The 103,031-nt window shown below is 35.0% G+C and overlaps 9 protein-coding genes across 9 annotated transcripts in view; 5 read left to right on the top strand and 4 right to left on the bottom strand.

The window, feature by feature from the left end:
• The first annotated feature begins 3,929 nt into the window (after positions 1–3,929).
• Positions 3,930–9,620, top strand: LOC137927244 (uncharacterized). Its single transcript, XM_068771023.1, has 5 exons — positions 3,930–4,040; positions 5,597–5,633; positions 5,961–6,272; positions 7,551–7,625; positions 9,286–9,620. The coding sequence occupies exons 1-5, from the start codon at positions 3,930–3,932 to the stop codon at positions 9,618–9,620; spliced, it is 870 nt and encodes a 289-aa protein (XP_068627124.1).
• A 7,602-nt stretch (positions 9,621–17,222) lies between these two features.
• On the top strand, positions 17,223–21,809 carry LOC137927243 (uncharacterized). The gene is made up of 4 exons (XM_068771021.1): positions 17,223–17,257; positions 18,071–18,177; positions 20,339–20,466; positions 21,401–21,809. Exons 1-4 carry the CDS (start codon positions 17,223–17,225, stop codon positions 21,806–21,808), a joined length of 678 nt encoding a protein of 225 aa, XP_068627122.1. The 3' UTR covers position 21,809.
• Positions 21,810–26,297: 4,488 nt separating this feature from the next.
• Positions 26,298–32,487, top strand: LOC137927242 (uncharacterized). Its single transcript, XM_068771020.1, has 5 exons — positions 26,298–26,306; positions 27,103–27,254; positions 28,786–28,941; positions 30,885–31,005; positions 32,351–32,487. The coding sequence occupies exons 1-5, from the start codon at positions 26,298–26,300 to the stop codon at positions 32,456–32,458; spliced, it is 546 nt and encodes a 181-aa protein (XP_068627121.1). The 3' UTR covers positions 32,459–32,487.
• Positions 32,488–33,669: 1,182 nt separating this feature from the next.
• On the bottom strand, positions 33,670–39,147 carry LOC137927452 (ribonuclease H2 subunit C). Its single transcript, XM_068771266.1, has 4 exons — positions 38,943–39,147; positions 37,138–37,265; positions 35,357–35,461; positions 33,670–33,991 (listed from the first exon to the last, which is right to left on the bottom strand). Exons 1-4 carry the CDS (start codon positions 39,094–39,096, stop codon positions 33,977–33,979), a joined length of 402 nt encoding a protein of 133 aa, XP_068627367.1. The 5' UTR covers positions 39,097–39,147; the 3' UTR covers positions 33,670–33,976.
• Positions 39,148–40,855: 1,708 nt separating this feature from the next.
• LOC137927326 (uncharacterized protein MCAP_0864-like) lies at positions 40,856–50,535 on the top strand. The gene is made up of 4 exons (XM_068771118.1): positions 40,856–41,106; positions 44,415–44,791; positions 46,079–46,309; positions 47,288–50,535. The coding sequence occupies exons 2-4, from the start codon at positions 44,419–44,421 to the stop codon at positions 48,661–48,663; spliced, it is 1,980 nt and encodes a 659-aa protein (XP_068627219.1). The 5' UTR covers positions 40,856–41,106; positions 44,415–44,418; the 3' UTR covers positions 48,664–50,535.
• A 2,027-nt stretch (positions 50,536–52,562) lies between these two features.
• LOC137927417 (zinc metalloproteinase nas-4-like) lies at positions 52,563–64,900 on the bottom strand. The gene is made up of 9 exons (XM_068771224.1): positions 64,795–64,900; positions 62,936–63,120; positions 61,725–61,812; positions 61,101–61,147; positions 59,685–59,904; positions 58,750–58,925; positions 56,134–56,284; positions 55,452–55,591; positions 52,563–52,713 (listed from the first exon to the last, which is right to left on the bottom strand). Exons 1-9 carry the CDS (start codon positions 64,889–64,891, stop codon positions 52,588–52,590), a joined length of 1,230 nt encoding a protein of 409 aa, XP_068627325.1. The 5' UTR covers positions 64,892–64,900; the 3' UTR covers positions 52,563–52,587.
• A 5,896-nt stretch (positions 64,901–70,796) lies between these two features.
• Cpsf5 (cleavage and polyadenylation specificity factor subunit 5) lies at positions 70,797–76,609 on the bottom strand. The gene is made up of 4 exons (XM_068771197.1): positions 76,262–76,609; positions 73,580–73,691; positions 72,566–72,656; positions 70,797–71,095 (listed from the first exon to the last, which is right to left on the bottom strand). The coding sequence occupies exons 1-4, from the start codon at positions 76,486–76,488 to the stop codon at positions 70,848–70,850; spliced, it is 678 nt and encodes a 225-aa protein (XP_068627298.1). The 5' UTR covers positions 76,489–76,609; the 3' UTR covers positions 70,797–70,847.
• Positions 76,610–77,434: 825 nt separating this feature from the next.
• Positions 77,435–82,188, top strand: LSm-4 (Like Sm protein 4). The gene is made up of 4 exons (XM_068771237.1): positions 77,435–77,540; positions 79,192–79,360; positions 80,541–80,672; positions 81,513–82,188. The coding sequence occupies exons 1-4, from the start codon at positions 77,435–77,437 to the stop codon at positions 81,727–81,729; spliced, it is 624 nt and encodes a 207-aa protein (XP_068627338.1). The 3' UTR covers positions 81,730–82,188.
• A 17,027-nt stretch (positions 82,189–99,215) lies between these two features.
• LOC137927241 (zinc finger protein 2-like) overlaps positions 99,216–103,031 on the bottom strand; it is a 14,907-nt gene continuing 11,091 nt past the window's right edge. The window contains exons 7-9 of the mRNA XM_068771019.1: positions 102,046–102,159; positions 99,388–99,532; positions 99,216–99,335 (exon numbers count right to left, since the gene is read on the bottom strand). Of these exons, the coding sequence (XP_068627120.1) occupies positions 99,216–99,335; positions 99,388–99,532; positions 102,046–102,159 (379 nt within the window). The remainder of the gene's footprint in view (positions 99,336–99,387; positions 99,533–102,045; positions 102,160–103,031) is intronic.

Here is a 103,031-nt window from a genome sequence, read left to right as displayed (position 1 = left end):
TTGTATTTCGATATTTTCATTAAATATAAAAGAAAGATTATACAAAAACATCACATACGTCGATGTATGTATCGACATATCTTCTAAACAAGGGGTGTCAAACTCAAAAGATAACTTGGGCTGCATAAAGTAAACGTTCATAAAAACAAATATTTTTATTTTTGACTAAGACCTTGAAATAGATATAATACTGTGATCAAAAAGCATGATGAATTTGTTTACAAAATCTAAATTCTTTATTTATTATTCAAAATCTATTTCATCCCCTTTAAAATAATCCTCGTTCGATAAAAAGCACTTGGCAAAACCAACGCTTTTTCCTGTCCTCGAAACATTCGAAGTATTCTATTTCCGGTATTACCTTTAAAACCTTCTTTAATTTGGTTTTTATCAATCATGTCAAAATGACGTTCCTACTTTGGATTTTTGAGTTTGCTGAATAGCTAGAAGTCGCACGGAGCCAAATCAGGGAAATACGGTGGTTGTGGAACAACATGACTTAAGTTTTTGACAAAGAAGTTTTTTTTTTAATACTCCCCGCTATTGGGGACCTCTTATTATTATCATTCTTCTCTTTCATGTATCATATTATCTGTGGTACTGTTTATTTCGTTCTACAATTTTCTCAGTCTTTCTCTTTCATTCCATTAGCCATACATCCATCCCCAAGCACTACATTAAACAAAGGTTGAAAGGTTGAAAACAAAGGTTTCCTTACAATTTTATTTATATCAAATTTTACATTTTTTTTAAATATTACATTTATTGTTCATAAACATATTTTCTTTATAATTATCATATTATATTATACTGTTTATTGCATTTTATTTATTTTCTGTGTTTGCTTTACTTTTTTATTCATATTCAAGTCTATTTGAATCTGTTGAAACACAATGTTTTATTTTTACCTATGGCATTTATCACCACGTTCCTGCAGTAGCTGAGGAAGCATTCTCTCTCCCCTTCTTCTTGAACGATGGCCGAGATATTCCTTTCCTCTATCTTTTTGGAGCGACAATCTCATGGTATTAATGCGCAAAGTGTGAATTGTAAGGATGTATCCCTGGAGAACCCGCTACCTAAGATCGCTAGCCTCTGTCCTCTCCCGCAGGCCTAACATGGCTCATGTTTTTTTACGATGATTTAGTTTCTAATTCATATTTCTTTTTTATTTTTACTTTATGCCATATAATTTTTTTTAAATACTCTTTCACCCGTGTTATTTTCGGGACAGGGATATAAACACTCCTACTTTCACCTTCCCTCTCTCATACTTAACAATTTCTCTCTTTATTCCCTCTTTCGTCGTTCATATTTTCTATCATTAAACATCTATTCTTGCCATACTTTCTGTTACACGGTTTTGTTTTACTTTACGTCACCCATCACCCTGCAACAAAACCGCAAGAGAGTGTGGCGGCTCTTCTCTGACAAAAGGGAAGCCATGTTGCAATCAATGCTCCTACTCATTTCCACTTCTCAAGCCACTCTAAACACTCCATATACGGGATAGCAAGTAATTGCGTGCACCACAGCCTGGTCCACCGCTGGGTCACAGATGCACGAGGAACTCGCTTTGAGATTAAATCTGTACAGGTACTCTGAGAATCCCCCGTGCCCCCGGCAACATTTGAGCCAGACACGTATTCAGCTCCACTATGCGCAGTACACGGTAGGCTGGAACGGCATCCTAGAAAAACTTCCTCGTTGTCGAAGCCGTCTCTCCTTCCACATAACTCCTTTTCCATTCGCCAAGCGTTTCCAGTCTTAGCTGTAGCTTAACGATAGAAATGGGGTACTCCTCGTATTCCGGTCTTCTTTTAATCTTTAAACGCCATATATAATGCGGGCCGCGAGTTTGACACACCTTTTCTAAAACATATTTAAAGTTTCAAGGTTAGAAATGTGTTTACATATGTAGTATGTGTTAGTGTATAGTAATAACGAAATAACAGCCGAAAATTTGACAGCTGTGTCCACAGAGTGAATCAGAATTAAATATAGTTTTAAACTCTGGATTTACTTTATTTTTTTAGTCTGCGGTGATTTATCGTACATTTAATATTGAACGTTCCCAAATGCAAAACTGAACGCGACGTTTCTGGAATTACAGATGTCGCTTTTTCCCGCGCGCTACTCGAAGACACACGGCTCGCTTTGATTTTCTTACGCATCAATGTAATCTATTTTACTTAAATAACTCATTGCAACAAAACAGAAGAGAATATTCCAGAAGACTTTAGCAGCACAACGTAGTAGTAGATATAGGTCGTTTATGAAAAAGAAATTGATTACTGTTTTATATCGCATGACTGATACAAATGAAACACTAATACATTAATGCTTGTATTGACAGAATTTACAGTCCACTGCCACTTGAACCTTCATATTTTATCCACCGCTTGTTAAGGTGCCAGTTCCGACCGATGTTAACATAAACGTTTCATTAACATGGACCTAGAGCAACGGATTAGGTTTGTAGGAGTAGTCGTGGTACGGTAGCTTCTAGTTCTTCGGTAGGTTCTTGTGCTTCGGTAGTTCGTCGGTTGTATCTTGTTCGTCGATTGCTTCTTGTTCGTCGATTGCTTCTTGTTCGTCGATTGCTTCTTGTTCGTCGATTGCTTCTTGTTCGTCGGTTGCTTCTTGATCTTCAGTTGCTTCTTCCTGCGTTGACCGCACCTCCGCTAGCCCTTATAATGAGCGCGGAGACTCTCAACAGCGCGATGCAGATTTTCGTTGCGTCTACTGTGGCGCCATCTGTCATGCATCTGTTTCACTGCCGCCGCCGCCATGCGATTGACGGTCACGTGGGTAAGAGGTTGGTGTTTGAGTGGCGCGCGATATGCACGCCACAGGTTTAACAAAATCATATTATAATCAACTGTGGGAATTTTCAATAATTTTAATGACGCAGTTATATGTTAACATACATTCGCAGTGGCAGCCCAGTTGTTCAGGACTCACTCTTGTGATCATACGTCGGCATACAATGTTGTATAATTCAAAATTGTTGCATTAATTATATATCATTTCTACTGTTCACTAACAAGCTTCCAGAGGATAGGTAACAGCGTTTTCTGCGTGCTATAATATCACACTGCGATCGCCAACTCGCCTGCTAAACTTGGCGATTTGTAAATCCTTCCATAGATATCTTTATAGGCCTTGCAGTGAGCGTCTATTGGCTGAAGCGATGGAGCCATGAAACTTGAACAAATGCCTTTCGGCTTACTTCTTACTTGATAGAGAACTTCTTCGTACTTGTAAGAAAGTCTACTTCTTAAATAATAAAGCTTCCAGTGGTAGTGGAAACTTATGAAGAGGCATATGTCAGAAATGCTGATCACGGTGATGACTTATTATTTATTTAAGCTGCTAGCCTATTCAGAGCTTGTACAGTTTCATCTAAATCAATCAATCATTTTGTATATAATAATAATATTAATAAAGCTTTATTTAATTCCATACAAATGACTTAAAAATTAGTAATTTTAAATAATAGTTCGATGATTTTGTATTTAATTTGCATGGACCCTCTGACGGTAAAAGCCCCCTTCAAAGCTTTCCATTTTTCTCTATCCTTGGCAACTTGGAGCCATCCGTGATCAGCCGTAGTCACGATCTCTTCAGCCCATCTGGTATTAGGTCTGCTACCTCGTGGTCCCGTCCGTTTTATAACCCTTTGTGTCCACCTGTTATCAGCGAACCTCGCCACGTGACCTGCCCAGCTTCACTTTCCATTATACACACACACATATATATATATATATATATATATATGTATACATAATACATATTTATGCCCTCCCTCATATTGATTGTTAATAATAGGTATAAATACAGACAATTATTAATATTTTTATATATATATCCATAAAGTGACATGCGTGTATTACGTAAATTAGTACAAATATTGACACAATAATACAATGGCATTCTCTTACTTCCTCTCACCATATAAAGGCCGATGTGTGATATGTCTCCACAATCAGGAGCTGATCTTCAAGATGGGGCTCAGGATTGCATTGCTATCCATTCTGGTGAGTACATTAAAATAATTAATCCATTTATTTATTAATTTTACACGTGTAATCTAGTGTTCTTCGCCGGTCACACCAAATTGGTCGTACGAACTGTAATTTTAAAAACTGAACGTTGTTATTGCGTCTTTAAAAATCAACAAGACTCCAAATGATTTTAAAAAAGTGTTAATTTTAATTTATTTTTAAATAGTTAATTGTTTAGATTAATAAATAGTTTAAGAGATATTGTAAACAGAGTAATATGCAAAAACGTTACCGAAAAAAAAACGAAAATTAAAAATAATTTTAAAAACAAAGGCACGGATGCTAATGTCTGTGGAATACAGATTCTATTAAAAAAAAACAGTTGTGTAAACGTCATAGAAAATATATTTCGTTATTTAAAATATATTCTTTATAAATATATATGATATACTAGCTAATCCTGCAAACGTTGGTTTGCAAAAAAAAATAAAGTTTTTAACAAATAAAAAATAAGGGTTGATCGTAGAGGGGTGAAAATTTAGGGTTGTGTGTATTTTTGTATGCTGTGTCATAAAAAATAAAAACAAAAAATTTTGTATAAAAAATAAAATAAAAAATTTAGGGGTGGAGCACCCTTATCACTTAGGGGTATGGAAAATAGATAGTAGCCGATTCTCAGACCTACTGAATACGCATATAAAATTTGGTAAAAATCGATCAAGTCGTTTCAGAGGAGTACGGTAACTAACATTGTGACATGGAAATTTTATATATTAGATTATATATAAAATGTAATTACTAATACGGACATATAGATATGTCTTTCGTGTCAACAAAGAGCACCGCCCGCCAGCCTGCTGATAAATGAGCATGCGGCAAACAATGCGAATTACACAATTACCACCGTCAAATCACTCAAAACGTGTTTCACCCCTCCACGGGGCATCTTCAGGAGTTATGTTACACCGATTAGGGTCAAACACAAACTCTCTTCATTATTTCAGTCCACTTGGTCTACCCACGCAGTGTATACCAGGGTAACCACTCGAGAACCTTACAGCCTAAACAGCTGTCAGTTGCACAAGCGATTTACAAAGACCACTGCCTCTTTAGACAATCAATTCTTTGAGATGGGTTTACTATAAGTGATTGATTATTTATCACGCGATCTTAACTTTGCCACCAGTTCACGTAGTGGCAGGCTTACCCACGCCGCGTTTACCAGCTCATGGTCCAAACCAGTCAAGATATTTATGTATCGAGTTAACTAAATAACTTGAGTATTATATATAGAAGCACAGGAGGGACTTAAAATTTAATTTTAAATTAAATAAAATTAATATTGCGTATGATTAAAAATAATTGCTGTATTTTGTTTATAATCACTTTCTTTACACAATCAGATAATAATAAAGAAGAAAATCAGAATGATTGATACGATGTTGGACGATTCATCTTACACGCGGTGCCAAGGGCCCTTCGTTCAAAAGCCGTCTCGATCCAAGATGGCCGCCCCGCTACCATAGACATGACGCTCCGCCGCCGAATGTTCTAGAATGTTAAATTCAAATTAAATCTATTCGTTTCAGGTTGGTTCGACCGTAGCCCTGCCTACATTAGGTTTGGGTGAGTATATAATATTTATTTTATTACTTCATACATTTTTTTGCGTATGAAAAACAACATCAATGTATTTATTTCATTTACTCCTCTTGTGTACGTCGTAAGATGTCAGATGAACCCAATTCAAAAAAAGTAAAATCAGATCGAAACTTCTTTGCTTAAAAATACACAATTAAAAATAAGAATCTGTTACGGATGCAGATAATTATTAAGGTGGTTTCTACAGACTATAGCAGCTGGGAAAGATGTCGATCAGTTTTAATTGACACTAGGAACCTCTTACACTTATTCAATATCTTGTCGTTTTTAATAAATAATTGTCTTCTTTAGGTGATGCATTAGGAAGTGGTGCAGGTATCGGTGCCGGTCTTGGAGCAGGTGTTGGAGCTGGTGTTGGTCTCACCAAGACTCTTGGTTCCGGATATGGCAGTGAAGGCCTCGGTGCCGGACTAGGAGTCGGTGCTGGTTTGGGAGTTGGAATAGAGAAGGAGATCAGCGCTGCACCGGCCGGACTGGAGGGAGCTCCTGAAGGGCTACCTAACACAGGGGGAATTTTGAATGGTGATGGTGTTGTTCCGCCTGGAACTGAAGATGGTTCATTGCCAGCTGGAGATCTACCTTCTAGCGTTGATCCGCTGCCAGGTAATTTCGTTGTTATGTATTAATTGAAGATATGTACTTAGATTTCTTAAGCTTCCCTTTTTTTTACTCGTGAGGAAATCCTGCTTGGGTTAACCCTTCGCTGCAGGGGCAATTAAAGGGTTATGCCGGACTCCTACCATCTAAAACCCCATGGTCTTCTTGAATGCCTTTTGTTGGAACTACTGGAATGCTTTCGCACACAGCCGCAGTTTCAACGGCGGTGGCCTAGTGCGTCGACTCCTTACTTGCAGCGGATCACCCCGAATCCGTCGCCAAGGTCATGCTTAGGGGGTTGAAGAAAGGCGCGGCATAACACTCTTCGACGTCCAAGTCTCCGACTGCGGATGAAGAGTTTAGATGTTCTTTCTCTCTCTCTCTGTCTCTGTCTCCACAGGCTCCTTCTGTGATATCACTTTTGCGCAGAAAGTTTTACCAGTGCTCTACGACTGCCCGTTCTGACCATCGTCTTTACGAAGCCTTGTAACGATAGATCATTCCCTACAGTGATTGTTGCTTTCCTACCAGAGGATGTATACATACGTATAGATTCATTCGTATTACTATTAACCTAGGATCTTTTAAACCATTGCGGCATTCTGTAGTTCTCTTAGGTAATGACAATACGAAGTCCAAAGCGATAGTGTGTATATTGATGTACTGTTTCTGTTGAAGTGTTTGCTGTTAACCTTGCGGCTTTTACAGCTTCATCGATATGAGTTCACGGAACGGAAGGGTCCGTGAGTATATTGATCAAACATATCCCATATTTATACCGATTTTAAACTATGAAAACAATTTTTAACCAATCACAGCGCGAGAATTATTTTATAGCGCTCTCTTTCGCACAAAGTGAATATAGAACGCTCTGGCGTGGGAATCTCATGAACAATGCGGCGCTGACGATAATGTAATGTAGTCCCACAGGTTTTTATATTTCTTTCATCAGGTATAGGATATCCACAGCTGGACAAACGCCTTCTCGTAATATTTACAAAAAGATATAGTAACGTTTACGTTCCGTATTATTTGCAAATACGACGAAACAATTTTATCTGAAATAATTCTTGAGTATTGGAGTACAAATAGAGGAATATGTGCCCGAGAAGTAGCTTAAATCCGAAGTGTATCCATCCAGGACTTTACCCAGTGTCCACCAAATGGACGTCTTCCCTTTTCAACTCGGAGCATCGACTCAACTCCTATGAAGTGTAGAAATTAATTGATTTTTAATATTTTCCTCATTAGGAAGTGAAGTAATTAATCCAGGTGATGTTTCAGATTGCAAACCTGAACCTTCATACCCAGCGCCAGGGCCTGACACATCTCTACCTAACACCGATGGTGCTCTGCCAGGTATATTGTCACATTACTGTGTTTTGTTTTTACGATTAACACGTTCACTGCGGGCCCAATTTTGAAGAACTTTCAGCTGGTGCGGCTGAGGTCGAATCAGCCTCAAGCTGAACTTCCTACTAGTGCGGTTGAGGCCTTTTCTGCCTCATGTTTCAATAATTTTTTTTACAATATTGAGTCAATGCTTCGCAGACATAAAGAAAGCTATATTTGTTTTTGTCATATCTCATACGGTTGAGTGTAAACAGCCGCCGCACTAGAGAGAAAACACGAGTTTTACGCGCCGCACCAGTGCAAAGTCTACCATGAGCCTGAATCGGCCTCAAGCCGCAGTGAACGTGTTAAGTAGTTTTACAATTCGTAACACCTAAATTTTATCGTCAAAGTAAAAATCCAAATTTGCTTTGTCAGTTTTAAATTAAATGTACGTTAGTTCGTAAAGCGCCATCTATTGAGAATAACCGACAACAAATTCAGGCGAGTTTGATATTTTTATTCTTACTCAAAATTCTCTCCAAAAGAAATATGCATTTTGGTAGAGCATGTGTGTTAATATGTTACGAACATAAAGTTTCCTTTACTCGGATCAGAGTGAAGCGGGTTTATAATAGCAATGCCTACCACTCGGATCCGAGTCGTACGTTGCCTTCATTTTGTGGTCGTAAAAAAAGCACCGGCGTTTTTGGCGAGTGAATAACATCATCACCTTACGAAAACTAGTACTGGTTTCATTCTTGCAATGTAGAGATTTGTAACAACCTTTAACACGTTCACTGCGGCTTGAGGTCGATTCAGCCTCATGGTGGACTTTGCACTGGTGCGGCGCGTAAAACTCGTGTTTTCTCTCTAGTGCGGCGGCTGTTTACACTCAACCGTATGAGGTATGACAAAGACAAATATAGCTTTCTTTATTTCTGCGAAGCATTGACTCAATATTGTAAAAAAAATGATTGAAACATGAGGCAGAAAAGGCCTCAACCGCACTACTAGGAAGTTCAGCTTGAGGCTGATTCGACCTCAGCCGCACCAGCTGAAAGTTCTTCAAAATTGGGCCCGCAGTGAACGTGTTAAAGTTATCAGCAAGCGACGTGAAACGGTAAACCTTACATTCAACAAGACTCTTGAAACCTACGTTTAGTGATGACACTAGGGGAATTAAAATACCATGTACACATAATGCACCAGTTCAAACTCCAATGTCACCAGGTTTGATATTGGTTCCTCAACATCGAAGCTAGCGGTATGCTAGAATTTGAAGTAGTTAGTTAGTTTTAAGTTCAAAAACTAACGGAATAAATATCTACGATATTAGTGAATGAACCATTACCATCTATAGCGCTAAGATTCGAAATTTTGACATCCAGGCGAGCTGTATGCCGACCACTCGGATCCGAGTAATGTTTTTCTTTATTAAAATATTAACAATTTATATTCATAAATATTTTCAAACGTTCATATGTTTGGTTCCCGAATATTTTATTTACTTATTTTTACAGTACCGTACGTGTTAATATTGTTTTTAAATTAACAAATCATTCATGGGTCTGTGTGTTCTCATATATCCGGCCTGTTAGAAGATAAAGAAGAAGGTACTACCAGCAGAATTCTAGAACTTGTTTCTTTTAAATATAGTTATGATATATAATATTTTTCTTTTTAGTTACCAACGAAGCTGGAGGCTTTGAGGACATCATTAGCAATGGAGATGGTGGTATTGGAGGCATTGAAGGAGGAAACGGTGGTGGCGGTGGCGGAGGAGGAGGAGGAGGATTAGGAAACTTGGGAGGAGGTGGCGGTGGAGGAGGCGGAGGGGGAGGTTTAGGAAACTTGGGAGGAGGAGGAGGTGGAGGCGGAGGGGGAGGTTTAGGAAACTTGGGAGGAGGAGGAGGCGGAGGCGGGGGAGGAGGCGGACTTGGAAGTAATGGCGGCGGAGGTGGCGGTGGAGGCGGCGGCGGTGGCGGGGGTAGCGACGTCGAACCAACGTTGGCCTTGTAAAGAGAACCACACGACACTCGCAATAGCTTAAAATTAAATTCATAAAAATTGTAAATCTTAAACCGCAACCAATGTTTTAATACAGGAATTAAAAATAAACTTCTTGCAAATATGTTTTAGTTTACATTACATTGATTCATCCTTATTCGAACAAGATTTAAGCATATTTAATAAAATCCCTGAAGCTGTTTTACATACATCATTATATATATGTATATATATATATAATTAGAAGCTAAGTCAAGATTGGTCAAAAAAGTTAATAGCCGTTAAATATATGAATTTAATAAAATATTTCTTTTCATAACTCTTCAATACATTAAAGCTCTTTTTAATTTTAAAAAGAAACTGCCCGAAAGCTCTTTTCGAACTGATTGAGACATCTCCATTCCTTTATCGGACTACTAGGCGCAGGCAAAAGTTTCATCCATACGTTGTTGACATACCCAAAAGTCAAACTAAACGATTTGACAGCTCATTTTTGGTAACAGTCGCCAAGATTTGGAACGACCTGCCTGGGTCTATTTTTCCTGATGAGTTGAACTCTGGAGCCTTTAAGAGTAGAGTGAACAGGTTTCTTTTGGATGGGCGTGTACCACCTTCGTCTTCATCTACACTTTCCATTAGGAGAGATGGAAGACAAACGCCTGTTCCATTACAACTATATAAAAAAGGGATACCAGATTTTTTTTATTTTCCTCATCAATACAGAAATAAAAAGTATGCTGTTAAATCAAGGCCTTCGCCATAGATTTCCAGAATCTGTTTTTCTGTACTTGTACTGTACTATTATTTGTTCTCCGCCTTTCTATATTTACACAGATGTCAATAAAATTCCAAATGAAACGCACGTGCAAAATAAATACGCTTAATATATCCTTGTTTAATCAGCTTTTAAATAATTGTATAAAATAGTGTATGTAAAGAAATTTGATTGTTAAAATCGTTTCGAATTATATTTAAATGGAATATCTAAAATGGAATTCGAAGGTTAGGATGGATGTATGGCAGTGATTCCCAAAGTGGTCTATACCGACCCCTAGGGGTCTATGATAACCTGCAAGGGGTCTACGTCAGCGAAAAAAAATTTTGGGGTCCATGAAATGAAAATGGGGGTCCACGATAGTGGATCTCAAAACATACACTAATAGTACCTATTTACTTACAATAAACTATCTTATAATATCAAAACATTTACAAATGTTGATAATTTATTATTAATGCATCAGGTTTATCCTTCTCTCTAAAAATATTGACTTATTGCTTATGTTATTTTATTTATAGTTTATTTTATGTTTATGTTACGTATATTTTACATAACAGATACAAAATTTTGTTTTGAGTAGTTTTAATTTAAATTCAATTAATAAATGTATAAATTAACATGTGTTTTTACTTTAAGTTTTTAACACTAAACTTCACTACAGTTAGAAATTTACAGGAAATCAATATCAGGTAAGTAGGGGGTCTGCCCAACACGGAAAAACATGGCAAGGGGTCTACGACACAAAAAAGTTTGGGGAACAAGATGTATAGGAACCGAAAGGTTTATAGTTGCGACCAAGAGCAGGTAGTCGCGGCGTTTGTACGCCTCCCATCACGTGGACCGCTGACATAGGTCACGGGAAGTGACGGGAAGTCACTGGAAGCGGACAGCATTGCGGAGTCATATGCCTTACAATGGATCTATACCGACTAAAAAGTAAAAGAAGGCAATAAAAATATATATATACAGTGTAATAATATTGCTATATAAAAAGCCGCCATATGTCAAAGTTCCCGCGGACGTCGTCACAACGCTTAACCTTTTGTTCGTCTCGCCCACTCGTCTCGCTCACTCGCACGGCGTGCACGATACGCGCTCTCGCTTGCTCTTGGCACGTAGCCAAGACGCAGCACGTGCGCCCGCAGCCGTTGGAGTTCCAGAGAGTCGGATTTGAGCCATGGTTCGATGCGCAACCGCGCGTAGGCGAATTATTCATTTTCCGCGCACAAATTGTTTTAATAATTAAATAAACATTTTTCCACATCACAACAGTATAAATGTAATGTTAAGAAAAAGAATAATACGTAAAAAGATAATCATAAGGAAGAAATGAAAAAAAATGCATATGTGTGTGTATAAACCACATATTAACTTGTTTGCCGATAGATTAAATATGTCTGTCACATTAATAAATGTATGTACAGTTTTTTGTGATTATCTGTGATCAGTCTTAAACTATATATATTTGTTCCTTTTATCACGTTTAGGGCGTTCCTCAGCAGGAGATATATCCTTCATCAGCTGTCACCAAGTTTTAAATATCCTGGCATTTAAAACGTTTAATGTAGCTGTGGTTACTAATGCGGTAGTGAAATCAATATATATAATAGGCGGATCGGAAAGTAATGACGCTTTCTTAAGTTAAATTCACACGACTACATATTTAACATGTTTTTATTTTTAATCAACAATATCCAACAATATATTTACCTTCGTTATCAACAATCTTTTGCCGTCTAGTATACATACAATTCCGGAGCGATAACAAATTAATCGGTTTTTCTATAATATGTCGACAGAGACGACATTACATTCCGATTCCTCTAACATTTACTCTCTGTTACTTTTAACATCTCTTTAACAGTTTATATTTAGTGCCTCATGTATCTCTGTTCGTAATAAATAATGGCGCATTTGATATGTTTCTTAAGGTATCATTTTGTAGCCTTTGGATAGTGTTCACAGTCATTCAATATATAAAAATATATTTTTACAAAGTGTAAAGTTTCACTTGTGTTAGTATTAAGAAGACATATTGGTTTATGTCCAAGAATTGATTCTTCTTTTCTTACCCATTTTATTCTCTTTATAACAGTATATATAAGTGCATAAGAGCAATAAATGGTTTATGATTGCGCCTTATCGTGAGATTGAGTAATAAAACGCATGCGCATTTATAATGCGTTGTTATAGATTTCAGTCTTCGATTCAACATGAAAAGATGTTTTATAAAACATTTATTTGTTTTTGGTGAGACACATTGTTTATTTTATTATTTTATTGCAAAGAGGCAACATATTGCGTGGTATCAAATAGCAAGATGAATATCATATCTTAAATATTTAATGGAATCAGGCGTTACCTCGCGGAAGTCCATCCTAAGTAAGAAAAGGAGCAATATTTAGCCACTTCCGCACATGCAGTGGTAGTTGTGCAATAAAGTGCACCGCCCGCCAGCCCGCTAATAAATGCGTATGCGGCAAACAATGCGAATCACACAACCGCCACCGCCAAATCACACAACACGTGTTTCACCCCTCCACGGGGCATCTTCAGGAGTTATGTTACACCGATTAGTGCCAATCACAGAGTCGTAGTTGACTCTGTGTTTGGCACTAACGACTCTGGTCCTTTTCTTAATTATATCTTAAGTTATAAATAACAAAGTAGACAATAAGAGAGCTATGTTCGGAGTTTTATCGCGAGATCAAATCAGAAACGACATCCGCAGAAGAATTAAAATCACCGACGTAGCTCGAAAATTTGGTCCTCTGAAATGGCAGTAGACAAGGGAAATAGTTCGTCCAACCTATGGCTGTTGGAACTGAAAGGTTTAGTAAAGACGTGGATAGATAATACCTTGGCATGTCTTATGCCTTGCAGATGACATCTGTCGGCTGATATATTTAACACGTTCACTGCGGCTTGAGGTCGATTTAGCCTCATGGTAAACTTTGCACTGGTGCGGCGCGTAAAACTCGTGTTTTCTCTCTAGTGCGGCGGCTGTTTACACTCAACCGTATGAGGTATGACAAAGACAAATATAGCTTTCTTTGTCTGCGAAGCATTGACTCAATATTGTAAAAAAATATTGATGAACATGAGGCAGAAAAGGCCTCAATCGCACTAATAGGAAGTTCAGCTTGAGGCTGATTCGACCTCAGCCGCACCAGCTGAAAGTTCTTCAAAATTGGGCCCGCAGTGAACGTGATAAATGGACAAAGGGACAAATAAGTGATGTTTTTTTAGTTGCCCCTGATTTTCCGGACCTCTCGTTCCACTCCTATTTATGTGGTAACAGGGATTTTATTTTTTATTTTAAATTTTCATTTTTATTGTCATCTTCCATTCCTCACAATATCTATCTTTATATCTCGTTCATTCTATTTTTCTCATCCGCTATTTAAATCTACCACCCATTCTCAATCACTACAGTTAGGTCTAATAACTATTTATAATATCACAGATTTTATTTTCATTTTCCTCTTATAAATATATCACAGTTCTTTAATTTATCACAATTACAGTATTGTTGTTTCTTACATTTTCACTTTTCCAATAATTATATGTAGTTGTCATTTTTTCTTGCCTGTTTTATTTATTTATTTTTATTTATCGCAGTTTTTGCTACCAGCCTGCAGAACTTGAGGAAGGATTCTCTTCCTTCTTCTATCATGGTAGAGGTGATTGTTGCCTCCTCAATATTTTTCGATTCGTTGATTTGACGTTCGAAATGAGAAATGTTAACCCAGATGTCTTTTTCTATCAAAATTATAATCACACTTTGGTAAATTCAAAATTATAATTTCAAAAGGGGATTTCCCCATAGATATCCAATAGGAGTGATTAACCAGCGTCTTCCAGGTCGTCTGTCCACTTTATCCAGACGTCATGAAATGCGCTTGCCGCCCAGTATTCATCACTCCACCTCAAGCCCCAACGGGTCACTATATAACTTGCCAATCCGCTAGACTATGATATTATTTTCATACGAGGGTGTTGAATAAGCAATACTCGGTTTAATATGTACCGATATTTTATTATAATTAATTTTATGACAATATACTGATGGAAGATAATCTGTAAAAGAAATTCGATTTAAGAAATAATTGACAGGCTGCATAAACATTTTTAAACGAGCCGAGTGTTGTACATCCCTGATTTAGATAATTATTCTCTTGTAAATATAATTCTGAAAATTCCAGGTATAATTTATAATGTTATCGAAGTACGTGCAAGTGAAGATACGAGAACATTCTCGAAAGAAAGAAGTAATTATGAGGTAATGAAACTAAATCCGAACATGAAAGAGAATAGAGAAGAACTGAAGAGAATAATAAAAGTACTGAACGGACACTTTGAGAACGAAGAGAAAATGGTGGAGAATGATTTGATCAATGAACTGCATTACAGAGGTAAGGAAATAAATAAACAAAAATTCTAAATTTAAATTTGTATTCTATTTATATTTTATTATTACATTAGACCAGCTGACAGTTATATAAATTTATAACCTATATACAGAATGATAAGTGTCACCAAAAATGAAATATATTACATTAGTTTATTTTTCTAATTATATATGACAAGCCAATAAATTATGGCAATAAATAGTCCAGAGGAACAGACAATAAACAATAATTAATTTTAATATTGTAGTATTAAAAAAATTTAAAACGCTTTTTCTTGCAATATTATATGTATGATATATTAATTGACAGCAATACATTCAGATCATTGAATTTGACAGCTGAAAAAACTACGCATTTGACAGTTCGAAATGAACTACGCGCTTTTGAACTTTGACAGTTCGTTTCGAATTTTACGACCAGTATTTATTGATTATAAAATTGATTTATTTATTTCAAATTTAATTAATAAATTGGGTGATCATTCTGAAATAAGTTATTTTTTCATCACACATATTTCCACAGCATATAAATTCACTATATACGCGTTATACTGGTGGCAATTAGAGGCATCCGATGCACGTATTTGTTCTTTCCTGATCATCAGAAAATAAGTATCAGATGTGATAGAAATGGTTTATGTTACGTATATCTAGAAAGTATTTGCTATTTTGAGTCGAGTGTAATGGCAGCGACTGTCTCACTCATGGCTTCCAAATTCAAATAGTAATTCGAATTTAAATCTGAATACGCAACTATAAGTCAACGAAAACGTATTGTGGTCGTGGTGGCCAGTAACGTTTTTTCGTTGAATAAGGCATTGGCATTTCGCACCATTTGTAAAAATTAAGACACGTTCTAATTATGACATTTCTTTTAGACCACCTGTTTATATAGAAATAATTATTCTAGTAATCCGTATAAAAATGATGATGTATTTCTTAAAAAAAAACTTTAAATTTTTCAACAGATCCCAAAATTACAGACGATGCTCAAGTTGAAGACAAAGTGTCACAGATAAGAAAACTTTTAAGCCTCTTGCAGAAAAATTATGATTATCAGGTTCGCTATAACAAAGAAATAAAGAGGCCAAAATCGAGGATCTATTATATAGAGAATCCTGAAGTAATAGAAGCCTTTAAAAGTAATTTGAGAAGCAAGGAGTATGTTAATTTTATTTTATTGATATTTATGCTTCTTCGTATAATCCTTTCGATATTTTTGTCATATTCATTTGAAGACGATGATTTTTGGCTAGTGTCTATTACCAGTTTTTTATGGCCCCCGTTTCAAAAAAAAGAGTGAGTGAGAGGTCCACAACCTCTCACTCACCCTTGATTTTTTTTTGGACAGGGACTTTAATTACAATATTTTTTTTAATTATATATCTTTATTAGCATCCTCTCTCATCCTTCACAATTTCTTTTACACCTTCTTTCATTCTTAGCATCTTCTTTTGTTTTCTTCATTTTATTGACACTCCTCACACTCAAGGAGCTTAGCCTGGAATTCGAAGTTTGAAATATTTCGCGAACCGCAATTAAATATGCATTTAAAACTAAACATAAACATGTACAAAAGTATAAACTATGTACATTGAAATTAAGTATATGCACACGTGTATGACAGCACTCCTAACAATACTTAAGACGCCTGTTAGTCAATTAACCCTTAATTAGGCGCATTAAGAAAATCACTCAATTAGGCGCATGGGGTCTTAAATGACCCCAAAAAAACATTGGGAAAGGAGTATCAAAAAGGAATAAAACTTAATGGATTTCTATAGTAATTAATAAAGTTCTTTAATATACTTAACTTTACGAAACAAATAATTACTATGACATTAAAAATATTAAAAAAAAACAAAAACAGTAAACCTCTCTTTAAACTAATTTTTTCGGCATAGCCGAGATCAACTTAAGAAATAAAGTTTATTCAGCCTCGTCAGCGGAATCTTCTGTTCTGCATCCGACGCAGTAAGTCCTTGAGTGTTGCTGACAAATAAATTCACGACACTTGAAACATTTTGTTGGCACTTTTTAGTCGTCCTTTCTAGGACATGATGAACAGCGGCCGCGCTTAGCTGTCGATTGATAAACCGCCTTGTTCACATTATAAACTTCATGGAGCCGTTTATCTGTTGTCACTGGTACAGCACGTAGTTGTATGCGACGTTTTTGGTGATCTTCCACAAGTGCCGTAGCTATTTTCTTTAAGAAAATCCGTCTTGAATATGTCAAAATTTTCTCAATATTCGCTTTGTGTATGACAAATGCCAGATATGTTTATACTCCAGGTAAATGTAAAATAATATTTTGTGCTCGGGTCCTTACTGCGTTCGATGGTGGTACTTTACACCATTTCACTTTCGGGCCATTTCTCTGAGTATGTCGAGATAAAAAATAATTATCTTCCGTTGATACTGGGATGTCTTGGATATGTTCAGACTCCTCAATTTCGCAGTCTGAATAATGAGCGCTATCAATGAGAGCATCGTTTAAAGTTTCGTCTTGCGAATCCGAAGCAGCAACATCTTGCTCTTCATCAAGCACTTCATCCAGCCATTGCAATACTTGTTTGTCGTAAGGCATTTTAATTCAAAAAAAAAAGAAAAAGCATAGAAAAACACTCAAAAATACATAAAGAAATCATACCGTATCAAAATACACACATACAAAGATAAATAGTACGATATACTAATATAAACACAAAAAAAATCACAAAAGTAAAAACTTACCTTCGCCAAAAAATGTAACGTAACTAGGCGCATGGGGTCAGCTCTCTAAAGGACAGCGATGTGTGCGCAGGAGTTAATGTTCTGGATGTGACTAATTTGCGTACCCCGCGGGGAGTGAGGAAGCTAGAAAGAGCGTTAGTACGCTCTGAAGACTGTAAGCCATAATTTTTTGAATTTCAAGTGGCGCTGACCCCATGCGCCTAATTAAGGGTTAAGATCGGTGTTTGGATTTCGCTAATGTTATAGTGGACTAATAATAATTATTATTCACGCTAGTAATTTGTTTCGATTTCCCAGCAATTGACATGGGTTATATAAATTTAAATATTGAAATAATTCGACAATCGATCGGAGCCAAAAATAATCGTTCAAAGAGCCGCAGTTTGGCCACCCCTGCTATATAACATACAATTAGATTATATATAATAGAATAAAGATACAAATTTCTTACGTTGTTTGTTCGGTCATTTGATTTATTTTTATTTTTTATGTTTATTTACTAGAACTAAATAATACAATATGTGTCAAAATTTTTCAGTCAATCAACTTCTTCTGGGTCCAGTGAAGACTCTCGTTTCGATAGAAGTACGAGAGATAACCTTTTGAACTATAGAAGAGAAGTTCCTTTCGATGAATTCAATCTTGGTAAGCTTCAGCTTGTAGGTCACTTATTGAATCCAAAGCTATATTAGCTGCTAAAAAGCTGGGTATTCTTGTGAAAGGTCGGCAGTATTTTACCAGCTATACCAGCTTACATCAAGGCAGCTACTGAGCCTTCATGTAACAAAAATCCGGTCGTGTGTAAAATATTGTAGCCATCTGTGAGATTAATCGGTGATGTATCAGATGATTTGGACTCCATGCAGAGACAACCCAAAAGGTTCATCACTAATGATGCATTGGTCAGCACTAACCTGTAGAACTTGGAGCATCAAGGAAAGCTACCAGTTTATCGATGTTCTATACAGGGACGGCTCTAGCTCGTGTAGCGCCCGTGTGCAATGAAACACTGACGCCCTCTACGCCTGACCCCCCCTCCCCCACGGATATAACACATAACTTTGCCGTCGTAACAAGAAAGTTTTTTCATATTCCAACAAGCTATTTTATAAGTAGGTATAGCTTACAGTATGGTATTAATTACGGCCTTTCTTCTTATGACGGCAGAATAACACTCATTGTTTTTATGCCTGTAGTACATCTCTGTTGCGAAACTAAGCGACGAACCACGATAGTTCATGTTTCGTCTTGTGTTATAAGTTTTATGGACAGCGAAATAGAAGCTAAATGTATCGAATTTCTATTCCGTCGTGTCAGGGGCCGCCGCGGCGTTCCCATGTGCATCGCACACTGCACTATAGGTTAAACCGCCTCTGGTTCTATAGACTGCATTTTTGGGAGTTTGAGTCAGAATTCTACCAAATACATCTCCCATTTTTCTTCAATCGGTCATAAAGAGTATACGGTTAGAGAATATTTTTTTTATTAAACAATAAATGATTTCAAATACAATTTTTATTAAAGTATAACAGATACAGCAAGAACAACGCAGTTACAATTGAATTCATGCACAGTGTTGCCATCTAGTTAAATTTTCAGAAACAAACAAAAACTATATACTGTATTACTCAACAAAGAGGCAAAAATTTACGTTCTGTAAATACTTTTATAATGCGAACAGCCAAGGTATGGAACAATCTACCGACGTCGTTGTTTCCAGCCAGCTATAACTTAGGAGTCTTAAAGTCAAGAGTGAATAGGTTTCTTCCAGACATGCATGTAGCAATGACCTCGTCATCACCTAACATCAGCAGAGACAGAGGTCACAAACTCTTCATCACCTAACCCTAAACGCCCACTGCAAAACATATGTCTTTAACAAAAATCACCACAATCACCAGTCTTGTGCAACCCGCACCCTAATTTTAAAAATTTGAGAAAGTTAGATAGCTGATCTATATTTCCAATATTAACCTTATGTACATCACTATTTTTAGTGATATAGAAACACTGGTTTTATGGTGACCCCTACGGGATTAGTGGCCTTTAATACATGTCCAGTGTGTGGAGAATACTTCAATAATTGGATCTGTGCAACTTACAAAAAAGAAGAGTCAAAGTCACCGGCGTAGTTCGTAGAATTGCTCGTATAAAGTGACATGGTGGAGTACATTTCTGGTGCAACCGTCAAGCGTTGGGTTTGGAAGGTTCTAGAGTGGCATTTTGTCTCCTCCTCCCACTAAGTGGAGCAACGATATAGTTTAGGTCAATGAAAGTCGCTGGATAAAGCATCACAAGTCTGATCATCGTGGTGATCTTTGATGAAGGAACATGTCTTATGTTCTTATATCGAAGAACCAAAGTCACTGGCGTAGTTCGTAGAATTGCTCGTTTAAAGTGACATGGTGGGGTACATTTCTAGTGCAACCGACAAGCGTTGGATTTAGAAGGTTCTAGAGTGGTTAGCTGCCTCCTCCCCCCACTAGGTGGAGCGATATAGTTTAGGTCACTGGAAGTTGTTAGATAAAGCATCACATGACCGACCACCGTGGTGATCTTTGATGAAGGCCCATGTCTTATATTCTTATATCATGTTAAATATTAGAATATAAACATTTTTTTTCCTCCTTCATCTACCCCCCTATCCACCCCCTTCCACCTTTACTTTATTAGAATGATGCCGCATTCTTTACCATCAGTCCTTCACATTGAAGAATTCATAATAATATATAAATATGCTGCTAAATATCACAGTGTAAACTCATCTTTACTTTTAACCAAAGCATCATGTCATTTTCTACTGTAGCATCATCAGAGAATCTTCAAGTGGAAACAAATATCCAGGAGAACAATTATGATGCAATTCAATTTCCAAATAATCTATTTGACGGCGCATTGAGAAATCAAAACGAGTTGGTCAATCTACAACCAAAGGTAATTTGTGATAAGAAATACACCAATAACTCGCTTTGCGTCGTTTCGTTTTGAATTTTTTTAGAAGTTGCGTCGCTGCTTAATTAGTAGTAATTTTCACTGTGCGTCGTTAGATTTTCGAGGTTGCGTTGTTTTGGGTTCGAGTGATAAATTTTTTTGGAAATTTCCTTTTTTCTAAAAGATGCAACACTTTTGTTTCTAATAGCGCCATGCCATGAAAACTCGGGGATACCCTTTCAAACTAAAAATCAACGGAATTTGAATACAGTTTTATTTTCACTTTGTTTTGCTAATTTTGGAGTTCAGTTTCAATAACGTAGTGTGTTATTTTTTTGTGTTAAAAAGAACATAATAAATTTATATAAATATTAAGTGTTGTTTCTGGTTACAAAAAAGGTATATATTTTTCCAATTTATTTATTGGCAGAGATATATTATTTTTGTTTTTTTAATGTTTACTTTGTTCAATTTCTTTTTAAAAATTAGTATTTTCGTGACCCTGGAACCTATCTTAATCTTTACATGGTTGGCTACAGAAAATCTTAATTCACTTTGCGGCGATTCCATTTGTGTCGTGTTTTTTTGGAACGTAACCACGATGCAAAATGAGGTATTGGTGTACATATATCTACAAACACAAGTTTATATACAGGTGATTGGTTATAGGTGTAATGGCATAGTGTCAATGCTTATTTGCTGCCAATAAATATATTGCATCTTATCACCAAAATAATTGTTTCAGAAATAATAAATAACATAAGAAAAAGCATCTACAAAATTCGTATAAACATATTAAAATCAGTAATTGTTTACTATCTTTCCCTGCAGATTTTGTACTGCCATAAGTAGAACCCGTCAAGTTACTTTATACAGGATGATTGAAAAAGCTTTTACAATAATTTATAATCACGCTGTTTAATAACTTTCGTTCAAGGGCCGGTTCAAAATAGCAAAAGATAAGAGAAAAGAAGAGAAGAATGAGAAAAAGAGAAAGAAGACAGCAGACGGACGCGGCAAGAAGAAGAAACCATTAATGGAACTGATAGAAGAGAGCCATGAGAATCTAAAGAAAATACGATACGATACTAGAGAAAAGAAACAGAAGAAACCACGACCTTCGTCAAGAGAGATAGATATAGTTGGAGATCTTACTAGAGGTACCGATAAGAAGATTTCCAATAGCGGAGAGTGGAAAGACACGAGTCGTTACAATGACTCCGTCAATCAGGCGCGCAGACCAAAAAAACTTTATGGTAAAAAATCAAAGTTTTCTGAAAGAGTTATTGGTAGAACTTTCATACCATTTATTGGCAAAAAAACTGTTTACGAAGATGATAAATAAATAATTATATTAAATGCATATTTTATTATAAGTGCTACCGAAACCTTTGTACTGCGCCTTAGGGAAGCGGCACGGGGATCGAGGAAGATAGAGCAGGAGCGCCGCTTTCCCCCTACCCTTCCCGCTTCGCACATACCTAAGGCGAGGTACAGCGGCTCCGGTAGCATTTATATCATCTATAAATACATATTTTTAATTTCTTATCCAATTGACTTAATTCGATATGATTCTGTTTAATTATTTCTATGCGAATGAAACGAATCATATTCGTTATTCGTTATCTTCATTTCAGCAGGATGTCCACTGCTGGGCATAGGTTCCTTGCAAAGATCGTAACGTTCACTGGTCTTGAGGTGCCCGTATCCAGAGACTTCGCGCTATTTTGACTACGTCGTTGGTCCACCTGGAAAATCTCCCCACATAGCGTCTGCCAGTTGGTAACCATTCAACTTTAGGTTCCTATGATCATCGGTTGTACAAGCGATGTGCCACACCCACTGCCACTTCGGATGTGCGATTCCAGCTATATCGATGACCATGTTTCTTCTGATCTCATTGTTGATTTGATCTTGCAGCTCCAAGCATAGCTCTCTCAGATCCATAGATCACACACCCTGGTCCTGTACCTTTGTCTTCAGACATACATACACATAGTATTTTGGATTGTGAAATTCTTTATCGAAGTTGAACTTATCTATGTAAAACCAAACACCGAGTCATGGCACCAATCGATGTAACATTACTCTTGAAGATGCCCCGTGGAGGGGTGAAACACATGTTGAGTCATTTAACGGTGGCAGTTGTGTAATTCGCATTGTTTGCCGCACGCGCATTTATCTGCGGGCTGACGGGCGGTGTACTTTATTGCACGACTACTGCTGCATTGCGGAAGTAGCTATATATTAGTCCTTTTCTTACTTATGATGGACTTTCGCAAAGCAACGCCTGAATCCATTAGCCATAATCAAAAATCAATGGATTGAAAAATAATAAACGACATATATATTTGTTTATTAACAATTTATACACCATAGATGATAGCTAAAAAAGAAACAATTCATATAAAGGTACAAGATGCGGTTTTATCGCTCGAGGCGATCTCTACCAGACAACCTTTGGAGATGAGAGAAATGAAAGAGAAGGCAGTTTAGGATGAAAATACATACAAATACATACATTACTATACACACATAATTAATAATATGAAAAATCGTTTTAAAAATTCGTATTACTATATATTAAAATTAATTATTGTTTACTCTGTATCTGTATGTAGACTTTGAACTTCCAGAAGATACTGATCTGTCATTTCAATAGTTGCTAGCTGCTGCAAAATCTGTAATTATGTTAATGATGATTTCAGTAGAAATATTTCATCATTCAGTATGATCATATAGCCTTAATATAAGATTTAAAGCTTCTACATATATTTTCAATCTAATATGTTATTTCATGTCCATAAAAAATGTAATTGAATTTCTATAGTGTACACATATAAAGTATATGTGATTGAAGACGTAGTGAAATGTTTCTATTTATATATATCCTGATATGGTTCGGTAAGTATGAACTTGTTTGAGAAAAAACGTAAAAGTTTTAAAAGGAAACAGTTTTAATATAAGACCGCGTTCGAATAATTGTATTTCATAGGTGACCAGCGTATCTCTACCGACCTCACTCTTCAAGCAAAGGGAGAATGACCATTTTGTTAACAGACGACTAACTTCTAGTACCGCCTAAAGTCACAGAACTGTAACTCTGTTAATATAATTCATTCCGTGACAGTGTTCCGTGTGGAACTATCATGCTGTCTAAAGTCACAGAATTATAACTTTGTCAATACAATCATTCCGTGACAGTGTTCCGTATGGAACAATCACGCGTTCTATATCACAAACTCTTTTATTTAATTCAGGATGTAACCTCTCGCTACTACTAAGTTTCTAAAGAATTTAAGATTACGTTCTAAAAAGGTTTACAACTATTACAATAGAGAATTTCTTCTTCCATTGCTTTCCGTACCGATTTCCCAGCGTTCGATCAATCGAACTTGCGATCATAGTTCTCGGGTTCAATTCTCAGGAAACTATATTATGTAATTCACATTTGTGTTAATTATATGGAATTTCCACTGCTCATACAAGTTTTCAGAGGATGGGCAGCTGCGTCAAGCGTATCATAATAGCACACTATCGCCAACCGGTCAGCCAAGCGTGGCGATTATCGTATATCCCTCAATATACATATCGAAAAAGCATATGCATTTCAACATGCGTCTATGGGCTGATACGACGGTATTTCATCATCATTATTTCAGACGTCTCCATCACGACTTTCTCTATTTATTTTTAATAGGAATGTTTGGAAGCTTCCAGCATTTGGCGTTCACCTATCCACTCTAGAACCTTAAGGCTAATGTTTATATATGATTTAATCCAACATTGATTAAATAAAAGTGTTCGATGCGCTTGAGACTAAGATTTACTAGAATTGTTTTAAATATGTTTTTACATTACTTCAGCCGTAACACCTCCACTGTTGTACATAGGTCACACTCAAAGGTTTCCAAGAGGAATTGTTGTAAACGGCTTGCATCTAGGATCTTCCAACAGCCTTTACTAGGCCTGTCAGTGTTCACATTTGTTGCTGTGTGCTATGTAACCTGGTAATTCAACTTAAGATTGAAGTTAAATATGCTTTTAACGCATAGAAAAATGTCACAATCAGGTGGTTGCCTAAATCCATCGTGTAGCAGACGATACGACGTGGAAATGGAAGCGATTAAATTGTATGGTGAGTCTTTGCCGGCAGTGATAGCTCGTGTGAGGCGCACACCGGAATATTTGGAAATACTTTCTGATCGGGTAAGTTCGACCTATATTCATTCTCTTTATTTATCTTTATTATTTTATTACTAATGATTATTTTTTTTAATTCTTACAAATACACCAATACCTCGCTTTGCGCCGTTTTATTTTGCGTTTTTTTCGAAGTTGCGTCGCTGCTTAATTAGTACTAATTTTCACTGTGCGTCGTTAGATTTTCGAGGTTGCGTTGTTTTGGGTTCGAGTCTTTAATTTTTTTTTATTTTCTTTTTTTTGCAAGAGATGGCAACACTTTTGCTTTTAATTGCGCCATGCCATCAAAACTCGAGGATTTCCTTTCTAGCTAAAAATCAACGCGATTTTAATACAGTTTTATTTTCAGTTTGTTTTGCTAATTTTGGAGTTCAGTTTCAATTACGTAGTGTGTTGTAATGTAGTGTGTTGTGCTTTTTTTTAAAAATAATAATACATTTATATAAATTTTAACGTGTTGTTTCTGGTTACAAAAAGGTATATATTTTTCCAATTTATTTATTGGCAGAGTTATATAATTTTTGTTTTTTAAATGTTTACTTTGTTTAATTTTCTTTTTAAATATTTTATTTATTATATAGTATTTTCGTAACCATGGAACCTATCTTCGATCTTTACATGGTTTGCTATAGGAAATCTTAATTCACTTTGCGGCGTTTCAATTTGTGTCTTGTTTTTTTGGAACGTAACCACGACGCAAAGTGAGATATTGGTGTAGTATCCTTAATTCACTAGCTAGAGCATTGTTTACCAACGAGGAACCCACGCCTCACAAAGGAGCGATTTCAAAATGAACTCTACACGAATTTGACCCTTTCGCTTCGGACTAGTGATGGGCAAAATGTATCCCTGACAATAAAATTGTGATTTATATATTTTCGATCTTGGGATATATATCACACTTTTATATCTTTAACTCATTTAGCTCAGTGCGACTCAGAGAGAATGAGACAGCTAACACTAAAAATATATCTTCGGCTCTTTTTGCTCAGACTTAGAACTCGGTAAGGCGGAATAAAACGTGAGAAAAATTCCTATTGAGCATTTTATGTCTTTGTCATAAAGCACAAATAATCAGAACGCCCGCGCGTTATGTTGTCGTTTCGAAAATCCGTAGTTTACATTTTTAATACAAACATGCAAAAGTTATCCGTCTCTCTTTTTTACGTGTAAATTGCTATATAACGAGCCGCAACTCGTTACAAGTATAAAGACATAGAGATACAATAGCAACGCGCGCGCTGGAGAGTGATTATATAAATATATATAAATAAATATATATAATATAAATAATATATATATATATATATATATATATATATATATATATATATATATATATATATATAATATAAAGATATATATCTTTTGCAAAGATATATATTTTTTCATTTGTGCTTCGATCTCGCACTAAACTTCGAGCATAATCCTCTCCATTGCTCTCTGGGTGACCTAGAGCCTTCTTATGAGGCCTGTCGTAAGTGACCACTTCTCGGCTCCGTATTTCATCACCGGAAACGCACGTTAGTCAAAGACCTTCGTCTTCAAACATTGCGGTATTTAACATGAACTATTCAGTTGGTGTTAATATAAAATTAGTGTTTTAATGGGGATGGCAAAAGATTTTTGGAATGGCAAATGTGAGGCCTAGCACAAAAAGTTGTGGCAACACTGAGCTAATGCAATTCATACTCGAGTTTTATTATCACATAAAATCCCTTATATTTTATGAACATTTTAAATTTATCTTATCATAATTAGGAGTTATTGCAAAGGAATTCATTGTAAAAGCATGCACATTTAACTTAGATGGTACGAATTTCATGATGTCTAAAGAGGCATAAGAATCTTCTCTTTATTTCTACGGGTTACCTTGCTAACATCTCTATTTTTCTCCTCTCAAGATTTTCATTTACATGTTAAACAATATACAGTAATACCCCGCTTTACGCGACCCCGTTATACGCAAATTGCAAATTTCGCGCTCAAATGCCTCGAATTACGCGAAAGAGTGCGTATAAATATAATGTAGTCATCAACTTCTCTATGGTGTCTTGACCATCTGTCAAACAATTAAAAACAGTGTTGGGTGTTATGAACGTATTTTACAAGAACGTAAACAAAACGTTACCCAAAAGACAATAGATGTATTTTTCCGTAAAAAACAAAGAGTATGTATTGAATAAAGTGTTCCTAGAATTAAAGTGATTGATTAAAGTGATTTGTATTTTTTGTAATAATTTTTGACTATGTTTAATCATAAACCTCGTTATACGCGAATTTCAGTTAACGCGATTTGTTTTGAAACGTATCCCACGCGTAAAGCGGGGTATTACTGTACATTACCTATTTACCTATAAAATTATTTTTATTTTTTATTTTAAACTTCTTTTCTTTGCCATAATTATTTGTTTAATATCATTACGGACATTCCAGCTAGACGACCTGAAGAAAGAGAGAGATGACTACGCATCTCACCTGCTGGAGTCCTACCGAATCAAGCTGTTAGAAAAGCTGCATAAAATGTATAACATCAACACTACCGCGCACGCTCCGACTAGATTCAGAAGCATGAACTGGAAACGAAGGTGAAGATTAGGAGAAAGGGGTGATTACGAGATGGTAGAAGTGGGTGGGCTCCCCTCCACATTGACTTGATGCATAGGTCGCGATCATCATCGTGATCTCTGAGAGAAGTCCATATATCTTTTAGCTGACAAGATGATAATGGTATATTTACCGTCAAACGTCCTGTAACAGAATGGTGCTATTCAAGGTTTGTCCACAATATCCTGAGGCTGAAGTTTCTTTCAGCATTTTCTCTGTCTCGTTCTAACACTGACACTTTCCAAAGTTATAGTATCGTTACGTACTGTGGGTTCTGACTCGAAATGAAACATCACTGGTTCACAAGGAGTCCTTTATTCACAAACCAGATGGTCATCCTACTTTAACACAAAGTATACTTTCGCTCAGTCCAAACTACGCTTCCAAATCGCTCAAGAACTCACTGTCCAAGTAACTTACCAAATAGTCACTTTGTATCACTAATCGTAGATCTTAATCTTATAACTCGAAAAACAACACTGAATTGTCGTCATGGGGAGTACACTTATTTATACTACGGATAAGGTTCTAGTAAGTACGAGATAGTACTCGGTTAGAATTTCCGAGAACCGTACACAAAAAATCTATGAATAACTTCAAGGTCTAGCGTATTCATAGCACTTCTTGATCCTAGGGTTCAGTGTTTATTATTCAGAGGGTTTAGTAAATTTTGCTTTGTGACAGTATATATTAATACAAAAGTAACCGAACCAGCTGAGGTACCATTTTCTCGGATATCCTCGAACCAGGATACTTTTATTTTTTTATTATTATTATTATTAGGATATATTATAAAAAATATATATATTAATATAATGTGAATACATTTTTATGTTTTTGCTTCATAGTACACTTTAAAGTGTTTTATTATATCCAAACTCGCGGTTTTTAGCTGCGAAAGGACTCAAAAAAAATGTTTTTTACCATAAAATACAAGATGCTAGAAACATATGTAAAACATAGTAATATTGAAAACTGGCTGTGCCCCCAACTACGTCTGCGTGTTACTGTTTGGTTTTGTCTCAGAAGCAGGTTCAGATTTTTTTTCACTTAAAAATATTTCAAAAATGAAAGTTGTCTAACTTACTCCTTATTACATCAGCTGCCTCCCAGTATAAGTCCCTTCAAAATCGGTACAGCGATCAACTGGAATAAACAGAAAGAAAAACAAACAAAAATTAAAAAAAAAAATTTTGCGATATAAATATATATATATATACTTTAAGTATAAATATTCATATGCATGTAGTAAAAAGCGATTGTTTTAATATTACAAACAGACACACCAACTTTATTTATTTTTAAAAGGGAGTTCCCCTTCAGGTGTAGTGATAAATTACGTTTGTGTTAAAAACCAATAGATGGCTTTACTTATATGATTATTTTATGACAGCAATTTTTCAATCGTTCTGTGAATGTTGCCCTAATATATTATTACACATATATAATTAAATTACATTTTCCTTACAAAATCAATGCTACAGCCATTTTGTTAAACAATATCTCTCACAGCAAGCAAAACAGACGACGTCAAGCGGAGGACGAACACAACATCACCAAGTATTTAGAGGATGCTGTATATAGCTTGGACAATCATCCAATACTTCACAGCATACTGTCCGTGGACGAGAGGAACAGGTTCAAGGATATGGGTTTTGAATTGGCTGGGTAAGTTACATTCAGTAAATTCTGATACAGGAGTACGTGGTAATAGGCCGTATATCAACCACTGATAGATATAGACCTTCTCATTCATACACCATTCTATTGTTTAACTTATATAAGTGTCGATTTGGGGACTCTGTGAGTCTGAGCTGGTAAGTAAGAAAAGGACCAATATTTAGCCACTTCCGCACATGCAGTGGTAGTCGTGCAGAGTTGACTCTGTGTTTGGCACTAATCGGTGTAACATAACTCCTGAAGATGCCCCGTGGAGGGGTGAAACACGTGTTGAGTAATTTGGCGGTGGCGGTTGTGTGATTTGCATTGTTTGCCGCATACGCATTTATCAGCGGGCTGGCGGGCGGTGCACTTTATTATACGACAACCACTGCATATGCGGAAGTGGCTAAATATTGGTCCTTTTCTTACTTAGGATGGATTTCCGCGAGATAACGCCTGATTACATTAAATATCTGAGCTGGTACTCTGGTAACCAGGGTATCCTCCGGAGCCTGACCCAGAACTGAGGCTATTACCATCCGATGTCCCTCACGTGAAGTTTCTTGGAAAGGACCTCGGATGCCGACATTGTTTTGCAGATATCTTATTCCGCAAAGTAAAGTCTAGGAAATAAATATAACTTAATCCAGTTTGCATTATATTCTGTAATAAGCCGTTAGCTGTTTTTATTACTAGCGTGTACAATAGAGAGTTTTAAATAAATAAATTAATCATTAGTTAATACTTAGTATAAGGTCTTCTAAAAAATGAGCGTTGGGGCCGAAAGGTTCTGATAGAAGAGGCGTGGGTATGTCCCTCATTAGGTGGACAAAGACCATAGTTAAGATCACGGGAATTCCCTGGACGCGGACAGCGCAAGGCATCGTGACGATCTTTGGTGAAGACATGTATCTGGCTGTGGTCTTCTATCAACTTATATGATGATAAAGACACATGCTTCCAAATAAATATCATCAATCCATATGAATGTACGTATGTATTCGACAAAGGCACTTTTCATATTGTTATTTAATTGTCTGTAGTGTGACACGTGGGATAGATCCAAAAGAAAAACGCAGAAAGATCTAGATAACAAAGACGTTTATAAATACTGATTCATGAAAAAACTAATTAACATTGATTTATATATAAACTAAAACTAATTTAATACAAACTAACTAGACTATGTTTTTTTTTAAATAAATTACTCGTTTGCCTCTATCTAGAGATGGACAGGGTCTTTTTATTCTCCTTTTCTTATATCACTATTTTTATTTCTCTTTCTCTCCTTACATTCTTCACAATTTATCTTACACTCTCTTGCCTTGCTTGTCTCCTTATACACACTTCTCTCTCTTCCGCTCCTAAAATACAAGAGTAAATTACTTTGTTATATCACTCACTCTATATATTTCGTTTTTTCTATCCTATGTGTTCTTTATATATAAACTTTTTTCATTATTATTCTTTAGTTTCTAGTTCTTTAATATAATGTTTACCTTCTAAAATACAATTACAATAGAAATTTTACAGTCTTACCATACCCTTCTTTTTTTATTTTAATTTTATTTATGAATATTTTAATTACTTCACTTCAATTACTTAAGTAACGGGGGGCGAATCGCGAATTCAGATGGCTATATTTCCTACCTCCATCATCTTTCCTACTTCCATTTCCAATTCCGTTCTTTGGCTCGAAAATACGGGACAGCCGGTGACCAGGTGCAGTACGGTCTGGTCCACCCCAGGTTCACAGAAGCATTAGAGACTCTTCCTGAGTTTAAACCTGTCTCTACTTCCATTTACTCAAGGCTGCGCGCTGGTGGGAGAGTTCTTGAGACGGAGGAAGCGGGGGTAGGACTTCGCGTATACCCTCGCTGTGCAATGCCAGCCTTCCTCAACAGGTATACTGTTCAAACCTTAAACTGATGGTTACTCCTTGTTTCCAGAGAATACATCCACAGCCTGATAAATAGCCTTGAACCTAATGAAGCACCTCAACCGTCCACACAACAGCCTTACGGAGATAAAGACTACGATTTCAACTTCACATCGAAACACATTCATCTGGTACGGAATCTTCAATTATTATCAAGATTTCTTCATCACCATTGCAGCTATAGAACGTGTACCCGTAACCCTATCTTTGGGAAGGACAGGGTCGTTTATTTTCTTTATTGATTTTTTTACGCTCTTTTTTATTATATTTCTCTTCGCAAGAAAAGGACCAGTATTTAGCCACTTCCGCACATGAGTTCCACACAGAGTCTGTGTTTGGTACTAATCGGTGTAACGTAACTCCTGAAGATGCCCCGTGGAGGGGTAAAGCACGTGTTGAGTAATTTGGCGGTGGCGGTTGTGTGATTCGCATTGTTTGCCGCATACGCATTTATCAGCGGGCTGGCGGGCGGTGCACTTTGTTGCACGACTACCACTGCATGTGCGGAAGTGGCTTAATAATCGTCCTTTTCTTGCTTAGGATGCACTTCCGCAAGGTAAAGCCTGATTCCTTTAAATATCTTTCTCTTCTTTCTTTCCACAATTTTCTCTGTCTTTCTCTTACGTTCTATTCGCCATACATCCATCCTCAACCACTACATTCTGGATATCTTCATTTACAATTATCTTTAAATCTCAAATTTATGCAGCTTTACATTCTATTATTTACATATATTTATCGCAGTTTTTATCTTTTATTCTACTTATTGCAATATTTTTATTTACAATCTAACTTAATTTCTTTCTTTACTTTAGTGCTTGCTTACTGTTTAATTTCCTATCTGACAATATTTGAGCCTGTTTTAAATGTTATTTCTCTCTGAACGTGCACTGCTAGTCATAGGTCACCCTCATAGATTCCCAGCATCTTCCGAAGACGTTAAGTTCGTCTGAAGGCATTAAGGTCGTCTATTCACTTTCTTAGAAAGCACGAAAGCATATTGTTGTACCGAACACCTTTGTCCACAAGAGTTACCTATATTACTCGTATAAAGACAGAGAAAGATATATAGAGGCTACATGACGTCATCATCGGCGCATCGAAAAGGGGAATTCCCCTGAAATATAATTCTTTACATAGATCGGGCGAAAGATGGCGCTCTGCAATACTTCTCGATGCGTGATTGGCTGGCACACTACCTATGTGACGTTTTGTCAGTCGTGCGACAGAGATAACGGTCTACGGAGCTGAAATTAGCCGATTGTCTCTTTCCAAAGGTCGATGTGCAATATTTATCACCAGGTATAGTTATATACATATATATTTATATATATATATATTTATATATATATATTTATATACATATATATTAATGTATGTATATATATATATAGAATCCAAATTTTGGTGCAATAACCTCTCCATCATTTTCCAAATCATCCAACACAATGCTTTTTAAAATATTTTTTTCAACAGGTAACCCACCCTTCTACAATAACTATATACGTAAACGATCTGAACACTACCAAAAGCGTTATAACTTCACCCCCGAGATATTACAGGCAACGACATACAAAATTTTGAAATGTATAAATAAACTTTTACTAAACTAAGTATTTTTTATCTGTACCTTACATAAAGCAAAATAAATTAGACATTGTAATTTATTTAATGGAATCAGACGTTACCTTGCGGAAGTCCATCTTAAGTAAGAAAAAGACCAATATTTAGCCACTTCCGCACATGCAGTGGTAGTCGTGCAACAAAGTGCAAGACCCGCTAGCCCGCTGATAAATGCGTATGCGGCAAACAATGCGAATTACACAACTGCCACCGTCAAATCACTCAGCACGTGTTTCACTCCTCCACGGGGCATCTTCAGGAGTTATGTTACACCGATTAGTGCCAAACACAGAGTGAAAGGCACATTATATGACCAACAATTTTAAAGTTAAAAGTCGTTTAAGACATACGCTTTACTTTCAATATTGCAAAACAATAACTAGCGGTAAAAAGTTATAAATCATACAAAAATACATACAACCCTAAATTTTCACCCCTCTACGATCAACCCTTATTTTTATTTGTTAAATAAAAACTTTAATTTTTTTTTGCAAAACAACGTTTGCGGGATCAGCTAGTATATCTATATACGAGCCTACAATTCATTTGTTTAAGAATCCTTTGTTCTTCAATGAGAACTGCAAATGGCCTGAAAGTGCAGCGGGGGTCGTATATGACCCGCATGCCATGGAATGTGTAAACTATTTAGATATTTCACTCATTGGGAATAGAATATTCCAGATATTCTATTAGAATATCATCTTGCGTCTAATAACATATATGAAATTAACTTTAAATACGGGATTCAAATAAATAAAAATCGCAATAAATTTATTATTAAATTATTAATTCAATTCAGTTATATACATTGCACATACAATTAAATGTATAATCTTTTTCCTAAAACACTTATCTTAATAAATTTGTAATTTTTTTTATTATGTACTGTTTTCAAGGTTGTATATTTTAGTGTCTGCTAATCTTTTTTGTATCAAACTCCACAGTATGTACAGCCTTTCAAAAATGCTCATCATGCCCCCCTATATAACATACATACTTTATATAATTAATAATTTGAATTGTACACATATGAAACTTAAATAAAAGATTTTAGTAAGAAATCATTAATTAAATTTTAAACGAAACACAGTAAGCAAATTTTCAAAAAGAATTAGAAATCAAAATTCAAAATCTTAATAATTTCAATAAAAGAATTTCTATATTTACTCGATTTTTTTATGTTTGCCCAATTTCTTTTTATATCAGTAAATTATTTACACCAATAATTTCAAATTCAGCTAAAAATTAAAATTTAAAGGATATGCAATAATTAATTCTGGCACCAAAATCTGGCATTGCATTTAAATGGCCAGGAGCGAAAGGGTTATTTATACTCGGGTCAATTCCATTTTCAAATTGTCTCCTATAAAAATTAAATTGCCCACTCGTGCAACCCATGTTGGGAAAAACTAGTCTACATTATATTTAGCTTAATCTTTATTACATAATAGTTTATTGTACCAAATTGAAGAAAATATATTAATCACCATGTATCTGAAAAAAAAAAACTTCCATTAATAACACTATAAGGCTTAAACTTTAAGCTAAGTATTCTTATAGTGGTAAATTTTCATCTCTGGTAGTCACAATTGGTTCTCTAAGTACAATTAAAAAATCAACTTTTAATTTTAGCAGTTGACAGAGGTATAAAAATTGACCTCTTTTTAACACAAGTTTCTATTTTAAATTATAAACATATAAATTGTTATATATTCCAACTTTTTAGAACATATAATATTTTAGTAGAAAACAATATTGTCGTAATTTTTAGTAACTAAATTCAATGAGAGGATAGGTGATACAAAATTAAAAATTTACCAACATTTTTTAAAAGGTAAGCTAAGAACATTCTAGAAGTCAAGTCATATAATATGCATTTAAATATATATTTATACACAGTATTAATGGTATAATTTTTATCTACATATCACAGCATGGTTCGGAATTCTCTAAAAAACGAAAATTTTACTGTGTTACAAATTTTCTGTTCGTCATTTGACAAATGTTAAACTAATCCCAGCCAATTTTATTTTATATATAATCTTTAATACAATAACATGATATCTTGATCAATCTTTCTTCTTTTTCTCTTGTTCCCTTTGATCATGTTTTTCGTAGTTTTACATATTTATAATTAATATTTCTCATTTTTGTTTCTTCTTTTAAATTTTCTTTCATGCCTTACTTTTATACTTTACAAAAACTACTTTTCCTCATTTACATATCTTCTAAGCTTAGCCACCTTCTTTCTTCAACATTCCCAGATCACAGTTTTTATTCATCATCACTGTTTGCATTGGTTATTAAATTTTTTATTGGTTACCACAGTTTTTACGTCACATTTATCATCTCATTTTTTAAAAATTAATATATTATATATCAATCTTTCTTTCTGTCAGTATCAAGAGCCCAGAAAAAGTCACAATAAACCAAGATATCTATGTGATATATATGTGATGGACTGCACTCTCAATCCATACTGTCTTGTCAGATCTCCAGGGCTGGGTTCAACAACCAATTATGCATTGCACTCTTTTCATTTCAAGTTCCATACTATGAATTTGTTATATATACATATTATTGTATACAGATATATTTGTTAACCTAGGAACAGTAATTACTAATAATACACATTGAAATATCTTTGATAATATAAATCCAGTCAGACAGAAGACTAGAAGACTTTATATCAACAGGAAATCAGTATTAATTCTTATATGAACAACATTGCAACTTTCCACAAACAATACTATAGCTATTTCTCCTGACTTTTTGATAGTTTCTAAGACGCATTCACTTTGGAAAAAATATCATGTCTCTATTATATTACTAATGTTAATAATTGCAAATCATACTTACAGCATCCGCTATGTCAATCCAATCGAAAGCCTTCACTATGTTGTCGTTTTTAGAAGGTTTCTTGTCCCAATTCCAATAGACTATCTCTTTGAAGCCTCCAGCAACCTTAAATATCACAATACTCTTTATATACAGAATGATTAGATACAGATCTTAAAGTTTTAATGTATGAATTTATAGCTCATTTGTAAATTTTTATTTGGTACACCCTGAAAATCAATGGTTACAGAAATAATCAAAAATCAGATTACAGCATATTAACTTTAATAATTGTTTACTATATGTCTCTTAACAACCTTATAACACTACGATGGATAAAAGGTCATAGTGGCTCCAGAGGCAACACTGCAGATGAGCTGGCTCAGAGAGACTTCAGCATTGGGTCTTAAAAATAATTATCTATGGTAGGCAAATATTACCCCATACATACATGACTTGCGATCATAGATCTCGGGTTCAATTCTCAAGATATAATCTTCATAATCCTCACTTTGCATATTAATGATATAACATTGTCACTGATCACTAACAAGTTTCCAGAGGATGGACAACAACATCCTCTGTGTACCATAACACCAGACTGATCACCAACACACCTACCAAGTGTGACAATTATGGTATATCTCCCTATAGATATCTTTAGGGTAGACCTATACCTTGCAGGGAGCATCTATTGACTAACATGAGATGAGAAAAATATTTTCAAGTTATTAATGGAGACAGATTGCACTGGTGGATGGATGAGGATTTTTTTTTCAAGACAAAACTCACAAAGTACCTATCACACGCAGACCTGTGCAGGTTCACTATCTATTGTTTCTGAAGATGTTAATGCTGTTAGCTTTTACAGCTTCATCGGTACTGAGTTCACGGAGCGAAAGGGTCCGTGAACTAGATTTAAAACTAGAAACTAATAGCTGGTGGGGCGCCTACCAGTTGCACAGGGACGCTCGCGGTAGAGCTTTGACGGGGTGTGTTGTTGGAGTGTGCTTGCGGGTTAGTACGGCAGCGTGGACATCAGGCGAACCGAAGAGGGATCCGGATCCAAACACGGTCCGCCCATGCTATTCACGGTTAGGGAGCGGGCGGTCGCTCACTAAAAACAGGTGTTGTGGTGGGTGATGTTTTGTTTTGTTATGTAGAACGCGACGACCTGTATAAAGTGTTACAGGTGCAGTGATGGGTTCACTCACCCACAAGTTGTACTATGCAAAATACATAGATATAGCAACAAAATAAAGAAGCCAAAGGAACAAGTCAGAAGAGAATCAAAATCAAATGGCAACAATCTACTAGCGACATTGAATACAGTGTTTCTTATATGTTTGACGAACTTTTACTCAATAACCTATCTCCTGCGAATAATTAATCAGTATAGGTGATTGATACTATATATTAGGGGGACTGGAAAGTAATGTCGCTTTCTTAAATTAAATTTACACAACTTTTTTAACAAGTTTTTATTTCTAATCAACAACACATTCACCTTCATTATCAACAACCTTTTACCATCTAGTATACAAATCAATGCTGGAGCGGTAACAAATCAATCGGTTTTTCTGTAAAATATGTCAACAGAAACAACATTACTTTCCTGTCTATACATCTAGCATCTGATATTACATATGTATTTATATAGTCCCTACTTTAAGAACATAGGAATATTGATACAATATGAGATATTAAGATAAACCACATAATGTAAATACTGCATTAGTGGTCATGTAAAATTACTTACGACATTATTGTACAGAATAGTTTTTTTGTCAGGTATTTCTTACCTGGAACCTTCTGTCTGCATCATCGGCTAATGGTTTCTTTGCTTCCGTGATCCACAAAGCCCTGTACCCTGTAGGTAGACTCATTTTCACGCCATCAAGTGGTCGCCCCCGGAATGTTCCAGTGAGCTCTGAAACATATTGCATGTAAATGTATGGTGTTAAAAGAAATGTTCATTATTTAAGAGTAACCTGGGAAAAAACTCAAAAAGTCATAAATAATAATAATTTTACAATATTTTCTTGTTATTTATTTTTCTTCTATTTTTTGTAACAAATTCTGCACAATACTTCTTCTTTCGGCTGATAGAGGCCCACTGTAAGGTATAGGCCTTCTCTAAAGATTGCCACAATAACAGATCTTGCGCTGCCCAAATCCAGTGACTTCCCACAACTTTAACTATATTGTGAGTCCATTTAGTAGGGACCTACCCACACTACGTCTACCAGCTCATGGTCACCACTCAGCACTCGCTCATGCAACCAATGACCCTAATGGTTATTGATAGGCCTTGCCTGCTGCCAATTCAAACTAGCAAATCTTTAAGCTATATCAGAAACCTTGGCTTTCATGTGGATCTCCTCATTTCTGATTTGATCTCGCAGTGAAACTTCGAGCACAGCCATCTCCATTGCTCTCTGGGTAACCTTGAGCCTTCTTAAGAAGCCCATTATACATAATCTTGTGAATCCGTATGTGGACCTTGTTTTTCAGATATTGTGATAATTTGGACAAGAAGATATTTTTGAAGTTTCCGGAAAACTGCCCATCAGAGTTTGATTCGGCAAGTAATCTCTTTCTGTTTTGTCAGTGTTTGTCCCAGAATGATACTAATTCTAATAAACCACATATTTCTGTAGGGTTATGTAATTAGATAGCTCAGATAGACACCACTGAGAAAGTAGAAAGAAGTCCCATAAGGTAATCATAATAGATATTGCAAGTGCTGAAGTACCATATTGACACTGCCATACAGCAAGTAATGGAACACAATAGAGAAAGATAGTGGACCTAGACAGTAAAGATAGAAAGATGCAGATCACACCAACCAATTACTTTCAATTACAATATTAACCTCATAACAATCTTCAATGATAACTCAAATTAAATTCAATAATGTTAGTGTAAACACACATTTAAAAGAGGTTTAATGAACTGTCAATGAAAGGTTTCATGCCCTTTCCACATGAAAAATAAACATAAAAATATTTTATTTATTCATATTGCACACAATAAAATTATAATTAAATTATTCAGCTAATGAAACTTGAATTAAAAACGACTTATAATAAGTACACACTATTTTTTTTAAATTAGGAATTTACATAGATTCCTTGTTGATCAAACAGAATAGTATCCATGTATGAGTGTGTTTTCGTGTATAAGAGTGCATGTGTGCAAGGGAACCTATTAAAGACTACGGATGAGCTCTAGCGCACTTGTATTCCATAGGCTTGTGGTGATGAATAGGTGCAGTCGTGTTATATTAATTGAATAACTATAGTAATAATAGGCATTGAAAATATTCCTCCAACTGACCAATATGATTTAAATTCATAAGCAATAGGCGTTGCGTTGATTGGCCTAGGTTTTAAACAAAGAAAAAAAATGAAGTTATTGTTTGATAACTACGCATAGGCGGCATTAAAACTTTTACTGGTAAACTGGTATTAGCATAACATCAGTCCGCAGCAATGTCATATTTGATACTTCATTGACTCATTGGACGTCACTCTTTCATTATTTATTAAAATTAACCTGAATAGTCAACAACTCAAATCAAGCATTTAAAAATATACAAATATACCTCCATTCTCGTTTTCCACCACATAAGGTTCAAAGTACTTCTTAACATTGGCCGGACCGTCTGATTCTATGTTACATGGCACGTAGTGTGCCTTTTGCTCGAAAATCTCTTTATTATCACCGTCCTTCAAGTTATTCTCAACTTGTATAGACATGGTAAATTCGAAAATAATTTTTATTTTGCTATAACAAATTTCCCGCCAATGTTTTACTACGTCAAATTGAGAACTGTCAAAAAATGTTGCAATATGAAATATATTTCGGAATTTTAAGAAATAAGATATGTAATAAAATAATAATATAATTTGAAGTAAATAAAAAAGTGCATAAACATTTCATATAAATACTAAATCTTAAAAAAATATATAATTAGTTTTCTTATACACAGTGTTATGTAATGTAATAAACATTAGTATTTAATAAATGAAGAAGCTCATTTCCGCAATTAGTCGATTACTTGACTAACATATGATCAAATGATAAAAACAATGTAAAAAGTATATAATCAGTATATCTTTATAATTTAAAAATCTCGTAGTGAAAATTGATGTAAGCGGGACCTATCAAAAATGTACATTCTTTTTAATCCACATTTCTATTCCACATTATTTAATTCACATTTTGACTTAAAAACCACTTTTAAAATGGTACGCATTTAGTTTTAGAATTTAGTTAATAGTATTTTGTAAAGTATTAATGAACTAATTCATTGATTATTTTGTATAATATCATTATTATTTCGTGAATATTCTCTTTTCCTAATTAAGATATGTTTTATGTCTATAAGAAAATAGCATACCCGCGAATAAAATATACAACAGCTTTTACTTCTCGTGTCTCTTAATCGCGTTAAAACTGAACATACTTCTCTGAAAAGCATTAACTTTAACCTTTAAAATGAAATTATTAAAATAACACTGAATTATGATTTGATGAAGTACTGTATGACATAATTGGATTTTATTAAATGAATTGTATTAAATAGCGTTATAAATTTTACTCTTTATTTTTAAATGTTTCATTTTGAAACCCTAGGTAGCAGCGCCGTTAGTAGTAATGTGACATATTCTATAACTCGAGTAAATGTAAACGGTTGTTGATTACGTATCGATTCAAGTTACGAATCTAATCATCTCAAATCGATATATGGGAATTGGTTCTGATGATAAATATTAGATTATTGAAACAGTTAATCTCTACTCTCTACAGCGATAGATAATATAATAGGCGGTTATACAAAAGTATAGACAAACATTTTCAGATCGCCCGATATCCAAGTGGCCGTGGTCTGTAGATGTTTAATCTATATATCTTTACATTTATTAACCCCTTTTGGGGATCTTAGATCTGTACGGACTTTATTTAAATTATTAAATTAAGAGCCCCTTGACCATGGAAGATCCTTTGAGTGATTAGTCTTAAAAAGGTCTATAAAGATCTTTCTTAATTTCGACTCTTGCTAGACTAAGGTCTTAATATCCCGGCACAAAGATGCCCGTAAGAGCAAAACCACAATTCGGTCATTTATTTTAATAAGATTATTGTGTTGATTCGATCACAGAAACAGTAAAATGTAAATCAAAGTACTCAATTAAGAAACATAATTCGTTTATTGTCACGTGGCGTTATGGCCAGGTTTACCATAAGGAACTCATCTATTTATCCTATTTTTATATCTTTGTAATATCATAATTTTCCGATTATAATATTATATATTAGGGTAGTCATAAAATTAACAATGTAGAAAGATTAAAATAAATATTAGATTCATTTTATTGTTACTGTGGAACAACAATCGATTAATCGATTTAAGTTAGATCTCGAGTTATTCCCTTTGCACAGAGGTCAAAACAACCACATAGCATGTTTAGATAGTATACTATACGATCAATAGTCAGCAGATATGCTAAAAAACTAGTTATATGAATGTATAGGAAATACTTTATTATTAATATTGAGATAATTTACTAAAAGGAAGCTGTGAAGATGAGGCGGAACATTGTTAATGTGACATGGTTTCAACTCCACTTATTGACGTTCTCTTACCCACTACAAAAGAATGAAAGTATATGTTTCGTTAATTGTTATTTATAAACATTATTAAAGACTACCTTTTATCTTTCATACCGAGTTAATGTGCAAAATTTATTAAAGGACGGTTTACGGTGAGTAAATTTCTTTCAAACCTGTTAACAAACATTTATTACGAAGGCTTTAGCGATTCTTTACTACCTATTTTTTTAGTATAGCTTATTTGTTTTTGGTAAGCATTATATATGTATAATATGTGACAGAATTAATATTGCGTGAGTATATATACACAAAAAACATTCGTAGAAATCATTCTTGTTAAAATGCAGACTGTGTTATGAAAATACGTCGTTACGGATATACGGGTTTTCTATCGCGATTTATTTGTCGTAATATATTCATTTATACATAACTTATCGATAATATAATGTTTAATTTAAATAAGCTAGCAAAAATTTTTTTAAAGTCACATTATATACAGGATGATTGGTTATAGATGGAAAAACTTTAAAGGTGTCAATTTACAGCTCATGTATAAGCAAAAAGATTTAATGCTTTTACATCTATTTACATTACCCATGTATAAAGTTATCACTCCGAAATACATGACATTAAATTTAATGTATATATATGATATATATAATAGAGAGTAATTACTCTCTATTAGAATGTAAAAGACCAATTAATTCTGGTAGTACAGAGTGCATGAACAGATAGTTAACAATAACTTATTTTAATATGTTGATTTATAAGAAAAATAGTTAAAAAATAATATTATTGAATTTTGAAACATTTTTTCTTACTATGCTATAGTTATGTTATTTATTATTTCTGAAATCATTGATTTTTGGATGAGACCTATTATGTGTTATGGCATATGCCTTTAAATCTTTTAATCAACCATCCTATATATACAACCATTAAGAACCCTTTATTTGGGTCTATTTGTTAAAATATTCTCATTGAAGTGATATTTTGTAACATTCAATTGCATTATTTAACCTCAACAACAATATTCCTAAAGACAGTCTTGTAGATTGTTTGGCCAATAATCAATATTTATTGAATTGTCTAGGAGTTATTTATGTTTGTAAATTAAACAATATTGATTTTAATCCAATATTTAATCAATATAAAAATCTCTAAAAATAATATATCTTTCTATATATGTGGCGGAACAATCATAGTTATTTGGTCATTTCACAGCTATTTAGCTTTTATATATTCTTGCAATTGGCTTATTAAATTCAGAATATGTATTCCTAATTCAAAACAATTAAAAAATTAAATAAAAATTACTATTTTTTTACATAAATATTAATATCTACTGAGTCATTTTCAGTGCCCTCTTGTGTATGCCTTGAGAAGAATGTAAAAAGAGTGCAATGAAATATAAGGAAGAATCAAATTATACATTCCTATAAAGGCACCCTTTAACTCAAAGCCATGTGGGTTTTAAAATGCACCCTGATTTGAGAAAAGACCTACAACAAACTTAGATGTTTTTTTAGTCCCTTTTATAATATACTTAATACAATAGTAGAGTATTTTATACCCAATTCTTTAAAAATCCTTCACACTATAATAGAATTTATATATGTCTATATAAATATGTATTTTTGATATTATTTGATAATGTAGTGTATTAGATTGTATATAGTTATATCACATGAAGTTTTGAATTTTATGAAGCTTTGCGAAAGATATCATAATCTTATGTCTATTTATTGATATTCTTATGCATATAGACATCCCGATTGCTATGTGTATATATATATATATATATATATATATATACATATATATATATATATACATATATATATATATTTATATATGTATATATATTTATATATATGTATATATATTTATATATATATATATATCACAAAGAGTGTCCACTGCTGAACAGGCCTCTTCCATAGATTAAAGTTGTAACATGATATGTGGATCAAAAATACATTGTATCATTAAATTCACTGAAGAAATTGGATATTTAAAAAAGATCCTGAATTTTCAAATACCAGCTGAACTTTTGAAATTGCGGATTAAGCTTTGAGGTCTCCCACCTCGGGGACATATGTCCACAGGTGGTGTTCATAGTTTATTGACACCAACTGCAAGGTTTAGGCCTCCCCCAAAGATCACAATGATGCCTGGTCTACCTATACCTGATTCCAATGACTACTTTCAACCTTAACTTTGTCAGTGGTGGGGGTGGCCTAGACTTCTCATGCCGCATCTACCGGTTCGTATTACATCCTGAGTAATGACAAAAGATAATAAATGGTATCTTTCTGCTGCGGCACAATGACTGCAGAGTCAAGTAGTTTTCTTTATGCTTTTCTTAAGATGCTAAAATAAAATATAACAATAGTATACATTACTTGATTTAATAAAAGGGTTAAAGTATGTTTTTGTGCTATATATAATGGGTTATTTCTCTGCAAATGATTTTTTAGGAGATAGCATACCATGGCACTGTTATGTTCGCTCCCAGGCCATTCCAATGTTAAAAATATACATACAATCCCACTAATTTTTTTCGTGTTCTTCTCAGAGGTTCTTATTAATCTAACAGGTGGTAGACCTATCTTGGTGTCAATAAGAGAATTCATAATATTTTGAATAAATAATTTTTGAAATGCTGTTATGTCATGACATACAAAAACTTGGTGGCAAATGGTGAAGGATGAGGTGTCTTCTATTTAGGATCACCATAATGGTGAGGAGTAGGAACAAATCTACTTATAGAAGATCCCAAATATACATAAAAAATGTCATTATTTTTTTTAATTCACTTGATCATTCATTCACTTATCTATTCATATATATTCACTAATAAATTATGGAGTTAGCTTTAACATATGGAAGATTTTTTTGTGGTTTTGTTATAGGGGCATCATATAACTTCTATAAGTATTGGCAGGGACTTTATTTTTCTTCTTCACATTTTCTTCCTCACTTTTATTCATTCTTCCTTTACAAATTCTATGATTTTCATCCAATTCCATAAACCTTTCAAATATTGCCTTGACTTTCTCCATAATTCCCATAGTATCAAAGATACAGTACAACTTATTTATTTTAGTTTCCTTTGTTTTCCTTGTATATCACATTTTGATTGTCTATTTATGTAAGGTTAACATTACAAATAAAAATATGTATTTCCGTTAGTTTCTCCATCTTAAATAACTTATTTTTGGACAACTGTTTATTAGCTTAAAATAAAGTCGCATGTAATTCAAAAAGAAATCTTATAACAATGTGAAGAATAAATGCTCTTACTATTATATACAGGATGTTTAGTGATTGACTCAGAGAGGTGACTTCAAGTCTACATTAATATCCATCTCACTTATAAAATAATTTTCTGTAATCAGATCATAATTCAACTTTAAATATCTGCTTTAAAATGTAATTATTATGTTTTAACTTCCAGACTGATGTCTTCAAAGAAATCTTTATCTAGTAAAAAGGATCAAGCCCCGCTGAGGTGTAGCGTCATGTTGACCCGTTTCAAGTTGTCCCAGCAAAAGGGTAAATTGAAGGAGAAAGATGATGCCAGCTCCAGATTGGAACAGGTTGCCAAAACACCATCTAAAGCTACTAAAACAGGAGAAACAAAAACGAGTAAAATAAACAAATCACCCACGAAGAAAAAGGAGAAAATTCAAAAACAAGAAACGGTAGAATTATGTCCGCATAAAATAAAAAGAGTGTACACAAAGAAAAAGATTGTACTTAAACCGAATCACAAATTGAAGGTTATAGGAAGTAGTAATGGAGTTAAGAGGAAATTAAATGCATCATCAGAAGGTATGTATTTATATGAAGTCTTATTGAACCACATTATCCAGATACAGTCACTTCGAGCCACATTGGCAAGTTCTCAGTCGCTTAACGAGTCATGGAGGGGGCTAGGTTCAGAACTTCTACACAAGAACTAGGAAAAAGGAAATCTGTAAGCAGATGACACAATTCAGTGGATTAGCCTAGTTGTAGTGATCGACATAGACCAGCAGATTGGTGAGTTGAAGTGGCAGTAGATTAGCAAATTGAAGTGTGAGTTGATTGGCAAGTTGTAGTGTCAGTAGATTGGGAAGTTGGATTGAGCAGTAGATTGGAAAGTTGGATTGAGCAGTAGATTGGGAAGTTGGATTGAGCAGTAGATTGGGAAGTTGGATTGAGCAGTAGATTGGCAAGTTGAAGTGGCAGTCGATTGACATTTTGAAGTGGCTATAGATAGGCAAATTGAAGTGAGAGCAGATTGGCAAGTTGAAGTGTCAGTTGTTTGGCAAGTTGGTAGTGTCAGTAGATTGGCAAGTTGAAGTGTCAGTTGTTTGGCAAGTTGGTAGTGTCAGTAGATTTGCAAGTTGAAGTGGCAGTAGATTGGCAAGTTAAAGTAACTGACTTAATCTAGCGCAGGTACAAAACTCGATCTGCTGAACATGTTTATGCGGCTCGCATTACTAAAATTCGATATATTTTATCGACTTTATCCCTTAAATATATTGTTATATAATTAATTATTAAAAAATGGAGCCTTTAATTTAAGCTCCGGCGTTATATTTCTAGCAGTTCTCCAATTCTGGGTAAATGATAAAAGAAGACGTAAAGCCTGATGATGGTACTGGGCAAGCCTGTTGTACTTTAGATCCCAATGTGGTTTGGAAACTTATTATATCGAAAAGCACTAGCAGTAATGTCCTATGGCTGCGCTTGGGCAATCAGTTTTAAACAATCTGATGAGTTGAGGGTAGACAGAGCAAGTCTTAATTATATACCTACATTAACCTTTTTTTATTAATGTAAAATAATGTATATGTTGTAATACATTAGTAATATTACTATGTATGTTGTAATATGAAATGTTTATATGTGCTAGGGTTTATACAAAGTTTTGACTTAATACCGTTATATGTTAGTTTGGACCTGTGGGATTCTTCCTAGAGCCTGTGAGTGTTGAAGCAATAGCAACACGAAGTCCGAAGTAGAAGTGTGTATTAGTGTGTATAGAATAACATTTCTGTGGAATTCCCCTTTTCGATACGCCGCTGACAATGACGAGATGTAACTCCTACAGACCTATATTTTTTTTTTCAGAAACAAACTCCACTTCGCCAAAGAGAAAGAAAACTGGACAAAAGAGTTCGAAGAGCTCCAGTCCAGGCAGTGACAGGTCACAAAGCCCCATGTACTCGGAGCTGGGTTTCGATGAAGTAATGAGAATGACTGATGAAAACCAAAACCTCAATGACGAGGACTTGATGGAGATACTCACTTGCCCCAGTCCAGTCTGGTGGGAGGATCCACCTGATGAGGATTATATTGAAGGTGTGATCTCTTATCTATTTATTTCAGCGCGATTTCCAATGTTGGACATGATCTGCCGCTATATATATTTATTTATATTCTTATGGAAAAATCATCTATTATTTTACATGTATATGTATGTATGTATTTTTCTTTAATAGAATCAGGCGTTACCTTGCAGAAGTCCATCCTAAGTAAGAAAAGGACCAATATTTAGCCACTTCCGCACATGCAATGGTAGTCGTGCAACAAAATGCACCGCCCGCCAGCCCGCTGATAAATGCGAAAGCTCACTCTGCACTAATCGGTGTAACATAACTCTTGAAGATGCCCCGTGGAGGGATGAAACACGTGTTGAGTGATTTGACGGTGGCTGGTACTACTGCATGTGCGGAAGTAGCTAAATATTGGTCCTTTTCTCACTTATGTATATTTCGTCTCGACCATCTTATGTTGGACCTTATAAAAAAGCTCAAGATCACCCAGAGATCAATGGAGAGAGCTATGATCGGAGCTTCGTTACTCTGCTCGTCTGAACTGGCAGTGTCTAGAGTGGCAACCACCCTCCACTAGGTGAATCGATGGCATATTTAAGACCGGACTTTGTGGCGATTTTTGGTGGGGACCTTTCCCTGCCTTGATGAATGATGTTATCTTTGAATCAACAACAGTTTTAATTAATCTATTGCGACAGGCTTTGTACAGTCATATTCCTGTACAAAAAATAATTTAATGTAACATATGTCATAGTGGCCACTTTATTTAATGATTAAATATGAAATTAATAAATAAATTAATATGTAACATTGTTCATCAATGCAGCTGATAAATGGCTATAAATATGAGGGAAGAGGAAAAAAAGCGGACTTCGACATGCGCTGAAATTCAACAAATATTTGAAACTCTTGTTGAAATATCAAAAATAATATTTTGTAGAAATCTCTTGTACCTGTAGTGTCGCAAAATTGTAAATGAAATCGAACTCATTTTCCTTTTCAGGTCCCATCATATTGAAATTAAATAAAAGCACAACATCCCAAACCATTATCGCTCAACGGAGAAGCAAATCTTCAAGAAAGAAGACACCGCAAAAGATTCTCATAGAATCTTCCAAGTCCGAAGATCTGACAGACATGGCAACTATGATAGACTCAGAGTCGTTTAACAATCGAAACAAATCTGACCACAAATTTAATAACAAGAGAAGTAAATTAGAGAATTTACTTAGCACAATTAAAAACAAGTTAAATGATCCTAAAACTCAAGAGGAGAATAAAGAAATGTCACAAAAGGAACCTGAAGATAAAGACGAGAAGAGAAACTCATTATCAAGAAGTAAAGAAGAAATTCTTTCTGAAAGCTTGGAAGAAAATAGTTTATTCCCTGACTTTGCAATCCATGATAATGATGGATTGAAGCGACTGGAGAATATTGAAATACCTATTGAGAATAAAAAGAGAATGAATCTAGGAAATGAAAGCACAGATAATACTAGCAATTTTAATGTGTTGCCGGGAAAGAATAATCAAGATCCAACATCACATTTTAAGCTATTCAGGGGCAAACCAGTAAAATATGTTAAGAATAAGAAACTGAAGATTCTCAATATAAGAAAGATGTCACCGGAATTATTGAATTTTAAAGGAAATTTGAAAAATGTTACGCTACCCACATCCATTGAGGGTATACCGAAAATTAGAATAGATGGTAACTGCAAAAATCAAATTCGTGTGAAATCTGTCAAAAATATAAATTTGCTCAAAGATGTAAAGGAATCTAAAGTTGAAAAATCTAATTTAACTGAATTAGATAATTCGTCAACAGAAAGTAAGATTAGTGAAAAGGAACTAGCAAAGGGAGATGAAGGCAGTTCGCTGAACAGCGAAGAATATATGACAATATTTAAAATCATATCAAATGATGAAATACAGAAATCAAATCAATCTGAGAAGAATTCAGATGTGGTCAACACAGATGAAACATTGCTTAAAGATGTATCAGGAACTGATGAACTTGTTATAGATAAGGAAGGTACAGATAAAAGCAAATTGAATTCATACTATAAAATATGTAAACACCCACCGAGAAATTTCAAAAAACTTAATAATGAAACAGAAGATAAAGTACCTAAGATCAAAGATGAAATAGAAGATAATGAAGAATTATGTGACAACTGTGATACCGGAAATAAAACTTCTATCATTGTACCCAGTACAGAAGATATCAAATACTGTTTGAAGTGTTCCTCAATATTCGACATGGACACTTGCAATTACTGCTTGCGGAAGGAAAGTAACGATAGATCCAAAGCAACAACATCGGACAGTCAAGATAGCTTAGAGTTGATCCGTGGCGATTCAAAATTAAACATTTGACAGTGCAGTGTATAAGTGATAGAAAATTGATATATACAATGTTTTGGTACAATCTGTGTGACCATGTTATTCTGGTTTACAATATATGTGAAAAATTTGTTACTCCAGCTAGTGGATGGCAATTATGGTGATTTTTAAATTCGGAACAGCCTGAAAGGTAGACTTTGGGACTCTAAGTTTTCATTGGAAGTGTAATCTTAGAGACTCTTACCTTGGAAACTTTTTGGGCACAGTATAGACTACAAGTGTGATTTATATACCCTCAGACTTTATAGGACTATCACTGAAGTGGTTTTAGGAAGAATATTCTATTTGTGCATTCCGCAATTTGTAGAATTCACATTTTTCACTTGAAATGCAGTGAAAAACAGTTTTGAGACACTAAATTAGAGTGGTGGCTCTTATTCTCCTATTCAATTTTTAATCTAAAGTTAGTTGGTTCTTCCTATGTGATTTATTTTCAACTACCCTATGGCTCCTAGGACGAAAAATAGTCTAAATTAGATACCTCACAAAAGGTACACTCTCCATCATAAAGCATTTGTGAATTTTTGGCCTTGAAATATGATAATAGATTCTAATGTTGTTTTTCTAATAAGATCTATACACTAACCAGTTAGTCCTAGTTGACTATGGTAAAATTATCAAAAAGTCGCTTAAGTACCAGATGCCATCTCGTTAGATTAAATGTGATGCTGCAAATGATTTTGATTTATAATTTCAAAATGCTTGACACTATGTTATTTTCGGCAATTTTTAGACGCTGATTTCTTTTGTAAGTTAATTTTGGGGCGCCAAAATAAATCGTGGGACTAGATGGGTATACATACGTACATTGGTCTTTTTTGATACCATGTATTGGTTTATCCTTGGCAATATAATGTTCTATTTCCTGTATAATGTAAGCGAAAATGCACTGGTGTAGGCAAGCCAAGCCTATCACTTAGGTAAAGATCATCGCTACACGGGACTTTAATGTCCAAATTCGGATAAGCGGGACTTTTCTTTCCTGCGTTATGTGATATTTATTTGAAGTTTTGATCTACCCTCATAATTCGTGATAGGAATAGATGAAGGTATTCTCGTTAATTAAACCATGAAGTCACGTGGACACGCCCTGTGTTTATTTTGATTTTGACTATTATAAGAATTCGATTCTTTTCATGAAGTTAAAAATTAAGAAATACAACACTAATGATGAACATGTATAAGAAACAATATAGAATTTCTGATAATGTGGCAGTGCCATTTTATATATGACTTAATATATTAGGGGGACCGGAAAGTAATGTCGTTTCTGTCGATATATTTTACATAAAAATCGATTGATTTGTTACCGCTCCGGCATTGATTTCTATACTAAATGGCAAAAGGTTGTTGATATCGAAGGTGAATATTTTGTTGTATAGTAAAAAAAACTTGGTAAAAATGTAGTCGTGTGAATTTAACTTAGGATTGCGACATTACTTTCCGGTCCCCCTAATAATTGACGGCGCAACCGAGCGGTACTGTTTTATTACCTACGACAAAAGTTGACAACTGCTAACGCCATCTATCGGCGTTGTCGGGAACTACAGCGTTCTGTCATTTCATATTCGGCAATAAAGATTACACTCGAAATAGCAAGTTGCATTGAAAATACTGTATAGAATAATGTGTTTATCTAAAATATAAGAATGCATTAAATAAGAAAAATTTTAATTAATGACCAGAGAATTCTAAGGCATGTCCATGTTAACACAAACGTGATATGATTTTTTTTTGTTTATCGATTCATCTATTCAGTTCGATGTAATATTCGTAAATAAAGTCGAATAATTTCTACATGTTTATGAAATTTGTTTATAGTATTAAATAAAATGAATGTTTAGACAGTGTGTTTTTAATTTTTCACTCTATTATATTGGAAATTTAAACTTAATTCGTATTATACGGGGTGATTGTTTTTATCTTTACAGAAATTATAAAAGCTTCAAAGGGTTGAATATATAACCCAAACTATTTAGCTAATTCCAATCACCCTGTATAATGTGACCTTCCTGAAATATGTTAAATTAATTTTTATTTTCTATTGGAATGCGACTGGGCAATAACTTCTAGCTGTAAACAATCTACACATTCTTTACAGATAGTAAAAATAATTAATTTTAATATGTGTCGGAAAGGAACTGAAAACCCTTCAACTTGATGCAGAGACAACCCAGGATAGAGTGGCCTGGCGGAAATTGATAACGAGACCCGACCCCAAATAAAGGGAAAAGGGAAGGAAGAAGAAGAAGATGTATAAGTAATCTGAACAGGGTGTTATCTCTTCGAAACTTTCTGGTTAAAGCTCATGAACTGGAGTGGCCTTGGCATTTTTTTATGACCCCTGCTATTGGGGGCCTCTCGTACCCCTATTTATGGTGGGATAGGGACTTTATTAGCATTTAATTTATTCACTTAATTATTTTATTTTCATTCTCTTCTCTTTCATTCTTCACATAATCTTTCATTCTGTTCTTTTATACCACAATTCTGCTTTCTTTCCCTTTTGCTCTGTTTTACCATTCTTTCATCCTCTTTTCATTTTACATTTACTTAATTTCTAGTTTTGTTGTATCACATTTTTATCTTGGCCTTGGCATTATCATAAACTCCTAAAACTTTATCAATTATGTTCCATATTTATTCATATTTTAATAAACCATAAATAAACTTATTAGCGGGTATAAATTTTGAATCTCCGACGACAGTGTGTTGTCGCTTGAACCGCAGTAGCGATAGTACAATACCCGGCGATAAATATTACACATCGACCTTTGGAAAGAGACAATCGGCTAATTTCGGAAAATTACTAAAATAAAAATAATACGTTGAAATGGAAGTAACTAAGAATTAGAATTATTTTCATTTTTACTACAATATCTCAACACTTTGCCGTCCGCACGTTTCGTAAAAATTTATTCGCTTGGCGCCGACAGCGCTAATTCGGATTACTTGGCTTGTCATCGGCCGTTTTTGACATTATCGGGAAATTATGAATTGTAAAGTTTTAATCAACTCATCGCTAGTTCCTCATGCGTTCTCAACCCTGTTCCCTTACTTTCATGAAATTTCGAAGATATACATACGTAAATAAATATAAAATTTGTTTGTTTTATATATTTGTTTATTTCCATTCTTTTTGGTATTCAGTATGCCACCGCCGTTGGCCACCTTTTGCGCACGACACCACTGTGGTGTCGCCGGACAGCATAGAGATAATATTAGGTATTGTAATGTTGTTTACTATGTACAGTTGTAGTTTTCCTAAATAATTAAATACGTAAACATGATGTGAACATGATTTTTTTATTTTATTTTACCCCAACCTAAAGCCACCACTTATGAAAAAATTGGTGTATTTTATACAAAGAATAAAAATAATTATCAAAAGAAAAAATGATACTTCTTGTAACAGCTCTTAATATATACCAGATTGTTTGTATTTCGTGCGACATAGATAACGCTTTACAAAGCCGAAATTAACCGATTGCCTCAACTCGATTATCTCAAGAAATTTACGTATCTTGTCAAATATAATATTCTATGGCAGCTCCGCGCATGCGCCGTTCGCTTACAACTGAGGACCGGTTCCCCACGTGCGTGCTTTTTATAGTGTGTGAGAGAGACGACAGACTGAGAGCCCTCATTAGCATATATAAATAGAAGTTATTTTTGTAAATAAAATACTGCAATTACACAACACTATACTGAAATTCTCTGAAACTGTACCATATTGGATATATATTATCACCTAAATTGCTTTACTTTTAACGACAAATTTCTAATAAAAACATTAAATTTAATATTTCTCCGATGTTATAATGTTTTAATACCAAACATAACAAATGTACAAAAAATAAGAACAATTTCAATTTAACAATTTTATTTCACATCATTTTAAAATTTTTCAGGCATACCTCTGTCCCTACATTGACTTCTGTATATTAATTGTAGAATTTTATTATCAGATTCACTAAGTTGTGTCTTCTGTCCCATTGATAATGTCCTCTGCCAGAGGTGATCCTGAAAAATATAATTTACTGTATAATATTCGATTAAAAGAACGATATTTCTTCATCATCAGGGTTTAACCCTTTCCACTCCAATGTTGAGTGTCACTCGACACTGATTTTGTTCCACAAGCTCCACTGTCGAGTGATACTCGACATGGTGTAATACTTCTTTTAATTACTTCTTTTTTCATATTTTTTTTTTTATAAAGACTGGAGTGTAAGAAATGGAAAAGTAGCAATGAGTCATAAGAAGTACAGATAAACTTTGCTCATGTCACTCATTGGAGACTTTAGGGCACCCAAAACAAGTCGCAGAACTGAGGTCGCGGCAGATACAGAACAACGTCTCGATAGAACACCTCACTTTATTTATTTACAACCTGGGGGGAAGCACAAAGATTGTGCTGTGTGTTCCAAATGAAAAATAAAAGGGGGAAGAAAAGAAACATGCTATTTTTGCAAAACATGTGAGACAAACCCTTCGCCTCATCCTGGGATTTGTTTCGAATGACAGCATCTATCCTTCTCACCAATGGTCGTTGGGGTCGAAAGGTTCTAGCAGTGACCACGAGACGGAAGAAGTGGAATTGGGTAGGCCCCCACTAGTTAGACCAATAACATAGTTAAAATCAGGAGATCCGCAGTAGAAAGAAAGTCGCCGATGCAGCTGGACAATCCTTCTCACCGATGGTCGTTGGGATCGAAAGGATCTAGTAGTGACTACAAGTCGGGAGAAGTGGCATGGGTAGGCCTCCCTCTAGTTAGACCGATAACATTGTTATAATCAGAAGATCCCCAGTAGAAATAAAGTCGTCGATGTAGCTGGATAATCCTTCTCACCGATGGTCGTTGGGGTCGAAAGGATCTAGTAGTGGGTAGGCCCTTACTAATTAGACGGATAACATAGTTCAAATCAGGAGATCCGCAGTAAAAATAAGTCGCCGAAGAATTGCAGCCAACAGCCTTTGGAGCCAAAAGCTTTTCGACTGGCTCCAGCTGGGTGGACTGACAGCGTAATCTTGATCCTTCGCTGGATGCTGGCAGCGCAGAACCAGTCGTAGCAATATTTGGGTGACGCCTATGCCTTCTAGCAGGCGTCCATCGTTTAAAAAGAAGAACAATCCTTCTAAAAGAGTGTGAGAGAGACCTAGGGTTATTGGAAAAGTATATCAACAGAGATCATTTTTAATGTAACAACTGAAGCAATTACAAATTCATGATGATCTTATCTCAAACTTTGTTTTGGAATCATATGTAAATGTCCAGATGTTATTAAATCAGGTAACAAAAGGACCAATATTTAGCATTTATCAGCGGGCTGGCGGACGGTGCACTTTGTTGCACGACTACCACTGCATGTGCGGAAGTGGCTAAATATTGGTCCTTTTCTTACTTACGATGGACTTATGCAAAATAACGCCTGAATCCATTAAATAGTTATTAAATCAGCTCACACCATCATCAGGTCGTTCAATGTATACAGGAAGACTATATCTCGAACTGATTTCCCATTAGTGGGAAGAAGCGTCCTCCATCCGTCTTTTTTCGACTGTCTTAACAAGATCACGGTTATTTATATAATTTAGTTGGATTCTTCCTAATGCTAGTAGATCTTGGAGATAATAACGACACGAAGTCCAAAGTAGAAGTGTGTATATTCAAGCTTCATCCCTATTTATATCTACGTAAATGAACAATTATATTTCTGTGGAATTCCCCATTTCGATGCCCCGTTGACGATGATATAATGTTGCCTCTACAATTTGATTTATAAATAATTCTGTATCGATTTGTATTATTGTTATTATAGCTACTTGAAAGTACATCCAGACGCCCAGTTTCCAACTGACGATACGCTACAAGCAAACAAAGCGAGTGAGAAGAGCAATTCCTGATACTTCCTCCGATTTGCCTTAACGCTTGTCATTAGTCGCCATCTTTTTGTATTTTTAGAATGCTTACCATATATATATATTTGATGTTCCTACATTAAAAAATATTAAATTTAATATAAAAACAACAACTGTTTAGAACTGTATTCCGAGCCGGTGATATCTTACTTCTTATAATGTTAAAATAATTGACGATATAAAAGTGCGTATAATTTGAATAGATGCTCTAAAATTTCGGATATTGCAGGTACTTTCAGGACACGGATGCTTTGGTAAAAACCTGTGTCGCATAGGCAGGAAACCGTCAACGATATTCCACCATTGTGGTAGCGAAGAGGATACAGTTCAGCACACGCTTGAGGAATGTACAGCAGGGGAGGAACTGCGCTGAGAACACACCGACACTGTGGGGAATGACCTCTTGTTACCAGGCTTCGTTAAGGCGATGGAACAGAACGAGCAGTTATGGAGGCCTGGTATAACCTTCTGCGAAAATGTGATGTTGCAGAAGGAGGCTGAGTAAAGAGAGAGAGAGAGAAAGAACATCTGAGTTCCCCAATTGCACTCGAAAACCTGGACGTCTGAGGGTGTTATACCGTGCCTTTCTTCAACCCCCTTAACATGGGCTTGGCGACGGATTCAGAGTGATCTGCCGCAAGTAAGGAGTTGAGGCACTACGTTACCGCCGTTGAAACTGCGGCAGTATGCGAAAGCGTTCCCGTAGTTTTAACAAAAGGCGTTCAAGAAGACCGTGGGGTTTTAGCTGGTAGGAGTCCCTAACCCTTTCGTTGCCCCCGCAGTGGGAAAGTATCCTATACAAGATTTTCGCACGAGTAAAAAAAAAGATACTAGATACCTGTAAAGGTTGAACAGTCTGTGATCCGAGGGCGCAGTCCCCACACATGAAGTGGGCTGGTGCGTGGGTTACACTATCGAAGTCATACGGCAGCTGTATCAAGGCCGAGGGCGGAGCCTTCTCGAAATGGTGCTCCTTACCTGCACAGCCATATTTACGGTATAGTTAACATATAAATACTTTGTATGTTCACTTCTGAGATTCACATAAACCTGTTTTTGTGCAGTCGATAAATATAAAAAAAATAGTTTTAACACATGCATCTCGCAACTGTGGAAAGTTTCTATGATATTTTTCCTACAGGTGTATAAATAATAATATAACTGTCATAAACAAGCATTCTGCTTGGACCACCCGTTCGGTATACTTCAAGCAACAGTATTTTATTTAAATTTAAATAGAGAACTTCTATGGTCATTTACTCTTGACCTGTCAACTGCCTATGGACATATCTGTTCGAACTCCCCGGGTGCATACAGGTCAGATCTGCACGATATAAGTAGGCTGAATTATATAGTATCATCTTATAAATACGGTTCAAAATCGATTGCTCAGGATGTATAAACCACAGGATAATAAACAACAATATTTAAGTTATCATTTTAAAAAAATTGCCCCGACACTGACAAAAATGTTGCGGCAATCGAAGCGTTAAAAGACTAATAACATATATATTACTTACCTTTCTGTATGTTTCTCCAGTTTATCGATACGTAATTGTCCCGGTCGAAACGGTTCGACATCATGGGCACGCCCAATATCCTCATCAGGTTCACCAAAACGTGTGCACTGTGACCAGGTGCTCCACGGACCATGGACTCCAGATTTATGATCTGAAATAAACTATGTATCATATTCTTCGGATATTTATACAGATACATTAACACGTTCACTGCGGCCTGAGGTCGATTCAGCCTCATGGTAGACTTTGCACTGGTGCGGCGCGTAAAACTCGTGTTTTCTCTCTAGTGCGGCGGCTGTTTACACTCAACCGTATGAGGTATGACAAAGACAAATATAGCTTTCTTTATGTCTGCGAAGCATTGACTCAATATTGTAAAAAAATATTGATGAACATTAGGCAGAAAAGGCCTCAACCGCACTACTGGGAAGTTCAGCTTGAGGCTGATTCGACCTCAGCCGCACCAGCTGAAAGTTCTTCAAAATTGGGCCCGCAGTGAACGTGTTAAGAATGTTTATAAATTTTCTTTTGTGTTTTATTTTTTTTAATCTGTAACTTGTCGCAGTCGCCACCAATACGGCTTTATACCGCAAAGTTGTACCGAAGACTTCCTGTATATCCTGGTCCAGCATCTGTGCTGGTATCATTGGACACAGAGGGAGCCTTCGATAACGCCTGGTGGCCTGCTATACGGTGCAGACTGGCAGAGACTCGCTGCACCGCGAATCTGCGGCGCCTTGCTGACAGCTACTTAAGCAATCGCAAAGTGTGTGAAGAATAAAGATAAAAAATTTAAAAAACTTATTTGTAAACAAAGACCCTGAACCCTACAAATTAGGGGTGCGAAAGACCTCCAATAGTAGGGGCCATAAAAAATCTGTAACCTGATATAACATCATGAATCGTTCTTCCATGATAGGCCTTTTACAAAGATATCTAAGTGGTATACCATAATCACCACGTTTGGCTTCCTGGTTGTCGATCGCAACGTGGTATTATGGTACGCTTTCGCTGCTGCCCATGCCTCTGTAAGCTTGTTTGTCAGGGAGTGTAAATCGGGGAGGAGTCAATAGCCTACCTGATAAGCGGAAAAGACACCAAAAAAGACTTCCTCGCATATTGCAAAAAAATCATTATAAAAGTAATAGACAAATATAAAAGTTAAGGAAAATTTAGAAATGTAAATAGATAATATGAAATAAATGTGATAAAATGTAATATACAAAATGTGATAATAATGTAAACAAATAGAAATAAAGATAAAATGTAATATGTAACGAGGGAAGAATGAAAGATCACAGAGCGAAAGAAAATGAAAGGAGAAATATGTAAGAAAACTGAACGAAAGAACTTAAAATAATATGTGAAAAACTAAATAAATTATAACAAAAGTCCCTGTCCCACACTAGATAGGGGTACGAGAGGCCCCCAATAGCGGAGGCCAAAAAAAAAGCTTATTTGTGAGCAGTGGCAATCCTATATAATTAATGCACAAAGTGTGAATTATATAAAATTGTATCTAGAAAATCGAAATCACGATCTACGATCGCAAGTTTCAGTCATTTACCACTGGGCTTCCACTGCACATGCTAGAAGTAAAGACTTGGCTTCTAGTCTTATCGTATAGTGCAGGATGTGCAATGCACACGGGCGCGGCGCTCCCTAAGACATCTAAGAGCATCGTCTTGGACCATCATGGTACAACAATGATATGACAGAAGCGGCCAGCCAGCGCGGTGGCGGCAGTTATCAAACGCGAGTGTCCTATGGGTGGCTTCTTTTTCCAAAATTTTATTTCAACTCAAAATAAACCTTATTTCACATATTTAAAGTTTAGAAGCGGCCAGACAGCGCGTAGCAATGAGTGTTATTCTGCCGTCATAAGAAGAAAGGCCGTAACTAATACCATACTGTAAGCCATGGATGCACAGACCGCGGCCCGCTGGTCGAATACTGGTGGCCCGCCGACAGCAAAAATAATACTCCCGTACATTCGAAAAATATTGAATTCTATTCCAGAATAAAACCAAAGAAAAATAATTACCTATACTTCTGGCGGCCGGCCCACCATCAGTTCATGATTTGCCCGAGTGGCCCCTAGTCTTAATAAGTCTGTGCAACCATGCTGTAAGCTATACTTGCTTATAAAATAGTTTGTTGGATTATGAAAAAACTTTCTTGTTACGACGGCAAAGTTAATAGTTATAGCCGGGGGGGTGGGTCAGGGCTAGGGGGGGGTCAGGGCTAGGGGGCGCCAGGGTTGCAATGCACACGGGCGCTACACGAGCTAGAGCCGCCCTTGCTTATACTTTGCGTGCTCATCACTCGGATCCGAGTGAAGTGGAGCCATAGATATAGTGCCTCTCACTCGTATCCGTGTGTCCTGTTGATTTTAAGGTGGTCAGTATGGCGTCGGCAAGGTCGTGCTTGTAAGATCGTCTGGAATCTCTTAGAAGAAAGACTAGATTGTAGCCGTCATGTATATATATGTATATTCTAAAGGGAAAAGTTATTAATGTAACAAATTTCAAAGTAATCACTTAATACAGAATGATCGGTAATAGTTGTAAAAGTTTTATTGAAAAATGAGCTATGAGTTCATATAAAAAAGCATACTTGCTTCCCAGAAGCAAATCCTAAATGCGGTGTTTCCTCTCCGTCGTTTGTGAACCAGAGGTAGTTCTTGGGAGACAGGATCCCATCAACCTTTCTGATCTCCTGGAATACCACACAGCTGGACAATTCTATGGTTGTCATGGCAAACTTTAGCACCTTGTAATCGGAGGTCGTGCCTGGAAGCAAGTACAAATATAAAGTAAATGCCGGAATATAAGTAACAGTATAAAATACTCTCCCAAGGTCCACAAGGCTTTCGACAAAGGATAAACCTCCCACAAAGACCGTCACAATCACTGGTCTTATTATATATTCCTTTTACTTATATATAAGCTTCATATATTGTTACGTACCGTTGGTTCCAACTCGAAATGGAACACCACTGGTTCAAGGAGTCCTTTATTCACAAATCAGATAGTACCCTACTTTAACATAAAGTATACTTTCGCTCAGTCCAAACTACGCTTCCGAATCGCTCAAGAAATTACTGTCCAAATAACTTGCCAAATAGTGACTTTGTATCGCTGATTGTATATCTTAATCTTATAACTCGAAAAACAACACTGAATTGTCGAATTGTCTTTGGGGATTACACTTATTTATACTACGGTTAAGGTTCTAGTAAGTTCGAGATAGTACCCGGTTAAAATTTCCGAGAACCGAACACAAAAACTTATAAATAGCTTTAAAGTCACGCGTGTTCAAAGGAATACGGCACTTATTTATTTAGCACAAGGATGAATTTCCTATACAGTTCATTTTACTTAAACTATCGAGTTTTATATAGAAAGAACTAGTTTTTTTGGTGCTTACTTGATCCTAGGGTTCAGTGTTTATTGTTTGAGGGGTTCGGAGGTTAATAACAGATGTTACTCGTGCTAACAATATATAAACTTAAAATCTAAAAATAAATTCAGATATAAGTCAAAACATACGCAATTTCTCATCAACACTGAACATAACGATTCCTAAAGGCCACAGTTTTTCTTCGTAGTACTTTAGGTTGTCTTCGGAAAGCTGCAGTGGTGAGCTTTGTGATCCTTGTCTTCTAGAAGCAACGGACCTCTGCGCCAAGGCACCACACTCCTCGTGGTAGTGGGCGTTGATGTAATTCCGGTCTGGTGGGGCTATTAGCGAGTTTGATAGGTCTTCGTCCTTGATGATAGAAAAGCATTTCATATTATTTATTTATTTATATTTTTTTGTACACCATAGACAATAACTAAAAAAAAGAAACTATTTATATAGAGGTACAAGAGGCGGTCTTACTTGAGGCAATCTCTACCAAACAACCTTTGGATGGAGAAGAGAGACATGAAGAAGGCAGTTTAGGATATACATACATACAAATACATACATTACTATATATACATACTTACTACAACATTTATTATACTTATTTTTATTTAATGGAATCAGGTGTTATTTTTCCGAAGTCCATCCTAAGTAAGAAAAGAGCCAATATTTAGCCACTTCCGCACATGCAGTGGCAGTCGTGCAACAAAGTGCACCGCCCGCCAGCCCGCTGATAAATGCGCATGCGGCAAACAATGCGAATTACACAACTGCCACCGTGATTTCCTTCATGAGACGGCAGTTTAGGGTGTACATACATACAGATACATTACTATACACACATACATATACAGAAGAATATTTATATACAGGAATAAATAACAGATGCTATACAATATTTTAAGTTAATATCACATCAGCCAAATGTCTAATCATGAATGTATTCTAATTTTAAAATTTCGAAAATCTTTTGTTCATTCATTTGTTTCTTAATATACAAATAGGATAATTTAAATACATGTACGTTAAGAAATATAAAAACAATTTCTTTTTTCTTTTTTACACAAAATATCCCTGATTTATTGCCGCAGGTGTATAAATCATGTAATCAGGAGAGGTCCGTGTCTCCCCGACGTCCGAGTCCTCGCTTTGGACCCTGCACAACACTATTCACTACACTATACACCTACACGGGTATAATCCCTGAAGAACGTGTGTTCACCAAGTCTCTTGATCTATTAATCTAAAGCAGCAAAACCTGAATGCTCCCAGAGGAGCCTCCGCGCAGGCTGTATTAGTGCCCAGGCTCAAAGGTCCCCAAGGGAATCTCGTTTTAGATTATAACTCTTTGAAAATACCTGCTTAGCATTCCATCATAATGGTGCCTAAAGGTCCCGACCTAGGCTTGGATATTGCCTGGGTAATGTCATTCTTTTGGATAAAAACTGTCGGTGTTCTCCTAGTGTAACTATCTGCTAATCGAACAGACTTGTCTCTCCTTATCTTACTCTACTTAAAGATCAAATTATATATTGAATAATTGCTTTCATACTTACACGTTCGTGAAACTTCTTCACTAAATCGTAGCTATTTATTGCTGATACTGTAATTATTATAGATAATATTTAATTTTTTGACTAAAAAACCGTATGTATTACCAAGTATTTGAATATAAAATTTGATTATTTTGGAAACTGGCGTGGAAGATAACTTCTCGGTGAAAGCAAATCCTATGATATTATTGCCAGCACTATATGTAACGATACTATATATGAAATTGTTTGGAAAGTAAATTCGTTTTTTTTTTGACATAAATGAAAGACGATCTTCGAATAATAAATAAAAATTTAATTAAATCATATATTGGCCATTCTGATCCAACACTTTTTGCCATTTTTCTGGTAGTAGCATCATTCCACGCTAATAAAATTTTTGATCTTTGCTGGCAAACAACTTATCCAGGTGATTTTTGATGTGTTCATTTGTGGTAAATGTTTTACCGTCCAAAAAAAATTGTAGTGACCGGAATGAATAATATTCCGAAGGTGCCAGATATATACATTTCTACTTTGGATTTAGTGTTGTCATTATCTTCAACACCTACCGGCCCTATGAAGAATTTTACAGTAGGATTATCTGGTAGGATTTATATCGTTACGCTAATAGGAAATCGTACCTACCTGTCTGCAGGATACTAGCACGGAGCATATCCACAATTATCCTTACGATGTGCTTTCGATTAACGCATTTATAGCCTATCGGCATTTCCTGCAAGGCAATTTGATTATATATTTTGAGATTTTATAATATGTCTTATAACACTTTAACCATTTCTTGTGCGGTATATGAAAAGTTCTATCAAATTGAAGTATAATTGACATATTAATGTAAAAAATCATAGCTTTGTTCGGCCATTCACTTCTTTTAATTTTGTTCCAAATCGGTCGCAGAGTTGATTTAGAAACTCTATTTCATGGTGACTCTTTTAGCGATGCAGTATCCTCACTGTCTGCTTTGCTACAATCCGCAGTAATAACAGGTTATGCACTTTCACCCACGATACAGTCGCGATGCCAACGAATCAGAAACCTATGTTCGTTTCCTGTCGCGCTACAGTAGCGCTTTGGCGGCGCTACTGTAGCCTTTTGCAAATGCGACTAATACGCATTAGTAGCAGCTTTTAGTAGTAGTCATATGCAAATAATATATGTGCAATTTTTCTTTATAACCTTTTTTTAATTGTATGGACATAAGGTTTCAACGAGACAGTGCCTCGTGTTACACAGCCAACGAAACATTGAAGTTCTACGGTGAAATGATGATGATGTCTAGATCTAACTTCCCCGCTAGATCTCTACTAGAAAAGATTAGAAAAGATCCGAGTGCATTTAATAATTGCGTAATTTTATTTTATTCAATAACATAAAATATTGGATGATTATATAAATTTTTTGTTTTATATAAAAAAAGGAAAAAAAAGGTTTTTAAATACTCCTTATGTAGACTGAAAAAAACAACAGTCACGGCAGATAAATTCCCTGTTGTGGGAAAAGATTCCACCTGTGGCGGTTCTAAAAGTTTAATGTCATTTAAGAAAAAAATCTACTTTTGACAGCTCTGACAGTTTGCTGTCATTTTTCTAAAATGCATTTGTGACAGCCCTTATATTATCCTATCATTATAGTAAAAATTTCTTCTTTTAATTTAAGACATGCCAACAATAATATTTTGTATTTCATTTACTTCAATAATACATCTGTGGCAGCTCTAATAGTTTCATTTTTACGAATAAAACCCACCCTCCATTTTGACACCAGTAATCGATTCTTGTTACTTTAAAAGAACCGATTTTTGTCTAAATTATTTTCACTGCATTTCCAAAAATACTTACCACAACGTTACTAGTAAAATTGTAAATGCTCGGTGGGCACGTTTTCCTCTTATCCGGGTTATTGATAAACAGAATCTTGTCTTCACCGCTTGCTGTGTAGTTCAGAGGCGTGTAGAAGAACTTAAGACATATTTCGTTCTGAAGCTGCGACAGCGTAGATATGATCTCATCTTGCGAGTGTAGATCTGGAAGATTAACCTAGTTTAGGAGACTGTCTCTTGGAACTAAAAATAAAACTCGAGTGCAAAAACACAGGTTTTTTTTTGTATTATGTATATAAGATCAGACATCGAAGTAAAATTCTAGTGTGAAGAACAGACTGAATTTTATTGTACTGTACAGTTTCTAAATGTTTGTGCTGTTAGTCCTATGGCTTATACAGCTTCATCGGTATCGAGTTCACGGAGCGGAAGGGTTCGTGAACTATTCTGAATTTTATTTCTATAGTCTCATGAGAAGTTTTTGCTGTTAGCCTTGCGGCTTTTACAGCTTCATCGGAAACGAGTTCACGGAACGGAGGGGTCCGTGAACTATATAAAATTAAAGGATTCGGGTTTCCGAACCTGCATCAGCAATCGGCGGGAGGACGAGGAAGTCACAGCAAGGAAGTGGCCACGAGATAGTAGCAGCGGGGGTCACCCAGTGTGCTGTATGAGGAGTTAAGTGTGGAGGGCAGCGTGGACCACTCGGCAATCTAAGGATACTGATCCTACGTCGGATCGCCCACGCTGTTCGCGGCGGCCTCCCGACGCCGTTTGCGAACGTACGGTGAGAAGTGTGGTGAATGATTTTTGAGCATCGCACGCGTGTTTCCGTGCGATGAGCGGTCGCCAGTGGAGTGGTTGCTGTTGTTGGTGAGTTATCGCTTGAAGTGTAGTGAGTGTCTAAAGCTTGCGGTGTCTGGTGTGGGTTGTGGGAACCCTGTGATAGGATCAGTAAGGACGTGTTCAGGACGTCTTACGAGGTTTCTGAAGGAGGTGCCGGAGAAGTAGCAAGAGGAGTTCGCTATGAGGGGGTTGGGGTGGGAAGAGGCCTTCGCTAAGTATGCCTTTGAGCATGACTGGAAGAACTCTCGGACGGTTTCGAGTTTGAGGTCACTGTGGGGGTCGATGTTACGTTGGAAACAACGCAGCGGGTCACTAAGGCCCTAAGACTCTTAGAATAATAAAACTTGAACGCTAACAGGGGCATCTATGCTCAGACCACTATGTGCTACTATTTCACTGGATTAAGAGACTCCCGATTTCTTAAATCGCTTCGGAGAACACTTCACGGAGTGATTGGCTCAAGGATCACTGCAATGGAATCTGAGCTTGGGGTATAAGTCTTCGATAATACCAGTTTAACATTCTCATACGAAGACACCCAAGAGGGCCAAACCTCGTCTAGTCAGGTTGCTATTGCTTGACTAACATTAATATTTCAGGAACCGTTAAATTTGGGAGAAGTAGCGGAGGAAACTCCAGTAACGCTTATATCTATAATAATCGAGGTTGGAACCTCGTGATATATATCTCCGGCCGCATTACCTACGAGAGCATTTGGTTATTGAATGGCGAAATAGTCTCGACGAGAATAGCTTTTGTAGAGGAATGAAGTCTACTATCCTAGGTAATCATGGCCAACCACAATAACTTTTTTCTACCAAAGAACTTCTCTACCCCTAAAAGATTATTCCTTAAGATAATCGATTATCTCTTTAACATACATGTATTACATTAAAAAGAAACGTCACAATGGTGACAGTTTATTTTATACTTTTGTCGATTTTAAGTTACGAGTCTTAAACATTTGACTATAATTACGATATTATTATAGATAATAAAGCAATGGTTGCCAAAAATAAAATCGATTTTTACCATAATCCTTTTTATTAATTGCGTAATGCACCACGCCTTTTCGCCACAGCATACCGCTCACGAAACAAACGCACAGCTGCAACACGAACCAGCGCATAATCGTAAACTGAACGGATCGTTAAAATTTAATCGAATATGGAAAAAATTCAATAAACCAAATTTTATATCTCATGTTATTCACCCATGTGTATAAACCAATGGCGTAGCTAGAGGGTGGCGAGCGGGGCGGCCGCACCAGGCACCACAGACAGGGGGGCACCAAAGTTCAAAATAATATTTTTGTTTTTTTGAATGATGAATAATGAAATGTTAAAAGAAAAATAAAAACATAATTTAAAGTAAATAACATAAAAAGAATATCGAATTTTACTATTTTTTTTCTAAAAAAGTTGTTAAATAATATGAACATTAAAAAAAGTAAACGGTTACAAATTATAATATACACTGTGTTTAAGTCTTTCATTCGCAAAACACAAAGTGTTTTTTTAAAAGGGCCCTAAATGACAAAATAATAAATTATTACATTATTGCAAGATTATTTAATGATAAATAGATCAAATAATCTTGCAATAATGTCAATAGAACATGAACTAGTCGACACTATTGATTTTGAAAATGTGATTAATGACTTTGCAGGCCAAAAAGCGAGGAATGTTCGTTTTTAAATTTAATCCCAAATTTTATTAGGATTTAATGTTATTTTATATATATTTATTATTATTTTGAACCAAAAAATATATATTAACTACATTCTGTTCTGAATTTTGAAATTATTTAAACTCTTTAAAGGGGGGGGGGGGGAGGCACCAAGCCCCCAATCTGCCCCAGGCCCCAAATACCATAGCTAGGCCACTGGTATAAACCATTTAATTTTTACGAAACGGATACACACTAAAAGTATTCCGTGTGAAACGACCATGCGGTTTATTTGACATACTGTTATGGTATGTTATGAGGTTCTATATGCTGATTAAAATGAAATACTGTTATTTCATTTTAACCAGCATATAGAACCTCTTTAGTCCAAAGTCAAAAGGTTAAAGTATCAAAGGCACCTATGCCACATATGTCAAACCATAAGCTGAGAATGTGTATATTATCTGTAAACATTTGTCATCTTAAACATATTATCCGGTGTGAAATAATTTAAAAAAAATAATTTCTTCATACATTCAACGCAATTCAGAATCGTTACACAAGTACTCCTGGTATATTACCCGTAATTTGCATACATCTTATACTTACCACAAGATACAAACAGAAATATTAACCATTTCTCAGTATATGTATTGTTTGTTGTAGAGTATTGTCTACCGAGCTACTAAAACCATAGTAATCCCCTGACAATCTTCTACTCAATTATCTCTGTCACAGTAGACTCCTTCACAACAAATTCTCTCTCTCTTTCCTATCCATATTAGGATGTTTGAAATCATTAATCTCTACTACACTTAAGGTGAATTTTTAAAGCAATGCCGTCATTGCTACTGACGCGTGTTAGTCAATAAAACGTAGTAGTGTATTTTGAAGGAAATTTAAAAGGAGAAAATTCAGCCAAAAAAATATTAAAATACTGTTCCTTTTAAGTCAAGTTTCTATTTTTACTAAGAAGGAAAGTAATGTAAAAAAAAACATGTTAGTTGCATTTACAACGCGCTACTACATTCCGACAAGAGAACGGAGTGAGGGTGCCGCGTCAGTGAAGAAACGAACATCGAAGCAAGTATTTTATATTACCACGTCATCTCTTTATGGGATTGCATTCAGTATTGATGCTGCTTTTGTTGTTCACGCTCCGACTGATTACGTAAAAGCAACATCAAAGACAACGTGATATAATTTTACCTCAAAGAATTCATCTTGCAACAGTAGCATTTGTATTTTTGGGCAGCTAGCGACCTTGACATGTATCGATGCGTGTGCGCTAAATGTCCCGTGGGCGAGCTGGCCCACAGTAAGTATTTAAAGTGAAGAATTTTTGCTACTTTATAAGCTGGTGGAATCACCACTTTAATCATCATTTCAGCCATATGGCTTGTCTAGCTGGACAGATCACTCTCCATAGATTTTTAATATAACTGGTCCTCTCCATCTTCAGACCTCCACCGTGTAAGAATCTTAAGGTCCCAGGTGGCTATTCCGCCCATTACTGACTCGATCTTATATAGAAATTCCGAGCAACGGCTCTCCATTCGCTAAGCGACCGTAAACTTGTAAATGCAGCCGAGAGTAAACGTTGAAAAAAAAAAAAAAATTTTTAATGAAAAAATTATGGTCTCGTTGCACCTTTTGCATGTTTTATTATTTACTATACATTTTTTGTTATATTTTTAAAATATATTTACAAAATATATTAAGCGTATAAAGCAACAACGTTGGACGTATTTTTATTTTTGTGAAACACTTTATGAAACAAATATTAATCGAATAGCCTTTGCTAAGAACATTCGAGAAGTCTACACGTTGATATAACGTACATTTAAATATATATTTACACATAGAATGTGGTCTCAAATTTTTCCGTATACTACTTCCAGGTTCGGAACGTTGTTTCTTTGAATAACCTGATAATAAATTGGATATTAAATCTTTTAATGCAAATTTTACAATATTTTTCATTTTAAAAAACTTCTAAACGTCACTTTAATATCAGCACGATATTAATACCAAGCATTTTAATATGCTTTATTGATCTTTTCTTAACCTAACCTATAAAATTTTTCGCGGGTTTTTTTGCTTCAGAGATGATTATAGAAACGTATACCTAATCCCAAAAAGGATGAATTTAATTAAGCGAAACTTGGTGTTGCAAGCTTATTTTCCTTGTTTTACTAAAATATTTGTGTTCGATTTTTTAAAGAAATTATTTATACTGTGAATATAGTGTATAATTATAAACCAATTAAAAGAAACTAACAATAGGTTATAAAAAAATAAATTGATCTTTTTCTTTCAAAACCACATGTGAAATATTATTTTCGTACAGGGATCATAGGTATTCGTAACATAATCCAAAAAGGTTAGACGTAAGAATAATGAAAAAAATAATATTAGTATTTTTGTTTACCATTTCAGCAACAGGACGTTCACATTTCGCCATAGGCCGCCCGAATACTTTCAATAGGATCGGTTAGAAGAGGCTTGCGTCCAACTTCAACTACATAAACAAAATAAAAATCTGTTCACCTCGTGGTTGTACTTTGGTCGTGGTTTCAACTCCAGAACCAAAAAGACATCTGTGGTCATCTGTTGCCTTGTTGATCTGTTGGTCAACTTGCATAATCTGCTAGGCTGTCGGTAATTTTTGTTTGTTCAAACATTTCCACGTTTATTACATTTCGTAGAAAAATCCCAATTTATCTATGTTAGTTCGTATCACTCCATAAACACCCACTGCAAGGCACAGGCTTCCCCCAGAGATATCTATGGTTGGCGATTGCAGTGTGGAGTTATGGTACAGAACGGACACGATCTCTGACGGCTTCCAATCCTCTGGATATTTTTTGTATGTGGCAACCCCAAATAACTAATGCAGTTAGTGTGATTTACATAAAATTAGATATATTAAAAATCTGAACAAAAACAATTTTGACACCACAAAAATTAATTCATAAAAAAATCATCCCCATGATATACCTAATAATTTACTAAAATTTTACGGCGATTAGATGTATGGTTTTTTAATCTATCACACAGATAAACAGACGTAACCGTCAATTATTAAAAAATTCGTGGGATTCATTACCTTCAGCAATATTGAAAAAAAAAACTCTTGACGTTTGGCAAATTTTGGCAGACGACGGTTGTACTAATTAGAACCTTTGCATTGAGCCATTCCCACAAATATATATATATATATTTAGATTATATTATATTCTAGGAATCGAACCTGCTACCTACGATAGCGAATCTGTCTTTTTCCACTGAGCTACCATTGCTTGTTTTTTTTTCTAGAATTTATATTTATATATATACTTTTATATTAACAGAGATCTTATAACATTGTGTAATATTCTTTTGGCTATATAAAAAATTACATTTTCGATAAAATATATAAAAACATAAGTAACAACATACCTGCCTTTCTTAAACCAGGAATCAAAATAGATCTTGCATCTATTATTAGTACCTATATAATAAACTTTAAATACATAAACATTATAAAATATACATTCAAACACGTTTTTATACAGGATCTGTAAATTTTAATCATGTATGATTAAAGTAAAGATCTGGTATATCTACGGAGGACAAGAGTCTGGTGAAACACCAGTCGCCATAAAAATTGATCACCGAATAAATCCTGAAGAACATAGAACCTTAGAGTGCGAGGTAGTATCAAGTGATGGCGAATCAAATCACCACAAAAAAGTTTTATTATTATTCTATAAAGGATAATGATAATACATTTCAGCAATTCCTACTTATTTCACAAATTTCAGTTCTTTTTATGCAATCCCTCTACCTACCTAACGCATATAAACAGGTAAGAGTTTAAACATTCAATCATTTATTAACAGATAGAGATTTATTATTAAAAGCACATTCCATGCTAAACCAACACGATCTTTCCATTTAAAATATTAATTATAAACATTTATCTTCTCGTTTGTCGAATTCCATTTTCAAATATGATATAAGAATATATTTTCTTACCAAATGTTATACAACTAGTTTTAATACCACAATATCACAGATATACAGGATGATTAGTTATAGATGCGGAAGTTTCAAAGTTGTGAATTTATAGCTCTTTCACACTCAATGTATGAACACACATGTATGTACTCGGATTAATATATATAAAAATTAATTATTGTTACTGTCTGTCTCTGCAGACTTTGTACTGTTGAAGTCATTGGCTTGTTGCATTACAATAATAAATATAAATTAATGTTACATGTATCAGAGTGATCACTTTATACAGGGTGATTATAAACTGATGCAAAAGTTTTAATCCTCCTTTCAGACAAATGAGATTTGCATTCACCACCTATAAAACTTTTACACCTATAACAAATCACCCTATATTTATAAAACATTTTAATTTGCATTTAACGACTTCATATTGAACTCTGATGTAAGAATATATTTTCTAACTAAACGTTCTAAAAATCTTATCGTAATATCACAGATATTCACTCATGAGAATGCCAGATCACAATTTGAAAACTGGAACCAAATGGAGATCCTCAATAATAGCTTTCATCAGCAGGCTCCGAAGGTTCCAAATGTACATATAAACTAAATGATATCACTTAAAACTATTAAACAATCTTCTTTCTTGAGGTACAATAAATAAAACTGCATATTATATTATTTACTTTAGTCATATGTACTTAATGTTAATTGACAAATATAAAAACATGTTCACACATATCGAAGACAAGTTGGATAATATGGAAATGGACTTTGGATGCTTCGCTGAATACATTTCAATTGTTCCATCCGCGCAAGTCCACAGAATTAAATACAGGGTGAGCCAGAAATGTGTGCAATTCAACTTTATGTAACCTTTTTACATATTCTTGAAACAGAATATGGTTTCAACAGGACAAAGCAACATCTTATACATACATTAAATCATCACCAGTAGTAAATGATATTTTATTAGTGAAAAATCTATATTGTCCCATACAATAATTTCCCCCTATCCTAGGAGTGAAGCAACTGTATTTATTTTTCTCTAAGCATATCTAAAACGTGGTCGCGAAATTTTTGAAAATTTTTTTGAAAATTTTACATATACTCATTGTGTGTATACATTTAATATAGCGCACACCTCAGTGATGTAATTATAAATATTACTTTGCATTTACTATTTTACATATGTTAATTTAATTTTCAAAACTTTGTAGCTTTTTTCAAAACATTTTCATTTTAAGATGGCCCATCCTGAAGTTTTTGACATCAAAGATTGTCAATGTCTCGGTAATTTACACTTTTATGGTTCGCTTATAATATGAACACATTGTACCAATTGTTACTTGACATCCTGTTATTGACAATGTAATAACTAGGACATGTATAGTCTATTCTGTTACTGGTAACAACTACATATAAACAAAGTTGAACCTGCAGAGGCTTTGAGATAGCGAAGATATAATAGGTCCATATCCCTGTGCGTTGTCATATAATTCAAAGAGAGGTGCGGCAACCAATTTATAGTTTTTAGGAACGGCGAACAGAGCCCTATCCTGAAGTTGGACAAGGAACAGTCTTTTATGCTCCTTGGGTTTGGTTATATGTGGTGGAATATATGGGTACTGTGGTGGTTCAAAGTTCGGACGCCACCAGTTTCCTGAAAAAAATGAAAATGTCTTGACATGTTCATAAACTATTGCACATTATATCTTATTATTAACATTCTACCATGAAGTATATTAATTGACTCATTGAGAAAAAATATCATGTATTAGAATCTTACTATCCAAAATATGTTTTTAAACATTCTTTCTAAATGTAGATTATATGGTGTATTACTTTACCCATCCATTTTATATATACATTTTATTAAGGCTTACATATAACCTTTTACCATTTGTGCATTCTATGTAGACATTATATCATGTACTATTTAGAACTTTTTACTACTCATTGCATGTATTAACTCATCCATTCAATAGAGACATTTTATCATATGTTGTATATAATCTTTTACCATCCAGGCAATATATGTAAAACTCATTGATTATATAGAAACATTTATCATGACTTATTTAAATAAAAACTTTTACCGTCCAAAATATGTATTAACTCGTCCATTCTAAAATTATATTATGTCATACATATATTTTATCATCAATCCAATATATGTATAAATCGTTCATTATATAGACATTTATCATGACTTATTCAAAAACCCTTTTTCATTGAAAATATGTAATATATAATTCATCAATACTATGTAGGTATTGTTTAGATCTTCAACTATCATGTATTATTAAGAAACCTTTTACTATCCAATACTTCTATTAACTAATTGATTTTATACAGATATTTTACATACCATGTCTTATTTATAACTTTTTACCATCCATCCAATATATGTATAACTCATTAATTCTGAGACTTTCATCTTTACTTATTTAAAAATTTATTGTCCAAAGTATCAATATTAGTATAACATTAAATAATAAGGTACGAATTGAAATTTCTATGAGCATAACACCTATTTTGACTATTTTTTTGAGTCTGACACTAAAATTACTATTCTAAAATATTATATCTAGTTTCTAACTGTTCTTGGTACTTCAAACCCTCAATACCTATAAATGTTGTGTTCTTGGTATTTTTTTTATTTGTCCCAAGATTATAACAGAAAATTAAAAGTAAAATCCATAACTTTAGGTTTTTTAAATATTATCAGAGGCATATATTATATTATGCCAGGTTCATTTTGTTAAAATCAAGCTTGAATTTATAAAACGAAGAGAATTGAATCGGTAGTGCATTTGAACTTAAATTTTAAATAAATAATAAATTTTATTTTTATTGACATTTTACAAATAGTTGAAATATTGTTTTGCATTCGCTTTGCTTTAATAGAAAAAAATGTGTGCATTGGAATGAATGCTGTAAATATAACACTAATAAACCTTATTTTGCCTGTAGGAATATAGAATTTTCTGTATTAACACTATTCAAATATTAAACAATTTTTTTTCTAACATCATAGACATGTGTAATAAAATTAAAATGTCATACATTAACTAACCTTACTGATTATCTAGTTAATTCTGTCTATTGAAATAAAGTAATCACATCTCACCTATTGTGTCCTCTATCACCCACTCCTGCTTGACACCATCTTGCCTTCCTAATGTCTCTGTCAGCAACCTTTTCAGACCTTCAATCTCATCCTGTAATTTCAAAATAAACATGAAGTATTCTGATATAGTAATAACTTATATTCTATACTACTTAATATATCTTTAAGCAATACTATTTGTTTATTCCATTATTTTATTGTTTATATTATATATGCATGTCATCTATACCCAAAATAGATGGCATTTGTCACGCTGTTATATCTTAGTCAACTATTTATTATATAATTCCTTTCAATTCCATGATTTATTCAGTACCCATGTATTAGGGATACCAGAAAACAATGTAGTGTCTGTAGACATATTTTACAACGAAACCGATTTATTTGTTACCGCTCCGGCATTGATTTGTATACAAGACGGCAAAAGGCTGTTGATAATGAAGGTGAATATATGGTTGATTAGAAATAAAAACTTGTTAAGAATGTAGTCGTTTGAATTTAACTAAAGAAAGCAACATTACTTTCTGATCCCCTTAATATAATGTTGATGCTTTTCCAACATGAAAACAGACATGATTGTCTATAAAAAACGTGGACTTTAAAAATAGGTTTCATAAATGCTCAACAACAGCTCTTGCGACTTATTAACTTCACAAGTGTAATCCGCACTGGAAATTGTATCTTCTAAAAAACTTTCATCAGCAAAGATATTCTCAAGTTGTCTTAGGGAAATGAGATTAATTTTTATATAGCATCAATTAATTTAAATTAAACCACAAGCAGCGGTAGCCCTGTGGTAGAGGACTAAGACTTGGAGTTCAATTCCCACTCCATAATTTATACTTTGTGTCATTAATTATATAAGATTACAACAAAAACAACATCGCTTTCTGGTCCCCCTAATATATTAATGCACCAAATAAAAACTCGAGCTTAAAATTAATTGTTCCTAGTATATATATAGGACAATATCAATTAGGTCAGCTAGTGTAATATTAAATTGACAATATTTACCTCTCCTGGGTTTAGTTCTCCACCTGGTAGCTTGAAGAACGCCGTGCCTAGCTGCAGCAGCAGCACATGGGGTAAACCATGTTCATGGACTAACAACACACCTTCCACTGACCTGCAATTCATAACATTTTTATGTAGTGATTATAAAGATTATTAGTTTTATACTTTATTCATTTTGGCGTCAACAAATTTGAATGCCCTATTGGACTCTGTGGCACTAATTGGTGTAATATAACTCCTGAAGATGTCCCGTGGAGGAGTGAAACACGTGTTGAGTGAATTAACAGTGGCAGTTGTGTGATTCGCATTGTTTGCTGCATACGCATTTATCAGTGGCTTGGGGGTGGGGGGGTGCACTTTGTTGCACGGCTACCACTGCTTGTGTGGAAGTGGCTAAATATTGGTCCTTTTCTTACTTAGGATGGACTTCCGCAAGGTAATGCCTGATTCCATTAAATACTATTGGAACAGTTTCACTAGATTTGAGAAGGCATAGCACTGAAGGCACTCAGTCCAGCACTCTTTTAGCTTACATATTACACTGGAATTAATGGCCACTAAATTCAAGTCACTAAGGTAAACCGTGTTAGCAAATTTTTTTTATCCTCACAGGATCATTTAATGTGAACACCTGTGTATATCATACAAGAATGACAAATGAGCCCATTTTGATTGAAACTAAAATCATATTGAGATTCTCTACATATGGATCCTTCAAATTAAAGGTATCTTTTAATTGGAACCCTCATATCAAATTACCTCTTGTCTCAATGCTACAACAAACTCAGATCAGTGTTTTGTTACAATTTTTACAATATCCTTAACCCTTTCCACTCCAATGTCGAGTGTCACTAGACACTGATTTTGTTCCACAAGCTCCACTGTCGAGTGATACTCGACATGGTGTAATACTTCTTTTTGTGAAAAATTTTAAAACGGGAAAGATTTTTGTTACTAAAATGTTTGAATCATGAATGAATGAAACATATTCTAGAATCGCAATATACTATAATTCAATTAAATTTTATTGACGCTACATAACAGCCTTGGAGTGGAAAGGGTAAATACAGTAATTAGAGCAATTAATTCCACATAGTAATAGAATTTTTTAACAAGTTTTTGTTTAATAAACTTCTATTTTGTCAGTGGTAACCTAGTGGTTTTTGCATTGAGACTTGTGTTTGTGATTAGGTCACCAGTTCAATTCCGAGGATAAAATCTTTTCAATTATTTTAATTATACAGGATTGTCATGATGCACAAAGCAGCAGAGTCCTCTGATTACCTCACCAAGATCAGCAACCCATCTGTCAAGTGTGACAAATATGGTATATCATCCCATAGATATTTATGGGGGAGGCCCATACCTCGCAGTGGGTGTTTATGTGCTAACAACAATGCTGACTTCCTAATTTAATTCAGACAGTTGCCTACAAAAGATTCACTGAATTTATGATACATACAAAGTATACAAATATATGCATATAGATATATATTTATAGAAACAAGATAATAACTATATGGACTAATTGCTGTTATAAAATTATAGTCTATGTAACTAATATTTAAAATCAAAATATTCAAACACACACACTTTCAAATTTCAATTAACATAAAAGTCAGCATTGTTGTCTTTACAGGAAGCTACCACTACCTCGGAAGGCAGTTCTGCTGAGAAGATCCCGTGCAACTCACTAATTGCTCTTTCATATAGTTTTATAAAGAGCGCTTAACAATAAATAGCTTCCTGAGTGAGAATTAACATTTGATTCCACTCATTAACATCAGTATAGTATTCTTGGATAGAATAATATTCCTTTTTTTCTAAAGTATGTTTTTAATATTGGGTTCAAATCTTTCCAGTTGCAGATCTAAAATTGATTGTGGTATTTTAATGTTCAAATTTGAATAATATTTTGCAATGTTGAAATTGTACAAAATGCAGTGTGGAGCACACAAAATGGACCAAGAACAATTATTATAGATTAGAAAATAAAGAATAATTGACACGAGGTATGAATTACTACTTCATACCTCTTTGCCATAGTGCTGTGCTTCTGTAATAACCGCAGAAGGTAACTAAGATCACCTTCGGTAATCTTAACTCAGGCCAGTCTATTAAATGTTTCTTGAAATAAAGAAGTGTAATTTGCAAGCCATAAATACCTAGGTGGATGCTCCACAACTTGATTACAATCTAAAATTCCTCAGAATCACAGCTTGTACTGTTTGATTTTGGTATACATGACAATCAAATCTTCGCTTGACTGATTAATATTGCCAAGGTAACATTACTAACAAGTCAGAAAGTGTTAGCATTAGGCATTGTGTGAAGAATCGGAAGAACTTCTAGTAATACTTCTCACATTGATCAAAGAAAATATAAGTGTATATGGCGATGTCCCATACATACAGTCCTGGCTGGCAAGGAGAGCGAGGATTAATCTCCCCTGATTGTTTAATCTGTCTACGATATTGCATAGATAAAAATATGAACATGCATCTCAATGTTGAAATGACGCGTTGTATAAATGAAAAGATATTATTTTGTGAGTGGCAGTATCAATTACTAAAGGCTGTCAAAACGTTGATATAAAAACTATAAATACCACATAGAAGCATATATTACCAATTAAACACATATTTATTGTTAGCTGACATAAATGTTTTTAAACCGACTAACCTCCTCATGCCAATTTTGACGAACTCTTCACGCATTCTCTGAAACCGCGCCGGCACCGATGCATCCTTTTCAAACAGCGGCTCCTTAGTTCCAAATGTATAATTTGTTAATGGATAAAGATTTATCGTCCTGTTTAATGTGAGATTGCCTTGGTTTTGATTATTTTGATGCTGCATGTTAGGACGCGTCGGCCATTGTTTTCCAGGAGCTCCTTGTACTGTAGCCATTACTTTTTATATATATATATTTACGTATGTACTTCTTTAGTAGTTATATCAACAAATTAACTATTTTACTTCTTGAATTTCTACACCTTAATACATGTATATTCGAAGCGTCACTTGTCCGTGGGTCGTATAAATTGTAAAAAAAAAATAGGGTTGCCAACAACCGTAACTGTTTGCAATATCGATTTTTGTATTAATATCGATATCATGACTACATAGGCCATTTCTAATTTCATGTTCAATGTATTAAATTAATGAGTTTTAAACATATTTATTTTAAAAATTGTTATAATAAAAAAATTGGATTTCTACGAGTCGAAAGTCATTTGATTAAAACAATCACACATAATATTTTTCTTTTTTTTATAATTAGTGCATGGGTTTTAGTGTAAACATTACGATTCTTCTCAGAGTAACTAATGAATTCATGTATTTCTTTACTTCTATATCGGGAGTGATATCCCTGGGCAAGGAGTATTGGTATAGAGATAACCCGTTTTTCTTACCTTCAGCGGCTAATCAGAGTCGCACTGTGAATGCAGTAATAGTGGGGCATCATCGACCACGGTGAAATTAATTGACGGGGGTATCAAAATATTCTTGACCACTTAGTATCTGGGTGATGGATATTAAGGATTCTCGTTCTATTCGTTTGTAGGTGTTTATTACAAAGAAAAGAAACAAAAAGTATACTATATTTAATCAATTCAGTAATTTAATAGCTGCGAATGTCATAATAAAAATAGATCAAATTAGGTACTTACTACATTTTGCTGGTAATAATATTACTTTCAATAACTGGCGAAACACCTACCATAAAACTATATCAATAACACTTTGTCAAAGACTTTGTTGTCATACATTAAGCAGCTGACAACTGACAGTAAATATATTTTGTAGAAAGTTTAATAGAAACTTTTAATTTCATAAATTCTTTTTATCAAAGATGTCACAGCAATATGAATTACTATCAGAGAGTCCAGGACAGTGGATGCCAGCTTTATACGTAATCCCCGAGGTCCAGAAAAAGGAAATCAAACCATTTGTCATTTGTGAGTTTATATTTTGTAAACAGTTTATTAATATAATATGTGATTGCTACCTTATTCGTTATTCATAGTGATTGAAATAGGTTGAGTGATTATGGGAAATGACGGCTAAAGTAAATTTTAAATCGGTCTTATATTTAGGAATAATTAATTCAATACAAAATCGTATGGTTTACGTTGTCAAGTGACTAATTATTTGTTCTCGTGTATGCATCGATTGCCTTTAAAATATATTTAAAAAAATATATAATAATAATGAAACTCGGTTACTTAACAAGCCATGGACAGGACTGTACTTGGAATTTCTCTAAAATTATTCTTTTTACATCGCCTCCGCTTCCGGGGGTCTCTCGTACTTCCCCGTCTTGGGTACACGGAGACTATTTATTGCAAAATATTTTCTTTTACATATTCTATTTTGAGATCTGTACTTTTTTCGTTTTAAATATCTTTTATTTTTCACAAATTCTTTCATTCCTTTTGGTATTATTTTCTTAACTCATTTTTCCATTCATTTCCTCACTTTCGATCTTTTTCCCACCAGTATCATACGGGTTTACATTTTGTTCTATTTTGCTTTATTTTTATTTGTTTACATATTTTGCCATATGCTTACATATATATTCCTTTCTAAAATATTGTATTAGCAATGTGAAGATTTGAGGACAGATGTCAAAAACCGACATAGTCCAGCAGATTGGAAAGTCGGGCTGGCTACGTAATGCACAGAAAAAATGGCTACAGGGTCATCAAGGTTTTGGAGTGGAGACCACAGACCAGCAAGCGGAGCATAGGACATCCAATCACAAGACAAAGGATGTGTGCCGCTTCTTACAGATCCTTTTCTATGTGGAAGGTTTATGTTTAGCAGTGGGTACCCTATAAGTGAAAAGATGGTGTTGAATAAAATAAATTTGATGTTATAATTTAAGCAATTTATCACAACCATAATTTTAGTAATAAAATTAATTTTAAAATTAGAATTTATTCACTTTGACTTTGTACTGTCAGAATTATTAGCTTGTTTCTTTCCAATAGAGGTTCAGAATGATCATTTTATATATAGGATGATTGGTAATAGGTGCAAAAGCTAGTAAAACTCTTGGCTGACAAATGAAAATGAAAAAATGAAAATGAAAAGATTTATTGACAAAAATTATTTACAGTTTAGATTTGGCGATATAGATTAACAAAGTTTACTTATTTCTAAAATTTCTATTTCCTATAACCCTCACACTAGGCTAAGCCTGTGTCGTGAGGATTATGTATAGATGAGTTATCACTATTTTTTTTTTTTTTTTTTTTTTTAGTTTAGCCGATTTAAGTCCAGGTTATTCTCGAGTTCGCCATAGGACAACGAGGCAAGCCAGTTTGACACGATATTTTTTACCTCGTAGATTTTCTTGTTTTTAATGTTACAGTGCATCGCCACTCTGTTATATGTATAATATATAATATAATATATAATATATAATATAATATAATGAGGTATAAATTCACAGTTCTAATGCTACATTCAAACTTTTTATGATTTCTGTGATGTCTATATTCTACAGTGTAGATTCTTTAATGTCATATAAACTTAGATTTAGATTAAAGTATCAAGAAATATTTTTTTACACAATTTATTTAAACAATGTTAAAATGTTTTTAGTGTCCATAAAAGAGCTTGAAGGTAAACCAGATGGCCGCATTTCAAGTTTGACAAATTCGGATAAGTTCTCAGCGGTGAGGGCAGTGGTGAGACATGTGGCACGGTCTAGATCTGCAACTAAAGAGCCCTGGAATATGACTGATATGAGGAATTTTCTAGAAAATCTCAAGTAAGTGTTATGATAGATTAAGATATAACTTCTTAATATTCTAGAGGGTTCTAGGTCCATCATGTTGAAAGAGGGACAGGGTATGGTGTTCAGAGCTGATGATCTGCATAATAAGTGCATTGAAACCTCCTTGCTTTGAATTGTGGTTCATCTTCACTAACCAAAATCTTCTTCCTACATATCCAGATGAGATGTTAATGCTGTTAGCCCTAAGGCTTTTACAGCTTCATCGGTACTGAGTTCACGGATCGGAAGAAGTCCATGAACTAGAGCTTTACGATGAATGCTCTTCATCATCTTCATTTCGGACATAAGTTGTATATTGGACATAGGCCTCGTCATAGACTTCCATTAGAGCTGGTTGGAAGCTAGCATTTTACAACTGCTTTAACGTTTATGTCTACATGTTTGTTCTTTGGCCTTCAGCAATTTATTAGGGGGACCGGAAAAAAATATCGCTTTCTTAAGTTAAATTCACACATCTATATTTTTAACAAGTTTTTACTTCTTATCAATAGTATATTCACCTATGTGATCAACAACCTTTTGCCATCTAGTATACAAATCAATGCCGGAGCATTAAAAATCAATTGGTTTTTCTGTAAAATATATTGACTAAAACGACATTACTTTCTGGTCCCCCTAACATATAGAGTATTTCTCCATCTACCTCTCACTTCCCCTTCTCATTTCAATTTTATTACATCACCCTTTGGTAAGAGACAATCGGCCAATTTTGGCTTCGTAGAGCACTATCTCTGTCCCACACTACCTATGCGACGTTTTGTCAGTCATTGTATTTTGTGCGACAGAGATAATGCTCTATGAAGCCTAAATTAGCCAATTGTCTCTTTCCAAAGGTCAGTGTGCAATATTTATCGCTGGGTACTTTACTATATATTATAATTAATTATTATTTATTATCAATGTCTTAAGAATTTGTACCGTCAGAAGTTACTGGCCTGTCACATTCCTACAGAAAAAAATATATTAATCAGAATGATCACTTTATACACCAAGATGATTGGAAAATGGTATATATACACTAATTATCTGTATATTGTTTCTCATATGTGTCCATCATAAGTATTTATACAGGAGCTGTGTTCAGTAATGATATATAATAGAATAAGGCTTTAATGGTATTTATTTTTTGAACCTTTATTCATCTCATTGCCAGATTCAGTCCTGAATGCGCTGAGGAATTATCAATGTTATTATGCACAGAACAGATATATGAGAACATACCACGTCATTTGTTGGTGAAGCCTGGATTGGTGAACATGAGTTGGAAAATAGATATATCGTTGTGGTAAGATAATATAAAATGATATATATGTATACACACTTAGTTATACACCTCATATGTTGCAGAATATATATAATAGGGGGACCAGAAAGTAATGTCTCTTTCTTAAGTTACATTCACATGACTACTTTAACAAGTTTTTATTTCTAATCAACAATATATTCACCTTTGTTATCAACAACCTTTTGCTGTCTAGTATACAATTCAATTCCGGAGCGGTAACAAATCAATCGGTTTTTCTGTAAAATATGTCGACAGAGACAACATTGCTTTCCAGTCCCACTAATATATACTTCCAGAAACTAGGTAATATTTTAAATAAATTATATATAAATGAGTCAAATAATTCAAGTCTTCTATAATTATTGTATTTTATGATACTTACAAGTTCCTAAACAAAATTTTCTTATGAATTTATAAAGTCAAAATCATTCCAAATGTTCCAAGTGGTTGCATTTGACCAAGGGAAGCAGTGATACATTTTTATATACATGTTCATTGTATATAAGTGTAAAATCTTTAAGATGTTTTAGAAATAATAAATTTGTGAAGATAATACAGTAAGAAAATGCATTTTTAAATGTATGAGTATTAAAATAAATTATTTATTATCTGTCCTTGCAGACTTTGTATTGCCAGAAGTTATTGTCCTGTTGCATTATAATAGAAAAAAGTAAATTAATTTAATATATGTCAGTTACATTTGTATATATTCACACCTTAGTAGCTATAATCGGATCACCTGTATATTTAAATTGTTCTTTTTGACCTGTATATGTTTTTTGAGGGTAGTCATATAATTCGTGAATACATTAAAAAATTAATTGTTATTATTTTTTACAGTCAAAAGAACATAAAATTAGAAAATGCAAATCCCGAAAGATGTAAACAGATAATGCAACGTGACACACATATCATACTAGTGCTTAAACTGAACAACGGACAGACAAACACATATAGATTATCTGTGGCCAAGTTCCATGAACTAAGATATACAATTGCGAGCGCTTTGAAGTCATTGATTGTACTTGAGAAGAGAAAATGTATGAGAAAAGATTGACGGAAAGTTTTTTGGTATAAAAATATATTATCATCATATTAGATAGACACCTACGAGGTATAGGCCTCCACTCAAAGACCAGAAAGACCCATCTTGCGCTTGCACCCAACGACAATGTTGTTGTTGGTCGGTCTACACATAATCTACCTCATGATCACCGCTCTGTTCACACACTGTTGATAGATATCTTCTATGTTTAACTCTTAGTTTTTTGTGATTAAATACAAAAAAGTTATATAAATATGTATATATATGAATATGAATTAATATAAATCTTTATTAAATTGTGGCGTTCATATCGCGCGCCACTCGCTAACCGCTCCGCTTTTGGACCGCGCCTCGAAAAACGCGTTGCCTAGCAACGACCTCTTACCCACGTGTCCGCGCAGTCGATCGCATCTCGGCGGCGACGTAATGAAACTGATAAATGATAGATGGCGCCACGGTAGACGCAACAAAATTTTGCATCGCGCTGTTGAGAGTCTCCGCGCTCATTATAAGTGCTAACGGAGGTGCGGTCTACATTAACAATATAAAAGAATATAAGGGAAACAATGAATAATTCAGTAATTAATAATTGGGTAATTTATCTATCAGTCATGAATTGACGCCGCTTCTATAATCTTTTAGCAATTAAATAATTAGGTTAATAGGCATACAAATGTTGGAGCTCTGGATAAATGTATTATTTAATTATTTAGTAGTGTATTATTATTGAAGAGGTATGCCAAGATTAGATAGATCATGTACAGTGATGATATGTATATATATATATATATATATAATTGAGCTTCGCTATAATGGCATTGTTAGGCTTAATGCTACAAGAATTCTAAACTTGTCCTGATCCATCATCAACAAGAGTTTACAACAAGCTTTACATTAAGCTACAGACCTACCTTGTCTCCCACAAAATAAAAGAATATAAGGGAAACAATGAGGTCAGCCGAAAGATTCTCACTGCAAGGCATAAGTCTCTCCCAGATGACCATATACCTGTCATGCCCATATTCTATGAGCTTAACTATGTCGTTGATCTACCTAGAGGAAGGCTTCCTTGCGTCTTACGGCTCCTGGTTGCCACTTGAGACTAACCAACACCAACAGCTGCCAGTTGTACCATGTGCCTACTGCCACTTCGTATCAAACAGATATTTCCTGTCTCTCCAATTGTTAATTAATTGCATTGTCTTAGATTATTAATCATATGTCATGACATATAGCTTATCAATAAGCTGATTTCACTATGTCACAGTTATTATATATATATATATATAAAGATCTGTAGGTATCATAGGACCACCCATAGTCCACTGGTGGACATAGGTGTCCCCCACAGTTTTTTAGGCGGGCTGCATATAGCGTCTTCAACTTTAATACGGTTCTCTATCCATCTTGTATGTTGACGTCCCATGTTTATTGATGTAATAATAAAAAAAAAATAATGTCGGCTGCCATCTTGTGGTCCGATGTCTCACATTCCAGAACCCAAGCTTCATTAGGATCAGATTCTTTAATATTGGACCCTATAATATTAAATTATTTATGTTAAATCTGGTGCAATTTAATTGTTACATAGTTTATTTTTTTAATAATAAATACATAGTAATTAGAATTCTGTTGTTTTTATTTGTAATTAACATACAGTATCCAGCAATAAATATTGCACATCGACCTTTTGAAAGAGACAATCGGCTAATTTCAGCTTCGTAGAGCGTTATCTCTGTCACACGAAATACAAACAGTCCGATATCTATTAGGAGCTGTTACAACAAGTATCATTTGCTTCTTTTGATAATTATTTTTATTCTTTGTATAAAATATACCAATTTTTCTATAAAGCCATCACTTTAGGTTGGGGTAAAATGGAAAAACATGTTCACGTTATGTTTAAGTATTTAATGATTTAGAAAAATTACAACTACAACAATATTTATCGCCGGATACTGTACATGCAGACGATGGTATACTGCTCAAGGTCCAGGAAGCCAAACAATTTTTGATATATAATTATTTATTTATTTTGGAACACGTATTACATGCATACAGAAACACCACAACACTCGTTTTTAGTGAGCGGCCGCCCGCTCCCTAACCGCGAACAGCGTGGCCGCACCATGGTTGGATCCGGATCCCTCTTCGGCTCGCCTGTGGTCCGCGCTGCCATACTAACCCGCAAGCACACTCCAGCAACACACCCCGTCAAAGCTCTACCGCGAAGAGCCTGAACAACGTGCGAGCGTCCCCGTGCAACTGGTAGGCGCCCCGCCAGCTTTTAGTTTCTAGTTTTAAATCTAGTTCACGGACCCTTCCGCTCCGTGAACTCAGTACCGATGAAGCTGTAAAAGCCTTAGGGCTAACAGCATTAACATCTTCAGAAATAATACAATACAGAGAACAAAACGTCGGTAAAACAGTACTATGTCTATGACGCTTACCAACTAGCGCCATCTAGCAGATTTTAGAGAAAACACGATAAAATAGTTCTAGTATTGGCAATAAATTTCATACAAAGTACTTCCGCTGATGGACATATGTCTTACACATAGCTCTTTAATAATACAGGTTACACAAAACCCTGTATCCCGCGTCGTCCAAGCTTGATGAAATCTATCCACCTTGTGGGTCATGTATACTCTGTATGGCTTGTCCACTGCCACTTCAATTTACGCAAGAAAAGGACTAATATATGACTACTTCCGCTATGTAGCAGTAGTCGTGCAATAAAGTGCACCTCCCGCCAGCCCGCTGATAAATGTGTATGCGGCAAACAATGCGAATTGCACAACTACCACCGCTAAACCACCAACACGTGTTTCACCCCTCCACGGAGCATCCTCAGAAGTAATATTACACCGATAAGTGCCAAACACAGAGTCAATTTACCTATGCAAGATTCTTCATAGTGCCGTATGTTTAGTTTTATATAAATACTAGCTGATCCCGCAAACGTTGTTTTGCAAAAAAAAAATTCTAATTTTCAATTTAAAAATAAGGGTTGATCGTAGAGGGGTGAAAATTTAGGGTTGTATGTATTTTTGTATGTTGTATCATAAAAAAAATAAAAAACAAAAAATTTTGACAAAAAAAAAAAAAAAAATTTAAGGGTGAACAACCCTTATCACTTAGGGGTATGGAAAATAGATAGTAGCCGATTCTCAGACCTACTAAATACGCATATAAAATTTGGTAAAAATCGGTCAAGCCGTTTCAGAGGAGTTCAAGTTCGAACACGACAATTTTTTATAAATAAATATGTAATAATTTAGAGAATTTCATATTTCTAAATATAACGGAACCGAAGTCACCGATGTAGGTTGAAGAATTACTGGTCTTAAGTGGCAGAAAGTAGATCACATCGTACGTCCAAGTTGGTGATGAAAGATTCTAGAGTGGCGACCACGAATCGAAACACTTGGCGTCAGACCTTGCAGTGGATCGTCTTCTGCTTCGGAGCAATGACACTAGTGTAGAAGCAACATTACGTCATCTTCAGCGGCGCATCGAAATCGGGGAATCCCACAGAAATAAAATTGTTCATTTACGTCGATATAAATACGGCGGAGCTCAAATGTCTAAATACACTTCTACGAAGACTTCGTGCTGTTACTCCCTCAAGATCTGCTGGCCTAGGAAGAATCCCACACTAATATAGATGTTGTCTTGTAAACCTCAAGATCGACCGGCCCTAGGAAAAATCCCACACTAATATAGATTTTGTCTTGTTAAATATTATACCTAATCTAGCCACACGTTCTGTTACAAAGAAAATGTCCAATAATTTCTAAAAAAAAATAAAGTTTTATATGTAATTATGTAGAGTGAAAATGATATGTTAAAGTAATAAATTAGTTATTCAAAATGTCTTCCCTTAGTTTTGACGTACGCTTTTGAAGAATCGGGCCATGCGTCAATGGATTTACGAACGGTTTCCATTGAAAACTTGATCACTGCTGCCTCCAAAGATTTCTTTAGCGACTCAATATTTTGGTGATGCTTAGTGCAGGCCATGTCCTCTAGCACAGGCCATAATTTACAGTCCAAAGGTTTTAATCCCTACTATAGTCTATAAACTCATGTGAAGTTTGTTCTGTTAGCCTTGCGGCTTTTACAGCTTCATTGGAAATGAGTTCACGGAACGGAGGGGTCCGTGAACTATATATTCATGCCCTACTAGCCGAAGCTCATATTTGGGTAGTGCGCGTCTTATGACCCTGGACTGAATCCTGTTGGGATTCCCACACTTAGTTTTTGAGTAAGATGTTGTTGAGAGATTTAACTATCGCTTTTAACACGGTATCTTAATATACACTTTGGCTGGAAATTTCACTCCTTTTTCGCAAAAAATGGAGTTCAGTGACCCCACAAAACCATGACGTATGCAGGATGATAGCTTCGCTGAGCTTTGGCCACTACCTCAGAAGCTTCTTTAAAACTGTGTGCATAACTCGATCATTTTGTTTATTGTAGTGCTCCTCAATTGTAAATTTTTCATCAGTAAAGAGAAATTTTCTGTTTTTCGATTGCGTATCGAAGTAACAGCTGTTTTGATCTTTCGGCTCTCTTTTGATTTAGTGCCTGATTGAAGGTATGTCCTGTGTATCTCCGGTAGGCTCTAGACCAAAGTCATGTTTGATAAACCTAGAAAGTGTCCTCGGTGGGATTCTCATTTCTCTGAAAAAGATTTTCTGCTTCCTTATGGGATTTCGACGAATTCTGGCCTTGACTGCATTAACGGCCTGGTTTGTTCGAATGGACTGCGGTCAACCGGATCTCTCACGGTCATCAACAGACATAGTTTCAGTGTACCTTTGGATGGTACGCTATACAAACATTCGGCTAATCCATAGCTTTTTCAATGTATCAAAAATGTCCGCTGGCTCCTTGCCTAAACATACAGTGCAATTACTGCAACCCTATTCTCTTTAGTGCTTCACTCAATTTTCAAAACAAATAATTTCTAAAAAAAATATATACAATAATGGCGGGAAAGGAGTCTATTTTTTATCGTAGAACCTAATATTCGAAATTCAAATTAATATTTTTTTTTAAGTATGTAAACTGCCAGTTAATTTATGGATAGACTAGGTATGAATCGATAACAAAATCGAAACAATTCTATATTTCCAATGCGAGTCGAGTACACGAGTATTGCGAGTGTAAGTAGTCGAATATTGATCTTTCATTATTTTCTATAGCCCCTGTTATTGAGGACCTCTGGTTTAACCCTATTTAGTGGATGGACAGGGATATTATATTTTCGAGAAATTTTTTATTTAGTTTTTTTTCCTTTCTTCACATTATCTTTCGCGCTTGTCATCTTCTTCATCATCTTTATTTTTGTGTACGGTTCTCGAAAATTCTAACCGAGTACTATCTCGAACTTACTAGAACCTTATCCGTAATATAATTAGGTGTACTTCCCATGTCGACAGTTCAGTGTTGTTTTTCGAGTTATAAGATTGAGATCTACGATCAGTGATACAAAGTGACTATTTGGTAAGTAATTGGACAGTGATTTCTTGAGCGATTTGGAAGCGTAGTTTGGACTGAGCGAAAGTATACTTTGTGTAAAAATATGGTAGGGTGACCAACTGATTTGTGAATAAAGGACTCCTTGTGAACCAGCGGTGTTTCATTTCGAGTCAGAACTCACAGTACGTAATAGTATTATGTTACTATTACCTAGTTTTATAAATCATCATTTTAATTTATTTAACCCGTGTACACAGTACATGCGCTCGCCAACCTTTTGGGGCATATCACAAAAAAGGTTGGGAAACACTGGCTTAGTGTGTCGTATTATTTTACCGTTACCAATTACTTTGTTACAATTATGTTAATTAAATTACCAACATCATTTATTTTACTTTATTTAACCCGTTTATACAGTCCACGCGCTCGGCTACGTTTGGGGCATATCACAAAAAGAGGTTGGGAAACACTGGCTTAGTGTGTCGTATTATTTTACCGTTACCTATTACTTTGTTACTATTATTTTAATTAAATTACCACCATAATTTATTTTACTTTATTTAACCCGTTTATACAGTCCACGCGCTCGGCAACGTTTTGGGGCACATCACAAAAAAGGTTGGGAAACACTGGCTTAGTGTGTCGTATTATTTTACCGTTACCTATTACTTTGTTATGATTATTTTAATTAAATTACGACCATCATTTATTTTACTTTATTTAACCCGTTTATACAGTCTACAAACTCGCCAACGTTTTGGGTCATATCACAAATAAGGTTGGGAAACACTGGCTTAGTGTGTCGTATTATTTTACCGTTACCTATTACTTTGTTAATATTATTTTAATTAAATTACCACCATCATTTATTTTACTTTATTTACCCCGTTTATACAGTCCACGGGCTCGCCAACGTTTTGGGGCATATCACAAAAAAGGTTGGGAAGCACTGGCTTAGTGTGTCGTATTATTTTACCGTTACCTATTACTTTGTTAATATTATTTTAATTAAATTACCAACATCATTTATTTTACTTTATTCAACCCGTTTATACAGTCTACAAACTCGCCAACGTTTTGGGGCATATCACAAAAAAGGTGGGGAAACACTGGCTTAGTGTGTCATAGAAGCACATCATGGCGTCTGTTTCCGTCGGAGTGTCGACTTTCCTGTGCTACGATCGCCTTGTACACGAGTCTCGCGTCTGTTGGTACAAATAAAAACTTATTAATAATTAATATCTACTGATAATAATTAATATCCACTGCTATATATACTATGTACAATATATTATAATGTTATTGTACATAGTATATATAGCAGTGGTAGCCCAGGAGTAGAGGATTCAGCGATTGTAGGTTGCGTGTTCAATTCTCGGGATATAGTCTTACACTTTGTGCATTAAACCTTTCCACTCCAAGGCTGTTATGTAGCATCGATCAAATTTAATTTAATTATAATATCTTGCGATTCTAGAATATGTTTCATTCATTCGTGATTCAAATATTTTAGTAACAAAAATCTTTCCTGTTTTCAAATTTTCCGCAAAAAGAAGTACAGTAATACCCCGCTTTACGCGGTTTCACTATAACGGGAATTGCAAATTTCGCGTTCAAATGCCTCGAATTACGCGAAAGAGTGCGTATAAATATAATGTAGTCATCAACTTCTCTATGGTGTCTTGACCATCTGTCAAACAATTAAAAACAGTTTTGTGTGTTATGAACGTATTTTACAAGAACGTAAACAAAACGTTACCAAAAGACAATAGATGTATTTTTCCGTAAAAAACAAAGAGTATGTATTGCATAAAGTGTTCCTAGAATTAAAGTGATTGATTAAAATGATTTTTATTTTTTTGTAATAATTTTTGACTATGTTTAATCATAAACATACTCGTTATATGCGTATTTCAGTTAACGCGATTTTTTTTGGAACGTATCCCTCGCGTAAAGCGGGGTATTACTGTATTACACCATGTCGAGTATCACTCGACAGTGGAGCTTGTGAAACAAAATCAGTGTCGAGTGACACTCGACGTTGGAGTGGAAAGGGTTAATGGTGGACACAGACCTATATTTTAACATTATAAGTAGTAAGCTACCACCAGCTCGGAACAATGATCTACTAAGAGCTTGGTTTTTTGGACAGTGGTACACTAGATCGCGCGATTAAAGAATTTCTATGGACATTTCTGTAAATCTGTTCGCATATTATTTGCTGAACAGTGCCTTATATACCACATCAGACTAGATTCATATGTCAAATCTAATAATTTGGAACACACAGAGTGCTAAGTAAGAAAAGGACCAATATTTAGCCACCTCCGCACATGCAGTGGTAGTCGTGCAATGAAATGCACCGCCCGCCAGCCCGCTGATAAATGCGTATGCGGCAAACAATGCGAATCTCACAACCGCCACCACCAAACTACTCAACACGTGTTTCACCCCTCCACGGGGCATCCTCAGGAGCTACGCCACATCGATTAGTGCCAAACACAGAGTCAGAAAGGTTCACTATAACGGGAATTGCAAATTTCGCGTTCAAATGCCTCGAATTACGCGAAAGAGTGCGTATAAATATAATGTAGTCATCAACTTCTCTATGGTGTCTTGACCATCTGTCAAACAATTAAAAACAGTTTTGTGTGTTATGAACGTATTTTACAAGAACGTAAACAAAACGTTACCAAAAGACAATAGATGTATTTTTCCGTAAAAAACAAAGAGTATGTATTGCATAAAGTGTTCCTAGAATTAAAGTGATTGATTAAAATGATTTTTATTTTTTTGTAATAATTTTTGACTATGTTTAATCATAAACATACTCGTTATATGCGTATTTCAGTTAACGCGATTTTTTTTGGAACGTATCCCTCGCGTAAAGCGGGGTATTACTGTATTACACCATGTCGAGTATCACTCGACAGTGGAGCTTGTGAAACAAAATCAGTGTCGAGTGACACTCGACGTTGGAGTGGAAAGGGTTAATGGTGGACACAGACCTATATTTTAACATTATAAGTAGTAAGCTACCACCAGCTCGGAACAATGATCTACTAAGAGCTTGGTTTTTTGGACAGTGGTACACTAGATCGCGCGATTAAAGAATTTCTATGGACATTTCTGTAAATCTGTTCGCATATTATTTGCTGAACAGTGCCTTATATACCACATCAGACTAGATTCATATGTCAAATCTAATAATTTGGAACACACAGAGTGCTAAGTAAGAAAAGGACCAATATTTAGCCACCTCCGCACATGCAGTGGTAGTCGTGCAATGAAATGCACCGCCCGCCAGCCCGCTGATAAATGCGTATGCGGCAAACAATGCGAATCTCACAACCGCCACCACCAAACTACTCAACACGTGTTTCACCCCTCCACGGGGCATCCTCAGGAGCTACGCCACATCGATTAGTGCCAAACACAGAGTCAGAAAGGTTCACTATAACGGGAATTGCAAATTTCGCGTTCAAATGCCTCGAATTACGCGAAAGAGTGCGTATAAATATAATGTAGTCATCAACTTCTCTATGGTGTCTTGACCATCTGTCAAACAATTAAAAACAGTTTTGTGTGTTATGAACGTATTTTACAAGAACGTAAACAAAACGTTACCAAAAGACAATAGATGTATTTTTCCGTAAAAAACAAAGAGTATGTATTGCATAAAGTGTTCCTAGAATTAAAGTGATTGATTAAAATGATTTTTATTTTTTTGTAATAATTTTTGACTATGTTTAATCATAAACATACTCGTTATATGCGTATTTCAGTTAACGCGATTTTTTTTGGAACGTATCCCTCGCGTAAAGCGGGGTATTACTGTATTACACCATGTCGAGTATCACTCGACAGTGGAGCTTGTGAAACAAAATCAGTGTCGAGTGACACTCGACGTTGGAGTGGAAAGGGTTAATGGTGGACACAGACCTATATTTTAACATTATAAGTAGTAAGCTACCACCAGCTCGGAACAATGATCTACTAAGAGCTTGGTTTTTTGGACAGTGGTACACTAGATCGCGCGATTAAAGAATTTCTATGGACATTTCTGTAAATCTGTTCGCATATTATTTGCTGAACAGTGCCTTATATACCACATCAGACTAGATTCATATGTCAAATCTAATAATTTGGAACACACAGAGTGCTAAGTAAGAAAAGGACCAATATTTAGCCACCTCCGCACATGCAGTGGTAGTCGTGCAATGAAATGCACCGCCCGCCAGCCCGCTGATAAATGCGTATGCGGCAAACAATGCGAATCTCACAACCGCCACCACCAAACTACTCAACACGTGTTTCACCCCTCCACGGGGCATCCTCAGGAGCTACGCCACATCGATTAGTGCCAAACACAGAGTCAGAAAGGTGCATTTCGTTGCGCGACTACCACTGCATGTGCGGAGGTGGCTAAATATTGGCCGTTTTAATTTTGAAACAAAAATCGATTTTATAACTAACTCGATAATAAGTCGCATCGTAGATACGTCAGACATGTCGCAACAATTTGAAAAATTTCGTACGTTACTATTCAAATTTAGAACATCTTTATTCAAATAGGCATTTACACGAATCGAGTCGTCGATTTTAATAATAAGCAGCATGCTTCCACCAGCACGGAACGCATATCTGACATCCGGACAGAAACTCAACAGATGTTCATTTTAAATTAAATTTAACTATTTTTCATGTGTACATTATAATATCAATCAAGTAAAAATGAGTCAGCAAAGTTCCACGTGTTTGGATCAAATAAAAACTATTTAACCCTTAATAGCCTAGAGTTTCAATTTTGATACCAATCTTTTAAACCGAATGTTTACATTACTATTAGTTTTTTTTATAGGTTGGCTGTACGAATTTTACTGTTGTGTAATATTCTTTCCAACGAAATTAAAAAAAATTTATATATTTTTCCCTTCATCTAGACCCTCAAGCAAACACAGTAATATTAAAAAAAAATCAGACTATTAAGGGTTAAAGATTTATTTAAAAATTTACTTCTAAATTTAAATTTAAAAAAAGAAAAGGAATGTCTAAGATACCTTGTGGAACTTTATTATACATGTGTACACTAAGGTTTATGAATTTATATAACCTAGACTTGACAGCCCTTTTGTTTTGTTGTTTTTTTTTTTATAGTCTGTCATTAGCGGCTGTTTATGTTTAGTCAAGTTTAAAATTAAATTAAAATTTTTATACACGCTCTATGTGACATTAAACTTTTTTTCTAACAGTTCATGCAAAAACAAAGAATTAAAAAAGTGTATTTATTTTTGATAATTAACTATGATATTCAATAAATAAAATCGTGTATAAAAATTCGGGTGTAAATTAGATTAATAATTATTTTGTCGTCTAATTATATCTGTGAATGACAGATTACATCTTAATTCAAATTAGGAATAAGTTCCGTCGCATTTTATATAAAAATTCTAGATATGTGTATTCTAGAGATGGGTATCATGTATCCCTGACAAGAACAGTGATTTATATGTTTTCGATCTTGCGATATATATCACTCTTTTATATCTTTAACTCATTTAGCTCAATGCAGCTCGGAGAGAGAATAAGGCAGCTAACACTAATAATAATATTCCTATTAAACATTTCATGTCTTTGTCATAAAGCACAAAAAAGCAAAACGAGCGCGCGCGTGATGTCGTCGTTCTGAAAACCCGTAGTTTACATTTTTATTACAAACATGCAAAGCTATCCGTGTCTCTCTTTTACGTGTAAATTGCTACATAAGCCCATCTCTTTCTAACTCTGAGCGAGCGCAACTAGTTACAAGTATAAAAACAGAGATAACAGAGGTAACGCGCGCGCGCTGGAGAGTGGTTATATCTTTTGCAAAGATATTTATCTTTATTGTCTTTAGCATGCAAGCTACCCATCTCTAGTGTATTCAAAATTTACATTTAATTGGTATCGGCGCATATCCTATATGCGGGGAAGGCGAAGGGCCGCAAGGAGAGACTCTCCCCCCCCCCGCACGATCGCTGCCACTCGTTCGTTCTGCCTGAGGCGCTCGGACAGCGCATACGTCATTCTAACAATGTAACATCCGCCATCTTGTATTAATGTGTCGTTAAATTCGTCCACCTTAATACAACCAATACTTCTTACTTTTTATTTACCTATTTGTGCCTCTGTGCAAACATAATATATGTATATGTAGATATGTAAGTACACCTATCCCCCGATTTACACGGTAGATACGTTCCTGAGAAAAACGTGTAAATCGAAAATTAAAAATTTTCAAGTGAAAACCGTGTAAATCGAAAAGCTGGCAGATAATGCATAATTTTGCTATTTAACAGTTGCAATTTTTTTCAATATTTTTAGGTGTACACAGAAATAAAAATAAAATGCATTGACAAGTTAAAATTTTTAATATGTTACGGAAATACTGTTTTTTTTTTTAATTACAATATATTAAACAGAAGAACAACAAAGAAATTACTCTCATTCTTTTATTCGCAATCGAAATCGAATGGTTCGAATTCACTTTCATCACTCGAAGTTATTTCTGCCGATTCGATGTTTGAAGCAGAAATATTTACATTATGTGAGATGGTAATAAAATCGGTCATTAAAAAAAAAAAAAAAACTTATTTGGAAACCGTGTAAAAGCGAAAACGTGCAAAACAAGTACCGTGTAATTCGGGGGATAGGTGTATTTGTATGTACGTATCCCCTAAACTCATCTCCATCCAAAGGTTGTTCGGTAGAGACCGCCTCTTGTACCATATTAATTGTTTCTTTTTTTCCTCTATTTATTGTCTGTGGTTTACAAGTGTTAATAAATAAATTTTAAAAATAGTACATACATGCCATTTTTTCGATATTTTAACCATTTTGTAGGTATTGCCTACCCGATATATTTTCCATTGCCACCTGAATTTTTGATACTTTCATAAAAAAAAAACTGCAAGTAATTTTGACAGTTCTCATTCTGTTTTTAATTTTATCTTTACACTGCCTAAACTTTATTATTGATTACATCTTTTATACATATAAATTGTCAAACAAAAATATTATGGCTTGTAAATGTTAAAAATAAAGAAGTTAAATTTTTAGGAATTTTTTGTGCAAAGGTATAAGTTTTCTGCGACTATACACAGAAATGAGAAACGTTGAAAAGTTAAACCTGGTTTTGTCAGTTTTCGAAGCCTGAATGATCTTCGTCAACCTTTTTGCTTCTTATAAAACTTTTATAGCTTTAATTTTAGCGACATCTACCTAAGATAAATAGCACTAAAGTCATGTATTTTAATTCGTCCGTCAACAGATGGCGCTAGTGGTACATTAAATCGCGCTATCGTTGTGTAGCGAGGGGAGAATGGGATCGCCGGCGGTGGGGCTTGCAAGATGTTCAGCAGTGGACGTATATGGAAATCTATAACCATTTTTGGGAAGCTGTTCACACTATATGTGATGAACGGTTCATTATAGCTTAAGATAAATCCTAGAGGCTTTTATTATAAACGCATTATCATATAATTCAATATATTCAGTCAAGTTTAGTGCATAAAATTTCAAGTTATAATTAAGCAAATATGACAGACATATATATATATATATATATGTATGTCTTGTTTAGTTATATACAGAATGCTGTCAGGTTCAGTGTCATTCATTCTATTTAGAAGAAATTAGTAGATTCATACTTATAATATCAACATTTTAATTATTCCATTTTTATATACATTTTTGCATTGACCGTGAGATATATATATATATATATATATAAGCAAGAGATCGCCACTATGACCAGTTCTTCGTTGCTTTCGGCAACTTCCAGCGACCATAACTATATATATCGTCATCCCACCTGTGGGATCCCACGCCGCGTCTACCGGCTCATGGTCGCAACTCTACATGACATGCTTTCCAAAAACGATAATAATATAATATAAGCTTTGTTACTATTACAAGAAGACACGGATCACTCTTTATATCACTTATAAACACGTGATTTAAAGTGACAGTATTGGCGACTGACAGGGGCATATGTAACCTCTTTATATATATACTTTTTTATATCGACAGTTTTTGTAGCGATGCAGTTTTGAATGTTCGTTCTGTTCTGTCAATCTATTACGTATTACCTTACTGATACATTTAAAAAATATATATACTTAAATTACCAACATCATTTGCATTTATTTAATCAGTTTATATCAAAAGACGGCAAGAAATGAAACATATTTTTCAAATCAAAATAAAATAGATAACATTATATTCTAGTTATCTTTGGTTCTAAAAAAAACACGTGTCTGAGTTTATATATAATAAAGTTTCAAAAGATATTTAAACCTTACTTTCTTTAGTTTTTTAATTAAATAAATCTTATTATAGCATTCAATAGTTTTTAGTCGATCGAAATAGAACTAACTTGGTTTGTTGACACATTTACATGGTTGTTATAATGTACACATCAAAAATTAAATTTCATTTAACCCTACGTTTGCTGCAATATGGCGCCTGTCAGTGTTGGGTAGGATTTTTTTTAAAATTATAAATTTAATACTATTGTTTATAACCCTGTAGTCTGTACATCAAGAGCAAGCGATTTTGAACTTTATTTTTAAGGTGACTGGATATAACATAGCCTACTTTATTTCGGGCAGATATGACGTGTACGTCTGGGAGTACGGAGATACGTGCATAGGCAGTTGACAGGTTAAATAGAAATTATTTATTTATTATTACATTTCTGTCCGGCTGTTACATCACCGCTCCGAGCCAGTGGTAGCTTACTACTTATAATCTTAAAATAAATATTTAATGGAATCAGGCGTTACCTTGCGGAAGTCCATCCTAAGTAAGAAAACGACCAATATTTAGCCACCTCCGCACATGCAGTGGTAGTCGTGCAACAAAGTGAACCGCCCGCCATCTCGCTGACAAATGCGCATGCAGTAAACAATGCGAATCACACAACCGCCACCGCCAAATCACTCAACACGTGTTTCACCCCTCCCCGGGCATCTTCAGGAGTTATGTTACACTAATTAGTGCACGACTACCACTGTATGTGCGGAGTTGGCTAAATATTAGTCCTTTTCTTACTTGTTAAAATAAATCACTAAACTATTCAATGTTATTACTTGAATGTATTTTCAATATTAATGCAACATAAAAGTTAATTATATTTCTATTGTCATTATAATGTTGTTTTAACTGTCTACACGTAATTTGAGTGATATTAGCTCAGCGGCAAAGGAGTGAGACTTGCGATCGAGGATTGTGGGTTCGATTCTTAATAATTCACACTTTGTGCGTTAATTATATAGGATTGTCACTGTTCACAAGCAAGATTCTAGAGGATGGGCAGCAGCGTCATCTACGTACCATAACCCCACACTGACCACCAACCCGGCTGCCGAGCGTGGCAAGTATATACCCTCCATAGATATCTTTGGGAGGCCCAACAGTGGGCGTCTATGGGCTGAAACAGTGATTCTCAAAAAGGTCTATATCGACCCCTAGGGGTCTATGACAACCTGCAAGGGGTCTACGTCAACGAAAAAATATTTGGGGGTCAATGAAATGAAAATGGGGGTCCACGATTGTGGATCTCAACACATACACTGATAGTATCTATTTACTTAAATCATACTATCATATAATATCAAAACATTTACATTATTTATGAAAGTACCTAGAAGTAGTATTTTGAGTAGTTTTAATTTAAATTCAATTAATAAATGTATAAATTAACATGTGTTTTACTTTAAGTTTTTAACACTAAACTTCACTACAGATAGAAATTTACAGGAAATCAATATCAGGTAAGTAATGGGGCTTCCAAACCATAAAACATGGCAAGGCCATAAACAAAAAAAGTTTGGGGAACACAGGGCTGAAACGAGAATACGTAATTTCAAACATATAGCATTAACTAATTCTTGTAATACCTATTCTACCTTCTATATACAAAGGCGATATAAAAAAATGTTTGCAACATCTGTAGTGCGAAAGGGACGGATATACTCACTTGTTCGTTGTTCCCTCTCGATGTCTCTTAGCTCGCTTGAAGTGCAATTTTAATGTATCCTGAGTGAAAAGGAGGTTAATGTGAGTTCATATGTAAAATTATTTTATTGTAAAAATATTTAAAATTGAAAAGCTACTAATAATTACATTTATACAATAATGTTTGTAATGGAATGCATGTATATGTATATATGTATGTATATTCGGCGGTTGGGATCCGTTCCGGATCCACCGTCAAATTTATCCATCTTGTACGGGTAATATCTCTGGGCATGGTTAAACCTTAAATTGAACCAAAACTTTAGATATCACACTGAAAATGTAAATAAACGCGGTTTAAATTTGGGTAGGATGTAAGTGATCCGCCATCGCCGACCGTTCCGCGCCGCGTTGGATCTCGAACTACCCCCTCAAGATCGCTGCGCGGTGGTTTTAACGTTTGGCTAGAGTAGGTACTTCCAGTCAGTTCCAGTCTCGTCCACTTCCGGAAGGAACGTTCCATAATTTTGTACTAGATGGCGCCACCGACCCGCCGTAGGATGTAGGCGATCCTCCATCACCGACAGTTCCGCGCCACTTCCAATCTGAAACTGCCCCCTTAACGTCGCTGCACGGTGGTTTTAATGTCGCGCTAGAGTAGGAACTTCCGGTCAGTTCCACTCTCGACCACTTCCGGAAGGGACGTTCCATTCTTCTGTACTAGATGGCGCCACCGACCCGCATTCATATTTATAAATGTATGTGTGTATGTAGTAATATATGTATTTGTATATATGAACACCCTATACTGCCTTCTTCATGTCTCTCATCTCCATCCAAAGGTTGTATGGTAGAGATCGCCTCGAGCGATAACACCGCCTCTTGTACCATATGAATCGTTTTTCATTTTATTTTAATTATTATCTATGGTGTACAAGAATGATTAAATAAATAAATAAAAAATGATTGTTGAACACAGTGACTGTCTTGATTTTATTCTTTATGCATATATAAGTTCTGATAGACTGTCGCTGCAAAGCAAAGAACCCCCCTCCCCCAAATCATCTTGATGACCGGTCCTGCGCTTCCCGCATCCACCGACTTTCCCGTGACCTTCACCATACCGTCAGTCCACCTAATGGAGGGGGGGGGGGGTTCTAACTACACCACTACTGACTTCACTTTAGCAATATTTCTCGTCTATCTACCCTCGTGATCGTTGTAATGCGGATTTTCTCACTGTCTAGTTACATTTACAACTACCCCCAATATTTCTATATTTACAATCTTCCATACATTTCAAAATCAATCGGAAGCGGCCTGGATCCAATCCTTTTCATCTGTCCACCTCGTGGACCTCCTATACTGGGCTTGCAGATTCGTGGTCTCCATTCCAGAACCTTAAGATTTCACCAGCCATCTGATATATTCGCTTTATGATCTGCCTACTGCCATTCAACCTAATCCGCTCGGCTGTGTCTCTGCTATAGTTTCTTACCAACGCATTAGATTAAAACAAAACTTGTAAAAAACATGTACTTATATGAAGTAATATAATATTATATATAAATACTACATACTGCGACACTAGATACGAAATACAATCGAAGGTAACAGAAGAAATTCTGATGTTATATAAAGACAGAACTTTATCTGCCCCCCCCCCCCCCCCTTTTGATGGAAGGGTAACTGGCTCGCTGAATATATATTAAATAATAGCTTTATAAAAAAATAATGAATAAAAATCAACACATTATTAATATTATTTTTCTTAACATACAATCGCGTACTTTTGAGATATATATATATACAGCTTGTGTAACAGACAGCCATTGGGACCGAAAGGTTTCACCACCACGAGCTGGTAAACGCGGCGTTGCCGCCTAGTTTTTTTTTTGGGGTCCCCGCTATTGGGGACCTCTTCCACCCCTATCTTTCGGAAGATCAGGGTTGTTTTTCACTCTCTATCATTCTTATCTTTCATTCACCACATGATCTGTCTTTGTACTCTTTCATTCCACAATATTATCAATCTCACTCTTCCGTTCTGGACACCTAGATTCAGGTTCCACTAGGTAGACGATATATCCAATGTCGCGGTAAGTCATCAGCGCAAAACCGATCCTGCTGAACTTTGGCGCCCATGCGTTATAGGTGATCAAATAATTAAATCACAAATCTTACCATAGATTTAAACTTGATGTCGCATTCCACGCAATAACAGTCTCTGTGCGTATGAACAGAACGCACATGTTTGTGCAGCAGAGTCGGATACACGAAGCTCAGGCTGCATTGCTCGCACTGGAACCGCTTTATGTTGTCGTGCCTCCTGTATTATTGTGAAGAACTTATATATACAGGGTGATTGATAATAGATGTAAAAACTTAAAATTAGTGAATGAATAAGTCATTTGTGAGAGAATCTAAAGATTCTACACTTATTTACAATCATTATATAAAGTGGAATTATATCTCTATCTAATATATAAAATTTTCGTGTCATGGTGTGCGTGATTGAACTCGTCCGAAACGGCTTGACCGATTTTCGTGAATCTCAGCGCGCACATTCGCCAGGGCGGAGAATCGGACAACATCTATTTTTAATTCCCCTAAATGTTAAGGGTGGTCCACCCCTTTACATTTTTTTAATTTTTAGACAAATTTTTTGTTTTATTTTTTATGATACAGCATATGAAAATTTATACAACCCTGAAGTTTCATCCCTCTACGATCAACCTTTATTTTATTTATTTATTTTACATTTCCTAGAAATAAATCACATGGAAAAACAACGTTTGCGGATTCAGCTAGTATATCGACCTTCGGAAAGAGACAATCGGCTAATTTCGGCTTCGTAGAGCGTTATCTCTGTACACACACACATATATATATATATATATATATATATATATATATATATATATATATATATATAGGCCAACTTAAAACCAAAAAAATAACTATCAAAAGAAGCAAATGATACTTGTTGTAACAGCTCCTAATAGATATCGGACTGTTTGTACTTCGTGCGACAGAGATAGCGCTCTACGAAGCCAAAATTAGCCGACTGTTTCTTTCCAAAGGTCGATGTGCAATTTTTACCGGTCGTTTTGACTTAATAACATTATTTAAGAAATTATAAGACGTATCTATTTTATACATATATCGTAATGGAATGTCCACTGGGCATGGACCACTCAATACAATTATAAGACCAGTTGGTGCCACGTCCAGGGTTTTTCGGTGACCTCGACAAGGTCACCTGTACCTTGTAAATGGACGTCTTATAATGCTTATACCGGTCACAAAGATATATAGTCACCTCTTCTTATATATATCTTGTATATAGTGTTGTATATACACCAATACCTCACTTTGCGTCATGGTTACGTTCCAAATAAACACGACGCAAATTGAAAAGCCGCAAAGTGAATTAAGTTTTTCTATAGCAAACCATGTAAAGATCGAAGGTTCCAGGGTCACGAAAATACTAATTTTTAAAAAGAAATTTGAACAAAGTAAACATTTAAAAAACAATAATAACTTTGCCAATAAATAAATTGGAATATTATTTATCTTTTTTGTAACCAGAAACAACAAGTAAAAATTTATATAAATTTATAATTTTTTTTTACAAAAAGCACAACATACTACATTACAACACACTACGTAATTGAAACTGAACTCTTAAAATTAGCAAAACAAAGTGAAAATAAAACTGTATTCAAATTGCTTTGATTTTTAGTTAGAAAGGGAATCCCCGAGTTTTGATGGCATTGCGCAATTAGAACTAAAAGTGTTGCCATCTTTAAGAAAAAATAAATTAAAACAAATTGAAGACTCGAACAGGAAGAAATTTGTATAAATTTATTATTCTGTTTTAAAAAAAGCACAACACACTACATTACAACACACTCCGTAATTGAAATTGAACTCTAAAATTAGCAAAACAAAGTGAAAATAAAATTGTATTCAAATTGCTTAGATTTTTAGTTAGAAAGGGAATCCCCGAGTTTTGATAGCATGGCGCGACGCAATCAGAAACCATAGTGTTGCCATCTTTTAGAAAAAAAAATTAAAGACTCGAACCCAAAACAACGCAACCTCGAAAATCTAACGACGCACAGTAAAAATTAGTACTAATTAAGCAGCGACGCAACTTCGAAAAAAACGCAAAACGGAACGACGCAAAGCGAGGTATTGGTGTATACAATAATTATCTGTCGTTACAGACTGTACTGTCAGAAATAATTAGCCTATCGCATTACAATGGAAATAATAAATTAATGTAACATTTTCTAAAGTGATCACTATACAAGCTAATTGTAAATAGGTATAAACAACTTTAAAGTTATTGAAAAAGGGCCTTTGACAGACATTTAATCTGTAAAAAAAACTAACAATAAACCAGTGTGATGTGGAAAAACGTTTATTTAATTATTAAAACAATTTGTGCGCGGAAAATGAATAATTCGCCTACGCGCGGTTGCGCATCGAACCATGGCTCAAATCCGACTCTCTAGAACTCCAACGGCCGCGGGCGCACGTGCTGCGTCTTGGCTCCCTGCCAAGAGCAAGCGAGAGCGCGTATCGTGCACGCCGTGCGAGTGAGCGAGACGAGTGGGCGAGACGAACAAAAGGTTAAGCGTTGTGACGACGTCCGCGGGAACTTTCACATATGGCGGCTTTGTATATAGCAATATTATTACACCAGGAATATTTATATTCAAAATTAATATATTTATTTAGAATTGTGATTGTCACTTTAACTATTTGAATAACTATTAAAATTATTACAAGGTATTGGTGTATATGTGGAAGTAAAGTATAAAGTATACTTACATGGTGTGAACGCGAAGTGAATCAAGGCTTTTATACAATTTTCCGCACTTGTCGCACGCGTGGGGCTCTGTGCGTGCGTGGGCGCGCACGTGACGCTGCATCACGGTGCGTTTACTGGAAATAAGAAAACATTTTCTTTCCAATCGACTGACAAATTTCCATTGAATATATATATTTATATATATATATATATATATATATATATATATATATATATATATATATATATATACACACACGCCGTTATCTCTGTCGCACGAAATACAACAACTGACAAAACGTCACATAGGTAGTGTGGGAAAGAGATAGTGCTCTACAAAGCCGAAATTAGCCGATTGTCTCTTTCCAAATGTCGATGTGGAATATTTATCGCCGGATACTGTATATATAGTGTGCGTGCGTTTTAATTAAAGTATCTCGTCTCATAATTTCCATAATTAAATTATTAAAATCTTGGTAACTAGTGACATCTGTTGGTATATAAAAAAATCGACACATTTTAATTTTATAGCAACACTAGCTGATCCCGCAAACGTTGTTTTGCAAAAAAAAATAAAGTTTTTAATTAACAAATGTCAGATAAGGGTTGATCGTAGAGGGGTGAAAATTTAGGTTTGTATGTATTTTTGTATGCTGTATCATAATAAAATAAAAACCAAAAAAATTGTCTAAAAAAATTAAAAATAAAATTTAGGGGTGGACGACCCTTATCACTTAGGGGTATGGAAAATAGATAGTAGCCGATTCTCAGACATACTGAACACGCATGTAAAATTTGGTAAAAATCGGTCAAGCCGTTTCGGAGGAGTTCAAGTTCGAACACCGTGACACGAGAATTTTATATATTAGATATATATATACAGTACCCGGACATAAATATTCCACATCGACATTTGGAAAGGGACAATCGGCTAAATTCGGCTTCGTAAAGCGTTATCTCTGTCGCAGGAAATACAACAACTTACAAAACGTCACATACGTAGTGT

This window comes from Battus philenor, unplaced genomic scaffold (assembly GCF_028537555.1).
Source record: "Battus philenor isolate CCGP_79_NKW_IND1 unplaced genomic scaffold, ilBatPhil1.0.hap1 SCAF_30, whole genome shotgun sequence".
NCBI classification, from domain to species: Eukaryota; Metazoa; Arthropoda; class Insecta; order Lepidoptera; family Papilionidae; genus Battus; species Battus philenor.
Note: the sequence above shows the minus strand (reverse complement) of the source record. Positions and strands in the feature narration are given on the sequence as shown.

Excerpts from the sequence above, each read along its gene's own strand:
- LOC137927452 (XM_068771266.1), bottom strand. The coding sequence starts at position 39,096 with ATGTCTATACAAGTTGAGAATAACTTGAAGGACGGTGATAATAAAGAG. Across the intron at positions 37,266-38,942 it reads GGTGGAAAACGAGAATGGAG|AGCTCACTGGAACATTCCGG; the intron begins GTATATTTGTAT and ends AATATGTTTCAG. Across the intron at positions 35,462-37,137 it reads ATGCAGACAGAAGGTTCCAG|GTTGCTGGAGGCTTCAAAGA; the intron begins GTAAGAAATACC and ends GTGATATTTAAG.
- LOC137927244 (XM_068771023.1), top strand. The coding sequence starts at position 3,930 with ATGGCATTCTCTTACTTCCTCTCACCATATAAAGGCCGATGTGTGATA. Across the intron at positions 6,273-7,550 it reads TAGCGTTGATCCGCTGCCAG|ATTGCAAACCTGAACCTTCA; the intron begins GTAATTTCGTTG and ends GTGATGTTTCAG. Across the intron at positions 7,626-9,285 it reads CACCGATGGTGCTCTGCCAG|TTACCAACGAAGCTGGAGGC; the intron begins GTATATTGTCAC and ends TTTTCTTTTTAG.
- LOC137927243 (XM_068771021.1), top strand. The coding sequence starts at position 17,223 with ATGTCTTGGATATGTTCAGACTCCTCAATTTCGCA. Across the intron at positions 18,178-20,338 it reads TTTCGATGAATTCAATCTTG|CATCATCAGAGAATCTTCAA; the intron begins GTAAGCTTCAGC and ends TTTCTACTGTAG. Across the intron at positions 20,467-21,400 it reads TGGTCAATCTACAACCAAAG|GGCCGGTTCAAAATAGCAAA; the intron begins GTAATTTGTGAT and ends CTTTCGTTCAAG.
- LOC137927242 (XM_068771020.1), top strand. Across the intron at positions 27,255-28,785 it reads AGCATGAACTGGAAACGAAG|CAAGCAAAACAGACGACGTC; the intron begins GTGAAGATTAGG and ends TATCTCTCACAG. Across the intron at positions 31,006-32,350 it reads CATCGAAACACATTCATCTG|GTAACCCACCCTTCTACAAT; the intron begins GTACGGAATCTT and ends TTTTTTCAACAG.
- LOC137927417 (XM_068771224.1), bottom strand. The coding sequence starts at position 64,891 with ATGCGCTGGTTCGTGTTGCAGCTGTGCGTTTGTTTCGTGAGCGGTATG. Across the intron at positions 56,285-58,749 it reads GATTTGCTTCTGGGAAGCAA|ATCATAAATCTGGAGTCCAT; the intron begins GTATGCTTTTTT and ends AGTTTATTTCAG. Across the intron at positions 52,714-55,451 it reads AGACTGTTCAACCTTTACAG|GATCACCTCTGGCAGAGGAC; the intron begins GTATCTAGTATC and ends TATATTTTTCAG.
- Cpsf5 (XM_068771197.1), bottom strand. The coding sequence starts at position 76,488 with ATGGCTACAGTACAAGGAGCTCCTGGAAAACAATGGCCGACGCGTCCT. Across the intron at positions 73,692-76,261 it reads GTCAAAATTGGCATGAGGAG|GTCAGTGGAAGGTGTGTTGT; the intron begins GTTAGTCGGTTT and ends TATGAATTGCAG. Across the intron at positions 71,096-72,565 it reads GGTGATAGAGGACACAATAG|GAAACTGGTGGCGTCCGAAC; the intron begins GTGAGATGTGAT and ends CATTTTTTTCAG.
- LOC137927326 (XM_068771118.1), top strand. The coding sequence starts at position 44,419 with ATGTCTTCAAAGAAATCTTTATCTAGTAAAAAGGATCAAGCCCCGCTG. Across the intron at positions 44,792-46,078 it reads ATTAAATGCATCATCAGAAG|AAACAAACTCCACTTCGCCA; the intron begins GTATGTATTTAT and ends TTTTTTTTTCAG. Across the intron at positions 46,310-47,287 it reads TGATGAGGATTATATTGAAG|GTCCCATCATATTGAAATTA; the intron begins GTGTGATCTCTT and ends TTTCCTTTTCAG.
- LSm-4 (XM_068771237.1), top strand. The coding sequence starts at position 77,435 with ATGTCACAGCAATATGAATTACTATCAGAGAGTCCAGGACAGTGGATG. Across the intron at positions 79,361-80,540 it reads AATTTTCTAGAAAATCTCAA|ATTCAGTCCTGAATGCGCTG; the intron begins GTAAGTGTTATG and ends TCTCATTGCCAG. Across the intron at positions 80,673-81,512 it reads AAAATAGATATATCGTTGTG|TCAAAAGAACATAAAATTAG; the intron begins GTAAGATAATAT and ends TATTTTTTACAG.